The sequence below is a fragment of the Phaseolus vulgaris genome, chromosome 5, assembly GCF_051622355.1.
Source record: "Phaseolus vulgaris cultivar YP4 chromosome 5, ASM5162235v1, whole genome shotgun sequence".
NCBI classification, from domain to species: Eukaryota; Viridiplantae; Streptophyta; class Magnoliopsida; order Fabales; family Fabaceae; genus Phaseolus; species Phaseolus vulgaris.
Genome location: NC_143502.1, coordinates 42,471,872 through 42,578,781, shown reverse-complemented (window position 1 = coordinate 42,578,781; position 106,910 = coordinate 42,471,872). Strand labels below are relative to the sequence as shown.

Sequence of the window (106,910 nt, the reverse complement as noted above, 5' to 3'; positions counted from 1 at the left end):
ACAATTTTTTACTGTACATTGAATAAATGTTGCTAATTGTTTTAAAAATTGGAACCATCATATTAAATTATTTTAAAAATTTGAGAGTAAAATTAATTTAAAAAAAATGGGACAACAACTTTTTTAAAAATTTAGAATTTAGAAAATGAAATTGATTTTTGATACCTTAACAATTTTTTACTGTACATTGAATAAATTATGTGTTGCTAATTGTTTTAAAAATTGGACCCATCATATTAAATTATTTTAAAAAATTGAGAGTAAAATTAATTTTAAAAAAATGGGACAACAACTTTTTAAAAAGTTTAGAATTTAGAAAATGAAATTGATTTTTTATCATTAATATAGAGACTAAAAGGATGATTAAACCTATATAAATTTGTAGGATATCAAAATATGACCGTTTATCTAATAGCAGTTTCTCGGGGTACTTACATGTATTTATGGATGTTCTTGATATTCTTCTCGTATTCAAAACACTCTCTTCGTCACTGATTCTCAATTTTAAAAAAATTGAGAGTAAAATTAATTTTAAAATAATGGGACAACATTAAATTTTTAAAAAAAATTAGAATTTAGAGGATGAAATTGATTTTTGACCCTTCATATGGAGACTAAAAAGATGATTAAGCCTCTATAAATTTATCGGATATCAAAATATAGCATTTTATCTAATAACAATTTGTTAGGTACTCACATGTACTTACCCATGTTCTTGATGTTCTTGTTGTATTCAAAGAACTGCATTTGTCCATACCGATGTTCTTGATGTTCTTGTTATGTTCAAAACACTCCCTTCGTCTTTATCGATGTTCTTGTTGTTTTCAAAACACTCCCTTTGTCTTTATCGATGTTCTTGTTGTATTCAAAACACTCCCTTCAACTTTGTCGATGTTATTGATGTACTCAAAGCATTCAAGAAAAAAAATGAGTCCGAGGCACAACGCTGTGAGTGAGAAACGTGGGAAAGGAAAATATATTTTGTATATTATGCGTAAATTTAGCAGAACTGCATTATATAAGTACATGGTGTGTGAAAAGAAAAGGATATTGGGGTCAACTAAAACTTAACCAAACATAATCAAGCCCAACAAACCCAAAAATATCAAACAAAAATCTTATTTAATTGTAAAATTCCCATAATAAAATCCTCATCTGGATAAGCACTTTATCTTTTGTTATTGTTAAAAAAGACTTGAAAAAATAAATATTAAAATAACAAATTATTTTAAGAATATATTTATTAGTTTAAGAAATTGAGTAACATAAACGTACTTTGTCCTGCCAAACTATTGCATCTATGAGTTTTGAAGGATTGTTTTACGGTTGTAGGAGATATCAACTTTTTAGATATTTAAATATATTTCTAATACTACATGATATCATATTTAATTAATTTATTATTTATTTAACTAATTTATAAGCTTATAATTTATTATTCTTCTTTATAAAATAAGGAATCATATAAGTATGTTTAATAAATCGTTTTATATTTATTTAATTAACTCAATGATTATCTAATCCAATAAATTAATTTTTTGATAAAAAAAAAAAAAATTAGCTTTTTTATCTTCACTATCTCATTGGTTACCTTCAACAATATAGTTGTTTTTCTAATTTTAATCTTGAGTAGATCTAGACACGAATAGAATGAACTATTCCTCTGCTCTACGAACTACAAGAGTGGTCTCATCCGTTAGCTCCTTACTTATGTAAGGTTTAAGAGTATTCCAAAATTTTGGAATCAACAACGTTCTGAACTCGCAGTTCCGGCAGATCAAAAAACCTTGGTGATGTATAAACACCAATGACTATATAACTTCTTTGCATTCATCAGGAAAATCCCTATAGCAGAAGATTAAATTCTTGTCATGAATAGTTTCGGCTAATGCGTTCAAGAGAAAAAATGTCAACAGTAACTGAGATAGATATGAATATTTTAGTTACATCGAAACGAACACAAGAATCAATAAAGAGCAAAAAGAAAAGAGTATTCTTTACTTTTTGGTCTTCATCCATTCTTCCATTCCTTTTGACGTAACTGGGATGTCCATATCTCAGTCACGGTTGATATTTTATTCTCTTCAACGCATTAGTCGAAATAATTCATGACAATATTTTAATCTTCTTCTGTAGGGATTGTTCTGATGAATGCAAAGAAACTATACAGTCATTGATATATGCAGCAGCAAGGCTTTTAGATCTGTCTAAACTACGAGTTCAGAACGTTGTTGACTCCAAAATTTGAAAATACTCTTGAAACTTACATAAGTAAAGAGGTAACCGATGAAACCACTCTTATAGTATGTAAACTATTTTAGTGTAGAACTTTTTTTTCCACAACTTACTTTAATAATTGCTTATCTTTAGTTTGTTGACAAATTGAAGCAAGTTCGTCCTTGGAAAGAAATGAAGATCCAGCTGGTGCGTGATTTAGCGTAAGAGTTCTGCGTAGAATGGGATAGCAGAGGATTCTGTTTAATCTGCAGGATAGAAAAGTATATATATATTTAATGAAAGAGTAAGATTAGAATTGATTTTCTATGTGTAAATACAACAAAAAAATCGATTTTGCATTCTTTATCTTTTTAGTAGAATCAGTTTTGCATTCTTTAAAAATTATTATGGCTATATATTTTAATTCTGTTAATTAATTTTTTCATTTTATAAAATATATACAGTTTTAATTTACCAATTAAGCTCGTGGAATGTGGAATATTGCAATGAGATGTTGTACCATTTTTAAACATAAAAATTCAATTGCCATAATTTAATATCGAAAACCAAAATCACATATTATGAATATGTAAATGATTAATTATCCTTTTCAGTCTTTATATTAGGGATCATTATTTATTTAAACAATTTAATTTGTTCTTTATGTTAGATTTCTCTTGTTAAAACATATTTACAATTTTTTTACTTCACAATGAATAAATTATGTGTTGTTAAGACATTATTAAAAAAAAGTTGGACCATCATATTGAATTATTTTTAAAAAATTGAAAAAAAATTGAAAGTAAAATTAATTTTAAGAAATAGGATAACAACTTTTTAAAATTTGTAAAATTTAGAGGATGAAATTGATTTTTGACCCTTAATATAAAGACTAAAAGGATGATTAAGCCTATATAAAAATCCTTTTTAGTCTTTATATTAAGGATCAAATGAGATTTTTAATTTTTTTAAAACTATTTAATTTGTTCTTTATCTTAGATTTATCTTGTTAAAACATATTTATCTTAACAATTTTTTTTACTGCACATTGAATAAACTATGTGTTGTTAACACATTGAATTACTTTAAAAGAAATTGGAATCATCATATTTAATTATTTTAAACAAATTGAGAGTAAAATTAATTTTAAAAAAAATGACACAACAACTTTTTAAAATTTAGAAGATAAAATTGATTTTTGACCCTTAATATAGAGACTAAAAGGATGATTAAGCCTATATAAATTTGTAGGATATCAAAATATGGCATTTTATCTAATAGCAGTTTCTCCAGTACTTTCATGTATTTATGGATGTTCTTGATATTCTTGTTGTACTCAAAGCACTCTCTTCGTCCCCGATTCTCAATTTTAAAAAAATTAAGAGTAAAATTAATTTTAAAACAATAGGACAACATTAAATTTTTTTAAAAAATTTTAAAATCTAGAGGATGGAATTGATTTTTGACCCTTAATATAGAGACAAAAAGAATGATTAAGCCTATATAAATTTATCAAATATCAAAAGATGGCATTTTATCTAATGACAGTTTGTTAGGTACTCACATGTGTTTATCCATGTTCTTGATGTTCTTGTTGTATTCAAAGCACTCCATTCATCCTTATCAATGTTCTTGATGTTCTTGTTGTATTTAAAGCACTTCATTCGACCTTACTATGTTCTTGATGTTCTTGTTGTATTCAAAGCACTTCATTCATCCTTACCAATATTCTTGATGTTCTTGTTGTATTCAAAGCACTCCATTCGTCCCTAGTTCTCTAGATCTTCTAAGTTTTCACAAATAAATATGATGCATTAATGAGAGATAGATATTATCACAAGTTTGTTAGGTACTCACATGTGCTTACCCGTGTTCTTGTTGTATTTGAAGCACTCCATTCGTCCCTACCAATGTTCTTGATATTCTTGTTGTATTCAAAGCACTTTCTTCGTCCCTACCCATGTTCTTGATGTTCTTGTTGTATTCAAAGCACTTCCTTTATTCATGATTCACTGATCTTCTAAGTTTTCACTAATAAGTATGATGTATTAATTAAATAGATATTACCACAAGTCACTTATAATTTATAGTATTTTGTTAAAGAGTTGTTGATGGATATTTTAAAGGCCCAATACATTTACTAGTTTATAATTAACATTTATTAATTTATAATCTATTTAAAGGCTGGTTAAGATAATTATTTTTTGAATTCTTATATTAAGAGTCGGTTTCAAATATTTTAAAAGATTTAATAAAATTATAAATTTTTTAAAAATAAACTTTTTAAAATGATTTAACATACTTCCAATCTTTTTTATTTATTTTTTGTGAAATGTTTCGAAAAAATCTTTGTAGAGATAAAATTGAAAGTAATGATTTTGGTCTATAAGCCCATTCTCATCATTTTCGCCGAAACCAACGTTCAACTTTTCAAATTAATTTAAAAAAAAAATAGGATAACAACTTTTCAAAATTTGTAAAATTTAGAGGATAAAATTGATTTTTCATATAAAAGGATGATTAAGCCTATATAAAATTTTTTTTTAGTCTTTATATTAAGAATCAAATGAGATTTTTAATTTTTTTTAAATTATTTAATTTGTTCTTTATCTTAGATTTCTCTTGTTAAAACATATTTATCTTAACAAACTTTTTACTGCACATTGAATAAACTATGTGTTGTTAACACATTGAATCATTTTAAAAAAAATTGGAACCATCATATTGAACTATTCTAAAAAAATTGAGAGTAAAATTAATTTTAAAAAAATTGAGAGTAAAATTAATTTTAAAAAAATGGGACAACAAATTTTTAAAAATTTAAAATTTAGAAGATAAAATTGATTTTTGACCCTTAATATAGAGACTAAAAGGTTGATTAAACCTATATAAATTTGTAGGATATTAAAAGATGACATTTTATCTAATAACAGTTTGTTAGGTACTTACATGTATTTATGGATGTTCTTGATATTCTTGTTGTATTCTAAGCACTCTCTTCGTCCCTGTTAAAAAAATTGAGAGTAAAATTAATTTTAAAACAATGGGACAAGATTAAATTTTTAAAAAAATTTAAAATCTAGAGGATGAAATTGATTTTCGACCCTTCATATAGAGACTAAAAAGATGATTAAGCCTATATAAATTTACCGGATATAAAAAATATAGCATTTTATCTAATGACAGTTTGTTAGGTACTCATATGTGTTTACCCATGTTTTTGTTGTATTCAAAGCTCCATTCATCTTTACTGATGTTCTTGTTGTATTCAAAGCACTCCCTTTGTCTTTATCGATGTTCTTGTTATATTCAAAACACTCCCTTCATCCCTGGTTCTCTAGATCTCCTAAGTTTTCACAAATAAGTATGATGTATTAATGAGACAAATATTAACACAAGTCACTTATTTATATTATTTTGTTATAAACTTGTTAATGGATCCTTTTCAAAGCCCAATATATTTACTAATCTATAATTAAGATTTGCTTAAGTATTTAAACTTTGATTAAGGTCATTTAAAAAAAAAAAATCATATTAAGAGTCGGTGTCAAAGATTTTAAAAGATTCAATACAATTATATTTTTTATAAAAAAAACTTTTTAAAATGATTTAAAATACTTCCAATATTTTTTATTTTATTTTTTTGTGAAATGTCTCAAAAGATTCTTTGTATGGATAAAATAGAAATTAGTGATTTTGGTCCATAACCCCATTCTCATCATTTTCGCCGAAACCAACACTCATTTCGTCCCACCAAAAGAGGCAGTTAGGTTTAACCACGGTTTCTTTTACAAAAGTTTTTATAAAAATCACTGTAATACATCTTCTCTTCTTATTGTTCCTTTAAAATCTTTAAATTGGTGATTAAATTTTATGATTCTTAAAGAGAAAAGGTTTAAATTATATATATATATATATATATATATATATATATATATATATATATATATATATATATAAGAGGATAATAAACGTGTTGCTTTTATAGCCGCAGAAGGTATTAAAAAATGGCATTGGGTGGAATGGTATGTTTCTTTAGTGTTAATTTATTTAGGTGATTAATGGTTTTGAGGATGTTAACCATAACATTGGGTGTTGGGATTCTGGTAGGCATGGCATAACATTGGGTGTTTATTTAGTGTTGTACTTCTTCCCAATCCTCATCAATTTTCTTTCCACCTTTGGGGATGGCTCGAGATTTCAGTGTTGGATGGGATTGGATCCACATCAATAACAGTGAGGTGAGAATGGTCTATGCAAACACATGACATTCTTCGGGTAGACCGTTAGTCAAAGTCAATGGTTAGATAGAAATGGGTTGGGAGGCGTGTGTGAATTTGCAAGTGTTAGAACATGAATAAAAACGCGTGAAGGGTGAAGTTGGAGGATTGTAGCCATAGACAATACATATTAGGTTGGATGGGTTGATTGATACTAAAAAAGAAGTGATAACAGAAAGAGAGGAAGATGAGAAGAAGCGTGTTTCCCTCTCTGTTGCTCCTCCTTCTACTTCACCCCTCTGAAGGTGAAGACATAGCCATTTACTGGGGTCAAAATCCCAATGAGGGAAACCTTACAGAAACATGTTCAACAGGAAAATACTCCTTCGTCAACATAGCCTTCCTTTCCACCTTTGGGAATGGCCAAACCCCAAAACTGAACCTGGATGGTCATTGTGACCCATCTTCTACAGGGTGTACTGAGATGGGAAGAGAAATTAGAAATTGTCAAAAGCAAGGGATCAAGGTGATGCTTTCTATTGGAGGAGGAAGTGGTGAATACTCTATAACTTCCCTTGAGGATGCCAAGAATGTTTCGGATTACTTGTGGAACAATTTCCTGGGTGGATCATCCTCATCACGCCCATTTGGGGATGTAGTCTTAGATGGCATTGACTTTGACATACAGGCAGGTGAATCATCGTTTCTGGGAAACCTTTCCCTTCAACTCGTTTCATATTCACAGACACGCAAAGTGTACCTGTCAGCAGCTCCTCAGTGTCCATTTCCTGATGCTATGCTTGATTCGGCCCTTGCTACTGGCCTTTTTGACTACGTCTGGATACAATTCTACAACAATCCTCCATGCCAATATACCCAAAACAATTTCGACAACTTCCTTAAAGCATGGAACCGTTGGTCCTCGTCATTGAATGCAGGGAAAATATTTCTGGGGCTACCAGCAGATCAAGCTGCAGCTACAAGCGGTTATGTTTCAGCTGATGTATTAGTTTCTACGATCTTGCCTGCAATAAACAACTCACCAAATTATGGGGGTGTCATGTTGTGGTCAAGGTACGAGGATAAAATGAGTGGATACAGCTCCTACGTTCAAAATTTGCTCACAAATCAGACTCTATGCACACCTCAAAGCCTTCCTTCCTGCAGGAGCTCTGAAGGTCATTTCGTGGAAAGTGTTGGTAACATGTCCACCGTTGGTATTCAAGTTAATGCAGGCAGCAATGGTACGCAGTGCTGTGAGATCATATGCAGGAACAATTGTTCCTGTCAAGCATATGCCCCAATAAACCACAAAAACAATACTGGGTGTCAGATATGGCTCAAAGGAACAGAATTTGTTAGAGCCTCTGTAGACACAGCACTGCCCATCTATGTTTCTGTTGCACTGCTCCCGGATGACAAAAGTACGTTCAGATAAGTTGGTTATCACTCTTGATTCTTTGGAAGTTTTTCATTAGTTACCTTGCTTTGGATATGAAGTAAGAATACATGAGTAATAAACCCTGTAATTAGCATCTAAAAAAGTTCAGCCACCTTTTCAGAGTAGTAAATTATCTATCTATGAGTTGCAGTAAACCGGTGGTACATATGGCTCATCGTTGGGGTGGCAACAGCATTTGCAATGCCTGCAATTTTCTATTTATGGCGTGTCTTGTGGAGAAATTACAAAGCTAAAGGTAACTGACATAATTTAGATATGGTTTAGTGAGTTTAAGTCTTTTTATAACTTACTTGTTCATGTCTCACCACCAGTGGAGAGAAAGAAGATGCAGGAGAAGTTATTACATGACATTGGAGGTAATTCCAGAAAAAGTAAGAACAAGGGAAAGACAAGCAATGGGGTTGAAGTATTTACCTTTGAAACCGTTGTTGCTGCAACAGAGAATTTCTCAGCAGCTAATAAGCTAGGAGAGGGTGGATTCGGTCCTGTTTATAAGGTAATTTGAAACCATATATCTGTATGAGAAGCAATTAATTTTCTTGCTTAAATTTGAAACTATCTGAATCAGAACTGATACAATGACACCTTCAGGGAACACTGAGTGATCAGCAAGAAGTAGCAATCAAGCGACTTTCTAAGAGTTCAGGACAGGGGGTAATGGAATTTAAGAATGAAGCCAAACTTATGGCCAAACTCCAACACACTCATCTTGTAAAACTTCTAGGGTTCTGCATCCAAAGAGATGAAAGAATATTGGTTTATGAATACATGTCTAACAAAAGCTTAGACTTCTACCTATTTGGTAAGCTTCTTTTTGTCTTAACAAAGGTATTGCCAAGACTGTGCCAAATGTTAGCATGCAGTAGCATTTTAACAATCATGCTTACTTTAAAACAGATTCAGCTAGAAAGAACTTGCTAGACTGGGAAAAACGGTTGAACATCATTGGAGGCATTGCTCAAGGACTTCTTTATCTACACAAGTACTCGAGGCTAAAGGTGATACATCGAGACCTGAAAGCAGGTAATATACTGCTTGATCACGAGATGAATCCTAAGATATCTGACTTTGGCCTGGCTCGAATATTTGGTGTAAGGGCATCAGAAGAAAACACAAACAGAGTTGTTGGTACATAGTAAGTTTATAATTGGGTCGTGCATTTTCAAAGTTCTTCTCTTTCATTCATCCTTACACAAGCATTCGATCTTTTCAGTGGATACATGGCTCCAGAGTATGCAATAAATGGTGTTGTGTCCATCAAAATAGATGTATTCAGCTTTGGTGTGCTGCTACTAGAAATACTTAGTGGCAAGAAAAATAATAGTCGTTCTGATTCAGATCGTCCGCTCAACCTCATAGGATATGTAAGTTTCTCATTCTCAACTCAGATGACTAGTTCATCAAATTTATGATTATCAAAGGCTAAAAGTTATATTTGGATGTTGGGATACTTGTAGGTGTGGCAGCTCTGGAATGAAGGCAGAACTCTGGAGTTGATAGACCCAGATTCGCATGAACTATGTCCTCAGAATGCAGTTTTGAGATGTGTTCATATCGGCCTGCTGTGTGTACAAGATCAAGCAACAGATAGACCAACCATGGCAGACATTGTTTCATTTCTATCAAATGATACAGTGGAACTTCCCCAACCAAAGCAGCCAGCATTCTTCATCAATGTGGTAGTGGAAGACTCAGAGCTTCCTTACAGCAGACAAGAACTTCATTCCTCAAACGACTTAACACTTTCTAGCACACATGGAAGATAATTGTGCAATGATGTTACACCGGATTCCGCTTGTTAAGATTTTGGAGAAAAAAAAATGACCATTATTTCCTTATTGATATTCCTGCATCACTTCAGCTCCAGAAGTTCTTGGTATCATTGTTTATGCCAGCAAAGCATGACCTCTTATCCTTTTAGATAATATATCCATGGGTTTATCTAATAATAAAATGTCAACAGGAGAGATATGGACATCCCAGTTACAAAGGAACGCAAGAATTAATGAAGACCAAAAAGAAAAGAATCTTTTATTTTATTGCATACATAGAAGATAATACCTCTGCTTACAAAGGTCTCGAACATGACTCAATATGCAATTAACAAACTTTCCAACGAGTTCATAGCAAAACAACATATTTTGCTCGACGAGTAGCCCTTCAACCTGTTACACATGGCGTACACAACATATTACAATATACATCAACATGCATAAAATTGAAACTAATTAATGCAAGTTGTAGCTCAGTAGGTTAAATGAGAGTGACTGTAATGAAGCGTAAAGGGGAAATTACCCTTCAATATGCATTGTAATCAAGGGCATATAGCTAAAACGTCGACGATATCTTTTTTGAGAAATTTCTGCATCGCTATCATTTTCTTCCCTATCGTCTCTAAAATGTATTTTGGTGACGAAAACGTTTTTGAAATCGATAACGAGAAACAGAGGAAATTGGGGTACAGCCACTGGTTTTGAGAGAGGAAAATACAAAATTCGCAGAAAAAAAGGGTGTTGGTGTTTATGTTAATTTTGCCAATGGTTTTATGTCACATATAACACTGTTAAAAGATAAACATTTTTTTCTGCCAATATAATTTTTGCTACTGATACTAATAAAAATATATTGCAAAATAAAAAATAAATCGAAATCAATATATATATATATATATATATATATTAAATTTACATTGTTTTTTTCTATTGGATTATTGTATTCTTTTAAGTTTATTATTAAATGACAATTTTTCCACTCAACTGCCAATTGTCACAATTTTATTGCTTTGTCATAAAAAAATGGTTGACGAATAAACACTGGTCAGCTTTTGACTGCTGCAAAATTTGCTATTTGTATGTTTATTTTTCAGACAGGGCAAATTTAATAATAAGTTAAAAAAATACAATAATCCAATAATAAAAAGACACAAATATAATTTAATATATATAATTCAAAAAAGTAGATGAAATTCACCGCTAAAATATTTATCTTTATTTTTTTGGATTGTGGGGAATAAGAGTGTTATAGTGTCATAAACATGTTCTCTTAACACCAAAACCAACAGCAACATCAACACCATTTTCTCGCTGCGAATTCGTATAGTTTTGTTGAATCATGACAATATTTTAATTTTTTTTATGGATTGTTTTGATAAATGAAAAAAAGCTATAGTCATTGATATATGGAGCAAGAAGGTTTCTTTTATCTTGCGAAACTACTTCGAGCGTTGTTCATCCTAAAATTTTGGAATACTCTTGAACTTTACGTAAGTAAAGAGATAATAGATGAGATAACTCTTATAGTAAAATTAATTTTTAAAAAATAGGACAACATGAAAGATGATACTTTATCTAATATTAGTTTTTTTTATGTACTTACATGTGTTTAGGGATGTTCTTGATATTTTTTGTTGTATTCAGAGCACTCTCATCTATGGTTCTCAATTTTTAAAAGATTGAGAGTAAAATTAATTTTAAAAAAATTGTACAACATTAAACTCTTAAAAAAAAATCTAGAGGATGAAATTGATTTTTGACCCTTAATATAGAGACCAAAAGAATTATTAAGCCTATATAAATTTATCGGATATTAAAAAATAACATTTTATCTAATGGCAGTTTGTTAGATACTCACATGTGTTTACCCATGTTCTTGATGTTCTTATTGTATTCAGAACACTCCATTTATCTTTACTATATTATTGATGTTCTTGTTATATTCAAAGCACTTAAGAAAAAAAAGATGAGTAAAGACACAACACTGTGGGTGAGAAACACGGAAAAGGAAAAAATATTTTGTATATTATGTGTGAATTTAGCATAACTACATTATATAAGTACATGGTGTGAGAAAAGAAAAGAATATTGGGCTGAGTTAAAACTTAAAGACTTGAAAAAATAAATATTAAAATAACAAATTATTTTAAGAATATATTTATTAGTTTAAGAAATTGAGTAACGTAAAACGTACTTTGTCCTGCCAAACTATTGCATCTATGAGTTTTGAAAGATTGTTTTACGGTTGTAGGAGATATCAACTTTTTAGAACATATTAGTCTTCCAAAAAAATTATTTCTAATACTACACGATATCATATTTAATTAATTTATTATTTATTTAACTAATTTATAAGTTTATAATTGACTATATTTTAAATATTTAATATATGAACTCATTTCACTAATGAACTGGTTTTTTTTTTATAGAAGTTACTTAAAGTAGCATTTGAATTTTCAACTACCGAAATGTTTATTTTTTTCATCTTTATCTGCAGCCCTTTAATAATTTTTTTTTATTTTGTTGCCTTATTTAATGTTTTACACTGTATTATTTATTGTAAAGTTTTAATGAAATATTTGAACGTTAAACAAAAACTATAAGAGTTACATAAACAATATAAAAGTTCAAAATCAACTCAGCAACTTAAAATTACAATTACCTAAAATATTCTTCTAATCATATAAGTATGTTTAATAAATCGTTTTATATTTCTTTAATTAACTCAATAATTATCTAATCCAATAAATTAACTTTCTGATAAAAAAAATAACAAAATTAGCTTTGTATCTTCATTATCTCATGGGTTACCTCCAACAATATAGTTGTTCTTCTGATTTCAATCTTGAGTAAATCTATACATGAATAAAAGGAACTATTCCTCCGCTCTACGGACTACAAGAGTAGTCTCATCGGTTAGCTCCTTACTTATGTAAGGTTGAAGAATATTTCCAAAGTTTATGAAAGTTATCTCGTTAATATATATATATATATATATATATATATATATAATTTTAAACTACAAACTTATCATTAAACTTTAAATTTTGGGATTTTTCCTTCTACTTTGCAATTTCTCATGCTAAAAGTTTTACTCTACAAAATTTACTGCTGAGTTTTTAGTTTCTTCAATTTGATTATATCAATTTTAAAATTATGCACATTTTACCAATTTATTAACAAAGTGATATTGTGACCAATAATAATCGATTAGGTTGAATACATAATCTATTGTGTGTTGTTTTTTGAAGTATAATCAATTATTTGATGTGTGTAAATATGAGCATAATCTAGAAATTTTGACTAATCGATTAGATTGTGTTTTTAAGAAATAGGGTAATCGATTATGTTCAAAGTTTTTTTCAGATTTTTTCAATTTATGTTTTGGGTGATTTTTTAATAAAATGTGTCTGTTCTCTTCTTCAAACGTTCTCTTCTTTTATTTACTCTATTTCTCTATACCTCTAAATGTTGTCCCCTCTCTCTAGTTATTATTGACTATATTTTAAATATTTAATATATGAACTTATTTCACTAATTAACTGGTATCTTTTTTTTTTCAGAAGTTACTTAAGTAGCATTTTAATTTTCAACTACCTGAAATGTTTATTTTTTTCATCTTTATCTGCATCACTTTAATAGTTTTTTTTATTTTGCTGCCTTATTTAGTGTTTTACATTATATTATTTATCGTAAAGTTTTAATGAAATATTTGAACGTTAAACAAAAACTATAAGAGTTGTATAAACAATATAAAAGTTCAAAATCAACTAAAGAAACTTAAAATTACAATGAACTAAAATATACTTTAATATAAAATAAGGAATCATATAAGTATGTTTAATAAATCGTTTTGTATTTCTTTAATTAACTTGGTAATTATTTAATCCAATAAATTAACTTTCTAATAAAAAAAATAACAAAATTAGCTTTTTATCTTCACTATCTCTTTGGGCAAGTTTTGCGGAAACTACAAACATGATTGAATATCTGAGTGGCCAACAACTGCATCAACAATGTAGTTGTTCTTCTGATTTCAATCTTAAGAAGATCGATACACGAATAGAAGGAACTATTCCTCCACTCTACGGATTATAAGAGTGATTCCATCGGTTACCTTTTTATTTATGTTATGTAAGGTTTAAGAGTATTCCGAAATTTTGGGGTGAACAACGTTTCACGTAATTTTGGCAGATTAGGAAACCTTGGTCCTGTATATATCAATTATTGTATAGCTTCTTTGCATTCATCAGGACAATCCCTACAATATAAGATTAAAATATTATCATATGACATTTTATTCTCTTGAATGCATTAGCCGAAATTATTCATGACAATATTTTAATCTTCTTCTATAGGGATTGTCCTGATAAATTCAAAGAAGCTGTACAACAATTGATATATGTAGCATCAAGATTTCCTGATCTGCATGAACTACGCGAGCTCAGAACATTATTCACCGCAAAATTTGATAATACTCTTAAACATTACATAAGTAAAAAGGTAAAAAGTAAATCCTAAACCCTAAATCCTAAATCCTAAGGGTAACGGATGGAACGAGTCTTATAGTCCATAAACTATTTTCGTGTAGAACTCTTTTTTTTCCACAACTTACTTGCATAATTGCTTGTCTATAGTTTGTTGACAAATTGAGGCAAGTTCCTCGTTTGCAAGAAATGAAGATCTAGCCGTTGAGTGATTTTGTGCAAGAGTTCTGCATGAGATGTTGTACCATTTTTATACATAAAAATTCAATTGCCACAATTTAATCTGGAAAACCAAAATAACATATTATGAACACGTAAATGATTAATTATCCTTTTTAGTCTTTATATTAAGATCAAATATATTTTTTAATTTTTTTAAAACAATTTAATTTGATCCTTACGTTAGATTTCTCTCATTAAAACATGATTATTTTAACAATTTTTTTTTACTTCACATTGAACAAATTATGTGTTGTTAACACATTGAATGGTTTTAAAAAGAGTTGGTACCATCATATTGAATTATTTTTAAAAAATTAAAAATAAAAATAATTTTAAAAAAAATAGGATAACAACTTTTTAAAATTTGTAAATTTAGAGGATGAAATTGATTTTTGACCCTTAATATAAAGATTAAAAAGAATAATTAAGTTATATAAAAATCTTTTTTAGTCTTTATATTAAGGATGAAATGAGATTTTTAATTTTTTTTAAACAATTTAATTTGTTTTTTTATCTTAGATTCTCTTGTTAAAACATATTTACCTTAACAATTTTTTACTGCACATTGAATAAATTATGTGTTACTAACGCATTGAATGATTTTTTTAAAAATTGGAACCATCATATTAAATTATTTTAAAAAAATTGAGAGTAAAATTAATTTCAAAAAAATGGGACAACAACTTTTTAAAAATTTTAGAATTTAGAAAATGAAATTGATTTTTGATCCTTAATATAGAGACAAAGGAAGATTAAGCCTATATAAATTTGTAGGATATCAAAAGATGACATTTTATCTAATAGCAGTTTCTCGAGTACTTACATGTATTTATGGATGTTCTTGATATTCTTCTTGTATTCAAAGGACTCTCTTCGTCACTGATTCTCAATTTTAAAAAAATTGAGAGTAAAATTAATTTTAAAACAATGGGACAATATTAAATTTAAAAAAAAAAATAGAATCTAGAGGATGAAATTGAATTTTGACCCTTCATATGGAGACTAAAAAGATGATCAAAATATAGCATTTTATCTAATAACAATTTGTTAGGTACTCACATGTGCTTATTCATGTTCTTGATGTTCTTGTTGTATTTAAAGAACTCCATTTGATGTTCTTGATGTTCTTGTTGTATTCAAAGCACTCACTTCGTCTTTACCAATGTTCTTGATGTTCTTGTTGTATTCAAAAGCACTCTCTTCGTCTTTACCGATGTTCTTGTTGTATTCAAAGCACTCCCTTCGTCTTTATCGATGTTCTTGTTGTATACAAAGCACTCAAGAAAAAAGATGGGTCAGAGGCACATCGCTGTGAGTGAGAGACACGTGAAAAAGAAAAATATATTTTGTATACTATGTGTAAATTTGGCAAAACTGCATTATATAAGTACATGGTGTGAGAAAAGAAAAAGATATTGGGCTGAACTAAAACTTAACCAAAAATACTCAAGCCCAAACAAACCCAAAACATCAAAATTGTAAATTTTTCAATATATTAAATATTATTTAAAAATTTATTATTTTTGTTTTTTTTTTTTATATAGATGATGATCTCGACATTATGTTAAATATCAAACAAAAATCTTATTTAATTGTGACATTCCCATATTAAAATCGTCATCTGGATAAGCACTTTATCTTTCGTTATTGTTAAAAAAGACTTGAAAAAATAAATATTAAAATAACAAATTATTTTAAGAATATATTTATTTGTTTAAGAATTTGTGTTACGTAAAACGTACTTTGTCCTGCCAAACTATTGCATCTATGAGTTTTGAAGGATTGTTTTACGTTTGTAGGAGATATCAACTTTTTAGAAGATATTAGTCTTCCAAAAAAATTATTTCTAATACTACATGATATCATATTTAATTAATTTATTATTTATTTAACTAATTTATAAGTTTATAATTGACTATATTTTAAATATTTAATATATGAACTCATTTCACTAATTAACTGGTATTTTTTTTCAGAAGTTACTTAAAGTAGCATTTGAATTTTCAACTACCGAAGTGTTTATTTTTTTCATCTTTATCTGCAGCCCTTTAATAACTTTTTTATTGTGTTGCATTATTTAATGTTTTACACTATATTATTTATTGTGAAGTTTAAATGAAATATTTGAACGTTAAACAAAAACTCTAAGAGTTATATAAACAATATAAAAGTTCAAAATCAACTAAGAAACTTAAAATTACAATTACCTAAAATATTCTTCTTTATAAAATAAGGAATCATATAATTATATTTAATAAATTATTTTATATTTATTTAATTAACTCAATGATTATCTCATCCAATAAATTAACTTTCTGATAGAAAAAAATAACAAAATTAGCTTTTTATCTTCACTATCTCATCTGTTACCTCCAACAATGTAGTTGTTTTTCTAATTTTAATATTGAGTAGATCTATATACGAATAGAAGGAAATATTCCTCCGCTCTACGGACTACAAGAGTGGTTTCATCCGTTAGCTCCTTACTTATGTAAGGTTCAAGAGTATTCCAAAATTTTGGAATCAACAACGTTCTGAACTCGCAGTTCCGGCAGATCAAAAAACCTTGGTGATGTATAAACACCAATGACTATATAACTTCTTTGCATTCATCAGGAAAATCCCTATAGCAGAAGATTAAATTCTTGTCATGAATAGTTTCGGCTAATGCGTTCAAGAGAAAAAATGTCAACAAGATAGATATGAACATTTTAGTTACATCCAAACGAACGCAAGAATCAATAAAGAGCAAAAAGAAAAGAGTATTCTTTACTTTTTGGTCTTCATCCATTCTTCCATTCCTTTTGACGTAACTGGGATGTCCATATCTCAGTCACGGTTGATATTTTATTCTCTTCAATGCATTAGTCGAAATAATTCATGACAATATTTTAATCTTCTTCTGTAGGAATGGTTATGATGAATGCAAAGAAACTATACAGTCATTGATATATGCAGCAGCAAGACTTTTAGATCTGTCTAAACTACGAGCTCAAAACGTTGTTGACTCCAAAATTTGAGAATACTCTTGAAACTTACATAAGTAAAGAGGTAACCGATGAAACCATTCTTATAGTATGTAAACTATTTTCGTGTAGAACTTTTTTTTCCACAACTTACTTGAATAATTGCTTACCTTTAGTTTGTTGAGAAATTGGGGGAAGTTTCTCCTTAGATCCAGCTGCTGCGTGATTTAGCGTAAGAGTTCTGCATAGAATGGGATAGCAGAGGCTTCTGTTTAATCTGCAGGATAGAAAAGTATATATATTTAATGAAAGAGTAACATTATAATTGATTTTCTATGTGTAAATACAACAAAAAAAAATCGATTTTGCATTCTTTATCTTTTTAGTAGAATCAGTTTTGCATTCTTTAAAAATTATTATGGCTATATATTTTAATTCTGTTAATTAATTTTTTCATTTTATAAAATATATACAGTTTTAATTTACCAATTAAGCTCGTGGAATGTGGAATATTGCAATGAGATGTTGTACCATTTTTATACATAAAAATTCAATTGCCATAATTTAATATCGAAAACCAAAATCACATATTATGAATACGTAAATGATTAATTATCCTTTTCGGTCTTTATATTAAGATCAAAGATTTTTATTTTTTTTAAATAATTTAATTTGTTCTTTACGTTAGATTTCTCTTGTTAAAACACATTTACAAATTTTTTTACTTCACATTGAATAAATTATGTGTTGTTAACACATGAATGATTTAAAAAAAAAGTTAGGATCATCATAGTAAATTATTATTATTTTTAAAATTGAAAGTAAAATTAATTTTAAGAAATAGGATAACAACGTTTTAAAATTTGAAAAATTTAGAGGATGAAATTGATTTTTGACCCTTAATATAAAAAATAAAAGGATGATTAAGCCTATATAAAAATATTTTTTAGTCTTTATATTAAGGATCAAATGAGATTTTTAATTTTTTTTAGAACTTTTTAATTTGTTCTTTGTCTTAGATTTCTCTTGTTAAAACATATTTATCTTAAAAATAATTTACTGCACATTGAATAAACTATGTGATGTTGTTTACTGCACGTTGAATGATTTAAAAAAAAAAACTGGAACCATATTGAACTATTTAAAAAAATTTGAGAGTAAAATTAATTTTAAAAAAATTGGATAACAACTTTTTAAAAATTTTAAAATTTAGAGGAAGAAATTGATTTTTGACCTTTAATATAGAGACTAAAAGGATGATTAAATCTATATAAATTTGTAGGATATCAAAAGATTACATTTTATCCAATAGAGTTTGTTAGGTACTTACATGTATTTATGTATGGATGTTCTTGATATTCTTGTTATATTCAAAGTACTCTCTTCGTCCCGATTCTCAATTTTAAAGAAATTGAGAGTAAAATTAATTTTAAAACAATAGGACAACATTAAATTTTTAAAAAATTTAAAAATCTAGAGTATGAAATTGATTTTTGACCCTTAATATAGAGACAAAAAGAATGATCAAGCCTATATAAATTTATCAAATATCAAAATATAGCATTTTATCTAAAGGCAGTCTGTTAGGTACTCACATGTGTTTACCCATGTTCTTGATGTTCTTGTTGTATTCAAAGCACTTCATTCATCCTTATCGATGTTCTTGATGTTCTTGTTGTATTTAAAACACTCTATTCATCTTTATTGATGTTCTTGATGTTCTTGTTGTATTCAAAGCACTCCCTTCGTCTTTATCGATGTTCTTGATGTTCTTGTTGTATTCGAAGCACTTCATTCGTCCGTAGTGATATTCTTGTTGTATTCAAAGCACTCCATTCGTCCCTGATTCTCTAGATCTTCTAAGTTTTCACAAATAAGTATGATGTATTGAGGAGAGATAGATATTACCACAAGTTTGTTAGATACTCAGATGTGCTTACCCGTGTTCTTGTTGTATTCGAAGCACTCCATTAGTCCCTACGATGTTCTTGATGTTCTTGTTGTATTCAAAACACTCCTTTCGTACCCATGTTCTTGATGTTCTTGTTGTATTCAAAGTATTCCCTTCATTCCTGATTCGCTGATCTTCTAAATTTTCACAAATAAATATGATGTATTAATGAAATAGAAATTATCACAAGTCACTTATTTATACTATTTTGTTAAAGACTTGTTGATGGATCCTTTTTAAGGTCCAATACATTTATTAATCTATGATCTATTTAAACGCTAGTTAAGATAATTATTTTTTGAATTCTTCGGTTTCAAATATTTTAAAAGATTTAATACAATTATAAAAATTTAAAAAACAAACTTTTTAAAATGATTCAACATACTTCCAATCTTTCTTATTTTATTTTTTGTGAAATGTTTCGAAAAAATCTTTGTAGGGATAAAATAGAAAGTAATGATTTGGCAAATTCTTCCTGCACCATATCAATTTTAATCTCCACCATATCAATTTTTTAAATTTCCAAAACTACCTCCTGCACCATATCAACTTTTTAAATTTCCAAAATTACCCTCCTACACCATATCAATTTTAACCTCCAATATATCAATTTTTTAAATTTCCAAAACTACCCTTATTTCAAAATAATAATTATAATTGAGAAATAAAAAAATACATGCTGGAAAAAAAAATTCTGAACACAAAATTAAAAATACATTCTGGATAAAAAAAATTTAGAATTCAAAAATATGTTTTGAAAATTGAAATCCAAAATATTTCAAATAAAAGTTTCAAAAATAATTTTTCCCATTTTTGTGTAAGGTTATTTTCGTCATTTAAAATGGGTATTTTTATCATTTTCTAGAGCTGATCGGGTACATGATGAAATTGATATGATGGAGGGAGAAATTGCCTAATGATTTTGGTGTATAAGCCCATTCTCATCATTTTCGCCGAAACCAACGTTCATTTCGTCCCACCAAAAAGAGTCAGTTAGGTTCAGCCACTGTTTCTTTTATAAAAGTTTTTCTACAAATCACTGTAATTCATTTACTCTTTCCAAAATTACATTATTTTTAACAACAAAATAAAAATATTTTATTTGAAATAAATAAAGAGATAAATGAATGCCCAAACATTAATAATTTTAAACTTCTCTATTATAATACACTTTCACATTACTAAGAGCGTAATTACCTAGTTAATGTAAGATAACTTTCATTCTATTCCCTCTTAACTGCCATATAATATTATTTCAATTTTATTCTTAGATTTATATTTTATTTCATTATTTTAAAAATTTAAAAATATATTATTTCATTTTTTTAACATAATTAAACTATTTAAAAAAAATTAACAGTAGCGGCTCCCAATTATTTTTCATTTATATATTTATTTTCCTATTTTGCAAAATATTTTCTAAAAATATTTTTTATTTACTTTATCTATTTTCTGTTACATACTTATTAATTAATTGTGTTGAATTTTATATATCTATACAATTTTTTTTCTATTTTATCTTTATATCAATATTTATTTATTTTATTATTATGGACATTGTTCATTTTCTATTTTTTTCAAACTTTTTAAATTTTCAAAATTTTAAATTTTCAAAATTTTAAATTTCAAAATTTTCAAACCCTAAATTTTTTTCAAAACACTTCAAAAATTTTAAATTTTAAATTTTAAAATTTTCAAAAAATTTAAATTTTTTAAACCCTAAGGCTTTTCAAAACACTTAAAATTTCAAATTTTTAAATTTTCAAAATTCTTTAAATATTTAAATTTTCATATATTTAAATTTTCAAAATTTGAATTTTCAAATTTTGAATTTTCAAATTTTGAATTTTCAAATTTTGAATTTTCAAATTTTGAATTTTTTAAAATTTTCAAATATTTTTAAATTTAAATCTAAACCGAAAGCTTTATAAACCTATCAATTTTTTTTTTTCATTTTCTATTTTCATATTCAAAATATTAGTCGTAATTTCGTTTCTGGAATCACGAAATCAAATCAACCAGTAAGTAGTGTTTTTCAATGACTTCTACACCGTTGACTCTTGCAAATTCGTAAGTATGTACATAATTATTGTTTTGTGTTTCTTATAATAATTACCAAAATCATTCCATTAACAAGATTCTCCAATTTTTGTTTAGTCAACATCTATGGCTTGGGATTTGCAAGCTATTTTGAGATGCACCATTGCCCCAACTATGAACAACCCGAATCTCATTCTTTTTCAAGGTTTTTGTGTTGAACAAGATGACCTACTTTGTGATTTTCGAAAATTCTCAGAAACGGTGCTTAATGAATTGAAAGAGATTTACAAACTTTTCTACCCTCATCTTCATAACAACCTTCATCCCATCATTTCATGTTCCCAACCTATCCCTCATAAAAATGTCAAAGAACTCAAACTATCAAACAAAGTAGACGAATAAGCACACAAGATTTGCACGAAATTGAAAATTGATGGTACATGTATAATTTTGCTTCGTTATATTAAAAGTCAAACTTGTTATATAATATTAGCAAGAATGAGGGTGGTGAAGCATATGACCGCGAGAGATGGTGTGTCATACCCACAAAAAGGGTAGTTTTGGATTCAAATTTTGGGCGATTTTGGTGTTTCGCTCTCTTATCTCCCCAGAGTGAACTTTTCTTATTCATGTTATAAAGACCAAGGTCAAAGACTCATGGGAATGTGGGAAAACCATAAACCAATGAATGGTTACACTTTACTCCACATGAGGACGTTTGTGTTTTTAGAATTGAAGTGCTCCCATTTTGCAGAAAAAAGAGAAGACACAATTTGCCTTCATAGGTTGCAAGAGTTACACGGTCGAAAAGATAGATACTTTTAGGAGTCCGTGGTGTAAAGAAATTCAACAAAGCAACAACAATAATGACTATTTGGGCATTGTTTTTCTCATTAAAAGGGTTTTGTCTTGGGTCTCCTTTGGTGAATTGTGTCTTCCTATATATTTTGAGATTATTATTTTGTAATCACATGGTGATGAGTGTGCATTTATCCATTGGAAATAATGGAGAATATGAGAAGACCAAATTTTTGGTTCAAGGGAACTCCATTCTAAAACATTGATTCATGTTAATAATGAGAATGGAAGTAATAAAATTAACAGTAACGTTGAAAAAGAGGGTGGAAAAGGTAAATGATGTTTGCTTTGAATGTATAAGAACAAATACTATACACTAATAATTGTTTTGTATTTTATTTTCACTTTCACTAATAATGTGTGAATAATAATATTATTTATTCAATGCGGATACACAACACGTCCTCCTAGTATATATAATATTTTAAACTACAAATTTATCATTAAACTTTAAATTTTGGGACTTTTCCTTCTAATTTGCAATTTCTCATGCTAAAAGTTTTACTCTACAAAATTTACTGCTGAGCTTTTTGTTTCTTCAATTTGATTATATGAATTTTAAAATTATGCACATTTTACCAATTTATTAACAAAGTGATAACGTGACCAATAATAATATAACTTTGTCATCACATGTGAATTTGATATAAAATAATAACGGTATTTATTTAGACATAGTTGAGAAAAAACTGAGTAAATATCAAATATAAACTTACGTGAAAATTTATTAAATAATAATTTATAGATTTGCATGATTCTGTATAGTTTTTTTTGTAAATATTTAACTTTATTATAATTTTATAAATATTTAAAAGTAAAAATAGTGTTATTTAAGAAGAAAAAAAGTCTCTCTGACAACCTTCTCTAATTTTTTATACTGATAGTTAACATTTATCATATTTATGGGTTTGAACTGTGGTTAACTTTAGAACACTGCAATTCAATGTTAACTCATGGCAACATAATAACACTAAAACATTGAAAAGATGATTAATAGTGTGAAGTCGATTTAAAAAATAAATAAATATTTATTGGTTTGATTAATTGTTTCAAAAGTCAAATTTAATGATCTCTTTACAATGATTTCACCTAAAATGTAATTTTTATTTATAGATTTAATTCTATTTTAGTGTCTATAATTGTTGTATTGTAAGACTAATTGTTAACTTTTTGTCTAGTTTATAACACAACACAAAAAAGGTGTTTGGTAAAGAATTCAAAAACAATTTGTTTTAAAAATTTATAATTTGTAAGTGCTAAATTACATTAATTAACTTTTATTTTATTTTATTAATATTTTTTATATTTTAATGCATTGTATATTTTTGTATTTTGTATTTTTTTATTATCTATTTCTATTTTATAGACATAAGACTACTTTTAGTATTTGTTAATTAGGTTATTTTTTAATCTTTACATACTTCAAATTAAAAAAAAAAAAAAAACTAACATTACATATTCAAGTAAAAAAAATTTATTAGATAAAAGTTATATATAAAAATTTAAATATAATAATAATTTAGATTAAAATATAATTTAAAATAAATTTAATCAATACTCTTTAAAGAAAATAATTTGTTATATGTTATTTCTTCTTGACAATACCCATAACCATTTGTTTGATTGTTTTCACTCGTTTTCCTTTACGTCATTTGTCAATAGAATTAAACAATCATGTTATTATAACTTTTAAAATGTAAATAAATTTCAAGAAGCGCCCATGGCCTAACGGATAAGGCGTCTGACTTCTAATCAGGCGATTGTGGGTTCGAGTCCCACTGGGCGTGAAAATTTTAATTTTTTAATGTTTTTTGTTGCTTATTTATTTTTTATTAAATATTATTAACAAAAATATTTTGCTACTTTCAATACATTTTCTAACAATAATTATAATTTTAGCATTTGTGAAGGATTGTACAAAATCAATAACTTTGTTCTTTATTATGTTTTTATGGATAATAATTTTATATAATGTGATATAAGTTAGAAAATAGTTATATTAAGATTATGAAACTGTCTTCATTCGTCCATAATTTCATAAAAAGTATTTATAAATGAGTTTGTTACTATAATTACTTACGTTGATGAATTAAGTAAATTGCTAAGAACTTCCAAAAACTGTATGTTGCAAGAATAATAACTTCAAGCAATAAATAGTAAGCATCGTGGATTTTATCTCATTATTCTGACGTCTAATTTCACTCAATTATAATATTATTTAGTTACTCTTGGTTAGATAATAAGCATTATAATGTATGAAAAATTGAACATTAATTTTTTTTAAAGTTTATCTACAATGTTCTATTATAATACTTTTTCGTTAATTTATAATTACTATGCTATGCTTCTAATTTTTTTTTAAAAAGAACGTATATGTGATAATAGCATATATTTGTTTATATTATAATTAATTTTGACTGACTATATTACTTAAATCGATATGGCGTACTCATAGTTTATAATTTAGAAACATAGTTCTATTTCTATCTAAAAACTAATTGTATTATTCTTTTCTCATATAGTTTTTCTTTATTTAAAAAAAAAAAGTCATGGATTTTAAATATAGTTCATCAAGAAAAAAATCTACAAATTGAAGAAGTCCTACGTCCTTATATGTCATATAAATATATTTTCGTTGATAATCCATAGTCTTCTCTCAATACCTGAAATACTTCTTCAATTTTTAAATATTTGAGCTTGTAGATAAGTTCATGAAATATATATATTTTTAAAATTAGTCTTTTTGTAAAAAAATAACAATATTTATATTATAACATTGTATATTGCAAAAGATTTTCCTATTTAGAATCTCTTATTACCGTGGAATGGGTGACGTGGAAAAGCAAAGAAAGTTGTTTTTGGCTTTCTCGGTGATAGGAGATGATTAGCAAAGAAACATTCAACAAATACTCTCCTTTTACCATGTTACTCTTTGCTTTTTCAAATTTTTCGTGCTATGCAACACTGAAGATTCCATTTACAACCAAGATTTCTAAGCATGTGAATGATTTGACTATTTATTGTGGTAGTTGATGAGTTAATGGAATGATAAATATTGAGAAGGCACTGAGGGGAGGTGCGTTTTGAATGCTTTAAATTGAGGGAGGAGTTGAGTGTGAATGTTGTGAGGAGTTTGTTCTTGCTAAAGAGGTCTTCAGAGGTGCGCGACGTGGCTCGACGTAGTGCAATGTGGTCCTCGATGGTGCTGTGTGTGACTTGGTGTGGTGCTCGATGGGTGTGGTTCGACGTGGTGCGCAATTGTGCTATGTGTCTAGTGGTCGTTGGTAAGTGGTGTGTGTGGGCAACGGTAGTATGTTCTCACATCCAGGTGCATTGAGAAACCAGATAATCGATTTTGACACCTGAGAATCGATTCTCACACTCGATTCTTTTAGACAATCGATGTTGGAGTATACAATGATCGGTTTTTCTTATTTTATTTGAGGGATAATCGATTATCCACATGCAAAATCAACTATCCCTACTTTTTTTTGCTGAAATCGATTTTGTGTCATCATAATTGATGTTTTTGTGTTTATTTTTTGTTTGGTTGAGTGAATAATTATTATTATTTTTTTATTTTGATGTATGTATGATGTGATTTGATTTATAAATATATGCAATGTTTTTTTTGGTTTGGTTGAGTGAATAATTATTTATTTTGATGTAGGCATGTGGTGATTTGATTTATGTATATATGCAATGTTTTTAATCATTGAAAAATACCATATTATAACACTAATAATTTTAATTAATCAAAATTTACACAAAAATACTTAATATTTGACTATTCTATTTTTCTTAAAGACAAGAGTAAATTTATAATATCACATTTTAGACCTTTAAAAAAATAAAAATATTCTCACAACCATCACATATCTCATAAACTTTAATAATTTTTTCTCATAAATCTACCATAACATACATCAATCCAAACACACTAACTTTTCTCACACTTTTTTCTCAAATCCTTACACTTTCATTTCTCAATCCAAACACAACCCAGTGATTTTTTTCCTTTTTCTTCAATTTTTTTCTTAATGTTTATAATGTTTCCTAAAAATAGTAATTTAATTACATTAGTGATTGATTATATATATTTGAAATATGTAGTATTTCATGATTATATATTCTTTTTCTAATAATTATAAATTGTGTATTAGTTTTAATCTATATATTGTATATATTAAACAACAAGGCGCCCATGGCCTAATGGATAAGGCGCTTGACTTCTAATCAAGCGATTGTGGGTTCGAGTCCCACTGGGCGTGATTCTTTTTTGTATTTTTGAGTGCATATATTTTTTTAATTAAGGAGAGAATCTTTTTAATATTTTTATTGTTTTACTAAGTTATAATCTTTTAGGAATTAAAGAAAGAAAGTATTAAGAATTAACAGGTATTGTGACATTAATTAGTTTAGATAAATAAATAAGAAATATTGTTCCTCCTTCAGTATTTAACAACCTGTGAAATGAATTCAGACATTGAGAAGGGTAACACGTGATTAGATTCGTTCTGCGTTGGATTTGCCCCTCCTTCGTACAAATTACTAAGGATCACATCGTGGGTTGAGCCATGACAATTCCTATTTTTAACTTTTTTTTTTCCCATTTTTTTATTGTTATATATAGATATTTTTAGGTTGAATATCATTTAGTATTTGTATTTATTATTTATTAAGACGATATTACTATATTATTTTTAACGTGGAACTCAAATTCAAGATTAAAAAGTTACAATCATATTGAAAGTTTTTTATACTTTTACGAGGATAAAAAATAAGAGAATTTGTATTGTTATAGGCAAATTATATTAATGTGAAAACCTTTCGATTATGTTTATAATAACTAAATTATAACACATTGTATATCTTTCTTTTATCTGTTGGATGCATAATTAATGGAAATTAAAGTAATAAATACTCTTTTATTTACAAGTACGCTGAATTTAGTTGCAAGAGACATTATTATATAATAAAAGCGATGATAAACTTTAATATCTTATGTACATTATATATACAATCACATATGCATTTGATATATAGTTTAATATGTTTTTAAATGCTTTGAAAATTTTGTTTTTTAGTGTTTTTGTATTCAATATTGCAAATTTGTTTCTTGCCATTATTATGTTATTTTTATATTAATGGTGTTGTTGACATATTAAATTTGATAATATAACAATAAACAGAAGATTACACGTTAATATGATCAATTTAAGAGTAAGTAAATTGCTATTTGAATTAGATTTGCATATTTATTAAATGTTGAATATAAAAGGCATTAAATTTTGATTCAAGATAACAAATCAATTTTAACTTAAAAACTCAGAATAAATCGTATGAAAGATTAAGTAATACACCTCTTAATTATGATACATATTTTAACCTTGATCCAAAAGTAAAAGGTTGAGCAAGACCATATAAATAAATATCACAATTAAAATAAATGTATGTTATATTATAATATTTTATTGTATTTGATTCTTAAGGGTTAATTAAGTAGATGTGATGGAAAAGCATTGCATTGTAATGAAAGAGCAGCAACAACAAGTGGCGCGCGTTGATTGTCCCTTGTCCTTGTGAGTGTGTAACATTTATGGGTCCATCAAAAAGTCGCACACCACTTTGCTTCCTCATACCTAATTCTTCAACCATTCATATTTACACACAAAATGCTGTTTCATCACCCATTATAGACTAAGAAATTTTCTAGACTATTAATTGCAACTCACCCTAATTTTCACTTCAAAAACCCAAACAATATTTTATTTGGTAAATATCAACTATTTGCAAAATTTGCATTGCAAATTGTGTCATCAACTCGTCATAAAATTATTTGCAACACCAAGGTTCTTCTTCTTTATTTTATGAGGGTGAAATGTAGGTGGTGAATAAGGATAGGAATATAAAAACAAGGAGAAGAGTGTGTCTAATTCTGAGCGAGGAGAAAAAATGGTTCTTAGTTTTTATCTAATTTCATAAATAACTATTTTATATAATGTTGTATATTACACATCGAATAAAAATAAAAACATCCCATAATATATAAATGATTGTAATCCTTTCCATGGATTGATTTTGTAATGTTAAATTAGATTTAAAGTTCACGATATATAGTCATTTAAAACTTATAATAATAAAGTTTATTAGATTTATCCGATCACAATCAATTTCATACTTAATTTCAAATTGTAATCGGATCATCTATAAATATATATTATTAGGTATTACTCATCATTTTGATACTATAGAAATCTCAATCCACTAAAAACAATAACATTTAACGTGGAACAAACTTCACTGATTTTATAAGATTGAATTAAATTTAAAGTATTTTTTTATATAATTTTAATATTTTAAATAAATTCAGAACAAAAATATTTTAAATTGAAAAATATTGAATCATTGAAATTCAATTAAAATCAAGTTTATAGATTGATTCATTTAATTACTTAACAGAAGAACCTATTAAAACAACCATAGAAGTTTCAAATACATTTGTCATGGGGTTAAACTATACAAATCAAACAAAAATGTCAGTATATGAATAACGTGGAGAGGATATAAATAAACACGGATATTTATGTTCAATATATGTGATTTTTAATTATTTATTCTTAGTTAATTGGTCCTAAATTACATTATCGTTAACACATCACTAGTAAATCGTGAGAATTAAACAAAAAAATAATAATTTATAATAAAATGGGTTAACTTTTTAATAAATATTAAGTTGAAAATACGTGTATAGATAAATAACTGTCACACGGTAACTTTGTAATTAAAAATAAAGATAACAACACTTATTTATGTTATTATATATCTGAATAAAAGATATTGATGAAATATTAAAAAATGTGGTTGTCGCTTTATAAACACATTTTTTTCCCAATTACACACTTCATACATTCTTAAACAGGTATATAATTGTTTTTTTTATTATTCAGAAAAGTATAGAAATTAGTCTTCCAATTTTTTTTAAAAAAATCTTTAAATATTTCAAATGCAAATATTAAAGCTTAAAATATTTCAAATCCAAATCTTTAAAGATGATTTTTTTTATCTATTTTTAAATATTAAAAAGATATTTTAAAAATAAAGATTTCATAAAAAATATCTTTTCATATTAAAAACATATTTAATGCAAATATTGAGATTAAAAGCTTGGGAATGTGGTACGGTTTCCGACAACCTTACGTGACAAGAAACAATGACACGCGTACTCGCTGTACGAAACATCAGTTGCCATGAACTACACGTAAACCTAATTTGTGTTTTGGTTTACCTCTTCCTTCTACAAATAACATTTTCTAAATTTTCATACTACTTCCATTTTTGGTAATAATAACTTTACATCATATTTTTTTCCACTTTCATTTCTTAATTAGACATATCATTGTTTTATTTTATATTTATTTTTCCTAATTAAATATAATATTTTATTAAATAGAGTTGTAAAGTAAAAGTGAAGAAAAATAAAAATAAAAAAAACCTTTTTCTTATAAAGAGACATTCTTACGTGATAATACTACACTTTATTTGCCCTTATTATATATAACCTCATAAGTAAACTCACATTAAAAAATAATAAACAAAAATCAACTGCAGAAAAATAAACAACATATGAGACGTGATTCGATCGTCAACTGCAATCTACATCCACACGGATAACTACTAGATTTTCATTTTTGTTTTCTTGCACACAAAATTACAAACACAATGATTTATTTAAATAAAGATGATAAATGAACACAATGATTAAATTCACTCACTAAATACGGTGTCTAGTCAGCCCAATCCAATTGATCATGGTTTCATACCCAACTAACTGTGCGTAGCAAGTATTCTTCTTTACATCGTTTGAGAATTTTCGTAACGTGTGAAAAAAATGAAAAATATAAATAAGATTATTAAACTTCATAACCAAAATATACATAATATATGTATCTATAAACAACAATCAACTTTTGCTTTGACTACTGTATGCCATATCAGTATCACTTCAATGCATTATTTGCTGAATGGAATCTAAAGAAAGAAAACATCATAGCAATATATTTTTCTTCTCTTAGAAAAAGAAAGGATAATTGTTTTTGGTATTAGGTAAAAAGCTTTTCCAATTCACAAGAACGTAACTTAACATAATATAAGGAAAATGAAAGATTTTTTTTTGTTTCAATTTATTAAAAAGTAAAAGATTTTCCATAACACGAAACATGCAGAAGTTATCTTGAGTTAGTTTAATCAGATTGATTATTAATCCAATTTAAAGGTACAATGATTAAAGGTAGAAGGAGTTTAATAGTATCAAAACTTATCCCATATAGAAGCTATACAACCTACTAATTTTGAGTGTGAAAGTTAAAAAGACTAGAGTCCAATTAATGGGTCAGATCCCATCGACCATTAATCAAATCTAAAGTTTTTATATTTAAAAAACTGAGATTTTTTTTAATGATTTTGGACTAATTTATATTTTACAATATTTTACATAATGTATTTATTTCAATATCTCTTCTGCCTATTTAAAAAATTGTAAAAAAATAATTTATATTCCTGTCATTTTGGACTTAAAATCTAAAACAATAGTATTGTTAGATCAATCATTACATTCGAGGTATTGTCCGTTTTAAATGTCAATGTTCTATCACAGTTTTATTTTTAAAAAATGTTTCAGTAGAAGGACAAATCTAAAAGATAGTATCTGGTATTGTCCGTTTTAAATGTCTATGTTCTGTCACGATTTTATTTTTAAAAGACGTATCGATAGGAGGAGAAAAAATATATAAACTGTGATTAACCTTGACTGAATAATATAAGATTATATTAAAAATAACTGGATTACTTATTTTTAATATTTTTTACCTTTTAATAATTCAAATAAGGCAAACTCTTGCATAACATAAAATTTCCATAAAGTTATTTTTCCTTGTGATTTTATTTAATCTATAACAAGAAACAAAATAATTTAATAAAAAAACCACAAACACTTGCACAATCTTAAAAAACAGTGACACATAAATTGAATTAGAAAAATATCAGTGATAACAGAAAAATGGAACATGTTTGAAAATCTGAGAAAGACAGAAAGAGTTGAAACTAAACAGAGCATGTTTTTTGATGATCAGTCTGAAAGTGGAAGAATCCACACTCATCTTCTCCAACCATCATCTCGCAAATGCTTCCCACTGCCATTGGAGGGTACAACCAGCTATCCACCGAGTCAATAAAAGCGAACTCACTTCTCGACTCCACCGATTCCAAGCTCTCTTCTATGTTCGGCAGTTCCACAATCTCGCTCAAATCCGACGACTCTGCCTCATCCGAGCACTCGCGGTCGAACTCCACCATCGCGGCGGCTTCCGCGGCGGCCACTTGGATGTCACGTGGGGCACACGTCACGGGTCTGGGAAGCAGGTTTACTATGGCAGGGAAGTTGAGAATGGCGGCGCGGCCCTTAATGCTCAGAGCCGCAACGTCGTGCGCGCGCGCCGCCATTTCTGGCGTGGCGAAAGTTCCGAGCCATATGCGTGATTTCTTGCGTGGCTCGCGAATTTCGGATACCCATTTGCCCCAGTTGCGCATTCGCACGCCGTGGTAGAGGGGGTGTCTGGTGGGGTCTCTGTTTCTCTTGGGCTTGCTCTGTTTCGGGGTCTCTGTTTTATGGGGTTTTGAAGAGGAGGAGTTGCAGGGGCTAGTGGGAGGAGTTTGGTGACAGGGTGTATCGGTCATTTTTAGTGAGAATGGGAATGTTTGAGGAGCAGATTAGAGGTTTGTGAGTGATAAGGAGTGTGGAAGAAACAGAGCATATGGGTCGGCTTTGTTGTGGTGAAGGATAGATTACCCATAAAGCGACCCTTAACCTACCAATAATATAGTTCGTGAATGGTGACAATGCATAATGAGTTAAGTTTAGGTTTATTAGTACGATGGGAAACAAGAAAAAGAAAAAAGAGAGAAAACTTTATAATACAACAACTAACGCTGTTAAAGAATGGAAATTGCAGAGGATTTGTTTGGTTAAGTATAAGGTTTTTTTACAGGGTACATTGGTCTCACACATGCATAGAAGATATTTAGTTTAGTGTTATATTTCTGGCCAAGTCTCACATGTCAACATCGCACATTTCTTGTGTCCCTTGGGGTCAAATTGTTGCCTTGTGCAATTTTCATTCTCCATTTGTATAAAGAAATTCACAACCAATTGGTTGGGTGGTGTGTGCAAAGGCCACTAGCACTTGTTCTTTTTTTTTTTCCTTTATTCAAATTTCTGCTATTTTTTATTCATATTTTTGGACTAGACCTTGTGATGTTAATTGGTGTGTAACGGTCAAACGACTCTAGAAGTCTTGGTATTTGTATACAAAACAAGAGATAACTAATAAGGGAGAGTTATAAGGAAAATTAAGAAATATACAAATGAAAAAGAAAAGATTAGTGAAAGAAGCAAAATAGTGAATTGTTGGAGTGGTAAAAATTATTTTGAATAGTTTTGAAGGAAAATATGGAAGAAAATTAAGCATCCCTCTTAAGGGGAAAGGGGATGAATAATTTGTTGGGAAGATGGAGAGTTTAGGGATTGTAATGTTCCATAATGTGATAATGATGTTATGCATTGGTAATAATAGAAGAAACATATATCTCCATCCTAGGATGCTTTGCTTCCTTCCACACCAGGCACCTCTTGCTATGGATTATCTACAACCTATCCTTATCCAAATTACCCTGATGTGACACTTCAAGATGGGATGCTATTATAATTGGTTCATTACTATTTCTCATCATTTTCTTCTTTTTTATGCTATTTACTACTTAATCCTGCTCAAAAGTATTGAGGTATATAAACTTCTTTTCACCTCAACATTTATCTCAGCAAGTAAAAACAAATCCCTCACTATCTGTGCCTTGGATGTGTTTATATTTTTCTTCCAAAACAAGAATTTGGATGTCGTGAGATTTCATCTCAAATATTCATGAATATTTACACCTTTAAAAATATGAACAATAAAATAAATTATGATAAATATGAAAGGAAACATGTATTATTATGGTTGAATGGTGTAAAAAACATATCGGTATCCAATACCAACGGAATAAAAATAGTATAAACATTAATTAGACATGCACTTTAATCTAGATAAAAAAAATAAAAGAAGTTATCAAATATTATAAATAGACGCAACAAATTAAATGTTTATCATGATTATATCATTAATTATAATATCAAATACTTACTTCAAGATAACCTTTTAATTTGATAACAAAACTACTCTCTCACTCCCTCTTATTTCAATTCCTTTTAGAACAAGAACAAAATTATATTGAAAATCTAACTGTTACAAATATAATAAAATTATAATATATCAATAAATATAAATTTATATTATTAATTTTATAAAATTAAATTAAATATAAATTTCACTAATTTCTTTATTCTTATACTCAGTCAAATTATAGTATATAAATAAATATAAATTTTATAAAATTGAATTAAAGTTAAATTTCACTATCTTATATTTCTTTATTCTTATGCTCAACATGATTTCTTTATTCTAATGCACATGGTGACGAGAGATAATATATCACAATAATTGAAGGAGTGTTAAAACAGATAAAAATGTGTTTAATCCACATATTTAATAGAAAAATTGGAGCAAATTGATTAATCAATGTTTAAATTTTTAGCTGTAATTTTGGTTGGTATACATTATTTTATTGTTACTTTAAATAGAAAAAAGTGGCATTGGTACACGCTCTTAAATGCAATTCTCCCGTTGTCACTGTTATCTTTGATTATGAGAAGTAATAGGAAAATATATATTATTTGTTTTGCATTTTAAATATTTTGTTTGGTCTTTAAAAATTTACAAGATCTCATTTTGTTTTTTAGCAATTTTGTCATTGAACTAACTTTTCAAAGATAAAAAAATCATCTTACTAATCTTTATAAAAGATTAAAATAATGATAAAAATCTATAGAAACCATTTTTGTGTGAGGAACTAAATCTTAGAAGGACTTGGCTTGGGCTAATGATGGGCTAATGATGGCCCTTCGGCGTCAATTTCTCTGGTTATGGTTTATGAGGTTCCTATATGCTTGTTAAATAGTGTCTCTGTCACTTTTTCTAGTTATGATTTATGAGTTTTAGACAAGATTCTTGAATAGTGTTAGTATCCCTGCTTCGAACACTAACACTCATACAATACTACTTGTAGTAGTAAAATTTCAAAAATATACGTATCTTAGTATAGAGATTATAGATATTTCTGTATCTTATATTTTAGATATTATATTTATTTCCATATTTATATGTTGTACACAGGTTATGTTCTACATTAAAAATTTCATTTTCTGATCTGCACAGCCCTTGGTCATTTTCAAAAGATAAAGGAAATTAAGATTTCAAAACACTCCAATCAAGCTGAATCCGATAACAGAACTATGGAATTTGTTTTTAAGGGGTGCTAGATTTACACTGGACATTAAGGAGATAGGTCGTACCATTTTCTATTGAGAAAAAACTATAAAAGAAAGGGCCAAACAGAACTCAAACATTGCTGCAGGAAAAGTAAGACATTGTGCAGGATGCACCCATATGGTATTGCTGATAGTGCCGGGAATACAGATCGAAAAATCTCAACTACTTACAAAAAGAATTAAATGAATAAAAGGCAACATTCTAGTGTTCATTTTCTTTCAAAATATCAGGAACTGGTAGTAATCTGTTCTTCCAATTACTAGAACCGTGCTCATGTTTTGTTGACGACATGGACAGATAAAGAAACATCGACAATGCTCCATCATGGCAAAGAAAATCAACTTTCTCCATCGGAAATTATAAACCGGTTTGATTTATTCGTGTGAAATCCACTACAGCATCATAAATCACCATAAATCTTTGTCAACAATAGTAAGATTTGAAATTTCAAATCACTCTCCTTGAATCATTTGCTGTAGCAAGATGGTCCTACAAGCACGAAACAACATGATTAAGTGCGTCAACCAAAAACTAGGCAAAATATTCCTAAAGCTACATCTTGAAATGTGAGAAAAAATGAACCAAAACTGTACAAAGAAGGTTTAGAGCTTTCATCATGTATGCTAGTCTAGAATTAAGGGAAGAAAACCTGGTCTGATTACTACAAATGAGTAATCAGTCCTAATTCCATATAACGAGGAAACAAATGTAATTAAATCCTACGAAAATAAAAGGAAATAATGATAATAATATATGAGCAAGAGCAACAACACTAATATGAAATAATCCAGTATATCAAACTCAAGCTATAACAGATACCATGACCTGACGGGCTAAATTGTTCATCCTGGCTACTATTTGGTTCCAAGATGTTCAATTATGAATTTCTGATGACATCTAGAACTCCACATAAAAAGGTTTTGTACAACAAAACAAATGAAATGACTACTTTCTTATGATAAATCACATTCAAATGATCGAATTTCACTCAAACTGTTAAACGTTACCAAACAAGTTTGGATTCTACGGAGCAGAATATTCATTGCAAATCATTAAGATCCTTTAAGTACCCTATAAAAAAGAGATCCTTAAAGTAGATCATTACAGGGTAAATAAATTTAGTCCAAGACTTACTGAGATAAAATCAAATGCTTTAGTTTCTTCTTTCTTTGAACTGTTGATCATTGAGCTAGAAGTTTGAGTTGAAAATTTTGATTGGAATATGTCCGGAAGAGGTGCTCTTTCATTGCTACCAGCATCTTGAGCGGTACTGGCATCATGCCTGTTGACATTATTAAGGTGTTGGAAATTAGCCATTGTAGCCAGAAATTGCTGCTGAGCCAAGAGATTTCCCATGGCACCATAATTAAGTGGCTGAGAAGAATATGGTTGGTTCAACATAATGCCAGGTTGTGCAGTATAAGATGGATGATCAGAAGAAAATATGGAATTTACATCGATGCCAACTGCTTGAGAGCCCAACATGCCACCAAAACCATTGTCCTGTCTCAGATGGCTACCATGTTTATTTGAACCAGAAAAAAAGGATTCAGATTGCATGGTAGGGGATGTTGCTTTCTGTTTTGCACTGGACGTATTTTCATCGACAGACAAGCCAGCAAATAAATGATCAACAGACTCTCCATTATTTTCGTGCCTGGAATTAGTGGCAAAAATGTCATTACTCTCATGATGACCCAGTTTATCATTGCCAACAGTCATCCTTGAAAAGATATCGCTATGCTCTTTGTTGTCATTAGAATGAAATGACACATCGGCAAAGGGGTCATCATTTTTTAGTTCGTTACTAGCTACTCCAGTGTTACTAAAATTTCCAAAAAAATCAACAGCCAGAGCCGGAGGTATGGATGGTGTCAAATTTGCTACATTTTGATCATTTGTTCTCTTTGTAGCATCGCCTGTTCCATGATAGTCATGAAAATCACCAGTGTCTAACAAATCAGGAAACTCAGCAACAGCAGCACTATCCATCTTCACAGCCTTCTCTGAATTAATTGAACTGTTAGGTTGGCCTCCACCTAAAAGACCAAGAACCTGTCCATCAAATGGCCAAGAGCTAAATTTAATTACAAAATACTAATCTTGCACTCCAAAGGTTGCTCTTAAACTTGTCTGCTTCCTTCTAAGAAATTTGGTATAGGGTGATTCCTTTTGTTTGTGTAACTTTACCCATAAAGAGAAAGGACTGCATAATATTTTGCACCGTTCTGAGAAACAACTGAAATTCTTACCAGTATCTATAATTTCATAGTAACTACAATCAGCTATCAAAGTTTTTTCTCACAATTTAGACTTCCTTTTAATATTCTAGATATGATATCAACTTTTAGTGGGATGATGACAGAGGGGACATGATGCTAAATAAGATTGCATTAATATCTTAAAAAAGGAAACCTGTGTAAATGACCCACATAATTGAGTGAATAGAAAAAGGGGAAATGAATACAAGCTAGATTATCCGATTTAGTGGGAACAAGGAGAAAATTAAACAAAAAAGGGAAACTTTGTATCTTAAAGTTTTAGGCCTCGGCATACATTTATTGATATGCCTACCACCAATATTCCAGTTTTAACCAATCATAGTTCAATAGGGTTAAAGTCAAAACAACTAAAGTAATTTAAAAAAAAACAGAATATGAATTGATGTAAGTAAAAAATGAAATTAATGAGAAGTTGAAATAGTGTACCTTGTTTGCCTTTTCCTTCAAAGAGGCTTGAGGGGATTCCGAACATCTCAACACCAGATCATTGTTCTCAGCAAAGTAAGTCGCTATACGTGAAAAATTATCATCATCTTTGTTTCTAAGGATGGACTCAAGGACACAAACAGCTTTGACACGAACCTGAAAATATAGTCCCCAAAAGAAGTCAAATTGAGATGAGATGACACATACATCAACATGAAGCAAATATCAGGTGCAGAATTGTGTAATTGACTTGATATGGGCAAGCATGTATGAATTCTAACTTTCACAGAAATGTCAACACAATACACATGCCTGCCACATTGGAGATTGGAGCTTTTGTTCAAGGGCATGACATAAAGCCATGGCATCCAACTTTGCAGCCTCTCTTAGGAAAACTTGAATGGCATCTCGAGTGGGCTGCAGGCGCACGCCTCCAGAACTTGCAACTGTCTCCAGCAAGCTATCCTCTTGTGTCTTACTCTCTGCATAACCAGCATCAGTTTTCCCATTCGACATTTCCATCCTAGTTATACTTGCATCCTGATTCCAAGGGCCACCAGATTGATTCTTCGAAAGTGCCGACGTAATTCCACTACCATACGCAGTGGGTTCATATCTGTCGCCACGATCTCTTTCGTCATCGAATGAGTCATGAAAATTATGGGGGCCCTTGTATGTTCCACCCGCAGCTTCATTCTTGATAAGCGAAGAATGCCCCTGTGTGAAGGCGCTGAGTCCTTGCTTAATGGTTGCACTTCCAATATCAACAACCTCACTGAGAAACGATTTCTTCTCCTGAGAAGGACCTTGAAAGTTGGTGTTGCCAAACCCTTCGATCCGTCTATTGAGATCAGCAGAAGCAGAAGCTGAAGGCGGTTGCTTGCTGTTGCTATCATCTGCAGAAAAAACAGCAGAGATAGCCTCTTGAGCAGTGTCTCTCACAGCCTTGTTGAATGCATCGCCTTTCAGAGGATCCAATTGACCCTTGTACTGTAACAACTGACGAATTGCCACTGAATGTCTCTGCATTTCCCTTCTAAACTCCACACCACACTTTCCAACCGCATACTTGATCAATCTCAAAGCCTGTCAAATGCAAACCAACACAATGATCGGAATCTGATTTCAATATATTTTGCATTCACATTCCACGGAATAACAATAACAACGATAAATTAGAAGCTGCATGCGTACCTTGTGTTTCACGACGGGGCTTTTATTGTCGAGGCGTTTAAGGATGAATTCTGAGAGCTCCTTGACGATGGTAGGATGCGAAGAGCGTAGGAGCTCGCAGATTTCATCAAGTTTGTAGACAGGTGTGACTTTCTCTTCATCGGAGGTAGCTGAATCGATCAAGCGCCACCTCCAGTACGATTCCACCGCTCTTCGACTCGATTCCATTCTCTTCTCCTTCACAGATTCTGTTTATTTATATTCACTGCAACACAATTCGCAACTTCACTCACAGTAAGTAAAAAACCTTGCAATTTGAATGATGCTGTTCTCTAGTTTCTGTATCAAAATAGTACAAATTCTAGATTTGGAATGGAACTGAGAAAGAGAGCGATGAAGGAACGTAAATGCAGAGAGACGAAGGGCCTTTTTGCCACGAAAACAGAAAATTCATGCAGAACGTGACACGTCAGTTGCTGACTCACCCACCCCATGTGGAAACTTGTTTCTACGCTCCCGGCGCACATTAGAATTTGTCATTAAGCTGTGTTTGGCTATTGGAAACAAATCGACAAAACAAAACTCCGTTACCCCAACTCGATTTTTTCTGAATAAAAACTTTACACTATATAAAGAAAGAACTTGCCCTCCATTTTCATTCGTTGAAATGATAGCTTGCAGCAGGTCTCTCACCAGGTTCGTGTGACAAACTATTTTTTCTCTCAGAATAAATTAATACGAATTTGATATCTCGATATCAATGTCTGAATCTGCAATTTCAAAACTCTTGTGTTTGATTACACACTTCAAATTATCTTCTGATTCTTGTTCATTCATTTTGCAACGCACACTCCTCACAAAATTAGAAGTTTGATGTGCTTTTGCTTTGTAGAGTGAACCGAGTTCTCAAGTTTACCGATACATATCTTGCCTCAAATTCAAGGCCTACACGTTATTACCTACAGGTTCCCGCATTCTACTCCCGTGATTTGTTTGTATGCTGTTTTCTAATTTCATCCTTTTGTAATCACTGTTTCTCATTTTTTTTTTCTTTAGTAAGTATTCCTAGTGAAATTATAGGGACATTGTGATTATATATATATATATATATATATATATATATATATATATATATATATATATATATATATATATATTGATTGGGATTAGGTTACCTGGAGCAAATTTTGCTGGACTCACTTTTACGCTTGCGAATTGTTTTTCACGGGTTATGTTGCGTCTACTTATACATGCAATACTGGACTGAGATGATGTCTCAATGAGTTGATTGTATCAAATTTCCTATTTGTATTGGTCCTTAAGAGTTTTGAACTCCTTCCTCATCTTAGAGTAATTTCTTTTTACAACAGAGCACTTATCATTGTTTAAGCTGCAATTTTATGACGAGGGGTAGGAAGAAGAAAATATGTCTTGAAGACCATGGCATGGAACAGAAAAAAATGAACTCTATATGGAGACCAGTTGCCACGAATGCCAGTACTTGTGAAGGTTTGTCCTAGGACATGCTGTTATTCAACTTCCGGTTGTACCAACTACCAACAATTTTGCGTTATGCTTATGATTTTTAGTTTTTCTTTTGCATGATACGACATTTTGCAAAATGTAACACACAGAAGAAGTAGTTACTTTTTTTTCTTATCTTTATATACACACGGTCTAGTTCCTCAATCAAAATTAGTATTTTTGTATATTTCATGCTATGTATTTGACAAGCACTCAATGGTATGGGGTAGTGTGATTTTCGAAAAGCATGATACCTATTACTTAGGAGGAGAGGCCGGGTAGGACGGTTATTTATATTAAATTATCTGGTTTTTAAGAAAGCTTGATAAAGGATGCAATTGTTGAGTCAGATGGAGACAAAGTTCACGAAACAGGCTGTAGCACATCTAACACTATTTCAAATGATCATGACATGAAGGTAGCTGCTGAAGCTATAGATGAAATTGCTAAATCAGCTACTAGTTCAAACCAGTTGCAGGATAATGTTGAAAACAGAGTGCTACAAGGAGATTCATCTGTCGTCTCTGAAAAACATTCAATTTCTGTGCAGGCAAGATTATAATTTTTCACTTCCTTTTACTTTTCTTGAATTGATAGTTCATATTTACGAAGATATGAACCAATATTTGTTCATTTCATCGGTCACATGCTGGTGATCACCGTATATCTTTAGTTGCTTCTTTTTCATTATGTTTAGGTTTCATGTAGTGTTGGCTGTTTCATGTGCCTTAAAGGTTACTATAGGGCTAGAATCAATCGTTTGTTATGAGTTATCAGATAGTAGGACTTCAAAAACATATGGAAGGATTTCATAAAGAAGACTTTCATTAAAGCCTATGTTGCTAATATGTTCTCTCCTAGATTTTATTTGAATCTTACCATATTTTTTATTGTTTGCTATTTTTCTTCTCATTTTTTTTGTCACTATGTTGCTGTGAAAAGTAATGTTATAATTTGTTGTTTTTTCAGAAAATTTCATTCGAACTATCTTTCTTGGTCCTTGGTTTCGGTCTGTAGTTTGTCTTGTTTTAAAAGAAAGAGTTACACTTCCATTTGGTTCTCTTTTTTGATTATGTACAGGACAGTCAAAAGCTTCAGTCTTTCATCTCTGTTTTAATTTTGTGTTTGTTGTGCAGGTTGGTGCTTCTCTATTTCGTTTTATTAAAGGAAAAGGGTAAAAACTATATTTTAATTTCTCTTTGGCATAATGGCATTGATAACAACATTACTTAACCAACTTGAAGTAGATAAATTTTAGATAAAGAGAGGCTCAATACGACATTGATAGAAACTGTCAGGGAAAGAATCTGAAAATGTAAACTTTAATTGCAATAACAGGCTCCTCCAATGTGAAGTAGAGAGAATTACAATCCTAGAACCTATAAGCTTTTTCTGATTACGGAATAATCCTACCCTCTCAAGATTATGCAATCTTGCTTCTCTATTTTATAAAATTCCCCAATACCCCTCGCTGATTCCCTCTACCTTTATTTATATACAGAATATTCCACCTTGACCCTCCTTTTCTTCCTATTATAATGATTTCTATCTAATAATAGGTATAACAAACATGGGTGAAAGTGATAAAGAAAAATATTTTTATGATTGTAAAAGGACAGGAGCAAATATGCTTTGATAAAGTAGGCTGAAAAGGATAGTTATGCATGTTAGGAATTGTATTAACTTTGACTTGAGATTCATGTTGCCTACACCATGTGGGATACGATTACAGAAATCTTGCTGCTATTGCTATTATCAAAGGGAAAGGGTAGAAGATTGTGCTTATGACATGTTAATTAGATTAAATGCTTCTTATATACTTCATATTATTTCAGGGGATCCACACAGAAAAGGATAGAAGAGGAGATGGGGGTTAAAATAATAATACCTACTTCAAAAGAAGAGGATTTCATTTGTAAGTTTTGGGTTACCTAATTTGCTATCTATCTTGTGTAGGTCAGCTTTGAGATATTCAAGTTATAGTTGATTTGACATGATTCTCTTTCATCCAGAAGAATAGAGTGTGTTGACATTTGATAATCATAATGATGTTAATAGGTCTTTGGTTCAAGTTGTGTTTGTTCACTCTTTCTAAGCAAAAGTCCAATTCCTTTGAGAGGCCAAAACATAATTACGTTTGACAGGAGCATGAGTCTTACATTGGTTGAGTGTGAGATACAGAACTTCAGTTTAATGTAGAGGCTTCACCCTCCCCTGTATCCTGGAGCTCCTCTAAATCATGATTACTCTTATTAAGAATGAAGAAATAAATATAGGATTGATATCCCTTGTGTAAAATACACACAAAAGGGTGTTTATTTATAGATGAAAATAATAACAGAATAACATAAACTATGGGAACTAAGCCCCTCAACAATTCGCATAAGAGTGGATAACAAAATTTTATCTTAATTATTCAATATAAATGTCTATTGCAGCCATTGAAGGCATTTCAATCGACAGTGTGAATTCAGCTTCAGAGAGGATACAGGCTATAATTGATGAGGTCAGTTTGCCTGTCTGGGCAGTCTCTCAGATTCAAAAGACCTTTGATTATATTTATCTCATTTTTGCTATTTGTTTCCGGTGTTTACTTTGCAGTCACAGACTAATATTCACGTGTTTTCTTGTTTTTGTAACAGACAGTTAATAGTCGAAGTCTTGATTATTCACATTTCATATCCTTTCCACTGGCAATTCATCCCGAGTTAGTTGATAAACTCATCAATTTTCAACACTCGATTCTAGGAAATGTTTCTTACAAGGATGAGAGCACTGATACTGATTCCAATGAAGAGGAGGGTACTGCTGACACCAAAGGTGTGGATCAACTGTCAAAGGAAAATGCTGGTGTTGCAGTTGAACTTAAAGTTGATGATAACAGTGAATCAGTTAAAGTTAATCTTACTGACATACCCCTTGTCAGTTACACACCTAAAGCATCCAAGTTTTCTGCCTCATCTGGTATCAAAACAATTTGGTTTCCTATGTTTAATATATTTATAGCTTAAGGAATTTGAATCAAGATTGAAATTATATCCATTTCACGTTTTTTTTTTTTTTTATATATTTACTGTCAAATGTTCATGCTTTACTCCAAATAACCACTTTTCTGTTATGTTGCACTTTTGCAGATCTGGGTATTGACAAATCTATATTTATCAAGCCTAAAACATTTCACCTTACAGTACTCATGCTTAAGCTATGGAACAAAGAGCGAATTAAGAAAGCCTCTGAGGTCCTGCATGTAAGTTTTGTTAAATTCATCATCATATATTATGAGAATTAGATTTTATTTATTGATGTTTTTGTAGCTGTGTAGAGTATCTCCTCAAAAGTTATGGAAACCTTGGATAATCGGCCACTCTCTATAAGATTAAAGGGACTGGTATGCATCTACTTTAAGCACCATTTTACTGATATTATTCATATGAAATGCTGCTTATCTGTTGACAAAATATAGAATGACATTCCTACTAGTACATTCACTAAATCTATAGACTGAAGAAATGTTAAGATTTCCCTTTCAGCAAGCATACTGAATCGATGTAGTATCTTAAACAAGTGTCATATCCTCAGGGACTTATGCAAGATTCAACAGCAGTCATAATCTGTGTTTGACTTACACTGAAAATTTACAAAGAACAACATTTTGATAGGATCTATCTAAGAGTTTGAGTTATGAAACCACTAGAATTTAAGATAACAATAATAAAAAGTATTGATATTGAACTTCACCTACTCCATTCTGTTGTACTCCCATGATTATATATATATATATATATATATATATATATATATATTAAAAGCAATACAAACAAGTTCAAAAGATGACATTCAATCCTAATACAAGGAGATTGCCACCCATGGTGATGAGGGTCATCTCTATTACACAAAAATGGATTTAGGGGCAAATGATTTAATCTTGAATCTTCTTTCCAGTTGATCCTGGACCTTCTTCCACCTCCCTGTTCTTCTTTTCCTTCAGAGTATCTTTTTGGCCTTCAGAAAAACAATACCCCGCACCCAGTTATCTTGCAGCTATTTATATGTTGGAAAATTCATAACCTTTTGCTCAAGTGGGTTTCTTTTCTCTCAAGCGAAACCCATACTTCAAGCTGAAGAAAGGTTTTTCGCTCAAGTGAAAATACCTTCATTTGAGTGAAATTGATGCCTAGAGTTCCTGCTGTTTTGCTGATTTTTGCTCGAGCGAAAATGTGTTGCTTGAGCGAATCTTGTCCTGCACAGTTGGCCTGGTTTAGTTGATTAATTTCTCTGCTTTTCCATTCTTCTCCGTTGTTTTTTTTTTCTTTCCTTGATTGGTTGCTTTCTCTTCAGATTTGGTACTTGCTCCTACATAGAGATATACAAAAAAATCAGTCTACATTGGGAGAGATTATGATAAAAAATAAAGAGAATCTAGTTACTAAGTGCCCAATAAAGGCCATAATTTTACTGAATTCTGCCACATAACAAGTAACCAAACAATATACAAGTTAAAAAGTTTATATGTAGTTTTTTATTTCCCTTGAAAAGCTTGCGTGTAAACTTTTAGGCTTCACTGAAAGATTTCCTCCGGTGTCTGCTAGAAATTTCTACCATCAAATTGACCCCTTTGTGATTTTGTTTGATATCTTTGACGAGAGAAACTTATGTTTACTATTGTAGGAATGCATGAAAGGTTCTTTGGCAAAAGCCCGAGTTCTATATGCCCCTGTGGAAGAAATTGGCAGTGAGGGCCGTCTTTTACGTGCTTGTCGTATCCATATGTGGATTGTTCTTTTTGATTTTTTTGCGGGGCTGGGGGAGTTTAGTTAAGGATTCATTTTAGTTTTATAAAGTTCATATAATTATGGATCAGTGTTTGATTCCTGATTTTGATTATATATTGTTCTCAAAGAATTGTCTTTTCCTAAGCTTTTTTAGAAGTCATTATTGATGCATATGTTGAAGCTGGACTCGTCTTAGAGAGTGATGCTAAACAGAAACTGAAGGTAAACTAAATTTATCTGATTCATATCTGTTGCTTTTGGATAAATTATAAAGAAGTGTTTAATTTAACATCTTCAATTAAATTGCTTTATTAAAGGCTATTTTTGCTGTACTAATCTACTGTTTATCATATAAGTTTTTTTATAATATACTTTATTTTTCCATCTCAGAATGTCTCAGATTTTTGTTGATAGTGTCAGCTCATGTTTTAGCATAAATCATCATAGCATTTGTATATTAGGGACAAATTCCCCTTGTACCAAGTTGCCATTTCTGCATTATTTTTGGCCCAATGATCATCTCTTTCCAGCATTAAATTATTAAAGTTTGGAAATACTAATTTTTTTTCAAGGCCATGCTAGGAAACCTCAACACCAAGCCCTATTTGAACTTTTGATTGTTTTCAGTGATCATAGAGATTTTTCTCCTATTTTGCAGCTACACGCCACTGTGATGAACGCAAGGCATAGGAAAAGGTTCTACTCCCCCCGCCCTCACGCCCTATTTTTTTCAGCTAAGCAGTCTCGTTTGCAAAAACTTTGGTGATTTTTCAGTAAGCTGAAATGTGCTGCTTGTTTTCAGGAATAAGTGGAAAAGAAAGGTTGATTCTTTTGATGCACGAGGCATATTCGAGCAGTATGGTTCAGAGGACTGGGGGCAGTATCTTGTTCATGAAGCTCATCTTTCGCAGAGATTTTCTTTCGACGAAAAGGGATACTATCATTGTTGTGCTTCAATTCCTTTTCCTGGAAATATGCAGGTAGAATGATTCATGTTTTGTTCATTATCACCCCACTATCTTTTATGTGGAATAAGGATTTAAGTGGTAGCTTCATCAATACATTCAACTTTAGATCAATTTCAGTGTTAGTGTTTTGCTCGGTAGTTTATTCATTTCTGATTGTTAAGGTGTCGTTTATTCACATCTACATGTGACTTTTGTAATATATGGAAATTCTATTAGTAAAGAAAAAAATACATTAATAATTGTAAAGACTCCAATATAATTTCCCTATTTTTCTTATTATTAATGAATATAAAAAAATTGAATGTTGAATATATTTACTTCTTCGTACAAAATATTTAAGAACATGTGATCTGACAACTACTTAAATTGCTATTTTATGTTTTCGTTTTTCACATATAAATTTGAATTTCGTTCGACTTACTTAAAAGTGATGTATATAATGAGAGTACGGACAAGAATTGAATACAAATCGTCTGCTATCATATTGACTTACAATTTGTATACATTGAATATCTCTATTTATTATTTTTAAAAAACAAAAATAATTTTGGTATTTTCAAAAAACTGAAGACCGATTTTGCATGTATTATAGAATAGAATGAATGAGTTTTGGTCCAAAAGTGAAGTAGTACTACTGTCCTAGTCAGAGTTTAGTTTTTATTACAGAATTTCTTGTCAAATTATTTATCAACTTTTCTTCTGTTACACTTTTAACCTATGCATGTCTAGTTGTCTGCCATTGAAAAATATTGAAGCCACGTTCATTACTTCTTTTCTATGACAGTCCTATAAATTTAATGAAAATCAAGTAACATGATTAATGATGTCACAATGAAAATCAAATTATATATACTACATGAAAAAATTAAACTAAAATAAAATTAGGCTCTTATTAGATGATAGCTACATCACCTGCTGTTACATTTCAATAGCAGGGAATCATGTGTTCCATGTAAAATGAAATATATGGCAGTGCGAGTGAGAACTCCAAGTTTGTCATTATCTTTGCTTCACTTTTTGAATTCTTTAATTGAACTTAGGCTAAAGAAAAAGAAAAAAAAAACTATTAATAAAGACATGTTATTAACTAATCAACTATCGATGCTGAAATGTTGCTTATTTTGTAGCTTCATGCATGGCGTTATCCTATGAACAGTTGGCAGATAAGGATTCCTTTTTTTCAACCAAAACTTCAGATTTATGTGTCTGGTTTTTGTTGATTCAACTAATTCTCTTTTCACTGAATCAGTCTATATGTAATAAAGTGATAATCACAACTCTATGTTTAAATTGAATAATTGATTAAAAGGTTCAAGTAAATGAAAATTTTGTATTCCTGTTACAATCAGCAACTGAGAGAAAACATGTGCTGCTGCAATGGCAGTATGTAGGGTAAATTTTCACCTATATGACATTAAGTGGCAGAATTACTTTCTTAATAGTAACAAAATATCGTTAAAGAAGTGATTAAATTGAAAATATTAAGCACTTATTTCACAATGTGCTTGAAGGTACACAAAGAAGATGAACATTCATTTTTGTTCTTGGACAAAATAAGAAAAATTAAAATAGGGGAAGGTGGGGTTTGCCAGCTATAATTAACTGTAAAGTAGCTTAGAGAAGTTCTTTGATTAGCAATTGTGGCTTATATGAATGAATCATTTTGGAAAATTGATCAGTATAGGAAGAGAGGTTCTTATCACATAATTGTTTTTTTGGTGCTTAGAAATGAGCAATTTTAAGCTGTGTTTAAAACAAGTCTCTTCATACCTTCATTATTTTTATTTTTTTCAGCATAAATTAAGATTAATGTCTTATTTCAATTTTTATGTCTAATTAAAATGATGGATCTAATAAAGTGTTCATTTTAGTCAATGATGTTTTAGGGGGAAAATGATAAGAATAGTTGGAAAAAGTGACAATAAACAGTAAAAAAAAAAATGATAATAGACACTTTCAATCCAACTTTATTTTTGAGGATTTATCATTGGGTTTAATCTTTCACATTCACAATCTAAAGATTTCACATTCTTAATTTTATGGTAATTTTAATTTTTAAAGTAATTATCATAAAAACTAACAACTTATTTTATATAATAATTTGTAATTAGGTAAACACACAAATTTTTTCCACTGACAATACGCAGTATTTAGATTTTGTAATTAACCAAAAAAAAGTAAAAGAAAAAATTGCCAATTTTTTTAATTAAATGAGACAAAGATTTGAATCTAGATTAATGATATGACATAATCATAATTAACCAAACTATTTAGAAAAGGTGGTTTCAGCATGAAAAAAAAAGAGAGGGGCCAAAAGTCCGAAGCCATATTTATATAATAATAATTATTTTATATAATAATTTCTACTATTTATATAGCTCCTAATATGGAAGCCTTTTGTGCCATATTTCTAACTCCGAAGTGCACTTTGTTATATTATCCTCTCCTCCAAAGTTTCTGAACATGGCTGGAATAGCATTCGGACGCTTAGATGATTCTTTCAGTTTTGCCTCCATCAAGGCCTACATTGCTGAGTTCATCTCAACCCTTCTCTTTGTTTTTGCTGGTGTTGGTTCAGCCATAGCCTATGGTTAGTTTTTCTCTTTCAATGGACAACTTAATAACCTCACACTTTCGCAATGCAGCTTCTTTATCATCACAAATACAACATTTCATAGTATATAAGCGTGTGACCTTACCGATTAAATCGGTAATTGAGTTAAAATTCTCTTCTTAATATGGTATCATAGTCATTTTCAAGTCTATTTTAATGAGTGTTTGTTGGACTTATCAAGTCATCCACTATCGGATCAGATCATCCATAATATGTTGTTTCACGTACGAGTTGTCACTCTATATGTGAAGGATTGCGTTGTAAATCTCACATCAACTAGATATTAGAGCATTTCATACTATATAAATAGAGTAAACCTCAACTTATAAGTCGATTTTATGATTTTACGAAGTTAAATTGGGTTTAAAGTTATCGTAACTCACAAAGTGTTTTGAACTATGCACATATACATGCAGAAGTTTTGGAAAACCAAACACCCAAACAACGTTGTCTTTCATTAATTTCAACTTGAATCTGAGTTGTGCGAAATGTTTTGCAGCTAAGTTGACATCAGATGCAGCTCTTGATCCTGGTGGGTTGGTGGGTGTTGCCATTAGCCATGGTTTTGCTCTCTTCGTTGCTGTTGCTGTTGGAGCCAACATTTCTGGTGGCCATGTTAACCCTGCTGTGACCTTTGGGCTGGCTCTTGGGGGTCACATCACCATCCTCACTGGTCTTTTCTACTGGATTGCACAGCTCCTTGGCTCCATAGTGGCTTGCTTTCTCCTCAAGTTTGTCACTGGCTATGTAAGTTCAAACTCAACCCATTCATATCAGATTTCAATTGTGTCACAAACATGCCAAAATTCTCATTCATGCATCAGATTCTTCATGCCTAAGCACACCCATAACTTCTCTTCTATTATTCATCATATCAGTTACAGAGATTAGTATAATTAGTATAACGTAATTGTAAAGAAAAATATGAATTATTAATTTATCATTAACGGTTGTGTTAATTGTGATATGTTTGTTAGAAAAGAGAAGTAACAGTATCTGTTGACAGGGTATTCCGATCCACGGCGTTGGTGCTGGAGTTGGAGCCGGAGAAGGAGTTGTTACTGAGATTATCATCACATTTGGATTAGTGTACACTGTGTATGCCACTGCTGCAGACCCCAAGAAGGGTTCACTTAGTACAATTGCACCCATTGCCATAGGTTTCATCGTTTCTGCAAACATCTTAGCTGCAGCACCATTCTCAGGGGGATCCATGAACCCTGCACGTTCCTTTGGCCCTGCACTTGTCAATGGTGACTTTCATAACAACTGGATCTACTGGGTTGGCCCTCTTGTTGGTGGTGGTTTGGCTGGTCTTGTCTACACCTATGCCTTCATTCCCACCCACCACCATGCACCTCTCCCCACTGATTTTTGATTCACTTTCACACCCTTTGTTTGGTTTAATTTCTATGTAATAAAGGAGGAAAACTCACTTCTTTTCATCTCAGCCTTTTCTTTGTCATTTTGCTTTTAATGTAAAGTTGGAGTCATTGTTTTCTGCACCAATTCATGAGATGTAACTTTTCTTAGAACACTATTATATCTGATTTGTGGCTTAAGTTTTAATTTTAAAGCAGGAGGAGTAACTGGTATAGTGTGCCATTAATTAACATGAAACAGTGAAGCAGAAGATTTTTTTTTTATCAGCAATAAAAAAATAAAAAATCAATAAATGAGAACCACTTCAGAGATGGTCTAACCCTTTTACATGAAAAGTAGTTTAGTAAGTGTTTGATAAATGAGATATAAAAGAGAAACATCTTAAGTGTGTTTTTGTAGAAGAGGCCGAGAGAGAATAGTATTCACCCACTCAACAATTGTTCTACTCCTTTGGAGATTTTGATGAAGTGCTTATGGGTATGGGCAAGAGGTAATGGAAATTATTAATTTAAAAAGGTTAGAGTGGAAGGAATCCAAGCAAGAGAAGACAAGGAAGTAAGAACAAGTATAAGTATAAGAAGCAAGAAAAGACACTCACACCACTTCAAACATTTTGGTAGGGAGGGAGGGCCACATGCCCTCTTCGAAGCTGCTGTATAGTCATGGGTTACATTTAAATCTACTTTTGTTTACTTTTTTGGTGCATTCATCATTGAATGGTATGTTTTTTATTACATAACTTTTGAACTTTAAAATCTATTGTTTGAGTACACTAACTTGAAGTGTTTGATTGTATTTGTAAGATTTTTTTAGGATTGTATTTTTTTTTTTTAAGTTTAGTAGGTTTTTGGTAAGTTATAATGAGTTCGGAGAGATTTGTTTTGTTCGAGGGTTAGATTATTTTGAAATGTTTCCTATTTATTTAATTTTTTTTTTATAAAAAAAAACTTCTCCAAACTTTAATTGCAATATGTATATGTAGTACCTCTCTATCTGTTTTATGATACATAACAAATAATTTTTGTGAGGTTAAACCTAGTTGGTTACTTCCAATTACGTAAATCAATAGTTCAAACCGCACTCAAAGGTAGGGCATTTCCCATTTTTATAGGAACTTTTGTACCAGAAACAATGGTATCTCCAATTATAGCCCCTATGGGGTGTAAAATATATTTTTTCTCACCATCCACACAGTGTATGAGACAAATGAATGCATTTCGATTAGGGTCATATTCTATGGTTATGATTCTACCATATATGTTTTTTTCATTCCGTCGAAAATCAATTTGACGGTATAGACGCTTATGACCTCCCCCTCTATGCCCTGCGGTAATTATTCCTCTGACATTACAGCCTTTACCACAACGATGTTGTCCATAGATCAAATGATTTCGTGGAAACTAATATTATAATGTTTAAAAAAATGTTATAAAGCATAACCTTTCTGTAAAATTGCTAATTATCTATTATTACTTTATTAAAAGAAAATTGTACTTTTCCTTTGTGAAAGTGTAATGGTAGGATAGATCTCAATTTTTCAATAGAACATGTTTTACTTCATTTTTTAAAAGTTTATATTACTTTAGATAAGTATTGTATTTTAGTTATTAAGTTGGTAGCTAAATTTTGATAGTTAATTTAATATTAATTTATAATATTTTTAATAATAAAAATTATTTTAGATATTAATATTATTTTAGTTTATAAAATAATATTTAATTTAATTAATATAGTAATTAATTATTTTTTATTTTTAAAATTAATTAATTTAATAATTTTATTATAGAATTTGTGTTTTTGTTGCTATTTTGCATATTCTCTTTGGGTTTGGTGGATTGTGTTTTAGGTTTTGAGATTATGTTGTGTTTGGTTTTTGGCTGATTCTCCCTCCACCATATCATTTATGATTTGCACTCAACACATTCACGTAAAATGTCTATTTTGTTCTTAATGATTTTAAAATTTTGCCTTCTGGATATTCATATCTGTAAGTCAAATTACAAATTTCTGGATATACAAATTCGGAATTAATACTTCCAGATTTCACCATCCAGAAGCTTATTTGGACAACATAAATGATCTTCTGAATGTCAAGATCCGTAAGCAAACATAAATGAGTTCTGGATCTCAATCCTCAACACCATTTACAACACACCATTCTGGATATAAAATTTCAGAATTCATTATTCACTTCCAAATATGACCATCCAGAAGCTTAAATGAAATATGAAAATGACCTTCTAGATTTCGAAATCTGGAATGTATAAAAATGACTTCCAGATATTGAAATTCGTAAGCAAATATGTGAAAAGGGCAAAATCGAATTTTAAAATTTTCATTGGCTGCAAATCAAAATTGATTGATTGCAGGAAACAATTGCCTTGGCGTTTTTAAGTTGTCTAGGGAGTTTTGTGTTTACCTTAATACTACGTGTCTTTATAGAGCATATATTCAAGAGGATTTATATTTTATACATACACATAGTATTTATTTCTACAGCATTTTCTAGAATATTTATTTTTTATTTACATTTTTCTATACCTAAAAGATTTTTTTTTTATCTTTCAATAATTTTTTATATCCTAATTTCAATATGAAATCATGTTTTTATTTTATAGTTTCTAAAACTCAATTAATATTTTATTAAATTTTGTAAGGAAAATATTTGCATCAAACTAAATCATATTTAATTACATGATAAAATACGGTTTGGAATATATATATATATATATATATATATATATATATATATATAGTATATAAAAAAACAAATGTATTTATAAAATAATATTTTTGAAAATACTTATTCATATAAATTAAAATGATAAAACATTGAATGCAAAACTACATTGAAAAGTACATTAAAATTGTAATAGTATAAAAATTATAAAATGTAAACTCAACGTATACCACATGAGTTATCATACTAGCTAGTAGAATCAAAATATTTAAATATCCATTAATTACGACATTATTTAATTTATGTCTCTAACTTTACTTAACAAGTAGAAAACTTTGTTACTGTAAAAATGAAATTTATTTTCTTTAAATTTCATCTAATGACGTGTGTGATTATTTCGCATTTTGATTTTTTTAAAAAATTTACTTTATAGAGACGGTATTACCTTATTTAGCAACAACTTATTGTAATTTTCATGTCATTATTGTAAAAAATAATTATTTACTAAAAAAATATTAAGAGGGTGGTACAACAGAATATTATGTATCCTATGACCTAATTGCAAGTTTTCAAGATTTTGTTCATGGTTTTCATTTGCAAAAATAAAAAAATGAAGCCAAAACTAAAATGCATGGCATATATAGCTACCAAGAATTGGATTTATATTATTATTATTATAATTTGGGCTTGGGCTTGGGCTTGGCTTGGGCTTGGGTTTGGGTTTGGGTTGGGCTTCACTGAGTCTCCTCCGAATCCCAGGTGGGCTCCCCAGGCTTTGTATATCCCCATTCATGCCCTTTCCACTCTGGCAGTTGTTGAATCACAAGCTGCACATATCAAAACCAATTAAAAATATAATACTTCACATTTATATTTCAATTTATAAATTGTTTTCATTTATTTCTATATATACAGATTAATACAAAGTAAGAATATTTTATATTAAATATAAAGGAAAAATGCATAAAAAATTATAAAACATTTTTTTTACCTTTTACACATTCTTAATCTGTTCTTTAGATATATAGATTAATGTTTCACTTCTATATAAAAATAAATTATGATTGCATAAAGAAGTAGCAATAACAGAAATGAAATGAAATTGGTAACATGTTACTATGAAGAAAAGTGAATTATGTGATATGTTATAAGATATGTAAATTTTTAAAATGTAGTATTTATGTATAATTTTTAAAATGTAAAACACAGAATTACGTATAATTTCTAAAATATAAGACACGGTAAGATAGATCTATATATTATATAATTATGAATTATATAAATTAATAATAAAAATTTAAAATTGTATAAAATTATCAAAAATTTAATATTTATTTGAATTGAATATTTCACTGATATTGTTGTTGTATAAGTGTCAATGTCTAATACATGTATTCCACATACACGAGAACATTATGTTTTATGATTTATTTATTTTTGTAATTTATTAAGCAAAAGAGTAGTAGTGTTAAAGTTGAAGGGTGAAGAAGAATCACAAACCGCTCCTCTGGTATCTGCTTCACCAACAACTGTTTGACATGCTAATCTCCAGTTCTTTGGTTTCTGGTAAAAGGAAAAACCCACATAACAACCCTAATTAGTTCTCTTCTTACCAAACATAGATCATAGTAACAAAATCTCAAAAACAAATTTTCAATCTGAATCCCACTATCTGATACCTTCTTCAGTAGTTTTTTCTCTTTATCAGTGCGAGGGTTTAGAAGCTCCTGTCCTTCAAGAACCTAACAAGAAGTGCAAAGTAGAATCTTCAAGAATTATATTACCATATACTAAACAAATTATGGACTCAATTTCAAGGGATATGTAATGTTTTTCATATCTATAGCAATTTTGGATTCTCATATTTTCAATGGATATTCTGTGAGAAAATATAGTAAAAAACAGTTTTGAGAAAAGTTTTCTAAAACAATTCACAGGTTATGAGACTCGAGATCTACTTAGACTTGTGGGAGGTAAACTCGACTCGTAGACTTCGTCTCGAACTCGCGAGTTTGTACCGAATTAATCGAGTGAGTCTAAGTTTATATCAAATTTGTAAAAAAACGAATTTACTCACGAGTTGACTCGCCAGATACAGATTCGTAAATTCCAAGTGAACCCGCGAGTTTGATAACCTTCATACCAAACATGAAACACTTCTTAAAAGGTTATGATTATATAGCTCACCTCCACCATACATGTGCCACAAGTTCCACCCCCTGCACAATTCAACAGAGCTCTGGCCTGGAAAAGGTAACAAATTACCAAAAGCATATTCATTCACACCATAAAATGGGTGTTACAGAGCAAATTATCAGAGTTACAAAGAACAAAGAAATAGCAAAGTTGCTAGCATGCAAGTATATACTAAAAGAAAGTGTTTTGTGTGAAGTTGGTGAGGTTATTACGTAGGGTCCATAGAGCTCAATGTTGGAATCCATCATTATATTCCTAAGCTTCTGGCCGCCACAAGCAGAACGAAAGTGCATATCTGGTGTTCCATCAGGCAGCAGCACAGACTAACCAAACCAACCAACCCAGAAGAAACCACCAAAATCATTAGTGAGAAAAACTGAAAGATTAAAATGAATGTAGCATCATAATTGTTGAACTCACACTAACAAATACAAAGCCAACATAAGGTGGCTTGTTGGGGTCAGTGATGTCTAAGTCTAAGTCTAAGTCTGAGTCTGAGTCCCTCTCAGGAACTGTGCTAACAGCTCTGATTTTGGTTCTCAGAAAGGTAACACGCTTAGAGGCATAATGAGGTGTGTTGTTAGGCCTGAAGTTGTGGTGAGAAGGACGCAATGCTTGAGAAGTGAAATGGAGTTGGAGGAGTGACATCTGTGGTATTTTCAAAGCTTCTTGTTAAGTGTTAGGTTGAAGGGAATTTGAGTGTAGTAGAATGAATGGGGCTTGTCGTTTGTGGTTGTTTTTGTGATGATCTTATCTCATAGTGTTATCTGATAGTGTTTGCGTAGTTACAATAGCCTGCAATGGAACATGTATATAATATTGTGAAAGAAAAATGAACTAATAAAGGGATAAGGTAATGGCAAACAATGGTTGTGGTTGAGTTGGGCTTTCTGGATCGAATAAGGAATTTGGACAGGACTGCTTCTTCCTGGACACAGTGACTTCTATAAATTTTTGTATTTTTATATTTTAATTTACATCATTTAGAAGTTTTTTTTTTTTCATATTCATAATTAGTTTTTAGATAATGTAAGGCAGATTCTTCCTGCAGCAGGTCATTTTGGACTGCACCCAATATACGTGAAGGAAAAGATCAAAATATTCTTAATGAAATGAAAATTAGGGTTTAGATAAAATGTGCACCCAATCCACACCCAACCCATCAGTGTTGTTGCGAAAACTCTAATGTTTTTGGAACAAATCAAGGTTTCGCAACAATCTTCTTCGGTGACTTCGTCTCCTTCTCCAGTGGCTTCAATCCTTCTTCGCTAGCTTCGTTTGATGTTGTCACGGTACCTCAATGCTGCTTTCGAGTTTCGTTGTTGCCACAGTCACGAGAAGAATAAGAATGAAGGTGCTTGGGTTGCTCTTTGTTTAAGTTTCCAAGCTTCCGCGTGCTGCCTCATAGTGACCATCGAAAAATGAAGGGTGCACTGCTGTGTTGGGTGTGGGTTGGGTGCACATTTTACCTAAACCTTAATTTTCATTTCATTAATGGTCTTTTTCTTTATGTATATTGGGTGCAGTTCAAAATGATCTGGTGCGGGGAGAATCTACCATTATGTAAACTGGAAGCCTTTTTTTTACATTCATAACTAGCATTCGGATTACATAATCAAAAAGTGTTTTTTTTATACGAGATTAACTTCTAAATTATGTAATCTGAAAGTTTTTTTTAGATTCATGATTAATTTTCGGATTACACAATCTGAAAGTTTGTTCTGATATGAGATTAACTCCCAAATTATGTAATCCATAGTATATCCAAATTTATATAAAATATATTTTGAACTGATTATATGTTTTTTTTATGTAGGGTTTGCAAATTGGGGATTTATTACGAAAGTGATTTCTAGGTTGGGTCGGGGTTAATTTTTTTTATTTAAAATGTGATTGAAATAACATTGGGTTAAAATTATTTTTTCATTGTTTTGATGTTTCAGCATAATAAAATTGTTAGTTGTTAGAAAGTGGTTCAAGTTAGAATTATAGTACAACTTGAACGTTTCCACCAGGTAGAAGTAAAAATGTTTGACGAATAGAAGATATTGTATTGAAGTATTTATATGAAGTAGACTCTTAAGTCTGGTTTAGGTAACTTCCACAAATTTAAAATTATCTTTTATTCCATTCTACTCATTTTGCTGACCACTTTCCTTACCAAATTCAAATGACCGTGTCATGAAAACTTGGTGAAATTGGTAGATCTCACATATTTAAATAATTTTTTTTATAAAAAAAATGATATTTATACAAATAAAAAGTTACACAAAATCTATAAAAATTCAATCATTTGACTAATTAATTGAAATCATACTATTTTCAATGCAATATTTTTTAATATTTTAATATTTTAAAATTTCAATTCACTTACTAAACTTTGTTTGATAGACTTTATTAAATACTATACTTTTTTTAAATATTTTTCTTAAAAATAGTTTACAATCTGAGTTGAATAAATCTCTGTGACATCTAAGTCAATAATAATAGTCTATGCATTCATTCTGTTTAATAGTTATAAAGGAAATTATTAAACTATGAAAAAGTTGAATGAGTAAAACAATAAATTGTACCGTATACAACAATTCACATTGTTGTTAGACTAAGATAAAAGTAATTATATAAATTTTTTTTATTGTTGTTAAATATTTTAGGGTTTTCAGATCAGTAATTTAAATTTTTTTAAGATATATAAATAATTTAAAACTTACGTATTAATGTTTTTTTATGATAAAAAAATTGAACGTGGGTAACAATATTTATGAAAATTAACTTAAATATTGGGCTAAAAAATATATGAAATAAAGAAAAAGAAAATTGAAATTGGAAAGGAATAATGAGGGCGAGGAAGAAGTGGTAGTGGCGGTTTTGTTACGGCTAAAGCCTAAAACCCTCTTCAGATAAAGGGCTTCAACGATGGCCCAAATTTCAAAGTTTCGGAACTTTCTTCTTCTCCCTCGTCATTCTTCTTCTCCCCTCTCTCTCTCAAAACCCTCCAACTTCCAATTCCGTTCTCTCCTAACCGTTATCGCCTCCTCCAAACGACACCGTACCGTCCCTCCTCTCCGCCGGAAAAGCACGACGCCGAGACCGATGGAAGTCAAGGAGTCCAACTTCAACCGGAAAAGGGCGGAGGGCGGAGACAGCAACGACGTTTCCAGGAAGAATCTCCAACTCAAAGTTCGCAAGCTCAACCCAATCAATACCATCTCATATGTTCAGGTATCTTACTTCCTCTCTAAATTTCCCTTCCTCTCACTAGACGGTTACCTATAGCCTATTACCATAGCTCGAACACGTCTCTTAAATGTAGCCTATTACCATAGCTCGAACACGTCTCTTAAATGTTGTGTACAGTGCAAACAACACACTCATAACAGACATGTATCGATGAAGCATAAAATTCAAAAGTTATTGAAAAATATATTTTTTATAAATTTTTTATTGTTAATTTATATAATTTATAATTATATAATATATGGATATCTGTTATCTATCTAGTGACTATAGGTTATCTCAGTATCCTTGTGTATCAGTGTTCATGTTTCATAGCCTGTTACACTTTTGTTATCCTCTGCTTTCAATCACAGATATTGGGAACTGGAATGGATACTCAGGATACGTCTCCTTCAGTCCTGCTTTTCTTTGACAATCAAAGGTTTATATTCAATGCTGGGGAGGTAACTCCAAACTATAATTCCTCTTTCTTTCAGCGTTCCAATTGCATTCAGTTATTCTCTTCATGTTGTCATCTGCTTTCCCATCTCTGCGTGGAGGCTTACGTTTTGTATTTAATCTTCAATTCAGGGATTGCAAAGGTTTTGCACAGAGCATAAGATTAAGTTATCAAAGGTATCATATATCTTTAGCTTCATCTCATCAAAATATAGTTTGTTTCTTTTCTTACTTTTGTTCATCTTTCTTCAGATAGATCACATATTTCTTTCTCGCGTCTGCTCTGAGACTGCTGGTGGCCTTCCAGGTCTGTATTGGACTGTCAATGGCCTTGCGGTTTTAGTCATGATCCGTGTTATGTATTGCATAACATGTGCTTTTTTTCTTTAATGATTTAGTACTTTCTTTGACGTGTGTAAATGGCTTCTTCATTGCTGGTTAGATTGGTGATTCAACTAGAGGGAGTACTCATAGTTTTTCTTAACTCACAGGTTTACTGCTTACTTTGGCCGGCATCGGAGAAGAAGGGTTGTCTGTAAGTTGCATTTAGCTTCGTATGATCTTTTAATTTCTTCATATATATTTTTTATAGTAAATGGTTTCTTTTAATTTGTAGCTTAATATATGGGGTCCGTCAGACCTTAAGTATTTAGTAGATGCCATGAGATCTTTTATTCCCAGTGCTGCCATGGTTCACACAAAGAGCTTTGGGCCTGTCTTCAACACCGATGGATCCACTTTGCCACGTCAAAGCAAGCTTTTGGACCCCATTGTTCTTATTAATGATGAGGTGGTCAAAATTTCAGCCATTATCCTACAACCAAATTACATTGAAGGTCAGTATCTGACAACTTCAGAAAGCTCTTCAGAAAAGAGGATGGACCATAGTCCAGATACCCTTGATTCTCCCAATGGCAGAAAACTACCTGCTGCAAAACCTGGTGATATGTCTGTAGTATATGTTTGTGAACTGCCTGAAATAAAGGGAAAATTTGATCCAGAGAAAGCTAAGGCCCTTGGGCTGAAACCTGGGCCCAAGTATCGGGAACTGCAACTTGGTAACTCGGTGAAATCTGATCACCAGAATATCATGGTTAGTCTCAAAACTCCACATTATTTATCTAAAGCAGAGTAGAAGCAATTTAGAAAAATTATTAGAATTTGGGGCACAGATTACAATCTGTCCAACACATGCTTTAGTTTATTTTAATTTGATGTTGGGCTTCCATACATTGAAAAAGTAACTGCTTTTCTGCTACAACCTACAATAGGTTCATCCAAGTGATGTCCTGGGTCCTTCTGTTCCTGGTCCCATTGTACTTCTTGTCGATTGCCCAACAGAATCCCATTCGGAAGCGTTATTGTCTGAACAATCACTTGCTAGTTATTGTGATCAAACAAACAACCTAGCACAGGCTAGTAAGATTGTCACTTGTATAATTCATCTAACTCCTGCATCTGTTGTGAGTTGTTCAAACTACCAAAAATGGATGAACAAATTCAGTTCCGCACAACATATCATGGCTGGACATGAAAAGTAAGATGCTTGTCTTTCTGGAGATTCTGTTTTCTGGTTCTCCTACCTCCATTATCAGTGATTAAACCTGGTTGCTCGTTCTCTTTGCAGGAAGAATGTAGAGATTCCTATTTTGAAAGCTAGTGCAAGAATTGCAACACGACTTAATTACTTGTGTCCTCAGTTCTTTCCAGCTCCAGGAAGTTGGTCCGTTCCTAATCATAGCTCAAAAATTGGCTCTCTTGCTTCAAGTGAGGTTTGTCTCATGATAGAAGATGAAATTTGTTTTACTAGACGAAGGTTATTTGGACATATACGAGTCAAATTAATTTGTTTGATTTGATTCCTTTGCAGTGTTCTTTTTCAGAGCTTTCTGAAGTAATTTCTGCTGAAAATCTTCTTAAGGTATGAAAGATTGATGTGGTCTGGCCACCTGGCTGTTTAACTTATTTGTTCTTGTAGAATTCAAAATAAAGCCTTTTGAGTTTGATAAACTAACTACTAACTACCGGCTCAAATAACTTTTTAAATAAACATTTACGGTGGTCCAACTTTTTGTCTTCAAAATTTTAAGGTTTTTTGGATGCTTTAGAAAGAGCATAAAATGACATTCTTCTTGTCAAGTCCTTGGAGAAAGTAGTTCATCATGGACCTGTTATTGCGAAATTTATAATAAATGTATTGAAGGAAGTTTGTAAGACTCCAATTTTTTTATGTGAAATCATTAGCACTTTCTTATCAAAGAATCTCACCTATCCTTTTTAATCGTTATCTATGATTTGACATAATTGTCTCAACGGAGCTTCTCTTAATCTTCTGACATGACCAAATCACCTTAGGAGAGTTGTTAGATCTTTTCCTTGATAGTGCTATTCCAATTATCCCTCAGATACATTTGTCAGCAGTGGTCACGTTAGGACTATAGTTACAATTAATTGATTTCTATCTTCCGTTTGCCAAGTTCATATATTGATAGATATACCACTCTCTGCTATACAGTTTACTTTGCGTCCTTATGCTCATCTTGGGTTGGATAGATCTTGTATTCCTACAAAGGTGTCTTCCTCAGAAATCATTGATGATTTACTGTCAGAGATTCCAGAGGTTTCCGAAGCAGCTAATCATGTAAGTCAGCTATGGCAAGAATGTAGTCAGACAAAGGACGACTTAATTCCTGTGGTGGATCATAAGATGATGGTTGAGGAACCATGGCTATGTGCAAATAGTATTCCTGCTTGTCTGGATAATATAAGGAGAGATGATTTGGAGATAGTTCTTCTTGGAACTGGTTCATCCCAGCCATCAAAGTACCGAAATGTGAGCTCAATATATATAAATCTTTTTTCAAAAGGAGGTTTGCTCATGGATTGCGGTGAAGGAACCTTGGGACAACTTAAAAGAAGGTAAGTCTATCCATATACTTAACATTCATTCTTCTTTTAATATGAACTATTGGTTGATGTATCCCTTGGAAACAGATATGGTGTTACTGGTGCTGATGATGCTGTGAGAACTTTAAAGTGCATTTGGATTTCACATATTCATGCTGATCACCATACAGGCTTGGCTAGGATTCTTGCTCTGCGCCGTGATTTGTTGAAGGGGGTGCCTCATGAACCAGTGGTTGTTGTTGGACCGAGGCAGCTTAAGAGATATTTAGATGCATACCAAAGACTTGAAGATTTAGATATGCTGTTTCTTGACTGCAAGCACACAACAGCAGCTTCATTGGATGCTTTTGAGGATGATTCCCAAGGAAATTCAGTTGATTCTCAGACTCTGAACAACAAGAATGGGGACGTAATTGCATCAAATGTTGATTCAACTTTGTTTGCTAGAGGATCCCGTATGCAAAGCTGTTTTAGAAGACCAGGTAGTCCTGTTGACAAAGATGTAGTTTATCCTATCCTAAAGAAACTTAAGGAGGTAATCCAGGAAGCTGGTCTAAAGGCCTTGATTAGTTTCCCCGTTGTTCATTGCCCACAGGCATTTGGTGTTGTTTTAAAAGCAGAAGAGAAGACTAACAGTGTTGGAAAACTGATACCTGGCTGGAAGATTGTATATTCTGGTGACACAAGGCCCTGCCCAGAGCTAGTAGAAGCATCTCGTGGTGCAACAGTTCTTATACACGAGGCAAGTAATTTCTTGATCTTGTTTTAGCTTTAAACGATTATTTGGCATTTGCGGGAAATATCATAAATGATGAGGAATGAGATCACTGTAGGAATTTGATACTGTGTATAAGCCACTACCGGAGAAGTATGCTGTCTTAAGTATTCTACTATTCCCTTGTTAAAGGTTAGGTGGTTGTAGTCGATTTCAAACATCAGCGATCCTAGTCATATTTCTGATCCAACAATGATAAACAAAACAAGCCAAAAATCTAGAAGCTTTTGGCCCCATGTTAAATCTTTGGCCAAACCAAAAGCCTTTCTCATTAATTAACTCTACCCTGTAGTTCCAACGCCTAGTTCTGTTTCTCAAGCTTGGATACTCTCTTAGAATAGAATTTGTATCCTTGTTTATTCTTATACAGTAAGTTACATAAGTGTTTTTTTGATCTAGAAGATTACATGTTTCTTTGATCTTTTTTATATATGAAAGTGATACTCTTATATATGATATTCTTACTTCAATTCATTCTGCAATGAATTCTTTAATCCCTAACCTAATAACTAGTGAGGCTGCGGTTAACTTGTGTCTTTTAATTGTTGCAGGCGACTTTTGAGGATGCAATGGTAGATGAGGCTATAGCAAGAAATCACAGCACCACAAACGAAGCCATAGAAATGGGACAATCTGCTAATGCATATCGAACCATACTTACCCATTTCAGCCAAAGATATCCTAAAATTCCTGTGTTCGATGAAACACACATGCATAAAACATGTATTGCATTTGACATGATGAGCATCAATGTAGCTGATTTGTCCGTGCTTCCCAAGGTTCTTCCATATTTGAAATTGCTATTCAGAAATGAAATGATGGTTGACGAGTCAGATGATGTAGTCGAAGCTGTGAATTCAGCTTCTTGACAAAATGACCCCATTCATTGTTTTATTCTTTTTTATACTTTTTTAATTATGAGTATACACATATGACAGGCCATACAAATATGGTAGCATTTGTGGTTGGATTGCCCATGCACCCAACTTCATTTTGTTTAGGGAGTAGGAACTGAGTCATTTGTTGAAACATGTGCCATAGACAATTATTTGTTCAACTTCATTTAGCATTGTATTTAACGAAATCTATTGTTTTGCCTCCATTCCATCCATTGACAAGCTCTTTATTCTCTCAATCTGATTTTCATTTTTCCCACTGATTCCTCTTCAGCAGAAGTAATATTAAAAATTGGTATTGTCTTAAATGGGACATCTGTTTGACATTTTCCTTTTTAATTACTATGCGAAAATATTTATATGGAATCAATATTTTTATTGATAAAATAAAATACGAATCAGACTATTAATTATTATTATTATTAGATTTGAGCAAATTTGTGTTTCATTTTTCTTTATTTAGATTTTAACTTCTTTAGTTTTTATATTTATTTATTTATTTTACTACTTTTACCATTAACAGATAAGTCCTTGTGTTTTTCATTCATATATCCTTATGATTTTAACTCAATAAGTTATTGGTTCATAAGAAATCATAAACCTAAACAAAACAAAAATACTCACTTTCAAAATTAAATTGAAAAATTCAAAACTCAACTTTGAGAAAATTATTAGAATTAAAATTGTAGTTAGTATATGGTATTCTCATATAAAAAATGGTTTTCAAATGGTTAAATTCTTACTGTAAAAAAACAATTTTTCCCCATATTTCTTTTTCTATATTGAGAAAAAGTATCCATTATGAAAGGTTATAAAACACCAAAAAAATTGATAATTAATGGCATCAATTGAATAATAAAGAAGTTTAAAAAATTATATTCCATAGAGATATATCCTTTATTACTCCTACCAAAAAAATTGCTCCTTGCCTAATCTAGTTGTTTTTTTATGTTAAGAAAATCATTAATTAGTTTAATTTACGTTTTAATTAAATATTTTATTATTAAAAATAAACTCTCAAGTAATTAATTGTTTGTGAAAAAAAAGTGCTATTTATTCTTATTATAGTATGTTGTAATTTTTGGGAGGATGAATGTGGAAGATGAGTTTCATTTTGAGGAGACAAATTATGCGGGGCGAACGGTAGTTGCGTCGGTGAAATTGTCCCAATCAACAACACTCATCTCATTCTGTGGTCCAACCACAACTACATTGCAGTTACTCTCTCTCTGTAACTTTTTTCCCATCTCGTCTCAACAACCATGGATATACCCGATGAAAACGACGCTACCACTTCCAACAAAACTTCCAAAAAACCCATATGTGTGTTCTTCACTTGCATTTGCTTATAATTAATTCTCTTTTAATTTGTTTTTATTTTGTGTTAACCAAGTCTATGTAAATTTCATATGCAGCTTGAAGCAATGGTACATTCAAAAAATAAAAAAGTAACAATTGGCCAAACCTTTGTTATGATGCTTTGTTTGGAATTAGAATTAAACATTTTTCAACGCTTTGTTTAGTTATTTGTACCCAATTGCTCAAATGCTAACTTTGCACCAAAATCTGGCAATTTCATGTACAAATTTGTGTTTGAAGTAATTGTTGCTAATAATCTTTATTTTGTTTTCTTGTAGATACAGAATTCTCGCAACAAGATCTTCCTGCATGGAAACCAATTCTAACACCGGGATGGGTACGGCGTTCAACGCAAACTTGCCCAGTTCTGATTTGCAAATGTTCTTCTAACAATTGATTGGCGATTTTATATTTGTTTTCTCAGGTTATTGCCACATTTTTTGTCGTTGGAGTCATATTCATCCCCATTGGTCTTGCTACTGTGTTTTCATCAGAGAGTGTAACATCTCGTATAATATAACATACTTACATAGTGTGAAATGGATTTGGTGCCGAAGCTGAATGTTTGATTGATACATTAAGAAATACTGATGCATGCAGGTGGAGGAAGTTGTATTACAATATGATGAGAGTTGCCTTCCTACCTCACATGCCAACGATGCAGTGGCATATATTCAAAGCGATTCCACCAACAAGACCTGCGTCACCAAATGGACTGTTAGTACACTTTTTCTGCAATAAGACATGTTCAATTTTGTGGAACAAACTTCTCTAACCTATTTGGCACCAGAGAGTTTTTTTCTTTTCCTTTACAATTTTCCTGTTTACAATTCCTCCTTTGATTTAAACAGTTTTGTTTTAAGTTTACAGGTTGAGCATAGAATGGAAGCTCCTGTTTATGTCTATTATCAGCTAGATAACTACTATCAGAACCATCGCAGGTATTGTATGTACATTTTGCAGAAAAATCTTCTTCCTTATTTCTGTATAAAATTTCATACAAGGCCTTATTTCGGCATAATTGAAATTTCTAGAAACTCGTATGTATAATCATCTCCATTCAGTGAGAGTGTTCAAATCAGCAAGAGCTCGTTGCAGGAAAAGTTATTAGCAGCATGTTCTTTATTGATTAATATTTTTCTCAAAAGTGAATGAGGAATTCATTATGATGACATGGTTTTGGGTGATTGTTGAAGATATGTGAAGAGTAGAAACGACAAGCAACTTTGGAGCAAGGCAAATGAGGGGGAAACACTCAATTGTTATCCTGAAGACAAGACAAATGAAAAAGAGACAATTGTTCCCTGCGGCCTCATTGCATGGAGTATGTTCAATGACACATACAAATTTGTGTCCAACAACAAGAACTTGACGGTCAACAGAAAGAACATTGCATGGGGGAGTGACCGAAGGTCCAGATTTGGGTCTGATGTTTATCCTAAAAATTTTCAGAACAGAGATTTGATTGGGGGTGGACGCCTCAATGAGAGTATACCCGTAAATGCATATATTTACTCCTTTTAATTATTACCTTGCTTTGCATTTTTCCTTTTCTTTAACCTGTGTGTTATGTTATGGCATGCATTCTTGCATGCACCAGTTGAACGAGCAAGAGGATCTCATAGTTTGGATGCGAACTGCTGCACTACCCACATTCAGAAAACTATATGGGAAGATAGAGGTTGACCTTGAAATGAAAGATGAGATAGAAATAGTAATAGAAAACAATTATAACACATACATGTTTGGAGGGACAAAGAAGGTGGTCCTCTCAACCACATCTCTGATGGGAGGAAGAAATCCCTTTGTGGGGACCGCATACCTTTCCGTTGGTGGTCTATCCTTGTTCTGTACTATAATCTTCATACTTCTCTATGTCATCAAGCCAAGGTAATAATATCATATGCCCCCATCATCTGTTATAGTTTATATGGATCTACCCTTATTTTAGTTATGTGCAAAGATCATGATTTTGCACTAGCAGTTTCCAATTATACCACAAACTGGTAATTTTCAAACTTGATTTTTGGTGATGTTAATTGCAGACCTATTGGGGATCCATCCTACTTGTCTTGGAACAAAAATCCAGTGGGTATCAAATGACAAGCCATGATTCATCTTTCACTCTGGGACGAGGCTTCTTTGTTTGCTCTTGATTACTTTACCAACTTGAAGCTCAGTGTACATAAACGTTTCTCTTTCTTTTTTATAATTTCGCTCTGTTCATACTTCTGTTGAAAAACAGGGTTACAGGTACTTTAGATTTGAGTAACGAGGTAAGCATGGCCCTAATACTAGTTTTTTTTTTTATATATAAATAAAGGACCAAGCTTAAATTTTAGTAAAACATTGATTATATTTTGTATATGTAATGATTTAGCAGAAGGACAGTTATGAGAATTAAATAACGAGTGAAGTAGTTTGATATTTAGTCTATTCAATATGGAATAAATATGCGAAAATGAGTTAAATATTATAATTTCTCATTAACAGATCAAAATCCATGGGCAGTCTATACTTTGACATAGAAACTAATTTTCATTTAAAAATCTATTATATTACAAATTAATAATGTTTATAAATATAATATTATCTCGTGATAGATTAGTTGTTTAACAATACTTCCATTTTCAAACTTAAAAAAAAAAAACAAGGAGTGCCAGCCAAAAAAGTACACAACAGAGAAAATGACCAACAAGTTTCATGATCAAGATACACCCACCCCCAGTTAACTGGTTGAAGTTCCAGGCTAATGATGATAGATACTCTGTTGTGGTAAATTTTATGTCAGTGACAGTGGGTGAATTTTCCTGTAAAAGCAAGAGGGTCTTACAAAAAAATTGTGGAATGTATATGGACTTCCACAACCACTGCCATCTATTTGTGTTTCTGCACATTTATTTGTTCTTTTCCTCTGCAATTGCCTAACCAAATTTAAGTGAAAATTATGATGTCAAATTCCAGACAGTTTGGTGAGGCATTTTATGATGGGAACTTGAAGGAATTCCTATAATAGAACATCCAATTAATGTCATAGGTGAGGTGACTCAGCACAAAGTTTCGAGAAAAAAGCATATGTCCTTCTCTCTTAATTCTCTTCAAATTCTTATTTCCCTCAAATGACCATCTCTTCCATGTAGTAGGTGCCAAACCTTTCATTTATCACATTCACATGCTTATACCTCAAATTTCAACAAAATTAAAGAAACTTATTACCAACACCCCATCCCACTTTCCATTTACTCGCTATCGTATTTTCCTGCACCAAAAACTTCACATCAACTCTGCCACACCCTCTTGTACAATTTTGATTAGTTAAGTACCAGTTTCACAAATTAAGTCATTTCAGAATTCTAATCCTACATTAACAAACATCTCAAAACACTTATTTGTTAATGGATTGGATGATGAATTAATTGGTTTTTGTTCTTTATAATTGCAATGTTTGAGAGATCAATAGCATTCTAAAAAGACACTTACTGCTACAGTCTTTATTATTAGACAGAAACGTATTGAAATCACTTTTTCAGTAAAATAAAAGATGGATAAAGAGACTAAAACTATTAGTAATGTGGGACAAAACTGCATTCATGTAATAAAAATCCAAATTGCAGAATTATGAGTTAAGGCAAAGAAAAGAAACACGATCTGCATGAAAGTTGTTAACAGAGGTGGAGTAAACCAACAAGTAATGCAGCATCTAACAAAGTATATGTCCAAGGCCTGCCAATGTACCAATGCTTCTCAGTAATTTAAAGCGTAAAAGTGCACTGTATATACATTTTCTGTTCATTTTCAACCATTGCAATAAACGAAGTAATAGCCAACATCTACCACCCTCCAATCCATAACCCCATCACACTTCACACCACACCAACTTCATTCACAACACATAACCACAAAGCCACCACTGATCTTTCTTTTGGGTCGTGAGGAAGAGAAGATCAATGATCTTCTACCTCATCGATCAATGGACGAATCCAACTCACCCCATCCCAATGCTTCCTTTGCTTTTAGATCCACAACCACACCCTCAACTCCTCAGAACAACTTCTCCAGAAGCCGTTCTACCAAAGAAACACCTTTCTCAAACTTTCTTCACTCCCCACCACGCCTCTCTTGCCCCACTCTTTCTCGCAGCCTCCAAAACTCTCCCCTTTCCTCTCCTCTTCATCCTCATCACTTCTCTCCCCCACGCTCTCCTCCTTCTCCTACCAAACTCTCCGATTCTGACCCTCAAACCACTTACCACTGTGCCTCTTCTGTCCTCAGAAACGATGGCCAGATCCTCTCCATCGCCTTCTCCTCAAACGGCTTGGTCTACACTGGCTCTGACTCCAACCTCGTCAGAGTGTGGAAGCTCCCTGAGTTCACCGAATGTGGCCAACTCAGGACCAAGGCTTGCAGGGTGGTGGCTCTCGAAGTCTCCAATGACACGGTCTACGCAGCCTATGGTGATGGCAAGATAAGGGTGTGGAGAAGAACTTGGGATAAGGTGCTGAAGCATGTTCGATTGGCTACCATCCCCAAGACACTCGGCTATGTCCGCAGCTACATCGCCGGAAAAGACAAGACAGTAAGTATCTGCTACCTTTGTCAGTGTTTTTAACTGCCCACGTGCTTCAACCGTCTCTGGTACCACATTAAAAATGCTGTTTTTAATATTGCCTTATCTTAGTGACTCCTCAGCTGTAACAACAGAAGCATTTACAACGGTTTTCCTGCTGGCGAGTTATCAGAAAAGATAAAAACCAATTACTATATTGTTCAAACTAAGAGCTGAAACAGTTAACTTTGTCCATCATTAACAGATGCACAAGGGGATAATCACGTCAATGGCAATCAACACAGCAGAAGACATTTTATACACAGCTTCACTGGACAAAACGGTGAAAGTGTGGCGAATCTCGGACCTGAAGTGCATAGAGACCATAAAGGCTCACCCTGAACCAATAAACGCCATGATTGTGGCTGATGATGGGGTCCTGTACACAGCCTCGGATGATGCCACAGTGAAGGTTTGGCGAAGAAATTTTTGCAGCCATGACCAGCCTCATTCTCTGACGGTAACCTTGCACGCCAAGTACTCCCCCGTGAAGGCCCTAACACTAACCCCAGATGCTGGAATTTTGTACGGTGGGTGCACTGATGGGTACATACACTACTGGCTAAAGGGGTGGTTTGCAGGGCAGTTACAGTATGGAGGGTCAATCCAAGGGCACACTCATGCAGTGATGTGTCTAGCAAGTGTGGCGAAATATGTGGTAAGTGGGTCAGCTGACTCAACGAGCAGGGTTTGGGGCAGAGAACAAGATGGGCAACACACATGTCTTGCAGTTCTGGTGGGTCACAGAGGACCAATTAGGTGTGTGACAGCATTCGTAGGAGGAAGATTGGTGGAAGATAATGAAGATAGTTGTACGATCTGCACTGGGAGTCTTGATGGGGTCCTGAAGGTGTGGCGTGTCACTCACAAGAATCTTAATAATCATTCTTCATCCCCACCTGGGGCTCCCACCAAGTATTTTGAACTCTACAAGCCTCTTTGATCAATATTACTATCACTCTTCTTCTTCTTCTTCTTCTTCTTCTTCTTTGCATTCTTCACACAACTACTAATTTACCTGTGCCCACTTTCTTCTCATGTAACTCACCATTTTTGTACACTCATTAGGGTAAGAGAATAAAGTGTTTTTGAAAATATAAACTAAAAGTTGAAATGACAAAAGGGAAAGAATACTGTAGTGAGAAAATGCAAGGAATCAAGCTTCTTAAATTTTGAAAGAAAAAAAATAGATATTTCTTATATTCTGATTCCATTTCCTTTCTGGAAATGTCTCATGTTTTTGCTATATGGTGATGTCTTCTGTTTTGGGTACTGATTTCTTGGTGGAAAATGTTGTTAGTGCTGGTCCTCACTAATTAATTGTAATAAATCTACTAATATTAGACTTTTATTTTTAATTTTGTTATTATGGTGTTAGAATGAAGTTTAGTATATGTAGTTATTCATGTTTGAGGGTTCTAGGCCCAGTGTCCCACAATATATATCAAAATTCCTTGATTTCACTTTTACTTGTTTTTTTAGGAAAAAAAAATTCCTCTTAACCCATTATTCAAAAGAATAAAAATGAAACATTCACTTTTTTTTTTTTATCGCTAACAGATTGAGAACTAATATGAATCCAATATTTGAGTATGGCAGTTTCTTCCTGTACCCCTACATTTTTTTTTCTGCACCCCCACATTTTGTAAATTCCGAAACTGACTTCCACAATTTCGGGATCTGGGAGTATGCTATGAATTCATCAATCCGGAAGTGAATCATGTTGCATTCTGGATGGAGGGTGTTCTAGAAGCAAAGTTTGCATAAATTATTGATTTCCAAATTGCTGAATCCAGAAACCTAATTTCTATTACGGATTGGTGGATCCAGAATGATTTGTTTCAATTATGGATTTCTGAATCCGAAATGCATATTTTGAATTACGGATTGGCGGATTTGGAATGGTTTTTCCAATTATGGATGTTTTGTATTTTTTTTATTTTGGATTAACACTATCATTCATATACTACCGGAAGCATCAATCCAGGAGATTACCAGATGCGCCAATCCAAAAATTTACCGTATTTCATAATCCAAAATACAAAAATAAATAAATGTACAATTTATATAGGATACTTTTGTCTCTGCGCAACCCTGTAGGGGTGCAGGAAGAAAAATGTAGGGGTGCAGGAAGAAACTGCCTTTGAGTATTGCAACAACTTTTTTACTTTTTTGTTTATTGAAAAAAAAAAGTTTTTATGATGTAATAAGAAGAGAGAAATGGTGCATATTAGTTGGGTAAGTACATATGCGCAATCAAATAATTAAAAGTAGCACATAGAATCAGAATCATAGAGACACTTTTTCTTAAAAAAAGATGCTAAATTTGATAAAAGAATAACATGTTTTAAAAATTAACGACCGACAACATTAATCAAAGAAAATTATAATTTGAATAAGAATACTGTGTCGCGAAGAAGAATAAAAGTGTGTTAATGGTTAGAGTTGAGTGAGGTAGAAGAGAAGATGGAAAATGCTTAAAATAAGGCAAATAATTTAGAAATGCAGTTTGGTTTGTTAGAAACAGAAGAACAAGTAATTGTACAGAGATTAGAGTGAAAAATACATGAAAAGAGCTACAAAGTGTGTTCTTGGTAGAAGAAGAATCTATTGAGCATGCGTTGTAATTGTGCTGTGTGGTTGCGTTTCTAAGGCGCTGTTTGGATTATGAGCTCTCCACCTTTTCAGTGACCGGCAAACGCCGAAACATAGCAAACGCAAAACGCAGAGAATTGAAACGGAGACCAAAGCTGACAGAAGATAGGCTACGAAGGAATTGGAGCGTTTGCATCCAAACAGAGCCCCCAAACACACCATGGCATAATTGGAATACGCTATGTGTATTGAAGAAGAAGAATTTATAACGGTTTGGGTTCCTTTGCAATTTGTTTTAGTATTCTTGCCTTTGCTCACCATTGTTTTCGTCCCTTCTTTATCAAATAAGGAATAAATCAAAGTACTATGCTTTCACTATTTGTATTCCTACAAATTCTGCCACAATATTTTTTATTCAAAATAATTAAAAATTTGATTTTGATTTTAATTTTTCAATAATTTCTAATTACATTGCATAGAACACAACATATGAGACTCAGACACGTGTACCAAATGGTGTATCTGTGTCACATATTGGACATTGATCATCCTAACTGGGTGTTCGTCGAATATGGATATTCATACGACATTCGTAGGACATTTATCGATAAATTGTTCAATTAAAAAAATATTTGTTGAAAACTGACAATTCTAACAGGTTCTAACCCAGATTTAAAAAGAAAAAATTATTATTTAAATTTTTATTATCTTTACAAAAATAAGAAACAAATCTTTTTGAACCAGTTCGAAGAAACATCTTTCCGTATCAATTTATATAATTTATAATTGTACAATGTTTCTGCTAGGAGATGAGACCTAGAAAACTATTGAAGTCTTCGTTTTCTTCCTTCGGTCGGACAGGTTGCTAGGGCTTCACTGGAATCCTTCCCACCTTCGTGCTTCTCCTTCGTCTCTCGGTCTCGGATGAATGCTAAATGGGGAGGTACCTGCAGAAGACACTTCGACGCTCAAGTCAGTAAAGCGGGTGATTGGCACTCGGGTAGGTGCACAGTAATAAATGATATATATTTCTCTTTGGAATATGTGCTATTTATATTATTTTAATGGACTTACCTTATTAGGTCTAATTAGTGGAATGAATCACACTTAGAGTTGTATTACCTAATCCTTAATGATAGTTTAACTTCACTAACCTTGATTTTAGCGTTAATGGTTATACATGTCGGTCGGCCTGACCATGTATGGCGTCTTGGTCAGCTCAGCCAGACAGACTGAAACACATCAGCGTATGTCTCGGTCATCTCAGATAAAAAGACCGAGACACGTCATGATGTCGGTCGACCATACCGATACATATAATATACAGATTTGTATCCATCATCTTTTACACGTATTTTCGTATATTATTCATATACGTGTCTACAAAACATGAATCTGACGTTAGTGATTTGTTTTAGAAAAATGGTATTATTTAATTTTTGAAAAGGACTAATAAGTAAAAGCGAGGGAGTGTGTGAGAAAAAGGTTATTAAAATAAGTAAGAAAAAAAAGAAAGAATAAGAATGTCATCTCCTCGACCAGCCTCACAGGCACAGAGCCCCACCCCAACGCACCGCCATCCCAATCTCTCCGCCCCCTCAATGTTGGAGCGCACGCTCTCCTCCCGCCGCGTTAGCCCCTACGCCGAAGGCGACGCCGAAGCTGGCGGTGGCGCCGATGAATCCAAGACCAAAAAGCACCAACACATTTTATTCCGTCTCCCCACCCGAGCCTCCAATTACCTCGCCCGAATCGCCGGTTCCGGTTCCTTCTACCTCCCTTGCATCGTCGTCTCCCTCTTCCTCTTCTTCTCCCTCTCATTCCTCTTCACATCGCGCGGCTTCGTCTGCATCTCCTCCTCCTACAGCCCCGTCTCTCGCACTTCCTTCTTCGACTTCGACGGCCTCGACTCCGATTTCGGAGCCCTCGGCGTGCCCTGCTGTAAGTCTCTTTGCGCTGATCTGATCTCTTCTTTCGCCGTTTTTTCCGTTTCGTTTGGAGCCTGGGGGAAGTAGTTCTTGCTTCCAAGATGTGAATGATAAGAAGTAAATAAATGAAATTAAATGCTGCGTTAATTTTCTAGTTCCGGTTCCGGATCCTTGAATTGATTGTGTTGTTCTTTAATTCTCTGTTCTGGATCATAGTACTGACGAATTCCAACCCGTGGGGAAGTGTATGCTAAACTTCCCAGCTGTTCACAGGTTGTAATGTAGTTGTGCTTTCATTGAATTATCAATTCTGCTAACCATTGGTCTTAAGTTAAATCCTTAAGAAATCAATAAAAGGAATGTTGTTACGAATAAATGTTGTTATTTCCAATAAAACGTTTCCTTATTACATCTTAGAATTTGAATTTTTCACCCACTTAACACACAATTTTTACCGCATCACTTTAGGATCTCCAACTCAGTCCCTCACTGAGGACTTCAATTTGCGAGTGATGTGATAATGTCCCGATATTCGGTGGCCCAATGTGCTCTACGTCAACTATTAAGACAGACATTTATACTATTTTAAAATTTAAATCTAAGTGTAAATCACTCTCAAAAAACTAAGTTATGAAGTGAGGGTTGTTGTTCCCTTATAAACACATCAGTAGTCAATGTGGTATCTCCTCTATAGCTTCCTACAAATCTTTCTATAATTTTTCTGATAAAAAATAGAAATAAAGGAGTAAATGCATTTAATGTCTTAGAAATATGAACAACATTCAATACTGACTACAGAAAAGGAGGAGGAGGATTAGGTGGGTGTTGTAGGAGATCAAGGGGATTTCGAATTATGCCTTTGTTATTAGGTAACAGAAGTTTGTAAAGTGTTTGTCTTGTCGCCAAAATAATATTTTATGAACAAGCATGTCCTTTTGAACACCCTGGAATTGGGAGTGAAATGTTGATTTTTAATTTTAACGCTGTTAGTTTCAATTGTTACTTTTAATTTTGAAATCATGAACTCGTGCAATTGAATTGTTGTTGGATACTTATAAGCTTATCCTTGGTAAAGGCAGATCGAAACATGGTAAAACTGTGGAATGGACATCAAAAGATTTGCTCAAGGGGCTAGAGGAGTTTGTTCCTATATATGAAACCCGGCCAATCAAGAACAACATGTATGGGATGGGTTTTGACCACAGCTTTGGGCTTTGGTTTATTGCCCACTGGCTGAAGCCAGATCTGATGATCGAGAGTGGTGCTTTCAAGGGACATTCAACTTGGGTTTTGCGGCAGGCTATGCCAGACACTCCGATTATTTCTCTTTCGCCTAGGCATCCAGAAAAGTACCTGAAAAAGGGACCGGCCTATGTTGATGGGAATTGCACATATTATGCTGGAAAGGACTTTGTGGATTTTGGTAGTGTTGACTGGCCCAAAGTGATGAAAAATCACGGGATTTTGGACCTTAGTAGGGTTCTTATATTTTTTGATGACCATCAGAATGAATTGAAAAGGTGACTTACAGTATCTTTGAGAAGCAAAATTTTATAGTTGAGGATTTCTGATGAGACTGTTATTGATTAGTATTATCATATTTTATATATGTCCTGGGCAGAATTGAACAAGCTTTGAAAGCTGGGTTTCATCATCTTGTCTTTGAGGATAACTATGACACTGGTACTGGTGATCATTATTCATTAAGACAGATATGTGATCAATCTTATATTAGAGGTATGTAAACTCTCACTTTCTAGAATTGTTATACTTCATTTTATTTGTTTCAATAAGGATTATGTAACTCGTGTTGTAGACACTCATCAGTGTTGGGTTTCCTCTTGACATATTTACAAAGTCTAGATATGTTTCAATTATCTATTATTGATGGTTTTTGGCTAGACTAATTAAATATTTAACTTGAAGGGCTTAGATGTTCTATTAGATAAATTGAGGGCTTAGAAACACTAGATAATTCGGGAAAGCAGCAGAAAATGTGGAATTGTATCCGAGAGTTATTACTAGAAAAGTGATTCATTCTATACTAAAAAACTTTCTAAAATTATGGTTTTAGTTACAAAATTTTTGCAATGTTGCTTTAGTAAGGGCACCATCCAGTTGGAAAGTATTTCGTTGGTGTAAAAAAAATCATAAAACATAATAAATAATACAATTGCAACTATGCAAATCCAAATTAAAAACCATTTCTTAGACATTGCTGAAATAAAAAAGTTGTAAATCGTTGTCATGGTAAATTACTTTCTATTATTTATATATATATAACACTATCAAATCTCATTACTTTTTAAAAATGATTCATAAAGAGAACAATTTCCCTCCTTGGTCCTAGTTCCATATATAGAAATTCACTTTTATTTTTCTGTTTTTGATCTTAGGTGGGGGGCACAGTTGCTTTGAAGACAGTGATGAAGCTAGGATCAGGTCAAAGAGGAAGAAACTATGGGAGAAAGCAGTTGATATTGAAGAACTGTGTGGGCCAGGTGAGGCATGGTGGGGAGTTAGAGGCCATATGCGGGATAATTTTAATCATAGTAATAAGCCACTATCTTATGCACAACATTTCCAGAATAGCCGGTATGTTGAATCTATTCTTGATGTTTACTGGGAACTACCTCCGGTTGCTGGTCCTTCCCTCACCCATCAAACCAGGTATGATCCTGCTCGTGCACCCACTCCTATTGTTGAAGATGGTCGGTATGGCTTGTTCCAAAGGCTAGGGTTGGCCAACCTTGACAAATCTGTATTTAATGGATACACTCAGATGGTTTATTTACAGATATCTGAACATTAATTTAGAGTTGCCTAGACAAGGATATGATATAGTAGAAGGAAGTTTTGTACCTGTATTATGCATGAATAGATTCTTCTGCCTGATTTGGCTTAAGATGTAGTTTTCTTTATTCTTCTTGTCCGTTTACTTCTGAAAATTAAAGTTAAGTTATCCTTACTCAATGATGGATTCTTTCTAATTTGGTTTTGTCACTTGTTCACGTAAGTTGGTTGCCATTGTTCTCATTGGTCGGAACTTACTTTACCAATTTCTAGGCCGTCATATGAGTAAATCTAACTTTTGTACGTTTGTTTTTTTTTATCAATTTTCATAGTAAAATCCTAAGAAGCATAAACGCCTTTTTGAAGCTGTGTGTCACAAGACACGAATGCATCTTCAACGTGTGTGGTTCTCTCTTTCTTCTTCTTCATGTTTACTCCTTTGCAGCGTCTAACCAAACACTATTTGTCGTCGAACAACCACCGGTTTCTCTTTCTTTTTCATGTTTACTCCGTTGCAAGACACTGTCCTTTTGAACCAGTCACTGTCTGTTGTTGAACCACCACACATTCCATCGTCAAACTACCACTCTTTGGCGTATATTCCGTCTTCCGTTGTAATCTTCTTTGATCATACAAACATTATTCTCTTTGCTTATAAAAAACATTATTCTCATAAACCAACCTACGTCGAACCAGCCAACCAACCTGTGTGTTGTTCTTGAACTAATTAGTGGGATGTTAAGACCACATGTGGATCTTGTGGTAGATTAGTCAGCCATTGTAGCTTCCCAATTAATCTTCTGTAGCTAGCAAGATCTTGAATGATGCAATGGCCCTCATCCTGAGACAGCTTAGCCCTTGATCGATAATATTTGTGATTGATAAGATAAGAGATATTATAAATCTTTTTTTTTTTTTTTTACAAAACTAGTGTAATTTGAGTCGAATATTATGTAATTGAGCAAAGTTTTAAACATTTATGGGATTTGGCAAATCATGTTTGAAAGCAAGATTTCAAAACTTTTCATCAACTGCATATTTCGCAAGTTAGAATGATTTTAAATCTATCTCTTAGCTAAATAAGACAACTTAACCCTTCTATTGTATCATTAACTTTCTGTTCGTCATAGAAGTTCTTTCTATCAAAACTTTATTTTTTTTTCTAACTTCAATTCCATTAAGATAACACTATTAGAGTCAATTAGCATTTGAGATATTATTCGCTTTAGATCTTGAAATTCTATCACGATTTTATACTTAAAAGACATATAGAAGAATTAAGGAAAGAATATGTATTTAAATTGTCTTTAGCCTTGATTTGTAGGAGATGTTAGACTATTGGTCGTACCGAAACAAATCCCTGAGTTGAAAATTAAATGAATGAGGGTTTGCCTTTGAAACCATTTTTCCATTCTTCAAATGACTCAAGTTCGTTAAGATGATATCAATAGAGTTAATCACCACATTCAAAATATTGTTTGTTTCAAAACTTAGTGTTCCATTATAATTTTAAGACGTAGACGTGTAAAACTGAAGAATGTTGATTATTAAAACATTGACCCTTTTTACAAGAATAAAAACAAAGAGTTTCATGTTACTTCTACCCTTTAATCTCAATTGGATGAAGTTCAATAAAGACTTTAGTAGAAATAATAAGTTTTTTTGTTAATTAATGATATGAAAATATTTACATGTGTATGACAATTAAATTTCTAACCTCTTGATTAAAGTTGCGAGAAATTACAAGCCAAAGCCCATAGATGGTGTATTAAACAATTTATTACAACGTAGCAGTAATACGCAGATGTGGTCGTAGTTTCTGAAAGATTGGTGAACCACGCGAGGGCACGTCTTATAAGCCGAAGAGGTACGTTTATTACCATTTTAATATCGAAATACAAATGTTTAGTATGTATATTTAAAGCAAATACATGAAGAAAAATCAGAATAGATATAGGGAATGAAAAACACAACAATTCTTTTATACAGCAACTAGAATCCAAAGATGCACAAAACAGAAAAACAAACAAAATATGTGTATATATTTTCTGGATGTCTCCAGTTGAATTCTACTGATAAAAGTTGTCATGAGTATTAATGCACAAAAACTGAGACACTGAATAACATATGCTTTTGATTTTGAACAGAATCATACAGTGGAAAGCCTTTGTATGTTTTTATATGCTTCAGTTAATACCCCGCTTTGGTATAACGGGTTTTGCTGCATTAGTTTTGGCTTCTAGATTTCTCCATGGTCCTTGGAGCTGCAATCAAGACAATTCAGAACATCTTTTAGGCAATTTTGCATTCCAATATATGATGAAAAGATTATATGTTTGCAGAGGAGTATGAGCATAAAGACAGCTAAAACAAATCTCAAGACAACATTTAACTAGCTAACAAAAATTCTTCTATTATTTTCAATCAGTTGTGCACATAATATGCAGGAATTCATCCTAGAGAATAGCTTTACAACCTGCTCAGAAGAGCCTAGAGTTTAAACTTCAAAACTGGAAATTAGTGCACATGTAAATGCATGCTTTAAAAAAGAAAAAAGACATACCTAGCCCAATTGCCTCAGAGCCTTTCATGATCCTTAGTCTCCGACATGAATCAGTGAACATCCTGCATTAACAAAGGAGAATTTTAACAAACTATCATAATTGAAAAAAACAAAATTATACCAAAGCATGTTATAAAAATTATAATCATGGCAAGAGGAGAAATAACTTACTCCCAAGGAACATCACCCACAAGCATCCAGTCTCCATCTTTATCTTCATATGTAAGAACATATTCAGATCCATGAAGAAGATCCCTCAAAGAGCTCTCACTTAGTCCATCTTTCCCAGGAAGTCCAGGAGAATTGCATTGACCTAATATTATGAATAAGAAAATGTTAGGGTGCAAAGTGGTTATGCAGAATTTCAAAAGGGAAATATTATGGCTAAAGAAGTAGCTTACGCTCTTTCTTGCCTGGTAAAACTACACAAATGTTAAAATTTCATTATTGATATTTAGCATACAAATTTTAGTGTTAATCAATTCGTTACAGATACTATAAGCCTTTAAAAGTTGAACTAAGAAACTTACAAAAAAGGGTCTGTGAAAAATGAAAATAAGTAGCTAAGGAGAGAGTTTAAAGAAGGTAGAGGTAGTACCTATGGTAAAGCAGCTGAACATCTTCTCAAGAGCTGAAGAAAGTTCCATGTAGTTGTTATAGGTTTTGAGATCAATCTTTCTAAGATAAGGGGCACCATCCATACTGACTTTTACATAGAGACAACCAAAACCAGGTTTTCCCTCGCCTTCATCATTGTTTTTTGCCAAATTAGATGCCATCGTGTTCTTTCGGAAAGATCGAATTGGGGGCCACCCCACAACTTGTGCCCTGTTCCAAAGTGTTCATTTTCATTAGCACCAACCAAAACTTTCCCACAAAGGAAAAAATTCATCAGCCACTTCACGTTTTGCATTAGAAACAACATCTAACTGAACACAGGGATTCAAAATATGAAAACTTCTAATCACACAGTTTGTTTACAAAAGCTTTAAAACCACATCTGGCAGAGGGAAAGTTCAATATGTTTTTTTATCATAGGTATGAGAGAGTCTACAGATTTAATACCAAATTTCAAAAGGCTAATCTCTCGTTCATGCTTGCCAATTCAAATCCTCCGTGAGAAGGTAAAAAAGGTTATTGCACAGACAATTCTAGCTTCACGGATTGCTATATCTTTCAACAAAACCAAGACATGTAACTCAAGCTATTTTAAGCAAAAAGCAAAACATGTGGATTAGAAAACAGAGAAATAATACAAACACAAGAAGGATGCAAACAAACATACTTGGCATCAGGAGCACTGGCATGAGCATTTGTTGCAGCAACCTGGTCATTATTTTCCTGAACCGGTTTGTCAGATTGAGGAACTGCACCAACCTCTTTGATGGAGGTGTTATTAGTTTGAGTGTCTAAACCAATAAGAAGCTTCCCAACAATGCCCCCTCTGGGAGAGAACAAAGCAGCTCCTTGAGATCCATCAGTGACAGAAGAACCCCTTTTCCCAGAAGAAGTGTCAATAGCGTCAGAGAAGCCCCTCTTAGCCCCAGCCTTCAAAGGGCTCGCAACTGAACAAACATTATGCTTGTTCTGCAACTCTGTTCCAAAAAGACAGAGTCCAGCACCAGATTTTCTCTCTGGGGACTTGCAACCAGGGAGACCAAGCCTCAGCTCTGTCTCCTTCAAGTTGAGTGATGAGGTTTTAGCATCCACAGAAGATGATGATGATGAAGAAGAAGAAGAAGATAGTTTGTCAGAAGCTCCGTCCATTGACGGTTTCTCTGCCAAGCCTATGTAATCCTGTTCCAATGCTCTAGACATGAAAAACAGAAGATGAAAGTATCCCAAATATGCAACGTGGAGTATACTGTATGGTATATACTCTATATGTAGATAAATTTACGAAACAACAGAGAATTTTGAAGCAAGTCAGAAGCTTGAACAACAGCAGTTATGGTGTGATACTGACAGCAAGTGGCAGAAGCTGGTTTTGTTGATGCACAGAACAACATTCGCTGCTCTTTTTCTGGTCAACTTTTTCCTCTGCAGTGCCACAATAAAAAGGAAAACAAAACCGTTTTTTTCTCTTTTTTTTTTCTTTTCTAAAGGGTGTTTTTATTTATTTTTATTATTATTTATTATTATTAGTAGTAGTATAAGGATTTGGAGCGACAGTGGAAGAGGAGAGTGAAATAAAGAAAAAAAAGTGGAATTAATAATTATTATAAGGTGGAAGTGTGTGCGGTTAAAGAGGAACAGTGGCGGTGCAATTCATCCACGCGCGTATCCTACTCTAATAATTGTGAAGATCCGAAAGTGGGAAGATGAGATCGGACGGTGTAGATCACACGATAGGGTTGTTAGGGGACAAAACGGGGTTCAGTTGTTGGCCATCGCGTTCACTTTCTTTTTGTTTTTCTTTTTGTTTTTGTTTTTTCACACACCAAAACCTTTTTCATATCATTTCATAAATTAAAATGTCTTTTCTGTCTCTCTCTCTCATGGAAACATTATGTTTCTTTATTTTTCTTATTTTTACCTTTTATAATCAATTATAAGAGTATATGAGAGATTCTAATATTTTTTTAAAACCTTATTTTTATTTTTTATTTTTTATTTATTTATTTATTTATTTCTGTGTACCACTAACTGCTAACAAACTGACCCCAAATCATTAGTCTTCCTACCTAGGTTTGACCAAAACTCAACTCTCGCCCAATTTTACTTAATTACTTTTTAAAAAATATATATTAATATTGCTTTTAAATTTGTTTACTTAAATAAAATAATGTTTAATTGTTATATATTATAAATGTAAAACATTTCAAACTAATTATTATGCAAAATAATAAACTTATCATAATGTCACAATGACTGTAATTTGTTTATAGTAAGAATATTTTACATCATTTGCGAATTTTATTAAATTTTATAACGATTTCATAAACAGAGTCTAAACATGTTTATGCCGTGAAAAAAATCAGCCAAAACTGTTTTTGAGCATGACTTTGAATTAATTATTTCTTTTATTTATCGTTTAAGTTGATATATATATATATATATATATATTAATGAAATGATTAATTTTTAAAAAAAATAGTTTAAAATAATATTATGTTGACTAAAATACCTTCTTTACTATGGAAGTAGTCAACAGATATATTGCCTAGTGTATTACGGATTAAAATTTGGAATATTAATAAAGGTGTTATTGAATTAAAAAAAGTACTTAATACTTCATGATATTCTAAAGTGACAAATTAATAATTCAAGATAGAAAAAAATTAAAATGAGGCAGATATAATATTATAAAGATAAGCATACTTGCATGCATATATTATGTGATTGAATAATAGTATAAAAAAAACTTACACTCTTCATACATTTTAATTAAATTTAGTTAAGATAAAGATAATTTATTTGCTACCAATGAAATTAAATTTTTTTCTTAAAAACTCTGTTTAACGTATAATGATGCAAAAATACATTTACGCTCCGTTTGAAAAAGAAGAAGAAAATTAAATGAACTAAAAGTAAAAAAATAAAATAATTTTATTTCTTATTAATACTCTTATTATTTCGTTTTATTCTTATAATAAAAAAACATCTATGAGTTTTTTTTTAATTTTCAAACGAATTTTTTAAAAATCTTTTACGCCATATCAATTAGGCTAAAAACATAGTTAATTATTTAGTCAGCAATATATTTTTTATTTATGTGTATGTTATCTTTATAAAGTATTTTTCTCCTTTTTAAAGTATTTTATGCTTATATTAGATTTCAAGTCGATCTTCATTTATACTCATTTATATATTATTTTTTATTTTACATATTTTATATATTTTTTTATTAAAAAATAAATTTTAAATCTAATTCAATCTTGTAAAACTGTCTGATAAAATAAATTTGCACTCACTTTTATATATTATGAAATCGATACAAAATCTTTCATACCTTTCATCATATAAATTATGTTTATGGTAAACTTTCTTTATGCATAAACTTTGAAGATAAAGAAATGAAGTGCTAATAATTATATAATTTGTGAAAAAATAAAGAAGGAAAAAAAGTAGCATAGGCATGATTGAAGAATTGGTTAACTGAAAAAGCAAGAAGTATCTAATATTGTCCAAAATTGAGGTTGATAGTGTCCTCCACACCCACCATAATAAGGTATTAATTTTAGAAACCTAACAAATTTGTGTGTGTAAAGCAGAAAGAAGCAGCTATTATTTCCATCAATTATTAGTTTCCACCACTCAAAACTTGTTTCTTTTTAAGTTAATTGAATTGAAGACTTGGTACATTGCACACACATGGATTGTGCCCCACTTATGACTACATTTAATCAATTTTTCCTACTTCCTATACTTGTACATCTCTCAACTTTTAACTAACAAACATCTTACATGCACTTCGCCAAAAAAGAGCAATGTATTTATTTATGATAAATATCTCAAGTACTTGCATTAATCTCACAATATCCTATATTCACTTTTCTTTTCTCAACTTTTTCAATCACATCTCATAACTGTTTATGTATTACTTCAATATTGTCTTCCAAATTTAAACGGACAGAGATAAAAAGGAGAATTGTATTATTTCTACAACGCACTTTTAGGACACTTTTTTTTCCTTTATGTTTGTGTAGCATTGATCTTACCTAATACCTTTTTTTTTTTCTCTTTATGTTTCATATTTTGTTTTCCATTTTGTTATAAAAAAAAACATATAAATATTGTTCTTCAATGTGATTGGAATCAAGAGAACTATTGTCTTCTTTTTCGGTCGGTCGATCGGTCTACCATTTCTCCTTTTCTCTAGAAATGGTCGCCTCCTCCTTCTTGCACTTCTCCACTCCTGTCTCCATGAACTCCTCACTCGGATGGTACCTGCAAAAAACACTCAAACGTTCGAGTGAGAATTTAGTGTTCAACATTCGATGCTATTAGTACTAGATGATCACGTACCTGATTTTTGAAATTTGTGCCTATTTGTATTATTATCATTCACCCTTTGTTATTGGACCGGATTAGAGTTTTCAATCATGATTAAGAGTGTTATACCTGTATGGAGTAGGGGGGCCCAGGAAATACCTGTCCGCTGGGTACACCATTTGTTGACTTATCGATTGTTTTTTATTTTCTTCGACATTTGTAAACGCTTCGTCGGTCGGGGTACCTGCGATTGCACTCTGACGCTCAAGTCAGTGCTAAGATTAAGGTGAGTTCTTGTGGGATATTGAAAAGCGTACCTTCCTCCACCTCAGGAGTTCTACTTATAGGTTGACTTATGGTCCCCCTTCTGTGTGGGTTGGATAGCCCGTTCATAACAAACATGAGTAGTGGCTCCTTAATATCGTGGAAATGTATCTTTCGGTTTAATCAGTTTCCATTGTTACATTGAGATATTTCTCGGGTATTTCAGAGTGTGTATTTGACTCATTCAACATCAGTTTAGTTGTAACTGCTTCTTTATTACGTGTTGTAAATGTTATTTGACTCGATCGTCCAAGATCTGACCGGTACAAGTGTATTATATTACCTAATGCTTGATCAATGATTAGTCTCATTAATCCTCTATTCGGATGTAGTGATTTTTGTCGTATCGATCGATCTTGACCGGATACTGGACCTCTAGTGTCTACAATCCCGACTAGGACAAATACAATTCGTAAGACGAATGCAAGAGGGAAAAAGAGGGTGGTGCAAATGTTATTATAAATAGTTTGAGTGGTTAATTATTAATTTGATTTCCCAGAAGGGGTGATATCAACATAAAAATTTAGAAAAGAAGGTATGAAAAAAGCGTTAGTGTTCTGATAATAATTTTGGGGCATGGTTGAATAAAATAGGTGTAGAAATGTTGAATGAGGTTTTGTGTGTGTGTTTGGTGGAATGATGAGAAAAAGAGCTTAATAACTTTAATACGATGATGATGATGTTGTGTCCCAGATGCTCCCCACGCCTTCTTTAAAGCTTCTCACTGCTTTAATTAAACAACTGCCTCAACGGATAAACTATAACTTCTTCTTTTCTCCCACTATAAACTCTTTCTTACACAACTCTACATTAAAAATATCACACAAATCTAATTTAAACATATCTCATTTCATTAATACAATCAAATTATTCTATTTTCAACTAATTTTTTATAACATCAATAATTAAATTTATAACATCTCATTGACACAAGATATATTAAGAAATGGTTAACCATTCATAATAACAAAATTGTATTATCAAAAAAATTACAAGTTACACTAGAAAGGTATTTTTTCAAATTTTGTTACTACCTAATAGGCTTTCATTTACTTTTTAGAATTTGTTATTAATATATATAGTTTACCTATGTATTGTTTTTTTAACATATAAGCCTAATTCAACTCCATAAAATTGGTTTATAGGGTTGAGGTTTGCACCCACTTATATACAATGAAAGGCTCTAATCTCTAGTCGATGTGGGATCTCCAACAATATGTGTTAATAAAAGGATTATTATAATGTAATTGTTTTAGTAATATTTATCTATCCTCATTAATAAATATGTATTTACAAACATATTTTACCAATAGTTTCAAAAACAATATCAAGTGTTATTGAAATTCCTTTCTATTTTCTATACCATTGTATGAATATGACAGGTATATTTTTGTAATTTTTTTTAAAAACTAGAAACAATTATATCATATAAAAAATAATCACTATATATGTTTTAATAATAAAATCCATCGATTTTCATATAATTTATTTTGTACAGATATATTCTCTAATAAATATTTACATATTTTAAATATATATACGTTAAATTTAAGCGAGGTAATAATTTTTTAAATTTATAAGAATTTTTTTTATGCATGATCAAATCAATAAAAAAATGACATCCAATAATTGAATTGATTAAATTTATATTTTATAAAAAAATTAAATGTTTAATTTAAGTAACTTTTTATGAATCTAATGACAAGAGAAAGGATAATATTACTTCAATGCAGTGAATTGTTGAGTTGTATCTTGTCTTCATTTTCTTTGAACTTTTTGTTCTACTTTAAATTTTCCGACATTAGAAAAGTTATTGCACATGAAACTCATTTTTTCAGAGACTCCTAGTTTTGGTCGTAAAGTAGAGACCTCAATTTTTTTTTTTTTATTTAGTGTAAGTTCGAATAAGTAGATATAGGGTCTTCTATAGATTTTTTTAATAAATAATATTAGCATAAGTATAAATAGGAGATTTTGAGTTACTAATTCTTAAAAAGAAAATTGTATTTATCATTAAATTAAATCAATAATAAAGTCAGATAAAAAAATTATAGAATGAAGATTTCAATATATATCAAAAAAATATATCATAAAAAGATAATATCACATTCAACTAAAAGTATACATATTCTTAAATACACTAAATACTATAAATTTGATATCGTTTCTTTTTATCAGCAATAAAAAAATAAATAAAAGTGAACCATTTTAAAAATAGTTCAACCGTATTAGCTGAGATGTCAAGTTGCATAGTGATGCCTAACACGAAAACTTTATAAAAAAAAAAATGGTTCAACCGTATAAAAAAAAACTGAAGCCAACCCACTTAAAAGATCAAATTCCTGAAAAAAAACATCAACAAATCATTCTCTTACAGATCAAAGAATCAAGACACCAATTAGAAGAAAAGAAAAATGAGAATGCATAAATTTGAGATCGTGAATAATTTTTATTTGAAATAGTTACTCCTTTGTTGAAAGAAAAAAGATATAGAATAAATGTAATTTGAGATTGAGCTAATGATGATGGATGAAAACCAAGTGTTGACCAAGTCATAGCTCCTGCACATGTACAGAGAATCTTGGTTCACGCATCAATTTTCATCTACCATTTATAAACATTAACTTATGAAGGATCCACCTCCATAAAACAATAATTATAAGCTCCTGCATTCTCAATATTCTCAACAGTGTTAAAAATAATTTAAGAGCATATCTTAATAAAAAGACACAAACACAGTGAATTGTTGATAGAGTTGTAACAAAACTAAACATGCACACTTACTTTCATGAGATTCATATTCTTGAATTGACAACACTTTATCCAAATTTAAATACTAATTAATACTACTCATCATGTTCAAATATTCACATCTTGTCAAACATATGGGAATGGATCAGATAAAATTTAAAATATGTTTTGTCATATATTTTTTTATTAAGTAAAATTTTGACAATTTACAAGAGGGTCCCTATTTTCTAAAGAAAAGGCTTTTTTTTTTCTTTATTTATATATATGTCAAGGGTTTTAAAAGTTTCCAAATTCAATTTTCCTCCATGTTACTTTAATTACAAACCACGTTCTTCTAGGGTAATCTTTAATCACAAGATAGCCAGGAAAACAATAAGGTCCAATCAAATTTTGTGTGTTTATATTTAAAAATCATTAAATAAAAATAATTAATTATTATATTAATTAAATATAATTTTAAAGATTAAAAATATTATTAATATTTAAATTAATTTATATTATTAATAAATAGTTTTTAAATTAATATTTAATTAAAACTAATTTAAATATTAATAGTTTATTTAACTTCTAAAATAATATATAATTTAATCCGATACTAAGCATATTTTAGATGAATTGTATTAATTAACCAAATAAAAATGAAAATACACAACATAAAACCAAAATAAGCGGTAATGAATACTCAAATAAGCAAAACTGAATTATTATGAATTAAACTATCACTAAAATATGAGAATCATAAAATAGAAATCAAATTTTAAAAATAAAAAATAATTAATTGTTATAATAACTAAATTAGAGACTATTTTAAAGACTAAAAGAAAATTGATTTTAAATTAATTTATATTATTGTTAAATAGTTTCTAAATTGGTATCTAATTAGCAACCAAGGTTTTAACTACCAATTATTTAATTTCTAAATTTGGTAGCAAAAACCTTGGTTGTTAATTAGATACCAATTTAGAAACTACTTATCAATAATATAAACTAATTTAAAAACTTTTTTTTTTAGTTTTTGAAATGATCTCTAATTTAATTACTATTGGAACTAATTATTTCGGTATCTAAAAATTGGTTTCTATTTTATGATTTTTTTTAGCGTACACTTTACCACTTTGTTTTTCATGTGTTCCTTATTTTATTTAAAAAGAATATGTACTACATGGCTATACTCTTAATAATTTAGTAAGTACACGCATGCATGTAACGTAAGAAAAACCTGATTTTTTTTTAACTAATTACAAGTTTACATGTTTTAATAATTAAACTTGTTGTTGTAAAAATATAAATTTGGAAACATGTTTGGCATACGTTGCATTATATGTGAGGTCCTAGTCACTAGCACTGCAATGGTAGGCCCTGCTTATATATAAAGCAAACATGCCATGATTAATAATGAAGCTATATATAGCAAACAATAATTTTTTTAGGGTGCAAACTAAAATCTAATCTCATTTTTCTTCAATTCGATCAATCTATTCATTGTGTTATTGCTCGAATTTCACGTCTTACTAAATAGTCAAAAAATAAGTGAAAACAAACTGTAAACATACAAATTATATTTGTTTTTTTTATCAGCAATAAAAAGTTCATTAAATGGGAATCACTTCAGGGGTGGTCCTACCCTTATACATAAAGAGCTAGCGTCTTACCAACCTCAAACCAATGAACACCTTCCAACTTAAAAAAGGAATAACCAAATCAAACTCAAGAAAACATTAAACAATCAGCCTCATACAATCCACTGGGTTCAAAACCCAGTTGGGGTACGTAAAGGAATTACAACAAGACTTTGCAAAAATCCAAAACCAAACATTTACCTGTACCAATGTACCTTGAGCGCATCTACCACACTCCTACTGAAGGTCACAAAGTTCCTATATCTCCAAATTCCTGTGTCTAAATTCCAGTCACAGCACCAACCCAAATCATCCCATTGTTTTTTCTTTATTAGAAATCACTTTTTGAGTGTATAGAATTCTGAGATTAATTAATTACGTAGTAATGATTTTAATAGTAGACCACTCGATTACTGTACTTAAAATAATATTGATTGAATAGTACATAAAATAATATTAAAAAATGAATGTGATAATTTATAACGTTGAAAAAAAAAACATAAGCTTTTAATATTTAAAATACACAATAAAAATTAGATAGTCAGTTTTACGAATAAAAAGAAAAAAGTAACTTAAAAGAAAATGTCTCTGAATATATATGGATAGAGATACTCTTTATTTTACAAAAAAAATCATCAAGATTTATCATTTATTTTCACTTCTCCTCTATTTAAATATGTGAAGGTTTGCAAAAGTTATGAAGCAAATAAGGTTGAAAAGTTATGGAATGGCGGGAATATTCATGTTGATTACCTTGCAACTTTAATTATTAAGAAAAATAAAAGTATAAGAACAATTTATGTTGATGACAAAAGACACATTGTAATAATTGTTGAGAAAAGTTACTTATTGCGATGATAACAATTTGTATGTCATAAGAATGACTCATCAGTGGAACTACTTTAGATTCATAACTATGTATTAATAATGGTTAATTAAGATATATGAAAAATGTGAAAATTGGCTTTAATGATTAGCTATTGTGACACCATAAGTAGTGAGAACATCATTAAATATGTTGTAAAACTTTCCTCAACAACACATTATAATTGAAAAGAAAAAGAAAAAGAGTTTGTCAAGGACAAAAGAAGTAGGAAAAAGTGCAAGAAAAGATAATATAACATGATATGTATTTATTGTGACATCTAGTAGGAGAAATAAAGAGAAGTATAATTACAATAAATTAAACGATTAAATATGTTTTTTTTTTACATAATGAAATATTTATAGAACCATTAGTACTCAGTCAAAATAATAACGGTATCATTTCACATAAAAAAGTGTGTTTGTCACGGTTTTGTTCTGAAAAGATGTTTCGAATGGTGAAAGGAGAATGAAGTATATAAACTGTCATTAATCTTGATTCCTGAACGAAAGACTTTATTGCCGTACAGAAAGAACGAAAATCAATTTCGACTTATTAGTGTTTCTTCGTAAATATATGTGAATGTTTAATTCCCAGTATTTTATTATGAAGAGAAAAGATAGTATATCGTAGATGTGGAGGTGGAAATGAATTTTGAAGTGAATGGAGATCTGAAAATTGAATTTGCAGAGGTGGTAAAGAAGATGATGGGTTTATAATGAGAAAAGATGGAATTGAAAAGGAAAGGTCATTAGAGAATGAAAGCCACAACTCATGACTTGCACGTTCACTACTGTTTACAACTCCTTTCAAAATCTCATCTTCACCAATTACACAAACTATATAAATTACCTTTAAAATCCACTTTTCTATACACTGTAGTCCAAGCAAACATTTAGCTTAATAAGCTGCAGTGAAATTACTCACCTCATGAATTAAACGCATGATATAAAGTACTAATGCTGCAGTGATCTTGTACCTGTTGGAGGTGATAGCAGATGATGAAGAGCCGACACAAAACCAGTTACTGTGTGATGTAACAAGAGCACGTTGCACTGTCAAGGGTTAGGATCCTGTTATACCACGAAATCAATGATAGCTCTAGACGGTCTAACATATTTACTCTCCGATAATTTGTAAAAACAGATCCTAAGAGAATTGCCCTAAGCTAGAAACTGCAACTTCTACAATGTAAAAATGAAAATTACCCATGCGATTCATGTTTTCAGATTTTTTATTATCTCACTTAACCTAATGTTTTTGTTGGAGATCCCACCTCGACTAGAGATTAGAGTCTTTCATTGTATATAAGTGGGTGCAAACCTCAACCCTATGAGCCGGTTTTATGGGTTGAGTTAGGCTTAAAGTCCACTTCGTAATATGGTATCAGAGCCATTTCGAGCCTATCCTAGCGAGTGTTTGTGTTGGGCCTATCGTGCCACCCGCTATCGGGCCGCTATCGGACCACCTAAAATATATAGTCCCACGCACGAGTTGGCAGTCGTTTTATGGGGTTGAGTTAGGCTTAAAGTCTACTTCGTAATAGTTTTTCACAACCCTCACACGTTAAATTTGAAAACTGTGCTGTTACATGACACTGGAACGAAACTAGAACAACGAAAAACATGCAAGTTTTCAGTATTAAATGTGATATATATGTGTATGAGTTTTAATATATATATTTGTTGAAGTGTAATGAGTTTGTTTTGGTGCAAAGAATGTGGGCATTGGTTGATACATGGATGGGTTTTTGCAATGAACAAGAGATAACTTGAGAAGTTGTATCAGTAGTCTCTTTCTGGACACCAACCAACCGCACTTCAGAAGAACAAAACAGGGTTGTGATGAGTTCTAAATATTTACAGTGACAACCCAATTTCTTAGTGGAAGTTATATGTTTGGAATCTTTCCAAGATGAAAAGACTTTCAAAAGTTGCAATGATGTTGATCAGAGCATTTTTGAATTGCTGAATGCATTATCTTTTTCATGCCTATCTATCTCCTCTTTCTTTATATTTTTACTTTATAAATCACATATTTTTCATATGCTTCCTCTTTCTCCTTCTCTTTAAGTATTAGACGTATTTTATATTTTAAAACTATTTACTATTTATTCATCGGTAAATATAGTCCTCTATATAACATCACCCTTAATAAAATATATTGTTACTTTTTTTTTTACAGCATAAAATAAATTAGGTTACACCATGAAAGTTCGAATGACCGATCGTTCAAACGATCTTTTGGTTAAAACTAACATTCAAATTATATTATCAATTAAGGACATTAATATCAAATAAAGATTATAAAGCTTGATTGAACGTTCATTGGGTTTGACTTATCCATTCTGACAAGTCAAAGTCCACTAGAACAATATAAATTAGAATAAACTTTCATAGTGAAAAGTGATGTTTGAATCCTGAACTATATTTTCTATATTAGCTTCATCTAACTTGAGCGTCGAAGTATCCTTACAGATAACCTCCTCTTGAATATCCAAGAAGAACAATCGAAATTGAAGAAAAGATAAAAGGAGAAATTTGATAGGAGACGGTATCGAATAAATTGAAATGCGATCACCTTAAACAAGAATTGTAAGACTTAAATTTAAATAGGCAAATGATATTGGTTAAATTAAAAGGCACTTAGTGTCACCTGTCTTTGCAGTAATTATTAGTTGTGTTTGCTATAATTAATTATTTAAATTAATGTGAATATCTTTATTGTATTATTTAATCATTTATATGCATAATAATTTTATTGATTTTTATAATAATTAACTTAAAAGTCATATGAAATAGTTCTTATGTGTTGAGAAAATTAGAAGTGTGAAAGAAAATCCTCCGTGTCTAAAAAGTTGAAAATTTGTATCAACTAATTAGTGATTGCATTTAAAGTTTAATAATGTAATTGTAGTGATAGCTTAAGTTAAAGTACATAACGTAACTTCAGTCAATTATCTAGTAAAAAGAATGAAAGAGGAAGCAAAACAAACCCAATCTCTTTGTCATTTTATTTGAATTAAAGTATCTTATTAATTTAACTCTTTATAAATTAACGAGGAAAACATTTTTCTTTTCCTTTTTCCATTTCAAATATCGTCATTTTAGATAACCTGAACTTCAAAATGAGTTGTTAACTCATCGTGACCACTGAATAATTACTGTATTTTGGTACTGAAACATCCAAACATTTTTCATTATCATGAAGGCTACCTCAAATTCTAAGCCCAATTTGAAATATCAGAAATGGGCCAAGGTTCTACTCAACATTGCGACAATTAGCCCGGTGTTATTCGATTGTATGGGCTTGGGCTTTTAATAGACCACCAGTGGGCCTCGACTGTTTCTTCCTGCACCTCCATACCTTCTTCTCTCACATCCATAAGTTTTCAAATTTCCAAAAATGCCCCTTTATAATATTCCGGATTACGTAATCCGAAAGTCATTTTTTAAATTTGTAATTAGCTACCGGATTACATAATCCAGAAGCCATTTTTCAGATGCATGATTATTTTCCGGATTACATAATCCGGAAGTCTTATTTAACTTCCGGATTATGTAATTCAGAAGTATTTTTTCAAATGAGTTTCCGAATTACATAATCCAGAAACTATACGGGGGTGACAGAAGAAGGACAAAAATGTATTTTCATGTTGTTTATGGAGGTGCCCGAAGAAGATGATATGGAGGTGCAGGAAGAAACAGTTGTGGGCCTCTCAAGCTGACGTTGAACATGTAGGTTGGACTTGCTGCTGTTAAAGCGGTATGTTACAATAACGTTCGTTAACGCACTACAATTTGCGAATCTGGTAAAGTGATCTTATAAATCAATAATTAAAAATATTTATTGTTTTTCAGTAACCAAATAACGTCGATATGTCCGAGTGGTTAAGGAGACAGACTCGAAATCTGTTGGGCTTTGCCTGCGCAGGTTCGAATCCTGCTGTCGACGTTTTTTATATTTTTGTTTAAATGTTTATAAAATGAATGCAGAAGTGATTCTTGTGAATCCATTTTTTTTGTTTATTTATTGAATTTTTGTAATGGCGTTATTTGTGAGATAGAAATAAAAGCGTAAAGAGGTGTATGAAAATGTGTAGTACATAGGAATCAAAAAGTTAGTAGAAAGAGCACGTGGTAGTATCGATCTAAAACTTGGGCTTGGCGTTTGGGAATTGTAGTTTTGTGTTGGATGCATCTTCTGCATATTCTTTTGGATCATACTCTAAACACTCTGATCTTTCCCTCAGTTCTGACTCACTCAAACTATACTCTATTATACATATCAAACGGAATATTTTCTTAATTTAACATTATTAACTAATTTATTTATAGTTCTTGTGGAGACGATTCACGCTATGCTCTCTACACATGGGGCACAATAAGTCCCTTGCTAGGTTTATCTATCTCCTCTTTCTTTCAAGAATCCTCATGCAAACTGCTTTGTACTCTCGCTAATGCTTTGAGCTTCCACAAATTACAAAAGACTCCTCCTTCGTCACATGAACCTCTCCCTGCATTATGTCATAGGATTTATGTTAGATTATGGGCCGAGTCCACTCGTATGCTAAAGGGTTATCGACTTTTAAAGTTCATCAGTCTCTTTGATTTACGTCAGAGGATGGAGGATTGTGAGGTCATGGATTGAGACCATCAGTATGTTTATTTTCGATTGAGAAAATAAATAATGATTCCATTACGAATATGAAAGACGTTAATTATGATGATTGACTGAACATTTAGGATAAAGAGTTATCATGAAATAAAACTAGAAATAAGATTCGAAACATGAACAAGAAAGATCTAGTATAAGAAGTAAGGAAGACCGATTAGAAAGACATACAATAACTCATAACTCGATTATAACTCGATTATGAACCAGTGTTTCTAACTAAACTACATGCTCTAATCCAGAGGTATACCTCTTGGCTAAAACAATTTCTTTAACTGACAAATCATCTAACTCACTTCTTTTCCAAATCCACTTATCTACTTTATCCCTATTTAAACACACTCTATTTATATCACCTAATAGCCTAACAAAATTTTCCACTCATTTGCATACACTATAGGCATATCATTCTTATCACCTTGTCTTTTAGCCAACTGTCTTACCAAAACAAAATATCCTTCTTGTTACTTACTACCAGACAATGTTCTCATTGAATCAGTTTCCATTACTAACCTAGCATGCTTCGTTGATATCTTTCCACCATTTACACTCTTTGTTTCGGTGATAGCTAGGTAGTGTTTTCCTTCATTATTTTTCATGATATTACTTTTCAAATCTACAGTTGTTTTCCCTTAATATATATTTTTTTAATCCATGAAAAGCCATGAATATCTTTTAACTCTCTTTAATGTTAATAAATTGAACATGTAGATTATTTTGAAGGAAGACAACATTTTCTTAGGGTTCGAGTCCTCAAAACCAGCAAATATTGTATTGTAAGAAATTATGTTGATAATGACACGAGCATATTTAATGAATAATATATTTCAGCATATTTACTCCATAAGTTAATTATAAAAGAAAAGCAATTTTGATGCTTGTCTTTTGGGATATAAACGTCGAATCCATTCCAACGAATGATGTATATAAAGAATAATAACCAATTATGTCGTTTTAAGTTAATTACGTCATTTTCTATATTGCTAAAGGTGCGTGTTAGTGATTTGAATCTCACCTCAAAATGATGATGATGATGATTTAGATTTGTATTGTGGTTGCAAAAAGCTCTTACTCATGGCATTTCTTATCATTCTATACTTCACTCTTCTTATTTTATTCAGCCACTACATTTGTATATGTATATTTTAGTTTGTTAAAGTGAATTATTGGTGCAAAGAATAAAGAAAGCGTCTAACATTGATCTCAACATTATTCATATTCATATTAGTATTATTATTATCTAAATGTATAATGAATTTTTTTATATATAATGGAATTTTCCTATAATATATTCATATTTGTTTTTCTATTTTACTTTTAATAATATTTTAAAGTCACATTATAAAATTTACAATCATGTAAAAAAAATTAAAACATAGTAGAAGAAAAAGAAATATAAAAGAAACGAATACAGAACTAAGGAAAGGTTTTTAAAGATATAGTTTGATTTATAAAGTTTGAGGTTGTAAGTATTTTCTTTAAGAAACTTTGGTATCGGCTGAAATGTGTTTTGTAATTTTAGATGATTCTTAGCAAACTGAAACGTGGAAAGCCAAGATATAAAAACTTATAAAAGAACACATAAAGGATGTTAAAAATGGAATGAGACTAAAGATAGGTCAACCTGGTCCGATGTTTGGTCATTTATGAATTATTTTTTGACATATGTATCTAACATTATGGAAGAGGATAATTCAAAGAATCTCAATCAATTAACTTTAATCACTCAATTAAGATATAATCATGACTAAAGGTGGAGAGGTTACAATTCGATATATATATATATATATATATATATATATATATATATATATATATATATATATATATATATATATATATATATATATATATCATATTACGCTTTACATAAATGATCATCTAATATCTGATCTGAATCACTTGAAGGAAGACCACCACCAGTAGCTCATTCAGATGTCGATTAACCTCGAGTTAACTTGAAAATTACGTAGTAAATGAAATTATATAAAAGAATATAAATAATACATATATATTTTTATTTATAAAATATTATAAGGCGGTGTTAATAATATAGAACATTTTGGCTGGTTTACATTATTACTATTAGTCTTCCCCATCTTTCCCCCGAAAGGTGCAACCGAGAATTAAGCGGTGAGTAAGTATTAACCTGAAAACAGTGTCATAGCCTTTTCTGTTCTACTTTATAAAAAGGCAAAAGTAGGAACCAAAGGAAAGAGAAAACAACTTCTATAGCACCATCTATAATAAATACTGATAGACCCCAGAGTTGAAGCTTCTTCAACCGCTACAAAGAAAGCAAAACAAAATTTCAAACCTTTTACAGTCATGCTTTGTTTGGGGTATATATATCACAAAGGTGAAAGTGGAAAAAAGTAGAAGGAAAAAAACGGAGATTCAAAATTTTATTTCTTCTGATATTAGTTGAAATTCTGGCATCAAACTCGTTCAGGGCAGCTAGCAAATGATGACTGGGTTTCCTAACTGGTGGAGCATGCATCCACCACCCCAATATGTGCTTCCACCTTCTTCAATTTCCTTTAATTTTTTGTCTGAAAATCCAGAGCCTCCTCAGTCATGGAGCCAACTACTTTCGTAAGTAAAACCAATCCACTCGAGATCTCTTTTCTTTCTGTCTCTCAGGGTGGTGCTGTCATCTATGTTCTACTATGAATGTAGTTATCATCAAATGCTAGAAAATTGTTTGCTATATTGGTTAACTGCGGGATCATCAAACAACTACGCATTTTCGGTGCACTGCCTGATGTACCTGTACAAGGATTTCGTGTTGCTGTTGATTTAAAGTCTCTATTAGTTTTTGGTTGTGTATGAAGGTTTGGTGGTACTGTTATGTTTAGGTGTTTTTGTTAGTTTTGAATTGACTGGTTTTGATAAGGTTATTGAGTTTTTTTGAGTAGTGCATGTGTACGGTTGGACCACTCTCAAATGATTTATATTTATGTATTTTGCTGCTTTCGTTTTTGTTTACTTGAGAGAAAGATTTGGTCTGGTTCTGTTTGTTTTGCAGTAGTGGATTACCAGGAGAAGAAGAGAATCTTGGTTTCATAGATTTTCAGCCGAAAAAGTTGGGAAACTTGGATGTTCAAATTCTTAACACTGCTTCTGGAGTTTCTAATAGTTTTGATGCATTAAAGCAAGAAAATTGTGAAAGGGGCAATTTGTACGAACATGGGCGTGAAGAATTTCAGGCTTCTGATCCAGCTGACTCATCTTGGTCACATATGGTGCCTGTTTCTTCTCCCGGCTCTTCTTGTGTTTCTAGCATCAGTGGTAATAATATATTGGATTTCACTTATAACAACTCAGAACATAGAAAAAATCTTTTACAAGACCAAACATCCGAGGTAAGAAAAACCAAAGATCTAGCCACAGATTCTTGTTAATTCTCTCTTATTTTCTCGACCAAACTTGCGACTTATACATATGTTGACATGTTATATATTCAAATTAACTATTTTGGTTTCTTTCTTATGTTGAAGTGCAATAGCACAGGCAGAGTTGGAGTTTGCAAGAAAGCTAGGGTTCAGTCATGTTCAAGTCAAGGACCTCTGAAGGTGAGTCCCTCCCTCTTCATTTTTTTCTACTATATATCTTTCTCACGCGTGGTGAGTAGCTTGTATATATATTGAGTGATTTGTTACTGTTGTCTTTCATGGTTGTCTGTATTTGAGATTAATATTCTTTTGCTGCAAAATAATTGTTGTACGAGAGAAAAGCATATATTCATGTCATGATTTTCATGTATGAATCTAAATCAGGTGCGGAAGGAGAAGCTAAGTGATAGAATAACAACCCTTCACCAACTAGTTTCCCCGTTTGGAAAGGTAACAATTAATCAACTTAACTATATAACTTAAGAAATTGTGTTTTTGAATTTGACACTTCATCCGATATTTATCCTACAATGTTGTTGTTTAATGCATGTGTCGATACACATACAGACACGTTATTTAAGAGGAGTGTGTAAGTTTCATTAAATATATCTGATCAATTATTATGATAAACAAAGCATACAAAACTGTAGGAGAAGCATTATTACAAGGGCTATTTGTGTATGGTTTAAGAAGTCCCGATGAACATTGTTTTTCCAAACTTCACTTTTAACATTGAATAAAGATCAGCCTTCGTTTTGTGATGTGCTTCACATTTTTTGCAGACTGACACAGCTTCTGTGTTGTTAGAAGGCATTGGATATATAAGGTTCCTGCAGGGTCAAATTGAGGTGATGTTTCTTGCAATTTATGTTATTTATACGTTTGTAAGGTATTGAGAGTGAGTAAAAGCATGCAGTTATAGTTTGAGCAAAAAGAGTGTTGAGTTATGGGAGTTATAAAATTTTATTCCTTTTTGGCATCCTTGGATTCAGGCACTGAGCTCTCCTTACGTGGACGATGCATCAAAAAACATGAGGAATCAACAGTCTGTAAGCACCCATTTCCCATAGACTAGACGCACTAGTTTGAGAAGGACAAAAATGGCCTATTTTTCTATTATATAATTCAAGGGAATGTTTCTTCCTTTCTTTTCTCTTCTTTTTAAATTTTATTTTCAAAAAACACAGGTCCACAGGGAAAGGTATGCTTTATTGGATCCATCAATTCATTATAAAGCCCTTATTTACAATTATTGAAATATTAGTTTAATCAGCCAAAAGACTTCGAAGCCATTGAAAGTTTAAACAAGCAGATTTCTCAGCTTTTCATAACATCCTTTAACGCATGAGATGAGGCAAGTGAAAAATTACTAATTCACACTTTTTATTTTCTCTCTAGCTGTTGAATGCCAACAATGGCCTGAAAAGAAAAGGAGCTCCAAACCAGGTACGTAAAAGAACAACTGATTACACTACGAGTTTAGTCTTCTTCATTGTTGATGCTTGAATATTCACTGAGAGACGACTTTGCATGGTTAATCTCAATATTATATTATATAGAAGTGGACTCTAAACCCTAATCAATCTCATAAAACTTAATATTTAGTGTGATCTCCAAACACATGCCAATGGTACCAACTCGTGCGTGTGACTATATATATTATGGGTGGTTCAATAACGGTCGATAGCGGATGACCTGATAAGATCAACAAACAATTGCTAAAATAGATTTGAAATGACTATAATACCGTATTAAGAAATAAACTTTAAGTCTAACTCATTTTTTTTTTCTCAGCAATGAATAAAATAAATTTCAGAGATACTTCAGGGATATCCCAATCCGTATAAAAAAAAAACTAGAGGACTACAACCTCATGTGTTTAACAACAAACCAATAATCTCCCTGAACCAACAAACCAATAACTCATCTTTATAAAATCGAGTTATATGATGAGGTTTACACTCACTTATAATATATAATTGATTGTGTGCAGGATGCAGAAGATAAAGCAAAGGACTTGAAGAGTAGAGGGTTGTGCTTGGTTCCGGTGTCTTGTACCCAACATGTTGTGAGCCTAAGTGAGTGGAGCACCGCCATATACGGCGGAGGATTTTAAACATATATTTTGAAGAATAATAAATTTGTGGATGAGATGATATAATATAACATCGTAGTATGTACTCACTCTGATCTAGGTAGGAGGATTTGGAATTTCAACTTTTTCTAAACCTTTTGCTTCTTCTAATATGCATTATGCACCGGAATTTCTTCCTTGTTTTCTTCTCATTGTTACCCATAGTTGCTGATACGTGACTATTTCACATTCACTCTTTGTTTTTAAAATTCCAATATTTATAATGTTTTTAATTCCCCAGTAATAAATAAGTTACAGCATTTGTTTATTTAAATTTGAAGAATATAAGCTCAGAGATGCAGAACAATTAACCTTCACGCCCACTTTTCTAATGAACTTCTTGGAAGAGTCAAAGACTTCAGGAGAGGTTAATCAAACATAAGAAGCTTATTAAATGGTAGTAATTTACTCTTGTTAAACATTTTAAATATATATTATTACACTTTAATGAGTCATTCAGAAATTATAATACTATGTGAGTAAACTAAATAAATTTATTTTTGAAATCTACTCCTGCTAGTGATATAATGTTAAAAATTTTAAATTATGATTTACTTAATAAAACTCTAATTTTATCTAGGACTGTATTACTTACTCAACATGTATTTTTTTATAACATTGTGTTTTTTCATAATATCACACATCTTATAAAACATTTATTTTTCTTTTTATTTCTACAGCCATTAAGTTTGTAGATATTTTTGTACAAACTTGTCGTATAGTAATAATTTTCCTTTCATTTTTATTTGTTGAGATGATCATATTTTATCTGTAATCCGTTGTAAGTTCCCGATTGAAAGTCATAAATTTTGTAAGTTTTATTTAAGAAATTAGTTTAAAATTTTTAAACAACAATAATGCGTTTCCACAGTTAGTGTATAATTTTTCTCCATATCTCAGAAAGCTAAAAAGTTAGGACACTCTGGGGGGAATATAATACATGTCTGACGGGAGTTGTTAAAAGAGCATTTCCTGAGGGAATAATCTGGTCTTCTTCATTATAATATTTTATGCATATCCAATTTCTTGAACTAACTTTATAGAGCAATAATATTTTTTTAGGTTGCCTCTTATGTTATTCATATGTCTCTTTTTCATAAATACTTACAATAATTCTACTTCTTATAAACCTTCATTTTGTTTTCATTCTATCTAAAAGAGTTTCAATAACACATCCTTATAGCATAGCTTCTTGTATGAGAAATTTGCATGGAGAGATGGATGTAGAAGTAAAAGAGGTAGTTTAAGTTTGAAGAATTGTGGGGTTTGGAAGATGCATGCAGAGACATTTAATGTTGTTGTTTTGTAGCAGAAGAGGTTTGAATGGTGGGAAGAGTAGTGATTATTTATGTTTGTTGGTTAGTGAGTGTAATTGGAAAAGAGGTAAAAAGAAATGAAAAGCAAAGAAAATGTTGTCAGAGATTCATGTGGATGGATGTGGCGTGGGTGACCCGAATGTTGATATTGGACCACTTTCACCATTTCATCATACTCAACTGCACCCATATGCCCCCATTTCCTTCCATTCCCACGTCACACTTTCATCACCATGACCATGCATATTATAAACATATTATTCTTCTTTAATCTTAAAATAAAAATCAATTTTAGAGAAAAAATAATAATATATTAGATATTATTTTATATATTAAAAAAATATTTTTAAATTAGTTAATATTATTGTTAAATGGTTTTTAAATTGATATCTAATTAATTACTAATTTTTTTTTTACCAAATTTATAATCTAAATAATTGGTAGTTAAAACTTTAATAGTTCATTAGATACTAACTTAAAAACTATTTAACAATAAAAATTAATTTAGAAACTAAAAGATTTTTTAGTTTCTAAAATAGTCTTTAATTTAGTTATTACAGTACTTAATTATTTTTGTTTTTAAAATTGATTTATATTTTATTATTTTCTTGTGATGATAGAGTTAATATTGATATAGTATAATCAAAGTGTTCCACTACCACTAGTTAATAGAATATTATTTTTGGTTTTATTATTTTTAAATAGTTATTATAAAATTAGTGAATTTATTTGATATGTGATAATTTATGACTGAACGAAAACATAAACTTATTTTACTTTACTTTCTACTGTATACACTACAAGAAAAATCATGAAATAGAAACTAATTTGTAGAAACCAAAATAATTAGTTGCAATAGTAACTAAATTAGAGACCATTTTAGAAACTAAAAAGAAATTTGGTTTCTAAATTAGTTTATATTATTTTCTATTATTTTTAAATAGTTTTTAAATTGGTATCTAATTAGCAACCAAGATTTTTGTTACCAAATTTAGAAACTAAATAATTGGTAATTAAAATTTTAGTTGCTAATTAGATACTAATTTATAAACTATTTAACAATAATAAAAAATAATATAAACTAATTTAGAAACTAATTTTTTTTAGTTTATAAAATGATTTTTATTTTAGTTCCTATTGTAACTAATTATTTTGGTATCTAAAAATTGGTTTCTATTTCATGATTTTCTTGTAGTAATAATTTATTTGTATACGAAGTAGGGATATGCGAATTTGCTGTATAAAAAGGCTGTAGAACATAATAGAAAATAACCACTAATATAAGTTATTTTAACTAAATTAGTAGTTTTTAACTTAGTTATACGTACAGTGATTTTATCCAATTTTAGTAACATTATTTCTCGTGGAAGAAACTAGTAAACTCATATAAAATATATATTTTTAATTTATAAAAAAAATTGTGAAAAAAAGTAAAAGTTTGCATATAGTATTCATATACGCACTACTGTTATTTTACTTTGTAAAATCTATACTTTGATAAATATTGAAAAATTACATTTAAATACAATAGTTATGATAAATAAATTCACTTAAATATATTTTTAAATTGTTAGATTCACTTTACAATCATTTTATATAATATATTAACTATCCAATTAATAACATTAGCAATTGAATTCAATATGAGATTGAAAAAAAAAAAATGCTTTGAATTGGAGATAACTGGATTTAAGCCTTTTCATAATGAGTATTGAAGGTTGCCTTTTGCTTCCTGCAACCATGATTACTAACTGCAACCCTTTATTTACAGCCAAAAATTTAAAATATTTTTTCCATACAATCATTATTATCGCTTCCAGTATAGTCATTGTTGTCACTCTGTTTTCTTTTTCACTGTATTTTTAATTTATTTTTAAAAATATATCGTATGATTTAGAAATTATTTTGAATATTTTATAAGACTGCCTTCTAAAAAACATCTCATATTTTCTAGAAATCTTGTTGTGAAAATTTTGTTTTGAAAATCCTTCCACAAAATTATGTTCTTAAAATTCTAAAAAAATTGTTTAGAAAGAATTTGAGAACAGATAATATAAAAATTACCATTATGAAAAGTAAAATGTTCATTTTAAAAGTTGTGGGAGTGAAGTTAGTAATTATGTTAGTGCAGGATGTAAAAGCCTGAATGTTTGGAACTCTAAAGGCCCAAAGAACAAACAACGCTGCTTTCATATACACCCAATCATTTTTAACCTGTACCCAACATATTTTTTTAATTTCCAAAAATGCCCTTTATTCCGGAAATAAAAATCTGGAATTGAAAATAATATATTCCAGAAAAATAAATCTGAAAGTGGTTATTGAGTTTTGGAAATAAAAATCTGGAAACAAAAATTAAAATTCTATTTTGGAAAAAAAATTCGAAATTAAAAATAATACATTCTGAAAAAAAGTTCGGAAAAGAGATTATTGTGTTTCAGAAATGAAAATCCGAAAACAAAAATGAAAAAACCATTCCGAATAAAAAATCTGTAAAATAAAATTTCGTTCTGGAAAAAAAATCTGGAACACATATTTTGGAAATTTTTTTTAATGACAGTTTCGTCTTTTTTACTGGAATTGGGTGCAGTGATATGGTGCAAAAGCAATTGCTTTCGTATAGATCCTTTTTTTCTTGGGCCTTTTATTTTAGTGCTACAAGCTTGGCCAATTTTAATGTATAATTTGTTTAACAAATATACCAACTTTTTATTTATATTATTTTTAATACTTTAATATTATTATTTATATTTTGAATGGTGAAGATTGCAATAGGACCACGTTATAGAAGGTGATGTGATGAATTGGTGATTGGAATGTGTGGAGTGTGGACCCCACCCATAAAAGTTGTGGAGAGTAATAATTCTCCATAACTCAGAAATGGGCCTCGTGAAGCATGCGCTAGTTTTCTATTATTATTATTATTATTATTATTATGATTACTAATTTTGTAGTGATGTTGGATTGAGCATGGGACAAAGGAGCCTAACGCGGTTACATTGTATGGGACCGTTTAAGTGTGTTTGAACATAGCATTCACGTTCACATAATCACTTCATTTCACCCAAATATCAAACACGCCATTAATCATATGTGGCGTTTAACTGTCTTAGTCGGTCAATGTGTTAGGTCTTCAATTTATCCTATACAAATCAAGACAATCATTACTTACAAATTTTGTTAAAAAAAATTATCATATTTAAATCAAATTCAACTTTATAAAATTAGTTTTTAAGATTAAAATTATTCTCAATTATATATATAATCTAAATTGGTTTAATCTATAGTCAATGTAAAATCTGCAATATATCTTCTTCACATCGAGGTATATACATCTTTCGAGAATAAAACTAGATATTTGTGGGTGATTCGGTAGAAATCTCATGTCAACTAGAAATAAAGTCAATTTATAATATATAAATTGTGACAATTCTCATTTTGTAAGTCAGTTTTGTGATAATGAGTTATACTTAAATTCACTTTCTATTAAGACGGTCTCGATTGTCAAGGAAGAAACCATTAATGAAAGGTTCTAATCTCTAGTCGATGTGGGATCTCCAACAGTTATCTCTAGATGAAGGATAGAATATGGGATGACAACATGCAAACCAACAAATTCTCCAATTGAAAGGAAATTGAATACTGATAGGGAAATTGGTGTATATTGTTCAAGAAGAACTTCAATTACAAGGATGATGGTTTATATATGGGCAAATTGGGCAAGTGCTTTTGATGATAGAAGATTAACCTTTAGATACTTCACATTTATAGAGGTAATATTGTCAGATGAAAAAGTAAAAAGCAAAAGGTTGCAGCTAGATCTAGTGTAGAAACTAAACTTAAATGAATTTCGTGGACTTTGCGAGGGTTTGTGGCTCAAACTACTTCTCTAAGATTTAGGGTATGCACATTCTCGTCTCATTCAATTGTATTGTGATGCTTGTGAGTTTTCAAAGAACCACAAAACTTATTTTCTTTTAATTTCAAATAATTTTTTTTCCTTTTATATATGATCATCACTTTGATGTATGGGGTCCATCTAAGGTTACAACATTTAGTGGATCAATATAGTTTGTAACATTTATTGCTGATTACACTAGCATGAATTAGTTATGTTTAACGAAGTCTAAAACTAAAGTTTGAGGGCATTTTCAGAAAGTTTAAAAAATGATTGAGATTCAGTACAAAACACAATTTCAGGTATTGTGCACTGATAATGGATGAGAATATATGCAATCAGAACTTCAAAAAAATTTAATTCTCCCAAAAGATCACTAAGTAGTTCCTACTCAGAGTCATAGGTGTTTAATTCTTTCCATATTTTCTTATTTTATTTTTAATAATATTTTTTTTTATGTGATAGTAGTTGATTAACTGAGATATCAAGTTGAAGAATAATAACTAACTTAAACTTTTATTTTAAGAAAAATCATAGGTATTTAATTAACAACTATTATATTTGTATACTCCACCTTTAAGTTGAATAGCACCACCCAAATGAAATTATATAAAACTTCCAAAGCAAATTTAGGTTATGGGAAGTAGATTGATGATATATAGGACAAAATGAAATGAATATGAATAATTGGGAACAAAGAAAGCACCGTCATTGTCACAAGGACTGCAAATTCGTTCTCAATATAATAACATCTTTTGCCTTCTGAAAGTATTTCCACTAATTAAACTTTTTTATCACAATTGTCACGGTTCAATTGATTATAAAAACCACTATTAACGTCAATCTTTCTTGGTGTTAGTTAAAAAGGAAAAAAAAAATGTAACGTGTCACAATCATTAAAACGACAGTGATGAGTCGCGTTCAAACTAAGTAGCAGAGAAAAAGGTAGCATGAACAAAGAAAGGTGATTCAAATGTGAACGTTTGTTTGTGGTGTGTGTGAATGCAAAACCACTCATTAGGTATCACTAATCCACTAATCTCCATCACTAATTACGTTTTGTTTTTTACTAACTCAATGCAATTACTACACTGGATAAGATAAGTGGAGTCACTCAACTTATATATATTTTATTTGGGTGGTGATGTTAACACCATAAACAAGGTTAAATCATGATTAACTAATATAACTTGTCATAGTAACTACCAATCATGGTGTTGTATGTAACTTTTTTAGTAATTTTTTTATCTGTTTACAAAAATTCATTCTTAGTTGTTTAACATGTTTATTGATTGATTTTAGGCTCTTACCAATTTTCTTATGGGTGAAGTTTCTTTTCGATCGATTTCACACATTAATCTTTGTCGATGGAGGAATCACTCTACAATCATACGGGAGAATTATGCCAATAGTTGGTAAAAACAGAAAGCATTAAAATAAGGTTTGATTATATTTTGTTTAGAATTTTATTAATACGAGAGTCTTAATTATTTGATTTCTTACTTTATCTATCTGATTTCTTAAATTATAACTTCATATACAACAACTATAATTTATCCACCGGTGAAAAAAAAAGTAAAAAAACATTAAGTTGAAAAAATAAACCAAATCTACTAGACTTGCACAATGGAAACCTATGTAGTATATACACTAACACAATACTAATACAACGCGGATATAAATAAAAAGATACATATAATATTTAAAATGTAGAATACGAGACACAAATCTATTATTATATAACTATAACTACGAATCATATAAATTGAAAATAAAGATTTATGTTCACAACAAGTATGTTTCAGTTTGTTTTTAACATAAATTGTTAAGATTATAGACGTTATGTTTTTACCATTCAGTCAACAATAAATCCCATAATATATAATAATAGGTATTTATTGTTGACTGAAGGATAAAAACCTAAAGTCTATAATCTTAACAGAAATGTGTTTCTCTTGGTTCAAAATGATTTATTTCTATTTTTATAATCATATTAAAAATTTATACAATAAATTTGATTTTTTTAAAAAATTAATATATATATTTTTTTAAAATTGTGCTAAAATTATCATAAATCTAAAAAGTATTTTTTAAATCAGATACATCATTTAATAAACATGTCCGAAAGTTTAGGGTTACGTTTCATTTACAAGAACATAAACATTTCCATGGTTCTTTTTATTCAGTAGTAGTTTGTGTTTTCTGTT

The 106,910-nt window shown here is 31.0% G+C and overlaps 12 protein-coding genes, 1 long non-coding RNA gene and 3 other non-coding genes across 28 annotated transcripts; 11 read left to right on the top strand and 5 right to left on the bottom strand.

The window, feature by feature from the left end:
* The first annotated feature begins 6,684 nt into the window (after nt 1–6,684).
* On the top strand, nt 6,685–9,754 carry LOC150027658 (G-type lectin S-receptor-like serine/threonine-protein kinase CES101). Of its 2 annotated transcripts, XM_090302438.1 has the most exons (8): nt 6,685–7,511; nt 7,605–7,861; nt 8,030–8,134; nt 8,211–8,395; nt 8,491–8,701; nt 8,797–9,034; nt 9,113–9,263; nt 9,357–9,754. In XM_090302438.1, the coding sequence occupies exons 1-8, from the start codon at nt 6,685–6,687 to the stop codon at nt 9,663–9,665; spliced, it is 2,283 nt and encodes a 760-aa protein (XP_090158564.1). In that variant the 3' UTR covers nt 9,666–9,754. The 2 variants fall into 2 exon arrangements, with proteins under 2 accessions (XP_090158564.1, XP_090158563.1); XM_090302437.1 differs by having other exon boundaries at nt 6,685–7,861.
* Nucleotides 9,708–10,410, bottom strand: LOC150027657 (uncharacterized). The gene is made up of 3 exons (XR_016521017.1): nt 10,195–10,410; nt 9,961–10,064; nt 9,708–9,841 (listed from the first exon to the last, which is right to left on the bottom strand). It is a non-coding gene; the product is annotated as an uncharacterized LOC150027657 (long non-coding RNA).
* Nucleotides 10,411–23,909: 13,499 nt separating this feature from the next.
* TRNAR-UCU (transfer RNA arginine (anticodon UCU)) lies at nt 23,910–23,982 on the top strand. The gene has a single exon. It is a non-coding gene; the product is annotated as a tRNA-Arg (tRNA).
* Nucleotides 23,983–26,393: 2,411 nt separating this feature from the next.
* Nucleotides 26,394–26,466, top strand: TRNAR-UCU (transfer RNA arginine (anticodon UCU)). Its single transcript has one exon. It is a non-coding gene; the product is annotated as a tRNA-Arg (tRNA).
* Nucleotides 26,467–31,198: 4,732 nt separating this feature from the next.
* Nucleotides 31,199–32,156, bottom strand: LOC137835958 (Integrase-type DNA-binding superfamily protein). The gene has a single exon (XM_068644727.2). The coding sequence runs from the start codon at nt 31,928–31,930 to the stop codon at nt 31,298–31,300; it is 633 nt and encodes a 210-aa protein (XP_068500828.2). The 5' UTR covers nt 31,931–32,156; the 3' UTR covers nt 31,199–31,297.
* A 2,565-nt stretch (nt 32,157–34,721) lies between these two features.
* Nucleotides 34,722–38,961, bottom strand: LOC137835956 (ENTH/VHS family protein). 2 transcript variants are annotated; one of them, XM_068644720.2, is made up of 5 exons: nt 38,580–38,884; nt 37,698–38,471; nt 37,386–37,541; nt 35,812–36,732; nt 34,722–35,166 (listed from the first exon to the last, which is right to left on the bottom strand). In XM_068644720.2, exons 1-5 carry the CDS (start codon nt 38,784–38,786, stop codon nt 35,125–35,127), a joined length of 2,100 nt encoding a protein of 699 aa, XP_068500821.2. In that variant the 5' UTR covers nt 38,787–38,884; the 3' UTR covers nt 34,722–35,124. The 2 variants fall into 2 exon arrangements, 1 of the variants encoding a protein (XP_068500821.2); XR_016521014.1 differs by having other exon boundaries at nt 34,758–35,166; nt 35,812–36,716; nt 38,580–38,961.
* Nucleotides 38,962–39,141: 180 nt separating this feature from the next.
* On the top strand, nt 39,142–46,133 carry LOC137835957 (Putative eukaryotic LigT). 6 transcript variants are annotated; one of them, XR_016521015.1, is made up of 14 exons: nt 39,142–39,254; nt 39,451–39,523; nt 39,929–40,067; nt 40,433–40,632; nt 41,219–41,256; nt 41,918–41,997; nt 42,521–42,588; nt 42,725–43,046; nt 43,217–43,329; nt 43,397–43,470; nt 44,751–44,841; nt 45,009–45,076; nt 45,513–45,550; nt 45,657–46,133. XR_016521015.1 is itself a non-coding variant. In XM_068644721.2 (14 exons), the coding sequence occupies exons 1-14, from the start codon at nt 39,226–39,228 to the stop codon at nt 45,841–45,843; spliced, it is 1,512 nt and encodes a 503-aa protein (XP_068500822.2). In that variant the 5' UTR covers nt 39,142–39,225; the 3' UTR covers nt 45,844–46,133. The 6 variants fall into 6 exon arrangements, 4 of the variants coding, with proteins under 4 accessions (XP_068500822.2, XP_068500826.2, XP_068500825.2 ...); XM_068644721.2 differs by having other exon boundaries at nt 43,405–43,470; XM_068644725.2 differs by lacking the exon at nt 41,219–41,256 and having other exon boundaries at nt 39,187–39,254; nt 43,405–43,470.
* Nucleotides 46,134–48,227: 2,094 nt separating this feature from the next.
* LOC137835955 (aquaporin TIP2-1) lies at nt 48,228–50,012 on the top strand. Its single transcript, XM_068644719.2, has 3 exons — nt 48,228–48,412; nt 48,936–49,183; nt 49,443–50,012. The coding sequence occupies exons 1-3, from the start codon at nt 48,286–48,288 to the stop codon at nt 49,812–49,814; spliced, it is 747 nt and encodes a 248-aa protein (XP_068500820.2). The 5' UTR covers nt 48,228–48,285; the 3' UTR covers nt 49,815–50,012.
* Nucleotides 50,013–52,980: 2,968 nt separating this feature from the next.
* PNSB3 (NDH-dependent cyclic electron flow 1) lies at nt 52,981–55,671 on the bottom strand. The gene is made up of 6 exons (XM_068644718.2): nt 55,116–55,671; nt 54,908–55,018; nt 54,687–54,743; nt 54,179–54,241; nt 54,000–54,062; nt 52,981–53,326 (listed from the first exon to the last, which is right to left on the bottom strand). Exons 1-6 carry the CDS (start codon nt 55,341–55,343, stop codon nt 53,234–53,236), a joined length of 615 nt encoding a protein of 204 aa, XP_068500819.2. The 5' UTR covers nt 55,344–55,671; the 3' UTR covers nt 52,981–53,233.
* Nucleotides 55,672–57,498: 1,827 nt separating this feature from the next.
* TRZ4 (tRNAse Z4) lies at nt 57,499–63,152 on the top strand. 3 transcript variants are annotated; one of them, XR_016520928.1, is made up of 12 exons: nt 57,499–57,917; nt 58,286–58,375; nt 58,503–58,547; nt 58,623–58,677; nt 58,862–58,905; nt 58,987–59,463; nt 59,642–59,907; nt 59,998–60,137; nt 60,241–60,291; nt 60,886–61,289; nt 61,365–62,019; nt 62,604–63,152. XR_016520928.1 is itself a non-coding variant. In XM_068644717.2 (12 exons), the coding sequence occupies exons 1-12, from the start codon at nt 57,612–57,614 to the stop codon at nt 62,919–62,921; spliced, it is 2,856 nt and encodes a 951-aa protein (XP_068500818.2). In that variant the 5' UTR covers nt 57,499–57,611; the 3' UTR covers nt 62,922–63,152. The 3 variants fall into 3 exon arrangements, 2 of the variants coding, with proteins under 2 accessions (XP_068500818.2, XP_090158356.1); XM_068644717.2 differs by having other exon boundaries at nt 59,998–60,142; XM_090302230.1 differs by lacking the exon at nt 58,623–58,677 and having other exon boundaries at nt 57,523–57,917; nt 59,998–60,142.
* Nucleotides 63,153–64,031: 879 nt separating this feature from the next.
* On the top strand, nt 64,032–66,648 carry LOC137835951 (ALA-interacting subunit 5). Of its 2 annotated transcripts, XM_068644715.2 has the most exons (8): nt 64,032–64,271; nt 64,586–64,644; nt 64,732–64,806; nt 64,908–65,024; nt 65,178–65,248; nt 65,504–65,804; nt 65,908–66,197; nt 66,353–66,648. In XM_068644715.2, exons 1-8 carry the CDS (start codon nt 64,211–64,213, stop codon nt 66,408–66,410), a joined length of 1,032 nt encoding a protein of 343 aa, XP_068500816.1. In that variant the 5' UTR covers nt 64,032–64,210; the 3' UTR covers nt 66,411–66,648. The 2 variants fall into 2 exon arrangements, with proteins under 2 accessions (XP_068500816.1, XP_068500817.2); XM_068644716.2 differs by lacking the exons at nt 64,032–64,271; nt 64,586–64,644; nt 64,732–64,806 and having other exon boundaries at nt 64,935–65,024; nt 65,171–65,248; nt 66,353–66,597.
* Nucleotides 66,649–67,963: 1,315 nt separating this feature from the next.
* On the top strand, nt 67,964–69,885 carry LOC137835949 (protein JINGUBANG). Its single transcript, XM_068644713.2, has 2 exons — nt 67,964–68,883; nt 69,119–69,885. The coding sequence occupies exons 1-2, from the start codon at nt 68,278–68,280 to the stop codon at nt 69,854–69,856; spliced, it is 1,344 nt and encodes a 447-aa protein (XP_068500814.1). The 5' UTR covers nt 67,964–68,277; the 3' UTR covers nt 69,857–69,885.
* Nucleotides 69,886–72,972: 3,087 nt separating this feature from the next.
* LOC137835948 (DNA-directed RNA polymerase subunit beta) lies at nt 72,973–76,409 on the top strand. Of its 2 annotated transcripts, none has more exons than XM_068644712.2 (4): nt 72,973–73,449; nt 74,512–74,956; nt 75,058–75,173; nt 75,833–76,409. In XM_068644712.2, exons 1-4 carry the CDS (start codon nt 73,032–73,034, stop codon nt 76,246–76,248), a joined length of 1,395 nt encoding a protein of 464 aa, XP_068500813.2. In that variant the 5' UTR covers nt 72,973–73,031; the 3' UTR covers nt 76,249–76,409. The 2 variants fall into 2 exon arrangements, with proteins under 2 accessions (XP_068500813.2, XP_090158769.1); XM_090302643.1 differs by having other exon boundaries at nt 73,000–73,449; nt 74,516–74,956.
* A 1,781-nt stretch (nt 76,410–78,190) lies between these two features.
* Nucleotides 78,191–80,879, bottom strand: LOC137835947 (auxin-responsive protein IAA27). Its single transcript, XM_068644711.2, has 5 exons — nt 80,078–80,879; nt 79,391–79,620; nt 78,964–79,105; nt 78,793–78,854; nt 78,191–78,493 (listed from the first exon to the last, which is right to left on the bottom strand). Exons 1-5 carry the CDS (start codon nt 80,608–80,610, stop codon nt 78,456–78,458), a joined length of 1,005 nt encoding a protein of 334 aa, XP_068500812.1. The 5' UTR covers nt 80,611–80,879; the 3' UTR covers nt 78,191–78,455.
* A 12,279-nt stretch (nt 80,880–93,158) lies between these two features.
* Nucleotides 93,159–93,240, top strand: TRNAS-CGA (transfer RNA serine (anticodon CGA)). Its single transcript has one exon. It is a non-coding gene; the product is annotated as a tRNA-Ser (tRNA).
* A 2,801-nt stretch (nt 93,241–96,041) lies between these two features.
* On the top strand, nt 96,042–99,628 carry LOC137835946 (transcription factor bHLH68). Of its 2 annotated transcripts, none has more exons than XM_068644709.2 (8): nt 96,042–96,555; nt 96,989–97,325; nt 97,461–97,535; nt 97,740–97,805; nt 98,138–98,203; nt 98,348–98,404; nt 98,754–98,801; nt 99,349–99,628. In XM_068644709.2, the coding sequence occupies exons 1-8, from the start codon at nt 96,425–96,427 to the stop codon at nt 99,469–99,471; spliced, it is 903 nt and encodes a 300-aa protein (XP_068500810.2). In that variant the 5' UTR covers nt 96,042–96,424; the 3' UTR covers nt 99,472–99,628. The 2 variants fall into 2 exon arrangements, with proteins under 2 accessions (XP_068500810.2, XP_068500811.2); XM_068644710.2 differs by having other exon boundaries at nt 96,069–96,555; nt 96,992–97,325.
* The last annotated feature ends 7,282 nt before the right edge of the window (nt 99,629–106,910 follow it).

What these genes read in the sequence shown, in the direction of transcription:
- LOC150027658 (XM_090302437.1), top strand. Translation starts at nt 6,685, where the DNA reads ATGAGAAGAAGCGTGTTTCCCTCTCTGTTGCTCCTCCTTCTACTTCAC. An exon ending in ACTGCTCCCGGATGACAAAA is followed by an intron (nt 7,862 to 8,029) that starts GTACGTTCAGAT and finishes TATGAGTTGCAG; the next exon opens with TAAACCGGTGGTACATATGG. An exon ending in GAGAAATTACAAAGCTAAAG is followed by an intron (nt 8,135 to 8,210) that starts GTAACTGACATA and finishes TCTCACCACCAG; the next exon opens with TGGAGAGAAAGAAGATGCAG.
- LOC137835958 (XM_068644727.2), bottom strand. Translation starts at nt 31,930, where the DNA reads ATGACCGATACACCCTGTCACCAAACTCCTCCCACTAGCCCCTGCAAC.
- LOC137835956 (XM_068644720.2), bottom strand. Translation starts at nt 38,786, where the DNA reads ATGGAATCGAGTCGAAGAGCGGTGGAATCGTACTGGAGGTGGCGCTTG. An exon ending in GCCCCGTCGTGAAACACAAG is followed by an intron (nt 38,472 to 38,579) that starts GTACGCATGCAG and finishes TGCATTTGACAG; the next exon opens with GCTTTGAGATTGATCAAGTA. An exon ending in TCCAATCTCCAATGTGGCAG is followed by an intron (nt 37,542 to 37,697) that starts GCATGTGTATTG and finishes CTATATTTTCAG; the next exon opens with GTTCGTGTCAAAGCTGTTTG.
- LOC137835957 (XM_068644721.2), top strand. Translation starts at nt 39,226, where the DNA reads ATGATAGCTTGCAGCAGGTCTCTCACCAG. An exon ending in AACATTCAATTTCTGTGCAG is followed by an intron (nt 40,633 to 41,218) that starts GCAAGATTATAA and finishes TTTGTTGTGCAG; the next exon opens with GTTGGTGCTTCTCTATTTCG. An exon ending in CTATAAGATTAAAGGGACTG is followed by an intron (nt 43,471 to 44,750) that starts GTATGCATCTAC and finishes TTACTATTGTAG; the next exon opens with GAATGCATGAAAGGTTCTTT.
- LOC137835955 (XM_068644719.2), top strand. Translation starts at nt 48,286, where the DNA reads ATGGCTGGAATAGCATTCGGACGCTTAGATGATTCTTTCAGTTTTGCC. An exon ending in TGGTTCAGCCATAGCCTATG is followed by an intron (nt 48,413 to 48,935) that starts GTTAGTTTTTCT and finishes AATGTTTTGCAG; the next exon opens with CTAAGTTGACATCAGATGCA. An exon ending in TCAAGTTTGTCACTGGCTAT is followed by an intron (nt 49,184 to 49,442) that starts GTAAGTTCAAAC and finishes ATCTGTTGACAG; the next exon opens with GGTATTCCGATCCACGGCGT.
- PNSB3 (XM_068644718.2), bottom strand. Translation starts at nt 55,343, where the DNA reads ATGTCACTCCTCCAACTCCATTTCACTTCTCAAGCATTGCGTCCTTCT. An exon ending in TTGAGCTCTATGGACCCTAC is followed by an intron (nt 54,744 to 54,907) that starts GTAATAACCTCA and finishes TACCTTTTCCAG; the next exon opens with GCCAGAGCTCTGTTGAATTG. An exon ending in AAGCAGATACCAGAGGAGCG is followed by an intron (nt 53,327 to 53,999) that starts GTTTGTGATTCT and finishes TGATATGTGCAG; the next exon opens with CTTGTGATTCAACAACTGCC.
- TRZ4 (XM_068644717.2), top strand. Translation starts at nt 57,612, where the DNA reads ATGGCCCAAATTTCAAAGTTTCGGAACTTTCTTCTTCTCCCTCGTCAT. An exon ending in GACTGCTGGTGGCCTTCCAG is followed by an intron (nt 58,678 to 58,861) that starts GTCTGTATTGGA and finishes CTTAACTCACAG; the next exon opens with GTTTACTGCTTACTTTGGCC. An exon ending in CTGCTGAAAATCTTCTTAAG is followed by an intron (nt 60,292 to 60,885) that starts GTATGAAAGATT and finishes TCTGCTATACAG; the next exon opens with TTTACTTTGCGTCCTTATGC.
- LOC137835951 (XM_068644715.2), top strand. Translation starts at nt 64,211, where the DNA reads ATGGATATACCCGATGAAAACGACGCTACCACTTCCAACAAAACTTCC. An exon ending in AACTTCCAAAAAACCCATAT is followed by an intron (nt 64,272 to 64,585) that starts GTGTGTTCTTCA and finishes GTTTTCTTGTAG; the next exon opens with ATACAGAATTCTCGCAACAA. An exon ending in CTCTATGTCATCAAGCCAAG is followed by an intron (nt 66,198 to 66,352) that starts GTAATAATATCA and finishes TGTTAATTGCAG; the next exon opens with ACCTATTGGGGATCCATCCT.
- LOC137835949 (XM_068644713.2), top strand. Translation starts at nt 68,278, where the DNA reads ATGGACGAATCCAACTCACCCCATCCCAATGCTTCCTTTGCTTTTAGA. An exon ending in TCGCCGGAAAAGACAAGACA is followed by an intron (nt 68,884 to 69,118) that starts GTAAGTATCTGC and finishes CATCATTAACAG; the next exon opens with ATGCACAAGGGGATAATCAC.
- LOC137835948 (XM_068644712.2), top strand. Translation starts at nt 73,032, where the DNA reads ATGTCATCTCCTCGACCAGCCTCACAGGCACAGAGCCCCACCCCAACG. An exon ending in AGCCCTCGGCGTGCCCTGCT is followed by an intron (nt 73,450 to 74,511) that starts GTAAGTCTCTTT and finishes TCCTTGGTAAAG; the next exon opens with GCAGATCGAAACATGGTAAA. An exon ending in CATCAGAATGAATTGAAAAG is followed by an intron (nt 74,957 to 75,057) that starts GTGACTTACAGT and finishes TGTCCTGGGCAG; the next exon opens with AATTGAACAAGCTTTGAAAG.
- LOC137835947 (XM_068644711.2), bottom strand. Translation starts at nt 80,610, where the DNA reads ATGTCTAGAGCATTGGAACAGGATTACATAGGCTTGGCAGAGAAACCG. An exon ending in GCCAGTGCTCCTGATGCCAA is followed by an intron (nt 79,621 to 80,077) that starts GTATGTTTGTTT and finishes ACTTTGGAACAG; the next exon opens with GGCACAAGTTGTGGGGTGGC. An exon ending in GTGGGTGATGTTCCTTGGGA is followed by an intron (nt 78,855 to 78,963) that starts GTAAGTTATTTC and finishes TTGTTAATGCAG; the next exon opens with GATGTTCACTGATTCATGTC.
- LOC137835946 (XM_068644709.2), top strand. Translation starts at nt 96,425, where the DNA reads ATGATGACTGGGTTTCCTAACTGGTGGAGCATGCATCCACCACCCCAA. An exon ending in TAGTTTCCCCGTTTGGAAAG is followed by an intron (nt 97,806 to 98,137) that starts GTAACAATTAAT and finishes CATTTTTTGCAG; the next exon opens with ACTGACACAGCTTCTGTGTT. An exon ending in TCCTGCAGGGTCAAATTGAG is followed by an intron (nt 98,204 to 98,347) that starts GTGATGTTTCTT and finishes CCTTGGATTCAG; the next exon opens with GCACTGAGCTCTCCTTACGT.